At 43.5% G+C, this 144,179-nt stretch overlaps 5 protein-coding genes and 1 pseudogene across 8 annotated transcripts; 1 reads left to right on the top strand and 5 right to left on the bottom strand.

Annotated features, from left to right (window-relative positions):
- Positions 1-1,539: 1,539 nt before the first annotated feature.
- On the bottom strand, positions 1,540-11,589 carry LOC311127710 (glutamine synthetase-like; the record flags this gene model as incomplete). Of its 2 annotated transcripts, none has more annotated exons than XM_084159581.1 (6): positions 1,540-1,945; positions 2,046-2,245; positions 2,349-2,476; positions 2,650-2,796; positions 2,967-3,128; positions 11,409-11,589. In XM_084159581.1, the coding sequence occupies 6 exons, from the start codon at positions 11,575-11,577 to the stop codon at positions 1,636-1,638; spliced, it is 1,116 nt and encodes a 371-aa protein (XP_084015707.1). In that variant the 3' UTR covers positions 1,540-1,635. The 2 variants fall into 2 exon arrangements, with proteins under 2 accessions (XP_084015707.1, XP_084015706.1); XM_084159580.1 differs by having other exon boundaries at positions 2,650-2,838; positions 11,409-11,577.
- A 38,188-nt stretch (positions 11,590-49,777) lies between these two features.
- LOC311127784 (14 kDa phosphohistidine phosphatase-like) lies at positions 49,778-51,186 on the bottom strand. The gene is made up of 3 exons (XM_084159664.1): positions 50,894-51,186; positions 50,418-50,545; positions 49,778-50,199 (listed from the first exon to the last, which is right to left on the bottom strand). Exons 1-3 carry the CDS (start codon positions 51,057-51,059, stop codon positions 50,107-50,109), a joined length of 387 nt encoding a protein of 128 aa, XP_084015790.1. The 5' UTR covers positions 51,060-51,186; the 3' UTR covers positions 49,778-50,106.
- Positions 51,187-51,210: 24 nt separating this feature from the next.
- Positions 51,211-70,890, bottom strand: LOC311128390 (ectonucleoside triphosphate diphosphohydrolase 2-like). The gene is made up of 9 exons (XM_084160509.1): positions 70,531-70,890; positions 57,942-58,059; positions 57,104-57,254; positions 56,620-56,779; positions 54,838-55,065; positions 54,130-54,402; positions 53,250-53,369; positions 52,803-52,937; positions 51,211-52,160 (listed from the first exon to the last, which is right to left on the bottom strand). The coding sequence occupies exons 1-9, from the start codon at positions 70,645-70,647 to the stop codon at positions 51,945-51,947; spliced, it is 1,518 nt and encodes a 505-aa protein (XP_084016635.1). The 5' UTR covers positions 70,648-70,890; the 3' UTR covers positions 51,211-51,944.
- A 778-nt stretch (positions 70,891-71,668) lies between these two features.
- On the top strand, positions 71,669-76,926 carry LOC311127455 (multiple inositol polyphosphate phosphatase 1-like; annotated as a pseudogene). The gene is made up of 2 exons: positions 71,669-71,683; positions 75,584-76,926. The product of its transcript is annotated as a multiple inositol polyphosphate phosphatase 1-like (transcript).
- Positions 76,927-84,993: 8,067 nt separating this feature from the next.
- On the bottom strand, positions 84,994-118,095 carry LOC311127369 (glutamate receptor ionotropic, NMDA 1-like; the record flags this gene model as incomplete). 2 transcript variants are annotated; one of them, XM_084159211.1, is made up of 21 exons in its annotated part: positions 84,994-87,528; positions 90,924-91,037; positions 96,066-96,211; positions 97,123-97,232; positions 97,501-97,662; positions 98,180-98,337; positions 98,874-99,022; positions 99,536-99,648; positions 99,981-100,099; positions 100,242-100,406; positions 101,037-101,164; positions 101,657-101,795; positions 102,097-102,183; positions 102,413-102,557; positions 105,824-105,998; positions 109,023-109,144; positions 109,482-109,579; positions 110,295-110,357; positions 113,854-114,030; positions 114,398-114,532; positions 117,847-118,095. In XM_084159211.1, the coding sequence occupies 21 exons, from the start codon at positions 118,093-118,095 to the stop codon at positions 87,463-87,465; spliced, it is 2,820 nt and encodes a 939-aa protein (XP_084015337.1). In that variant the 3' UTR covers positions 84,994-87,462. The 2 variants fall into 2 exon arrangements, with proteins under 2 accessions (XP_084015337.1, XP_084015338.1); XM_084159212.1 differs by lacking the exon at positions 90,924-91,037 and having other exon boundaries at positions 84,994-87,531.
- A 9,123-nt stretch (positions 118,096-127,218) lies between these two features.
- LOC311127317 (cholesterol 7-desaturase nvd) lies at positions 127,219-142,011 on the bottom strand (the record flags this gene model as incomplete). The annotated part of the gene is made up of 6 exons (XM_084159127.1): positions 127,219-127,512; positions 128,173-128,292; positions 128,436-128,561; positions 128,761-128,939; positions 129,187-129,375; positions 141,582-142,011. The coding sequence occupies 6 exons, from the start codon at positions 142,009-142,011 to the stop codon at positions 127,219-127,221; spliced, it is 1,338 nt and encodes a 445-aa protein (XP_084015253.1).
- Between the last annotated feature and the right edge of the window lie 2,168 nt (positions 142,012-144,179).

The raw sequence follows: 144,179 nt of genomic DNA, 5'->3' as shown, positions 1-144,179 counted from the left end.
AAAGCGCTCCTGCACTTTGTGGTTGTCTCTTTGATGTGAACTTCTTTCAAAGAGACAATCGAGTTGCACTGAACGCTATAGCCATCTTGATAGTAGTACGTGAATTGATTGATGCTGCTACCCGCTCTTTTCTTAGTTACGTTCATGGTTACGTTACGTATGACGAAAGCGCGTAAGTGCAAGCCCTCAGAAACCCATAGAGATTGTATTGAAAGCTCTGAAATTTGAAAAAAATAGATTTTACATGGGAGTCTATGACAGACTTCTGGACGATTTTCAACCTGACTGAAATCGCCCCAAAAGGGGGGGGGAGCCATTTGAAGCACGACTTTAGCCTGATTGGACATTTAGTGGCAGTGTGGCACTGTGGCAGATCAGACGTCTAGATTACAACACTGATAACTACTGTTGCCGTGATATAATTGATTAGAAAAAAATTCCCTTCCTTTTCCCGTTTGGCAGTGCGTCGCCCATATCGCCCTATTGAACAGACCGCCCCTGTGCCTAACTAAAGTAATACCATTCCATTACATGACCATTCATTTTTTTGCCAATGGATGAGATACAGTACGGACTGATGTGTTGTGGTTCTTTTTAACCATAGCTGAATTGTTGGTAATGAAATAGCTAACTTAAATGAATGCATTTACAGTCTTATTTGACTGGTTGTCATGTGTTGTCAATATATTCAAATAATTTACAATCAAAGGTTAGTTCATTGTGATACTCAATTTATTGTCATTCATGTCCAGTTTGAGGGGTGACAATTAAAACTTGCATCATGATTCCACCTAGTAGTGAATTTAAAGAACATACGGCTCGTATTCAATTCAGCATCTCTTTATTCAATCTCAACTTCAAACATAAAACATTAAACAAACTGAATAATATGACAATTGGACCAGCTGCAATCTGAAAGATGGAAAACTATAATTGACCTTCATAAACATTCAACCTACATTCAAGTAATGAATCTTCAAAGTCAGCAAATCAAAAAACATCCAACCAGTAGTCTTTAAAAAAATGTATTATATATATATATATTTTTTTCTTCTGTATTTTACCCTCTTTTTCTCCCCAATTTCGATCTTGTCTCATCACTGCAACTCTCCAATGGGCTCGGGAGGCAAAGATCGAGTCATGCGTCCTCCAAAACATCGTCCTCCGAAACATGACCCGCCAAACAGTGCTTCTTAACACCCGCCCGCTTAACCCGGAAGCCAGCCATACCAATGTGTTCGAGGAAACACCGTTCAACTGACGACAGAGGTCAGCCTGCAGGTGCCCGGCCCTCCACAAGGAGTCGCTATAATGTGATGAGCCAAGTAAAGCCCCCGGCCAACCCCTCCCCTAACCCGGACGACACTGGGCCAATTGTGCGCCGCCCTATGGGACTCCCGATCACGGCTGGTTGTGATACAGCCTGGGATCGAACCCGGGTCTGTAGTGACGCCTCTAGCACTGCAATGCAGTGCCTTAGACCACTGCACTACTCGGGAGGCCCCCAACCAGTCTTAAGTATAGATTTATTTTGCTACAATATAGTTCTATCCCACAATCATGTAAACCCTAAGGGCCAGTTTCCCCCAACCAGCAGCTAAAGTATTATATGTGTCTATGAGGCTGGTCACTCTCTTAAGTACTCTCCTCTTCCTCCTCCACCCCGAGCAGGCAGGTGCTTGCGATGGCACCCGTCACGGCATAAGGGTCACAGTTGGCGGAGGGCCGGCGGTCTTCAAAGTATCCCTTCCCCTCCTCGCCCACCTGCCGTGGGATCCGGATGCTGGCCCCGCGGTTGGCCACCCCGACAAAGAAGTCATGGATGCTGGAGGTTTCATGTAAGCCTGTGAGGCGTCTGATGTTGTCCTGGCCTCCGTGAGGGTCGTACACACGTATGTGCTGGGCATGTCGCTTGCTCAGCTTCTCAATGGCCTGCTCAATATGTCTGATAGAAGAGGGGAAAGGTTAGGTGTTGGACTGAATCTCGTAGTTACACAGCCTTACAGAACCTTACAGTGCAATAATGTTTTTACAGTAATACTCACTGCAGCCCCCCTTCTTCCCTCATCTCCTTGGTGCTAACGTTGGTATGGCAACCCGCCCCGTTCCAGTTCCCCTTCATTGGTTTGGGGTCCAGAGTGGCTACAACTCCAAAGTCCTCACACACACGGTGCAGCAGGAAGCGTGCCATCCACAGGTGGTCTCCCATCTCTATCCCCTCACACGGACCCACCTGGAACTCCCACTGAGAGAGGGAGATAAAAGAATGAGAGTTAGGAAATATTATATAGCCATCTGTAGAACCTTCCTGAAAGACTACAGCATTGTAGCAAAAGGTCAAAGTTTACCTGAGATGGCATGACCTCAGCATTGCTGCCACAGATTTTGACCCCAGAATAGAGACATGCCTTATAGTGACACTCCATAATGTCTCTTCCATAGGTGTTGTCTGCACCAACCCCACAGTAGTATGGACCTGAGAGAGAGAAAGAGAGAGAGTTAGATGGGACCAAAATCAAAGGCCTATTTGATAACATTAGGACTTATATAGACATAGAGATATATTTCATATATGTAGTGCTTTTCCAAGTGCTTAAGACCATTTACATTACTAAAGGACACATGGTAAAATATAGTAGGGTCAGTCACCTTGGGGTCCTGGGAATCCATTTTGGGGCCAGCCATAGGGGCGACCATCCATCCCCTGGAGAGTGTACTCCTGCTCCATTCCAAACCAGAGGATATAGTGCTTCACTTCCTCCATCACCTTCTTACAACCTGATCGCAGGTTACTCTCTGTACAGGAGGGAATAGGTGTATATTGTAGGGTTAGTTTGACTGACGGGAATATGAGACAGTCAAAGCAGTCAATTAGTTAGATGCTGTCTATCATAGACCAAAACCAGTTGGTCTCTGTGTCTGTCAACTGAAGTAGGAAAGGAATCTCTTGCTATGTTTACAATTACCTGCAGGCAAGCGGTTGTACTTGAGGACCTCACACATAACCAGTTTGTTGGATCCCAGTGTGAAAGGGTCCCTAAACATTGCCACTGGGATCAGGTACATGTCACTGTTGGATCCCTCGGCCTGGTAGGTGCTGGAGCCATCAAAGTTCCACTCTGGAATATCTGCCAATAGCAATACCAACATTAACATGATGGAATATAATGCACTGTCCTAGAGATATAATGTTCTGTGAGATGGGCCTAGTGTTTTGGGCTTGACAGTGTTCTGGTCTATTCTATCAACGGGACCTGAAGAACTGTAATATCCTATATTTCTCGAAGTCGTGGCTGAACAAGGACATGGATAATATACATATAGCTGGTTTTTCTATGCATCGTCAAGACCGAACGGCAGCTGCGGGTAAGGTTAAGGGGGAGGTGTGTGTCTCTTTGTTAACAACAGCTAATGCGCAATCTCTAATGTTAAGGAAGTCTTGATGTTTTGCTCGCCTGAGTTAGAATACCTCATGATAAGCTGCAGACCATACTATTTACCAAGGGAGTTTTCCGTAGCTGTCTATTTACCATCAAAAACCAATGCTGGCAGTAAGACTGCACTCAACAAGCTGTATAGGGCCATAAACAAACAAGAAAATGCACATCCAGCGGCAGCACTGCTAGTGGCCGGGGGATTTTAATGCAGGGTAACTGACAACAAAGAACTGTTACTCATTTTAAGCCCAAAAGTACATTCTGTCCTATGGTTAACAACTCCTCGATTAATACCCATTGTAGGTTAGTCGAACAAGAAGCCATATCCGTGTATATGAGAAAAACAAACCATATTCAGAAGAATCTCACCAGGACAGAAGAACAGGCACTCAATGAACTAATGAAAGACTCATCTTTGGTTATCAAACCTGCAGCCAAGGGGGGTGCTGTGGTCGTTTTAGACTATGAAAAATACAAAGAGATTCAGAGATTCAATTCAGTAATTAACGTTTCTATAGAAAACTGAGTGTTGATCCCACACTGGTGTTCCAAAGGGATATTAACTCAAATCTGGAGCAAGCCCCATTAAACAACCTTATCTCAAAACCTGAATATGACTACCTTTTCTGCAAATGTGTCATACATGCCTGTACCTTTTGCCTAAATTACATACATCTAAAAACACAAGGCAATTATCCAAGCAGACCAGTGGTCGCAGGAATAGGCTCAATGCTAGAGCCATTGTCGAACTTTGTAGACTCCTTTATCAAATCTCATGTGCAAACTTTGCCATCATATGTGAAAGACGCTATAGATTTTACAAACAAGATCTCACCAATAACGGGATTAACAGAAGACTGTTTTTTGCTTACATTAGATGTCGAAAGTCTGTACACCAGCATTCCCCACACGGGGGGAAGACCGACACTACCTGAGACCGAAATAGCAACAAATACCCACTAACAAACTTTTTTCTAGAGCTGGCTGAATATGTTCTGACATAACTATTTCAGGTTTGATTATGTATACTGTCTCCAAACGAATGGAACATCGATGGGCTCCACATTCGCTCCAAGCTATGCTAACCTTTATGTGGGTCTATTTGAAGAAAATTTTCAATGAAAATGAAAATCTATTCTTGAATAAAATCCTGAAGTGATATCGATATATTAATTTTTTTTTTGCATATGGGGAGGAACGGGAGAAGAGCTGTCAGACTTTATGACGTTACTCAATGACATTGACCCTAATCTAAAATTCACAATTGAATGTGACACTAAACCTGTTCATTACCTCGATATGTGGATTGAGAAATCAAATGGAACCCTATTTACAACTATGTACAGAAAAGAAAGGGACATAAATTCTCTATTACATAGTCTATTACATAGACTTCCAAGAAGCCCGTTTTTCAGCCTGCGCCATATATGCCACTCCACAGAGGACTATCTAGAAAAAGCAGTGGAAATACGCAATAGGTTTCTAATAAGAGGCTACCCTCCACAATGCGTGGCTGAAGATCTTAATATGGCACCAGGGAAAACACGAGATGAACTTCTACAAAAAATACCCACTAGCGCTAAAGAACACTCATTAATGTTCACCACCACATATACTTTGAGCTCGCGCAAAGTGGGAGATGCTGTCAAGAAATACTGGCATGTTTTATCATCGGACCCAGCTTTGTCAGCGGAATTTAAGAACTCACCACTTATTGTATTGGTCTATACCAGGGTTCTTCAATTCCGGTCCTGGAGGGCCGAAACACCTCTGTTTTTCATTCTCTCCTTCTAATCAGGGGCTAATTCAGACCTGGGACACCAGGTGAGTGCAATTAACTACCAGGTAGAAATAAAAAAACAGAAGTGTTTCGGCCCTCCAGGACCGGAATTGAAGAACCCTGGTCTATACCAACTGCCAGCCACAAAAGAAAAATGAGCCAGGCTCTTTTACGCCCTCTTCTGAATGGTAGCTATAACTGCAGAGGCTGCGCACTGTGCAACAATATGATGAAGTGTCAATTTTTCTGCCACCCACATACAGGAAAACGGTTCCAAATAAATTACATTATTACATGCTCCTCCACTCATGTTATCTACATGATTAAATGTCTATGTGGGTTGTTTTATATAGGAAAAACCTGTCGTTCTCACAAACAGAGAATTAGTGAACATAAAAGTTAAATCAGGAGAAACGACAGGGATTAAATACATTTTAATGACCAAAAACATGACATTTCTACATTTAGATGTTGTGGCATAGAGAAAGTCAAGATATCAGACAGAGGAGGGGATATAAATAATCTTCTGAGCAATACACCCTCCAGACATTATTCCCAAAAGGTCTTAATGATGAAATGTCCATGCATGTTATGTTGTAAATGTGAACATGAACTAATGCCTTGTAGTTAAAACCACTTCAGCCTACTCTGAAGTTTTTATCGTGCACTGTACCCAATGATTTATGAAAACTTACTTGATAGGTCGATGTCCTCATTGTGGTTTTACAGACATGTTTAATACGTTTTATGTACATACTTTATTAGAATATTTCTGAAATGCACGTTGTTATATTTGGTAACACGTTTATTTTTCCTTGACTCCAACCCCATTCGATGCACTGAACACTCACAAAAGCTCTGACGAAGTCATTGAGGCTTATGAGTAAAGATTAATAAAGAACAGTGATACTAGTAAGAGCAGTGCTGGTTTCTTATTTCTCTCATGTTATTCAATTGTTACCATGCACCTGCAACAAAGATAGCTCAGATGTGCAAGTGCCTTTTGAATTTTGAATGCAGGGAAACTAAAATCGGTCTTACCTAATTTTTACCAGCATGTCACATGTGCACAGAAACGCATACAAAGCACTCCCTCGCCCTCCATTTGGCAAATCTGACCATAACTCTATCCTCCTGATTCCTTCTTACAAGCATTGACAACGTCGTCCCCACAGTGACCACATGTACATATCCCAACCAGAAGCCATTGATTACAGGCAACATCAGCACTGAGCTAAAGAGCTGCTGCTTTCAAGGAGGGGGACATTCATCTTCAAGCTTTGAGGCAAGCAACTCTGAACCATGCATGAGAGCACCAGCTGTTCCGGACGACTATGTAATCTCGCTCTCCGTAACTGATGTAATGACCCAATTTACATCGTGACGTATTTCATTACGCCATACGTCATCTTCATGGAGTCTTGTCCCGCTACTGAATGGACAAGTGTAGTGTTTGTAATGCAAGATGGAGAAGAACCTGTCTCTCATCAGAGATCGCATTTATTTTGGGAGATTGCAAAACATGACCTTTTCATTCAAGACAGGATAAATATATTGTTTCAGGTGATAATAAAACATGCTTTGTTTAGTAACTTTTTCCTCAACTTGTTTCTCTAATGTTATAGCATGTCAAGCTAGCTTACACTGCAGAGCAGCTAGCTAGCTAGCTAAAAGCTAGGCTAGGTTGAAGATACCATTGTAGCTAGCAACCTCCACCTAACAATTATCATCAAAAACCAAATGTCATTACCTTCACAATAAACTTAAACGGGAGGCAACATTCATATAATATAATTGGCTTAACAGCCAGGAGGAATGGGTAATTGTTTACAAGTTTCTAGCTATCCCATAAAGCCATCACTGAAAACCAAATATTTTCATCTTCTTCTGTTGTTTGGTAACTTCCTGTTCTTTGACGGACTCTGGCTGAACTGAAGACGACGTAAAGTTAGCAAAATGTCAAAGTATGCAGCCTTCAACCGCAAGGGGGGGCGTTGCGTTTCCACTCTGTTGTGGTCGTCCCCATTGAAATGCATGATATCCGGCACAACATGCTTATTTGTAATGTGAACGAGGTTTGAGACCTTTAAACAGGTTAACATTCATAAGGACGCAGGGCCAGACAGATTATCAGGACGTGTACTCAGAGCATGCGCTGACCAGCTGGCAAGCACCTCTCCCTGACCCAGTCTGTAATACCTACATGTTTCAAGCAGACCACCATAGTCCCTATGCCCAAGAACGATAAGGTAACCTGTCTAAATGACTATTGCCCTGTATCACTCACATCTGTAGCCATGAAATGCTTTGAAAGGCTGGTCATGGCTCACATCAGCAGCATCATCCCAGAAACCCTGGACCCACTCCAATTTGCATACCATCCCAACAGAGCAATGGATTCAGCAATCTCTATTGCACTCCACACTGCCCTCTCCCACCTGGACAAGAGGAACACCTATGTGAGAATTATGTTCATTGACTATAGCTCAGCGTTCAACACCATAGTGCCATCCAAGCTCATCACTAAGCTCAGGACCCTGGGACTGTACACCTCCCTCTGCAACTGGATCTTGGACTTCCTGACGGGCAGCCCCCAAGTGGTGAGGGGCAACAACACATCCGCCACGCTGACACTCAACACGGGGGCCCTTCAGGGGTGTGTGCTTAGTCCCCTCCTGTACTCCGTGTTCACCCACGACTGCCTGGCAGCGCACGACTACAACACCATCATTAAGTTTGCTGTTCACCGACGATGATGAGACAGCCTATAGGGAGGAAGTCAGTGACCTGGCATTGTGGTGCCAGGACAACAACCTCTCCCTTAACGTGATGAAGACAAAGGAGCTGATCGTGGACTACAAGCAAAGAAGGGCCGAGTATGTCCCCATCCACATCGACTGGGCTGTAGTGGAGGGGGTTGAGAGCTTCAAGTACCTCGGTGTCCACATCACTAAGGAACTATGATTGTCCACACACACCAACACAGTTGTGAAGAAGGCACACAAAGCCTCTTCGCCCTCAGGAGGCTGAAAAGATTTGGCATGGGCCCTCAGATCCTCAAAAAGTTATACAGCTGCATCACCGCTTGGTATGGCAACTGCTTGGCATCCGACCGCAAGGTGCTACAGAGGGTAGTGCGTAAGGCCCAATACATCACTGGGGCCGAGCTCCCTGCCATCCAGGACCTATACTATATATACAAAAGTATGTGGACACGCCTTCAAATTAGTGGATTCGGCTATTTCAGCCACACCCTTTGCTGACAGATTTATAAAATCGAGCATACAGCCATGCAATCTACAAAGACAAACATTGGCAGTAGAATGGCCTTACTGAAGAGTTCAGTGACTTTCAATGGTGCACCGTCATAAGATGCCACCTTTCCAACAAGTCAGTTCATCAAATTTCTGCCCTGCTAGAGCTGCCCGAGTCAACTGTAAGGGCTGTTATTGTGAAGTGGAAACGTCTAGGAGCAACAACGGCTCAGCTGTGAAGTGGTAGTTCACACAAGCTCACAGAATGGGACCGCTAAGTGCTGAAGCGCATAACGCGTAAAAATAGTTCTCGGTTGCAACATTCAATACCGAGTTCCAAACTGCCTCTGGAAGCAACGTCAGCACAAGAACTGTTCGTCCGGAGCTTCATAAAATGGGTTTCCATGGCCAAACAGCCGCACACAAGCCTAAGATATCCATGCGCAATGCTAAGTGTCGGCTGGAGTGGTGTAAAGCTCGCCGCCATTGGACTTTGGAGCAGTGGAAACTTGTTCTCTGGAGTGATGAATCCCCCTTCACCATCTGGCAGTCCAACTGACTAATCTGGGTTTGGCAGATGCCAGGAGAACGCTACCTGCCCGAATGCATATTGCCAACTGTAAAGTTTGGTGGATGAGGAATAATGGTCTGGGGCTGTTTTTATGGTTCGGGCTAGTTCCAGTGAAGGGAAATCTTAACGCTAAAGCCTTCCCAGAAGAGTGGAGGCTGTTATAGCAGTAAAGACGGGACCAACTCCATATTAACGCTCATGATTTTAGAATGAGATGTTCGACGAGCAGGTGTCCACATACTTTTTTGTCAGAGGAAGGCCCTAAAAATTGTCAAAGACTCCAGCCACCCAAGTCATAGACTGTTCTCTCTGCTACCACATGGCAAGCGGTACCGATGCACCATCTGGAACCAACAGGACCCTGAACAGCTTCTATCCCCAAACCATAAGACTGCTAAATAGTTAGTTAAATAGCTACCCAGACTATCTGCATTGACGCTTTTTGCACTCTTTTGACTAGTCACATACTGTACGCTGCTGCTACTGTTTATTATCTATCCTGTTGCCTATTCACTTTATCTCTACCTACAGTGAGGGAAAAAAGTATTTGATCCCCTGCTGATTTTGTATGTTTGCCCACTGACAAAGAAATGATCAGTCTATAATTTTAATGGTAGGTTTATTTGAACAGTGAGAGACAGAATAACAACAACAACAAATCCAGAAAAAAACGCATGTCAAAAATGTTATAAATTGATTTGCATTTTAATGAGGGAAATAAGTATTTGACCCCCTCTCAATCAGAAAGATTTCTGGCTCCCAGGTGTATTTTATACAGGTAACGAGCTGAGATTAGGAGCACACTCCAGTGCTCCTAATCTCAGCTTGTTACCTGTATAAAAGACACCTGTCCACAGAAGCAATCAATCAATCAGATTCCAAACTCTCCACCATGGCCAAGACCAAAGAGCTCTCCAAGGATGTCAGGGACAAGATTTTAGACCTACACAACGCTGGAATGGGCTACAAGACCATCGCCAAGCAGCTTGGTGAGAAGGTGACAACAGTTGGTGCGATTATTCGCAAATGGAAGAAACACAAAATAACTGTCAATCTCCCTCGGCCTGGGGCTCCATGCAAGATCTCACCTCGTGGAGTTGCAATGATCATGAGAATGGTGAGGAATCAGCCCAGAACTACACGGGAGGATCTTGTCAATGATCTCAAGGCAGCTGGGACCTTAGTCACCAAGAAAACAATTGGTAACACACTATGCCGTGAAGGACTGAAATCCTGCAGCGCCCGCAAGGTCCCCCTGCTCAAGAAAGCACATATAGAGGCCCGTCTGAAGTTTGCCAATGAACATCTGAATGATTCAGAGGAGAACTGGGTGAAAGTGTTGTGGTCAGATGAGACCAAAATCGAGCTCTTTGGCATCAACTCAACTCGTCGTGTTTGGAGGAGGAGGAATGCTGCCTATGACCCCAAGAACACCATCCCCACCGTCAAATATGGAGGTGGAAACATTATGCTTTGGGGGTGTTTTTCTGCTAAGGGGACAGGACAACTTCACCGCATCAAAGGGACGATGGACGGAGCCATGTACCGTCAAATCTTGGGTGAGAACCTCCTTCCCTCAGCCAGGGCATTGAAAATGGATCGTGGATGGGTATTCCAGCATGACAATGACCCAAAACACACGGCCAAGGCAACAAAGGAGTGGCTCAAGAAGAAGCACATTAAGGTCCTGGATTGGCCTAGCCAGTCTCCAGACCTTAATCCCATAGAAAAGCTGTGGAGGGAGCTGAAGGTCCGAGTTGCCAAACGTCAGGCTCAAAACCTTAATGACTTGGAGAAGATCTGCCAAGAGGAGTGGGACAAAATTCCTCCTGAGATGTGTGCAAACCTGGTGGCCAACTACAAGAAACGTCTGACCTCTGTGATTGCCAACAAGGGTTTTGCCACCAAGTACTAAGTCATGTTTTGCAGAGGGGTCAAATACTTATTTCCCTCATTAAAATGCAAATGAATTTATAACATTTTTGACATGCGTTTTCTGGATTTTTTTGTTGTTATTCTGTCTCTCAATGTTCAAATAAACCTACCATTAAAATTATAGACTGATCATGTCTTTGTCAGTGGGAAAACGTACAAAATCAGCAGGGGATCAAATCCTTTTTTCCCTCACTGTATATGAACATATCTACCTCAATTACCTCGTACCCCTGCACATCGACTCGGTACTTACCCTGTTTATATAGCCAAGTTATCGATACTCTGTGTGTATTTATTCCTCGTATTATTTTTCTAGTATTTCTCTTTTTTTCTCTCTGCATTGTTGGGAAGGACCCGTAAGCATTTCACTGCTAGTCCACACCTGTTGTTTATGAAGCATGTGACAAATAACATTTGATTTAATGTGTTACCTTCTATTCCCTGGGGCTCTCTGTCCAGGGTGCGAGTCTTGTTCCTCAGGGCCTCCCCGGAGCCATCGATCCAGATGTAGGTGACCTGACACAAGTCCCCCTGAGGGAGGGACATGTAGTGCTGATGGATGGCCTTGTTTAGACGAGAGCTGACTGACACAGATGCCATGGCTAAGTGTTGAGTCTGAGGGGGTCAAAGAGACAGAGAAACAGACACTCGAGAACACACGCTGTATAGGGACACATAGTTCAACAGGTAATTCTTCATGGTTGTTTCATCAACCGGTGTCATCAGCAAGTGTTGAACAAGTTCATGTACCATTCCATTCACTTGTCCCCTGTGTAAATTAGAATTGAGCAACACATTCCATATGAACATGAACACATTCCTATTTTACAAAATGTATTTTCATTCCAATCCTTTAATCGGATAAATGCTTTGATCCACCCAAGCCTGGTGGATTTCTGATGCTTTCAACAACATTTCAACCATACAGGGCTGTGTGTTGGTCTGAAACAGCAGTGGCAAAACAACAGTCTCAGTAAGACTATAGGTCACCTTTCCACCTCTACCTTTGTGTAAACAAACCACTAAAGCCAAAGGGGGGGATAATCAGTAGCAAAACCAAACAACAAGGAAAAGCCTAAATGCACAGCCCCTAAAAATGTTAGAATAATCTGAAGTAATCTGAATGCCGTGATGGATATACATACAGTAGAGTACAAAAAGTAAAGGCATAAAAATACAAATGTTTTGTCAATGGGTCTTCATCAAAAATCACTTTAACAAATCATTTGAGAGCACACAACTGTATTTGTAGGTTTATTTTTCTTACATTTAACTATTTGCTCTACCTGACACTTGGTAACTTTCACTGGATGTGCACACATTCAGACCTGGGCAGGAAATAGTTGTATTTTGTAGTTTATTTGAAAATACCAACTTTTCAAATGCTTGAGGTAGTTGAATATAGTTTATATAGAATTACAACTAAAAGGCAACCATTTTATTTGATATTCAAATACAGGTCTCAGATAAACCAATAATATTTTAAAGTATTTTGAATACCTCTCAGAAAACGAAACATTTGAATGTATGTGAATATATGCAAGTTATTTGAAAACAAACAAATATTTATTTGATGGCTGCCAACTATTTGATGAAGAACCAAAAACTACAACAGTTCGTTGAATTAGTCTAAATACACTGCTCAAAAAAATAAAGGGAACACTTAAACAACACAATGTAACTCCAAGTCAATCACACTTCTGTGAAATCAAACTGTCCACTTAGGAAGCAACACTGATTGACAATAAATGTCACATGCTGATGTGCAAATGGAATAGACAAGAGGTGGAAATTATAGGCAATTAGCAAGACACCCCCAATAAAGGACTGGTTTTGGAGGTGGTGACCACAGACCACTTCTCAGTTCCTATGCTTCCTGGCTGATGTTTTGGTCACTTTTGAATGCTGGCGGTGCATTCACTCTAGTGGTAGCATGAGACGGAGTCTACAACCCACACAAGTGGCTCAGGTAGTGCAGCTCATCCAGGATGGCACATCAATGCGAGCTGTGGCAAGAAGGTTTGCTGTGTCTGTCAGCGTAGTGTCCAGAGCATGGAGGCGCTACCAGGAGACAGGCCAGTACATCAGGAGACGTGGAGGAGGCCGTAGGAGGGCAACAACCCAGCAGCAGGACTGCTACCTCCGCCTTTGTGCAAGGAGGAGCAGGAGGAGCACTGCCAGAGCCCTGCAAAATGACCTCCAGCAGGCCACAAATGTGCATGTGTCTGCTCAAACGGTCAGAAACAGACTCCATGAGGGTGGTATGAGGGCCCGATGTCCACAGGTGGGGGTTGTGCTTACAGCCCAACACCGTGCAGGACGTTTGGCATTTGCCAGAGAACACCAAGATTTGCAAATTCGCCACTGGCGCCCTGTGCTCTTCACAGATGAAAGCAGGTTCACACTGAGCACGTGACAGACGTGACAGAGTCTGGAGACGCTGTGGAGAACGTTCTGCTGCCTGCAACATCCTCCAGCATGACCGGTTTGGCGGTGGGTCAGTCATGGTGTGGGGTGGCATTTCTTTGGGGGGCCGCACAGCCCTCCATGTGCTCGCCAGAGGTAGCCTGACTGCCATTAGGTACCGAGATGAGATCCTCAGACCCCTTGTGAGACCATATGCTGGTGCGGTTGGCCCTGGGTTCCTCCTAATGCAAGACAATGCTAGACCTCATGTGGCTGGAGTGTGTCAGCAGTTCCTGCAAGAGGAAGGCATTGATGCTATGGACCGCCCGTTCCCCAGACCTGAATCCAATTGAGCACATCTGGGACATCATGTCTCACTCCATCCACCAACGCCACGTTGCACCACAGACTGTCCAGGAGTTGGCGGATGCTTTAGTCCAGGTCTGGGAGGAGATCCCTCAGGAGACCACCCGCCACCTCATCAGGAGCATGCCCAGGCGTTGTAGGGAGGTCATACAGGCACGTGGAGGCCATACACACTACTGAGCCTCATTTTGACTTGTTTTAAGGACATTACATCAAAGTTGGATCAGCCTGTAGTGTGGTTTTCCACTTTAATTTTGAGGGTGACTCCAAATCCAGACCTCCATGGGTTGATACATTTGATTTCCATTGATAATTTTTTTGTGATTTTGTTGTCAGCACATTCAACTATGTAAAGAAAAAAGTATTTAATAAGATTATTTTATTCATTCAGATCTAGGATGTGTTATTTTAGTGTTCCCTTTATTTTTTTGAGCAGTGTATATGATCAAAAGCACATGGTTTGGAGGGCTCTTAGATATGAATCTTAATATAGCCTATAGCCTAGAATTAAATACATGAGGGACATGGAATCACATCAACAATAGAGTAGACCACTTTTGAAGCTTCAAAATGACTAACAAATATATTTTCATAATGAGTGAGACATAAGGTAATACAGTAACACTTGACATCAAGTTCTTATGTGTAGTAACTTTGTGATTATTACAATAGCAACATTGTTGTTACATTGGACTTTGGAAATTGCTTTATTAATGCATAATAATGGAGTTATTACACAAGTGGAATAAGGAACAGTACCTATTCCTCTTGCTTACAGTAGTTACAAAAACTCTCAGCTCATTCCTATGCAATTACCAAAGTATTATGTAACATGCTATTAAAATGTTGCTCCAAAAGTAATTACCGTTTTATTACACAGGCACAAGAACAGTTTCATGTTAAGTGCTACTGAGAATGCTAACAGTAACAAAATATGGCTATTAAGTGTTGAAAGGAAATTAAATATCCCAAAACTGCCTTCAACTAAAGCCAAGGTAGGTGGAAAATTGTTAGTTTGTATTCTGAGTAAACTATCCCTTTAAAAATGGTATTGTGTTTGAAACAAGAACACTTACCCTCAGATGGACAAAGTTGTTGTTTTTTTCTAAGCATCCATCTTGCTGTTTGCAATGTTTGCAAATGGCTTTGAATTAAGGTGTAGTATTTTCAGGTATCATAAAATGTATCACAGCTTTTGACCTTTTCAGTGGCATGTTGAAAGAGTCATACTGTAGCAGTGGTGTAAAGTACTTACGTAAAAATACTTTAAAGTACAACTTAAGTCATTTTTGGGGGTATCTGTGCTTTACTTTACTATTTCTATTTTTGACTACTTTTACTTCACTACATTCCTAACGAAAATAATGTACATTTTACTTCATACATTTTCCCTGACACCTAAAAGTACTTGTTACATTTTGAATGCTTAGCAGGACAGAACATTTTTCAAATTGACACCCTTATCAAGAATACATCCTTGGTCATCCCTACGGCCTCTGATCTGGCGGTCTCATTAAACACAAATGCTTCATTTGTAAATTATGTCTGAGTGTTGGAGTGTGCCCCTGGCTATCCATAAATTTGAAAAACAAGCAAATGGTGCTGTCTGGTTTGCTTAATATTAGGAATTTCAAATGATTTATACTTTTACTTGTAATACTTAAACATGCACTTTGCATAAATCGCTCCACCATTTCCTGGTTGCTAAAATTCTAATAGTTTGCCTAATTTCAGTTATGTGACAAAACAAGCAGTCATTGTGTAGAGAATCATTGTACCATCTAAACCGCTGTGAAATATATTTTCCATAACCAAAAAGATTGTACATTCAGCTGTTTGAAGCTGGTGTACAAAACCAAAAGTGTACACCAGAAAATATGCATTAAAAAAACTTCAGAACATGGGCATTGTGAAGAGACCTTTGCTGGCATTTCTTGTGGGGTATGCATGGGTGTCCGAGCTATGTGCTAGTAGTTTAAACAGACACCTCGGTGCATTCAGCATGTCTTACAAAAACAAGTAATGATGAAGTAAATCTCTCCTCCACTTTGAGCCATGAGTGCTTCACATGAATATTATTGTTAGCTCTCCGTGTACATTTAAGGGCCAGCCGTGCTGCCCTGTTCTGAGCCAACTGTAATTTTCAGAGGTCTCTCTTTGTGGCACCTGACCACACAACTGAACAGTAGTCCAGGTGCGACAAAACTAGAGCCTGTAGGACCTGCCTTGTTGATAGTGTTGTTAAAAAGGCAGAGCAGCGCTTTATTATGGACAGCCTTCTCCCCATTTTAGCTACTGTTGTATCAACATGTTTTGACCATGACAGTTTACAATCCAGGGTTACTCCAAGCAGTTTAGTCACCTCAATTCGCACATTATTTATTACAAGATTTAGTTGAGGTTTAGGGTTTAGTGAATGATTTGTCCCAAATACAATGCTTTTTATTTTTTTTATATATATTTAGGACTAATTTATTCCTTGCCACCCATTGTGAAACTAACTCCAGCATGTCCTAGGAGTTTCACGTTCTTTGACGTCATCTGTACTTCCAAAGTTGTTATTATAGAGAAACATCTTTACTTACTGTTTTATGGGTGAAGTAAGGAGTTGATTCTCCTGAAGCAGTGCTCTGATCTCTCTTCCTCTTTTCCTCTCAGCCTTAGATCATCCAAGTCGACTGAGACAACTTAACCTGTTTAGGGTTTTTCACAGGTTATGTAAATAGGGGGTTGTGACGTAGTCTCATCACTGACGTCTGACCTATCAATCAACCTGTTTCCCTTCTTTGAAGTTCAGTGTCTTTCATAGAAATAATTATACAACATGTTGTTAAACATGTTTCTAAAAATGTTTCTTTAATATACATCAGGCTTTGACTAGTTTGTAAATAGTGTCTTGTGATGTAAATATACTGTTCAGTGTCACAATATGTGCAAAAAAAGAGCTTGAAATGCATAAGAACTGACCCACTCGAATTCCACAATGTGATCCTATGTGCAAACACCACCATACATTTCTCGAATTCAGTTTAATTTCTTGAGATTATACATTGTTAACCACTAAATTAACATGAAAACCCCTTATAAACATACAAACAGATTTAGACAAACATTGACATTGGACCAGTACGACTGAGGCAGCCAAAAGCTTCCCTCCCACGAGAAATAAACATGAGCACCCACCTGTGCCATCGCAGGCAGGCCATCTGCTGAGAGAGGACTACGGCTGTTTGCTGATCCAGGCCTTGTATGCAGTTCAGCGCACAGAAGCACACAATTACACAACACAGGCCAGTAGGGAGGAGGATGGCTCCTTATTAAATGCACCTACTTTCCACTAGGCTGGCTTTCCTAATAGGGACGCAGTTTTCTAATGACACCGACTACGGTTCTGACATTGGGAGACTGGCCACAGGACAGAAGGGGTGGGTATTTCTGTGTCTGTTTCCATGCTGATGAGGCACAATGCCCAACGCACATGTATGCTGACAGAATCAACGACTACTGAAGGGAGAGATCAGGTCTCTCTTGTGTATAATCAGATAACATTAAAGGCATACTGAGATTGGGAGAGGCAGTATGTAAGCCTACACTGCATGAATCATCTTTTGAAAGGTAAGTATGAAGCCACTGAAATCACACATCCAATTTCATAAGAAAAACATGCCAAAAAAATGCAATGCGTTTCACACAAAGGAATGCTATGTTTTGCAAGCCATTCCACTGATTCTGCTCCAGTCATTACCATGAGCCAGTTCTCCCTAATTAAGGTGCCTCCAACGTCCTGTGGTTCATTGTGGTTCTTTCAATTGTTCATTTCAGAAGTGTTTTCAGTTTTATTTGATTAGAGCCACATCCACAGTAGACACACCTGGTGGTCTCTACTGTACATTAGTGTGAACATGCCCTGACAAACATTTCTTATTTTTCTCGGAGACACAGGAGGTTGGTGGCACCTAATTGGGGAGAACGGGCTCATGGTAATGACTGGAGCGGAATCGGTGGAATGATATCAAATACATCCAACACATGGTTTCCAGGTGTTTGATGCCATTCCATTTGCTCCGTTCCGGCCATTATTATGAGCCGTTCTCCCCTCAACAGCCTCCTGTGATCTGAGCAAAATACTGAAGTGTCTAAACAAAAAGGACACTTAAAATTCCTGGATGCATCTGAAGGACTCTATAGCTTTCTTTTGGAGGTGTGGTCTGAAAAACAGATACTGAAGGGGAAAAACATCTGATTTGGAATACAAACATCACCAAATAACATGATAAAATATGACTAACAAAATCTAGATTAACAAATAAATACACAAACAGTTGAAAATAAAGTAATATTCAGCCTTTCCGCACTTCCACAGAGATTTCCTCATGTTGTACTGTTCTCCCAGCCTGGTCTCATAGACTAGAATCTGACACTAAATTAGTATGACATGTTACGTTTAGTATGGTTACATAAGACAGATGGTAAATTAAGTAGTCGTATATAATGCGAACGACTAGTAACCCAAAGGTTGCGAGTTCGAATCTCATCATCAAATCTCATTTAGCATTTTAGCTAATTATCTACTTTGCAACTACTTACTACTTTTTAGCTACTTTGCATGTTAGCTAACCCTTCCCCTAACCATAACCCTTTAACCTAACTCCTAAACTTAACCCTAACCTTAACCCTTTAACCTAACTCCTAAACTTAACCCTAACCCTAACCTCGCTAACGTTAGCCAGCTAGCTAATGTTAGCCGCTTAGCCACCTAGCTAGAATTCGTAACATATCATACGTCTTGCAAATTCATAACATATTGTAGATTTTGTAAATTCGTAACATATGTTTAGCAAATTGCTAACATATTGTACGTTTAGCAAATTTGTAGCATATAATATGAACTGTAATTCATAACATATAATATGAAATGGGTGATTAACATCCACAAATTAATACATACCATACGAAAAGTAACATATCATGTTAAATGGTGTCTCTCGGATTTAAATACAGAATAATACGAAATGCTCTGAGACCAGGTTGCAGCCAGTCAGCCAGCCCAGCCCAGCCAGTTCTCCAGAGTTTAGACTCCACTGCTGTATTGACAGATCAAATCCCCATGGGCAATGTGCTGCTCAATCACAGCAAAGAGATGCTGCAGCAGATCAAGCTCGTCAAACATGTCAAAGTTCCAAGTTCAAGAAGAGGTCTTTCAGTCCAACAATTCACTTCGGGGTTGGAGAATTGTCTGAAGTTCTGCTCAACATATGCTTTCTCCAGCTCAGGCCCTTCTGTCAATCCGTCCACTCTTCCCATCAGCCCTCCTCCAGTCTCGTCCTCTCTCTGTTCTGAAAGGCTGGCTGCTGACCCGCCAGCTGCTAGGGCAAACTCGGGCACTGAAAGGTAGAGAGGAGGCAGTAACGGCTGAATTAATAATATAATATTTACGCAGTAATTTAATAACTGCATAATAACCTGTAATGTTGAATAGTCGTTTTTCAAATACTAAAAAGGTTAATTATAATAGCCTTAGCCTACCATTGATTAATTTGGCCTAGGATAAAAACACCCACACTTTTGTTATTCATCCGATAATACGCTACAGATAGCCCTTACCTTTTACTCCACATTGCTCATTTGCGGGGCTTGGCGGCTTGCCTCCGGTACTGCATCTAACCCCAACAGTTTATAAACTATCATTATACAGCAGGAAGATGTGTACAGTGGGATCCATCAGAACGAACGGTTACGGGCTGCTGTGCAGTAGTGATGCGCGGGTTGACTAATAACCCGCAGTCCCCGCGGTTATATCCGCTGGGTGGACGGGTTTAGGGTCATTAAATATTGTGTGGCTGAAGGGCGGCGGATGGGTTGAATAAAGATAAACAATTTCTTGTGCAATTTATATAGGATACATTGAGATTTTTCTTTCATTATTTTAGACTATATGGTATTAGTGAATAAATCTAAACTTTAGGGCTTAACTGTACCTGCGCCAAATAATGCTTTGGGAACGGGCAGACAAAGTTAATGTCAATCCACTGAGGAAAAAAGTACATTATCGAAGTTTAATTCAATAAGACAAAAGCTGCTAACAGAGAGTTGAAAATAAAGATTTGGTGAAGTGGTAAAAGAGGATGATTAGCAGTGCCGGATATGTTATGTGTGATGACCGAAGAGAATTCTCTTCAGTTATAGTCACGGCCGTGTATATCCCCCCTCAAGCCGATACCACGACGGCCCTCAAAGAACTTCACTGGACCTTATGCAAACTGGAAACCACATATCCTGAGGCTGCATTTATTGTAGCCGGGAATTTTAACAAAGCAAATTTGAGGACTAGGCTGCCAAAGTTCTATCAACATATCGACTGTTGTACTCTCGCTGCTAAAATCCTCGACCATTGCTATTCAAACTTCCGGGATGGTTATAAGGCCCTCCCCCACCCTCCTTTCGGCAAATCTGACCACGACTCCATTTTGCTTCTCCCTTCCTATAGGCAGAAACTCAAACAGAAGTACCTGTGCTAAGGACTAGTCAACGCTGGTCTGACCAATCGGAATCCACGCTTCAAATTGTTTTGATCACGCGGACTGGGATATGATCCAGGTAGCTTCCGAAAATTATTTTAACATACAGTGGGGGAAAAAAGTATTTAGTCAGCCACCAATTGTGAAAGTTCTCCCACTTAAAAAGATGTGAGAGGCCTGTAATTTTCATCATAGGTACACGTCAACTATGACAGACAAATTGAGAGAAAAAAAATCCAGAAATTCACATTGTAGGATTTTTTATGAATTTATTTGCAAATTATGGTGGAAAATAAGTATTTGGTCAATAACAAAAGTTTCTCAATTCTTTGTTATATACCCTTTGTTGGCAATGACACAGGTCAAACGTTTTCTGTAAGTCTTCACAAGGTTTTCACACACTGTTGCTGGTATTTTGGCCCATTTCTCCATGCAGATCTCCTCTAGAGCAGTGATGTTTTGGGGCTGTCGCTGGGCAACACGGGTTTTCAACTCCCTCCAAAGATTTTCTATGGGGTTGAGATCTGGAGACTGGCTAGGCCACTCCAGGACCTTGAAATGCTTCTTACGAAGCCACTCCTTCGTTGCCCGGGCGGTGTGTTTGGGATCATTGTCATGCTGAAAGACCCAGCCACGTTTCATCTTCAATGCCCTTGCTGATGGAAGGAGGTTTTCACTCAAAATCTCACGATACATGGTCCCATTCATTCTTTCCTTTACACAGATCAGTCGTCCTGGTCCCTTTGCAGAAAAACAGCCCCAAAGCATGATGTTTCCACCCCCATGCTTCACAGTAGGTATGGTGTTCTTTGGATGCAACTCAGCATTCTTTGTCCTCCAAACACGACGAGTTGAGTTTTTACCAAAAAGTTATATTTTGGTTTCATCTGACCATATGACATTCTCCCAATCCTCTTCTGGATCATCCAAATGCACTCTAGCAAACTTCAGACGGGCCTGGACATGTACTGGCTTAAGCAGGGGGACACGTCTGGCACTGCAGGATTTGAGTCCCTGGCGGCGTAGTGTGTTACTGATGGTAGGCTTTGTTACTTTGGTCCCAGCTCTCTGCAGGTCATTCACTAGGTCCCCCCATGTGGTTCTGGGATTTTTGCTCACCGTTTTTGTGATCATTTTGACCCCACGGGGTGAGATCTTGCGTGGAGCCCCAGATCGAGGGAGATTATCAGTGGTCTTGTATGTCTTCCATTTCCTAATAATTGCTCCCACAGTTGATTTCTTCAAACCAAGCTGCTTACCTATTGCAGATTCAGTCTTCCCAGCCTGGTGCAGGTCTACAATTTAGTTTCTGGTGTCCTTTGAGCTCCTGAGTGGCGCAGTGGTCTAAGGCACTGCATCGCAGTGCTAACTGTGCCACTAGAGATCCTGGTTCGAATCCAGGCTCTGTCGCAGCAGGCCGCGACCGGGAGACTCATGGGCGGCGCACAATTGGCCCAGCGTCGTCCAGGGTAGGGGAGGGAATGGCCGGCAGGGTTGTAGCTCAGTTGATAGAGCATGGCGTTTGCAACGCCAGGGTTGTGGGTTCGATTCCCACGGGGGGCCAGTATAAAAATATATGTATTCACTAACTGTAAGTCGCTCTGGATAAGAGCGTCTGCTAAATGACTAAAATGTAAATGTCTTTGACAGCTCTTTGGTCTTGGCCATAGTGGAGTTTGAAGTGTGACTGTTTGAGGTTGTGGACAGGTGTCTTTTATACTGATAACAAGTTCAAACAGGTGCCATTAATACAGGTAACGAGTGGAGGACAGAGGAGCCTCTTAAAGAAGAAGTTACAGGTCTGTGAGAGCCAGAAATCTTGCTTGTTTGTAGGTGACCAAATACTTATTTTCCACCATAATTTGCAAATAAATTCATTAAAAATCCTACAATGTGATTTTCTGGAGAAAAAAAAATCTCAATTTGTCTGTCATAGTTGACGTGTACCTATGATGAAAATTACAGGCCTCTCTAATCTTTTTAAGTGGGAGAAATTGCACAATTGGTGGCTGACTAAATACTTTTTTCCCCCACTGTATACACTGAAACGGTGACGGAATTTATCAGGAAGCGTATAGGTGATGTTGTGCCCACTGTGACTATTAAAACCTACCCTAACCAGACACCATGGATAGACGGCAGTATTCGCGCAAATCTGAAAGTGCGAACCATCGCATTCAACCATGGCAAGGTGACTGGGAATATGGCAGAATACAAACAGGGTAGCTACTCACTCCGCAAGGCAATTAAACTGGCAAAACATCAGTATAGAGACAAAGTGGAGTCGCAATTCAACGGCTCAGACACGAGACGTATGTGGTAGGATCTACAGACAATCACGGATTATAAAAATAAACCAGCCACGTCGCCGACACCGACGTCTCGCTTCCAGACAAGCTAAACACCTTCTTCGCCTGCTTTGAGGATAACACAGTGCCACTGACGAGGCCCACTACCAAGGACTGTGGCCTCTCCTTCTCCATGGCCGACGTGATTAAGACATTTAAGCAAGTTAACCCCCGCAAGGCTGCCGGCCCAGACGGCATCCCTAGCCGCGTCCTCAGAGCATGCGCAGACCAGCTGGCTGGTATGTTCATGGACATATTCAATGTCTCCCTTTCCCAGTCTGCTGTTCCCACATGCTTCAAGACGGCCACCATTGTTCCTGTACCCAAGAAAGCAAAGGTAACTGAACTAAATGACTATCGCCCTGTAGCACTCACCTCTGTCATCATGAAGTGCTTTGAGAGACTAGTCAAGGATCATATCACCTCTACCTTACCTGTCACCCTAGACCCACTTCAATTTGCTTACCGCCCCAATAGATCCACAGATGATGCAATTGCCATCACACTGCACACTGCCCTATCCCATCTGTACAATAAGAATGCTGTTCATTGACTATAGCTCAGCATTCAACACCATAGTACCCTCCAAGCTCATCATTAAGCTCGAGGCCCTGGGTCTGAACCCCGCCCTGTGCAACTGGGTCCTGGACTTCCTGACGGGCCGCCCCCAGGTGGTGAAGGTAGGAAACAACATCTCCACTTCGCTGATCCTCAACACTGGGACCCCACAAGGGTGCGTGCTCAGCCCCCTCCTGTACTCCCTGTTCACCCATGACTGCATGGCCAAGCACGCCTCCAACTCAATCATCAAGTTTGCAGACGACACAACAGTAGTAGGCTTGATTACCAACAATTACGAGACCGCCTTCAGGGAGGAGGTGAGGGTTCTGGGAGTGTGGTGCCAGGAAAATAACCTCTCACTCAACATCAACAAAACAAAGGAGATGATCGTGGACTTCAGGAAACAGCAGAGGGTGCACCCCCCCCCCCCCCCATCCACATCGACGGGACCGCAGTGGAGAAGGTGGAAAGCTTCAAGTACCTTGGCGTACACATCACCGACAAACTGAAATGGTCCACCCACGCAGACAGTGTGGTGAAGAAGGCGCAACAGAGACTCTTCAACCTCAGGAGGCTGAAGAAATGTGGCTTATCACCTAAAACCCTCACAAACTTTTACAGATGCACAATTGAGAGCATCCTGTCGGGCTGTATCACCGCCTGGTACGGCAACTGCACCGCCCACAACCGCAGGGCCCTCCAGAGGGGGGTGCGTTCTGCCGATAGCATTACCGGGGGCAAACTACCCACCCTCCAAGACACATACAGCACCCGATGTCACAGGATGGCCAAAAATATCATCAAGGACATCAACCACCCAAGTCACTGCCTGTTCACCCCGCGATCATCCAGAAGGCAAGGTCAGTACAGGTGCATCAAAGCTGGGACCGAGAGAATGAAAAAAAGCTTCTATCTCAAGGCCATCAGACTGTTAAATAGCCATCACTAGCACATTAGAGGCTGCTGTTGCCTATTGAAATCACTGGCCACTTTAAGAAATGGAACACTAGTCACTTTAATAATGTTTACATATCTTGCACTACTCATCTCATATGTATATACTGCATTCTATTCTATAATATTCTTCTGTATCTTAGTCCATGCCACTCTGTCATTGTGTATATATTCTTAAATCCCATTCCTTACTTTTTTGTGTGTATTGGGTATATGTTGTGTAATTGTTAGATATTACTGCACTGTCAGAGCTAGAAGCACAAACATTTCGCTACACCCGCTATAACATCTGCTAAACACGTGTATGTGACAAATACAATTTTATTTTATTTTGATTTGATTGTGAGATGCTATACAAATTCGACAGTCACAAGACGGGACTTCAAATAGGGCATGTCAAGGGATCTGTAGCCCAGGGACGTCACTAGACATTCAGAACATCCGGGCCTCAGCTCCGGGGAATTTGATCTCTGCGCGACCAAAATGAAGCGCCCGGCACACTTGGCCTCGCACGCTAGCAGTGAACATTTTGCAGAAACATAACGCTATGTTGCATATCTCACTGCTTTCTTCCATGCACTGTGCTCTCCTGACGCCAAATAATTAACACTTCTCAATATTAATTCAATGGATTGTGGTCAGTAATCCCATGGAATATGGTGTTAATATGTATACAATTCTATTAGCAAGTACAAATTACAAGTACAGAACTATATCGTAATTTTCCATGAAGAAAAAAACATGTCCAATATTTGATAGGCAATAAAAAAAAGCATAATGTTGATGTTGGTCACATTACTGCTAAATCATTTGATTTATATTATTAATATATTTAGTCATGCTGTGCGCAATGTGCAGTTCCAAAACAATCCAAATGGTGGCAGCCTAAACCACTAATTAATGTTGTAGTTAAATGCAATATAGCAGGATTGGGATTTTAGGCTGCCATCCTTTGGATTATGTTGGAATTGCGTAAACTCACATTAGCAGCAGACTTTTATTATAACTGCAGATAATATGTACAAACGCAGGCACCAAATGCTTAAAAATCATGATTTTATCATATTTGTGGTAATAAATCACAGATTCCAAGGTCAATTAGCTACAGGACAATATTTCTACCTATTTAATTACACAAAAACACCCCCTCCAAACACTTCACAATTTTACACACCTTTCTCCAACTAAATATTCACCATGTTTGAGAGTTATATTACACAGTACTAGGATGTTAGTCCATCCATAAAGATTAGAAATGAAACTAAATGAAACTGTAGGTGCAAACCTGTCTATGACTTCACTCTTTCCCAAGCGTGTAAGTATGTATATCTTTGTCAATTGTCATGATGCATTCTATCTTGGGTCATTGGGCTCCTAAACCAGGTATGTAGATGTCTTAATGCACTGAAAGATCTCCCACAGCTGCTAACTGGGAAGGTCAACGCAGCCTGTATGATTGCCTTCAGTGGTAGGAACATATCAGGGTCTAACAGTTTATATACACAGGACATGTTAAAAGTGGCATCTTTCTTTTTTTGAGAGGTAATGTTTAGCAAGAACTACTTCCTCTGGCTTGAGAGTAATATGACATGTTTGTCTTGTGTGGGCCTCCCCTCTCTCTATGTTCTCTCTCTGTCCTGTCTGCTCCGCTCTCGCTCCCCTCTCTTCCTTGCTGTCTGCTTTCCTGGATCTCCTATATTATTACAGAGACGGCATTGTATCATGTAGTATCATGTAGTAATGGCGCCGGAGGGGATGGCTGCCGTTTTACAGGCTCCTAACCAACTGTGCTATTTTGTTAATAATATAGAGCTGGCTGGGTTTTCCGTGCATCGGCAGGATAGAACAGCTACGTCTGGTAAGACGAGGGGTGGGGTTGTGTGTCTATTTGTCAATAACAGCTGGTGCGCGATGTCTAATATTAAAGAAGTCTCAAGGTATTGCTCACCTGAGGTAGAGTACCTCATGATAAGCTGTAGACCACACTATCTACCAAGAGAGTTTTCATCTATATTATTCGTAGCCATCTATTTACCACCACAAACCGATGCTGGCACTAAGACCGCACTCAACGAGCTGTATAAGGCCATAAGCAAACAAGAAAATGCTAATTCAGAAGCGGCGCTCCTAGTGGCCGGGGACTTTAATGCAGGCAAATTTAAATCAGTTTTACCTAATTTCTACCAGCATGTCACATGTGCAACCAGAGGAAGAAAAATAAACTCTAGACCACCTTTACTCCACACACAGAGACGCATACAAAGCTCTCCCTCGTCCTCCATTTGGCAAATCTGACCATAATTCTATCCTCCTGATTCCTGCTTACAAGCAAAACCTAAAGCAGGAAGTACCAGTGACTCGCTCAATACGGAAGTGGTCAGGTGATGCGGATGCTACGCTACAGAACTGTTTTGCTAGCACAGACTGGAATATGTTCCGGGATTCATCTAATGGCATTGAGGAGTATACCACCTCAGTCACCAGTTTCGTTAATACGTGCATCGACTACGTCATCCCCACAGTGACCATACGTACATATTCCAACCAGAAGCCATAGATTACAGGCAACAGCCGCATCGAGCTAAAGGCTAGAGCTGCCACTGTCAAGGAGCGGGACACTAATCTGGACACTTATAAGAAATCCCTCTATGCCCTCCGACGAACCATCAAACAGGTAAAGAGTCAATACAGGACTAAGATTGAATCGTACTACACCGGCTCTGACGCTTGTTGGATGTGGCAGGGCTTGAAAACTATTACAGACTACAAAGTGAAGCACAGCCGCGAGCTGCCCATTGACTACAGCTCAGGGTTCAACACCATAGTGCCCACAATGCTCATCACTAAGTTAATGGCCCTGGAACTAAACACCTCCCTCTGGTAAGGGTAGGCAACAACACATCTGCCATGCTGATCCTCAACACTTGGGCCCCTCAGGGGTGCGTGCTTGGTCCCCTCCTGTACTCCCTGTTCACCCACGACTGCATGGCCAAGCACGACTCCAACACCATCATTAAGCTTGCTGACGACACAACAGTGGTAGGCCTGTTCACCGACAACGATGAGACAGCCTATAGGGAGGAGGTCAGAGACCTGGCAGTGTGGTGCCAGGACAACAACATCTCCCTCAATGTGAGCAAGACAAAGGAGCTGATCGTGGACTACAGGAAAAGGAGGGCCGAACAGGCCCCCATTAACATAGACAGGGCTGTAGTGGAGCGGGTCGAGAGTTTCAAGTTCCTTGGTGTCCACATCACCAACAAACTATCCTGGTCCAAACACACTAAGACAGTCGTGAAGAGGGCACGACACACCTTTTCCCCCTCAGGAGACTGAAAAGATTTGGCATGGGTCCCCAGATCCTCAAAAAGTTATACAGCTGCACTATTGAGAGCATCCTGACCGGTTGCATCACCGCCTGGTATGGCAACTGCTTGGCATCCGACCGTAAGGCGTTACAGAGAGTAATGCCTACAGCTCAGTACATCACTGGGGCCAAGCTTCCTGCCATCCAGGACCTACATACTAGGCGGTGTGTCAGAGGAAGGCCCAAAAAATTGTCAAAGACAGTCATCCAAGTCATAGACTGTTCTCTCTGCGCCAAGTCAAGTATCAAAAGGCTCATTAACAGCTTCTACCCCCAAGCCATGAGACTACTGAACAAATTGCCACCCGGACTATTTACACTGACAACCCCAAACACTGCCGCTACTAGCTGTTTATTATCAATGCATCGTCACTGTACAAATTCTCAAATAACCTGTGCCCCCGCACATTGACTCAGTACCGGCACCCCCTGTATATAGCCTCGCTATTGTTATTTTATTGTGTTACTTATTATTTTATTTTTTACTTTATTTTATTTAGTCAATATTTTCTTAACTCTATTTCTTGAACTGCATTGTTGGTCAAGGGCTTGTAAGTAAGCATATCACGGTAAGGTCTACACCTGTTGTATTTGGCGCATGTGACAAATACATTTGATTTGATCAGTGCTGTAGCAATATGGAGTATTCTGAACAGACACACACACACACACACACACAATATTAACAACAGTCAAATAATGTTTACCTGAATTGAGCTAAAGGTAAATTCTGGGATCATTTCTGTTCCTTAATGATATTAGCAGTTCATTTAATCTTAAACCTGATTAACATTCAACTGTCTTACCCTTCACTAACCACAATACCTGTGTTCTCTCTGTCACTTTAGCAACAAAATTGACATGCGTGCAACCATGGGGCAAAACCGATGACTTTGGCTTAGATTGTTGACAATATGTAAGCTATATTTCGACAGTTGATAACCAGCGTGGCAGTGAGGACGAGGATCAAAGGGCTGAAGTCAAGCTGTCGACGCAAAGGAAGAATTGCCTGTGAAACTCTACACCATGGCCAAGGAAACTTTTGGGAAAACAGTCAAGCAACTGAAGCAAGAGCGGACCTTAGCCAAATCTGCTTTCACCAGACAAGCGAACTACCTGAGTAAAGCTGCAGCTGGTATGATTAAGCATGAACTACAAGAGGAGTTCAGCAAGCTCAGTTCCCTGGCTAGAAGTGTCGGTGATTCAAATGATGACTACGCGGCTGGCCTACTGGCTGAAGCGGGAACTAAGGGAGATGAAGAGGTCAAGCTCGACAAGGACCAGCAGGCTGATCTTGAAAGGACGATTGAAGAGTGCGACATGAAATTGGAGGAAATCCGAGAGGCAGTCCAATTCAACCTCTGGCCAAGATACGGTAAAGAGGAGGTAGACTTTGCAATCCAAGAAGCGGAGAAAGCCTGTGACAGAGCCAAAGAAACCCCTGTCACTGCTATTAACAGGGACGGCTATGAACTACAGCTGGAAAGAGCGAGGAAGCTAATCCATGATGCAAGTGAAAGCCTGAAAGACTGGGAAAAATGGGTCCCACACGATGAGACTGCAGATCTGAAAGGCAGAGTAAAAGATCTGAGAATATTCGGCAGTAACCTCGAGGCCAAAAGAACAGAATTCCTCATCGCACAGAGAATTGCAGAAGAGGACAGAAGACCTACAGAGCTTCAACCAATAGCAGTCCCACAACCAGTGGTGAGAATAAAACCAACCAGTCTACCTAAATTCACTGGGCTTAGGAGGAATTTCCACAGATGGAGGAAAGACTGGGAGAGCCTGCAAAAGCAGGGAGAGCCGACTGGTTCAGTGGAGGTGAAGAAGTTTCAACTTCTTGACAGTGTGGACGAGAGAATATGTAGAGACCTGCGCCTGTCATCATATAACAGTGCTGAAGACATGTTTAGAGTACTCCAAAACCTTTATGGAAACAAGCCAACAATTGCTTTGGAGATAATTGAGGACCTGGAGAGGATCCCTCCTTTAAAGTCACACCAACCAAGGAAGGTTATTGACCTGATTCAAGTTGTGGAAAAGGCCCTGAATGACCTCACGGAGCTCGAAAGCAGTGGAGCCATAAAGAATCCCCTTGTCATCAGATCCATAGAGAGCAAGCTGCCGGATAACATGAAGAGGGACTGGCTGACATTCATGGTCAACCCAAGAAATGGAGTCACACCTGACAATCACTTCGACAGCCTTCTAAGATTTTTAAAGACACAAGAGGACATACTGGAGAAACTAGACCAGTTGGGTGTAAGTGAAAAACCTGAAAAGAAAGCTACGTACCCGGAGAAGCGGTATGCTTCCACAAGGTCCACGAGAAAGGGAGGATGCGTTGTGTGTGGAGATGAAAAGCACCGTGAGAAGATTTTCTTTTGTAAGCAGTTCAAAGAACTAAAGCCTAGTGAGTAGCTGAATGCTGTCGAAAGACTGGGAGCATGCAGAAGATGCCTCAGATGTCATGGAGAGGATGAGGAATGTACGGACACTTACCTTTGCAGAAACAGAGACTGCAAAAGAGGAAGCTCCTCGGATCACCATTTCTTTCTCTGCCTTAAAGGAGGGGCTAAGAGGAAAGAATACGTGAAAGTGGAAAACCCAGCACCAGGAGGCAAACATTCACAGAGGAGCAAGAGAGATTAATACGTGAGCTCACCCCGGACATGGCAGAAAAATTCAGGAATGCTTTCACCAACATGGCAAAATCACACTGCACTGGAGGAAGCCTTCCTGGGGTAATGGACTCAAGCACACGTGAATTACCAGTTATTCTTATGCTTCTCGAAGTAACTACTAACGCAGGGCAGAAAATTGGAACTCTCATTGACTTAGCATCAGACACCAACTACATCACTCACACAGCCGCCAGGAGACTGAAGCTTCGAAGTGAAAGGATCACACTAGTCGTCCATGGAGTTGGAGGCATGGCCATGAAGGTGAAGACCAAAAGATACTTACTCAAGGTGAGAGTCAAGACACCAAGAGGCACGGAGAAAGCTCATGAGCTGATTTGTTATGGGTTGGATGAAATTGCAAAAGTTCACAGAGCAATCAAAGCACAACACCTCAAGAAGTTCTTCCCCGATACCAACCTGGAAGACCTTCACAGACCAGAACATGTTGAGCTTCTCATAAGCCACCGGGAAGGAAGACTTGCTCCACAGAGAGTAAAGGTAGTAGGAGATCTTGTCCTGTGGGAGAGCCCTTTAGGAAAGACCGTTGGAGGAGCACATCCAGACCTCTGTGAAGTAGTGGACATGGCCCTGCACAATTCTGAAACTCATTTTGCAAGATCTATGAGAATCACAGCAGTAAAGTATCAAGAAATTGCTGAGATGCAAGAATCTAGAGCTGAAACTAAAACCACTGTTATTGGCAAAGAGTTCTTGGACTGGTGGAAGTGGGACAGCATTGGTGCGGCCTGTGAACCCATGTGTGGAGGATGTCGTTGTGGTAACTGTCAACCAGGAGGTAAAGACATGACTCTTAGTGAAGAAAGAGAGCTTGAGATAATCAGGCAAGGTCTCAGTTACGTGGAGTCAGATGTGCATAGTCAGGAGCCTCACTGGGACACAAAATACCCTTGGATTGAAGATCCAAGTTCCCTGCCCAACAACAGAAGCGCAGTGGAAGCCACGTTTCTGAGGACGGAGAAACAACTCAAGAGAGAACCAGATTGGCGTGCAGCATACACAACTCAAGTTCATGAGATGGTGGAAAGGAAGGCAGCAAAGAAACTCACTAGAAAGACCATTGCCGACTGGAAAGGTCCAGTATGGTACGTCAGTCACTTGATAGCACCAAACCCACACTCTATAACTACACCTGTCCGACTGGTATGGAACAGCAGCCAGAGGTTTAGAGGAAGCAGCATGAATGACCTTCTTCTGAAAGGGCCTGATGTACTTAATCCTATTCGAGCGGTACTGCTAAGGTTCAGGAGAGGAATCCATGCTGCTCTCGGTGACATCAAAAAGATGTACAATTCTGTGTGGCTCGAAGACCTGGAGATGCACCTCCATAGATTCCTCTGGAGAGACGGTGATGATGGGGACATTGAGGAATATGCCATCACCAGGGTCAACATGGGCGATCGACCAGCAGGGTGTATCGCACAACTAGCCATGAGAGAAAGAGCGAAGTTGCCCATGTTCACACATCTGAAAGAGGAACGGAGGGTCCTTGAAGAGGATTCCTACGTAGATGACATCCTGACATCCCATAATGACCTGGAAAAGCTAGACGGAACCACCAAAAAAGTCGAAGAAATCCTAAAGGCAGGTGGATTCTTCCTCAAGCCGTGGGTCCGATCAGGCCAAAGTGGGAGGCAAACATCTACATCAGAACATCCAACATCATCAGATGAAGTCTTCATCCTCCCCAACCAAGTGAGAGAAGGAGACAACAGAGCCCTTGGAGTTGGTTATTTAGTCGAATCAGACAAACTGTACCTCATGACCTCGATAAACTTCTCAAAGAGACAAAAGAAGATGAGGATCAGTCAAGATCTCGTTGGAGAGGAAGTGAGAATGAAAACTCCAAACCCACTGACCAGAAGGCAACTGCTTAGCCAAGTAGCTAGTTTGTATGACCCAATAGGCCTTGCAACACCTGCCAAACAGAAAGGAGCCATTTTAGTCAGAAAAGCATTCCAAGAAACTGGAGGCAAAGCTCTAACAAGAGACACATGGGACACACCTCTGTCTGAGAAACTTAGAGGAGAAGCAATCCACCTGTTTGAGGAATACAGACACCTCAACCAAATTACCTTCCATAGAAGCCTGACTCCAGTCAAAAGGATTGGGGAACCCTGGGGAATAACCTTCTCAGATGGGAGCGACCAGAGTTATGGAGCAGTGGCATACTTCAGGTGGGAGACCGAGCAAGGCATCCTGGTCCGACTTGTTGAGTCCAAAGCCAAGCTTACACCACTTGACCAAAAGGGAGAACCAGTGAAGGCTGAAGTCTGTGGTGCTGTGTTCGCTGCAAGACTCAGGAAATACATTGAAAAGCACAGTCGGATGCAAGTAGGACGTTGGATCCATTTCGATTTGCACAACGCGTCACACCCTGATATGTTTCACCTGTCTTGCGCTTGTCTCCACCCCCCACCAGGTGTCTCGTATTTTTCCCCATTATCCCCTGTGTATTTATACCTGCGTTTTCTGTTTGTCTGTTTCCAGTTTGTCCTGTTTTGTCAGTTCTATATCGTGGAGCTCCGCCCCATAGGGGAGCTCTGCTCCTAGTGGTTTACCCTCTGCCCTAAGGCAGCATCAGCCTGAGACAAAATTATGCACACACCTGCAGCCAATAGGAGTACAGGTGTCCCTATAAGAGGGGATGCCTCCCCTCAATCTGCCTCCCTTTATCTTCAGCGACTGGACTAGACTGAAGAAGCCAAGAAGAGACGAAGAGAAGACTCGGGACGAAGAAAACGCCGTCGATTTTCCAGATCATCGACGTCGTCCTACAATGAGCACACCAAGCTTATCCATAGGGTAAGTATTTAACAAAAGCTCTTTTCAGAGCTCAATGTCGCTGTTCCCCTTGGCGGCTGTCACCCCCCCCGACATATGTTTCGTGGGTCGAGGGACACAGCACGCCAGGGACGGCCTCATTAATCCCCCACTATGCGCCAGCTGCGCCCTCCTTTTTTGAAGGAGTGGAAGCAGCGTTGGGCATTTTTAGGGAGGATATTCCTCTTGAGGATGTGCTATCAGTGTTAGTCTCAGCTTCTGAGGCATCATCTGAAGGCGCTGACTCAGGAGATGACAGGGCTATTGGGGAAGAAATGAATATTCTATTGGAACAATTCATTACACTGATCCAGATGTGTAACACCCCTTTTCCTTCAGGAAATTGTGAGGTCATTACATCCCTGGATGATGACGCCACAGCCTCTCTGTGCTCTGAATTCTCAGGTCTCATTGAGTGGGCTGCTAAACAGCGGGAGATTAACCTGCCCCCCATTCCCTCCAACCCGGAAGTGGATATGAGGAAGGGCGGCCGTTACTCTCGCTACAGCTTGGCGTCAGACGGCGGCCTCCAGCAGCAAGGGAGCGGGCCTCGCCCCCCCCCCCCCCCCCCCCCCCGCAGCGCCAGAGGTGCCGGCGAGAGAGGTCATTAAAGCGTCATCCTGGCATCACCCGAAGGGCGGCCAGAAGAGACGCCGTTTATGACAGGCGAGGGGGAGAGAACGGAAGACGGCGCAGCGCCTGCTGTGACCGAGCCCACTGTCCCCCCCACCCTACCGTTGAGTGTATGGAGGAGAATGTTTTTTGTTGATGTGTGTAATAAAGAGTTGGCTCTACTTGACACTGTTAAAAAAGAGCCCCTTTTCCATAATACATCCGAGAGCGTTCGACCTTCCTCACTCTCGCGCTCTCTCTTACCACTATGAGTGCAGCTCAGCCCACCATGGTGCGTTGCTGAATGCACACATAAGGCAGGTATATAAAATGTATTAAGTGTACCTTATAAAGACCTCACTTTACAGACTCCTAGGAGTGCTGTAGTGAGTGTCTCACATAGCAGGCTGCAGTCTCAGCCAGATAATGGCATGATGACGCGACCGCTATTCGGGACGGCGCTCTGTCTCAGGCTAACGCCTCAGTCAGTGCAGTTCAGACCCGTGCCGCGTTCACGGAGGACCTGATTACTAAGGTTACGGGCGTAACCAACGTATCGGCGCCCCCGTTTCTCTCAGAACGCGCTGATAATAACCACATTGGGGATGGCGCACTATCACAGACTAAGGTCTCTGTTAGTACGACCCAGACCCATGCTGCGTTCAAGAAGGGCCCGATTACCACGGTCACGAAGGTGCCCAGTGTATCGGCGCCCCCACCTTTTTCTGAACGCGCCCAGGCTCACCACACTGAGTGTAGTTCAGCCCACCAGAGGTGCAGAGCTGAACGCACACAGGAGGTGAAAGGAGGAATAATACCTAGACGCCGTCTTGGTTTATCTCAAAGAGACCTCACATTACAGACTCCAAGGAGTACTGTAGTGAGTGCCTCTCATAGCAGGCTGCAGTCTCAGTCAGGAGACATGATGACGCAGCCGCTAGTTGGGGATGGCGCACTATCGCAGACTAAGGTCTCGGTTAGTGCGATTCAGACCCATGCTGCGTTCACGGAGGGCCCGATTACCACGGTCACGAAGGTGCCCAGTGTATCGGCGCCCCCACTTCTTTCTGAACGCGCTAATACTCACCACACTGAGCGTAGTTCAGCCCACCAGAGGTGCAGAGCTGAACGCACACAGGAGGTGAAGGGAGGAAAGATACCAAGACACCGTCTTGGCTTATCTCAAAGAGACCTCACATTACAGAACCCAAGGAGTACTGTAGTGAGTGTCTCTCATAGCAGGCTGCAGTCTCAGTCAGGAGACATGATGACGCAGCCGCTATTTGGGGATGGCGCACTATCGCAGACTAAGGTCTCGGTTAGTGCGATTCAGACCCATGCTGCGTTCACGGAGGGCCCGATTACCACGGTCACGAAGGTGCCCAGTGTATCGGCGCCCCCACTTTCCTTTGAACGCGCTAATATTCACCACACTGAGCGTGACTCAACCCACCAGAGGTGCAGAGTTGAACACACACAGAAGGTGAAGGGTAAGACGGTATCAAGGCGCCGCCTTGTGTTACCTCATAGAGACCTCATATTACAGACTTCGAGGAGTATTGTAGTGAGTGGCTCTAATAACGGTTTGCAGTCACCTACGATGACGCAATCGCTTGCTGGGGATGGTGCCCTGTCACAGGCTATGGCCTCGGTCAGTGCAATTCAGACCCGCGTTGCGTTCACGGAGGACAGGAATACGACGGTTACAGGTTTAACTGACGTTTCTGCCCCCCCTTTTGGTTCAGAACGCACTAATGTTTCCTCTCCCTTTTTTGGGAGGCCCGCCTTGGGCTGTTCCACCACCTCAGTGTTGGAGAACAGCGGCGGCAAGGGCCATAGAGGAATACAGGTCCTTCCTACTGGATGCACCACAGCTTCGTGCTCAGCCGCTTTCTCGGCATTGCTGGCAGTGGCGAAGAAGCTGCACCCTCTCACGCTGGCTAGAACAGAGGTTGCAGAACGGTTATGCTCTCCAATTCCACCGGACCCCACCCCCGTTCAGGGGAGTGGTGGAGACGGTGATGAAAACGCCAGACAAAGTGGCCGCTCTGATGACAGAGATTACGGAACTTTTGGCGAAGGAGGCGGTGACAGTAGTTCCCCGGGAGCAAAGGAACAAAGGGCTATATTCGCCTTATTTCCTAGTGCCCAAAAAGACGGGGGGAGTGAGGCCGATTTTGGACTTACGCATTCTCAACGAGAGCATAACCAAACGGCCCTTCCGAATGCTAACGACAAAACGTCTGCTGGAATGTGTCCAGAGAGGGGACTTTTGTACGAGCATAGACCTAAAGGACGCGTACTTTCATGTGCCGGTTCAGCCGCGTCACAGGAAGTTTCTGCGGTTCGCCTTTCAAGGGGTGGCGTACGAATACACGAGGATGCCATTTGGGTACGCCCTGGCACCTCGCACATTTTCCAAGTGTGTGGAGGCGACATTGGAACCGTTGCGTCGTCAGGGAATACGGCTACTAGCCTACCTGGACGATCTACTGGTTCTCGCCCCGTCAGCAGAGCTGGCGATCACTCACACAACACAGACAGTGATGCATCTCACAAGTCTGGGGTTTGCTGTGAATTGGAAAAAGAGCGCGCCCTGGCCCACTCATCAGATTGTCTACCTGGGTATACAGCTAGACACTGTGAGGATGAGGGCTCGAATTTCGGACCCCCGAAGGGTAGCCTTGTTGCTAGCCCCGAGGAAGTGTCGTCCGAATCACACGGTGACGGCGCTGTCGATCATGTCACTTTTGGGTCTCATGTCGTCAGCCCACTCTGTGGTTCCGCTGGGACTCCTGCATATGCGCAGGATGCAGCGATGGTTCACCCAACCAAGACTAGACCCATTGCGTCAATGTCATCGGTTGGTGGTGGTTCCCCTCTCGCTCAGTGCAGATCTGAACTATTGGAGAAACCCGCGCGTTCTCACGCACGGAGTCCCGATAGGAAAGGTGTCCTCTCACATCCCAGTATTCACGGATGCGTCCCTGACGGGATGGGGAGGGACATGTCAGACCCAAGCGATAGGAGGTGTGTGGCCTCAATCAGGTCGTCATATCAACCTCTTGGAGTTGGAAACGGTTCGACTGGTTCTGACCCACTTCGCGTCTACCCTTCGGGGTCGCGATGTGCTGGTCTGGTCAGACAACCGGACCACAGTAGCTCACATAAATCGGCAGGGAGGAGTCAGGTCTCCTGCTCTCCATCGGGCGGCAGAGGAATTGTGGCTGTGGGCTCACGAGCACCTTCGCTCATTGAGAGCAGCACACATTCCGGGCTACTTGAACGTAGGAGCAGACCTCATGTCAAGAGGGTGTCCTCGAGACGACGAGTGGTGTCTGCATCCGGACATTGTTCTCCAGATTTGGGAACAATTCGGGAGAGCCGAGGTGGACTTATTCGCGTCACGCGGTCAGATGTTGATTGCGCCACCTTGGCCAATTCCACATCGACGGGACGCGTTGTCTCAGGCGGGAGGCACGATAGGGAAATTGCCCATAATCGGCCAACCACTGAAGGCCTGGCTGCTGAGAGGGACAGGCTAGAGCGCCGTGGGTTATCTGATGCAGTGATCAGGACCATACAGGGTTCACGTGCCAGTTCCACTTCTAAGATGTATGCCAGTAGATGGAACGTGTTTTCACAATGGTGTGTCACACAAGGTGTAGACCCCATGAGCTGTCAGGTTGAGAGTATTCTCTCTTTCCTACAGCTTATGTTTGATAAGCAGAAATCGCCCTCCACCATTAGAGTGTTTGCAGCGGCGATTTCAGCTGGTCATGAGGGGTTTGGCGGAACGAATGTGTTCAGCCACCCTCTAGTGAAACGTTTCTTATTGGGAACGCGGTGGCTTAGGCCAATGCCTAGAGCCACGCTGCCCCAGTGGGATTTGGCTTTGGTACTCGAAGCGCTATGTAAGTCGCCGTTCGAGCCATTGAATCAAATACCCCTCAAGATGCTGTCTATCAAGACGGCACTGTTGCTCGCTTTGACTACCGCTAAGCGTGTCAGTGATTTGTGTGCTCTGTCGACGAGACCCGACTGCCTTGCCATTAATGGCGATCTGAGCAGAGCGGTGTTACGTCCTAACCCGGCGTTTGTGCCGAAGGTTATTAGCAGTGCATATAGATCACAGACCGTGGAGTTGTGGGCTTTTTCTCCCCCTCCTCATGGGGAGAGGAGTGAGGAAAAGCTTCATTGTCTGTGCCCAGTGCGCGCTTTGGCGTGTTACGTTGAGCGCACAGTAGCGATTAGGTCATCGCCTCAGTTGTTTGTGTGTCACGATGCGGCTGCATTAGGTAGACCACTTTCAAAACAGCGATTGTCTCATTGGCTTTGTGAAGGCATTGAGACAGCTTACGAGGCAGCGGGGCGACAATTGCCTCAGGGTATCAGAGCTCACTCCACTCGTGGAGTAGCAGCTTCTACTGCCCTTTTCAGAGGAACAGGGGTAGAGGATATTTGTAGAGCAGCGTCATGGTCGACACCGTCTCCATTTATCCGTTTCTATCTCTTAGATATGTCTTCTAACTCTTTGGCTCGATCTGTACTCAGCGTGGCTGAAGTGAGATCTTGAGCAAGAAAGAGAGAAAAGCAGGGCTGTGGACGTAGGTTTCCATCAGGTCCGCTTTGGTTAGGAAGACGTGTTTTTGATAGATATGTTTTCTAACTCTTTGGCTCGGTCTGTACTCAGCAAAGCTGAAAGGAGATTTTGAGCCAGGAAAAGAGAAAAAAGCAGGACTGTGGACACAGGTTTCCATCAGGTCCGCTTTGGTTAGGAAAACATGTTTTTTGATAGATAGGCTTTCTATCTCTTTGGCTCGATTTGTACTCAGCTTAGCTGAAGGGGAATCTTGAGTTAGAAGGAGAGGGAAAAGCAGGACGATGGACACAGGTTTCCATCAGGTCCGCTTTGGATAGGAAAGCATATCTTGTGGCATGACTCCTGACTGACAGGTTCAGTACAGTAGAGGCATGTATTGATTTGACAGAATGTGAGGTCATCTATCTGATTGCTCAGTTTAGTATGACCCATGTTTTGTTCCTGCCCACTAATCTCTGGGATTCCATTGAGTGAGTGAGGCGGTCTACCGTGTACACAATGTAGAGTGACACTTGGTGTCATTCCATTAGTGGTCGGTAGTGTTTTCACAGGATATTGAGGCACATCTATCTGCTAGTACAGATTAGTACGGCTTCTATTCTGGTGATCTGCCCACTAGTCATTGGCATTGCCATTGAACTAGGTGGGGCGGGTCTTTAACCGATGACGCTGTATATTGTGACGCCCGTATGGGTTCTTAGTTGCAGTACTGCGGGAATTGGTTGCAGCCATTGCTAGGCTTGACCTTTTCAATTTTTAATGGGAAGTGTTAGGCTCGGCAGGGAGTACATTTTGGAGCGCTACGCTCCGCCTTAAACCACTAGGAGCAGAGCTCCCCTATGGGGCGGAGCTCCACGATATAGAACGATTAGTTACCGGAGTGTAACTCCAGTTCTATGAGTGGAGCGGAGCCCCATAGGACTTAAGGCCCTGCCGACCCTCTCTAGTCTCGCTGAAGATAAATATCTCGGGAGGCAGATTGAGGAGAGGCATCCCCTCTTATAGGGACACCTGTACTCCTATTGGCTGCAGGTGTGTGCATAATTTTGTCTCAGGCTGATGCTGCCTTAGGGCAGAGGGTAAACCACTAGGAGCAGAGCTCCCCTATGGGGCTCCGCTCCACTCATAGAACTGGAGTTACACTCCGGTAACTAATCGGTCTTACCAGAGTGTTTCCCACGTTCTTGTTTCTAGTCTTCCCGGTTCCGACCTTTCTGCCTGCCGTTCTGTCCCTTTTTGACTCTGCCTTGGATTACAAACCTCTGCCCCTTTGTTATAATAAATATTTTGAGGACCGAACCATCCGCCTCCTGTGTCATATCCTGAGTCATGACACAATGACCACTTATTGTTTCAAATACATTGTTACAGTTGTTGGTTAGCTACCTAACAAATTTATGCCATATTTGTATTGACATGAAATCAGTCAAAACACCTCAAAACAAGACAGTATCAATAACATGATGAAACATGCTGAAATAAGCCACTTACGATTCCCCACATGGTAGTGTCATTCTTGCTAGCAATCTGGCCATCCAGAATCCCAACAGGCTGACTTCTGCCCCATGGAAGCGTGCACATCGTTTTCGTGACGTTGTTAACCAACCCATCTATGTAGCTACTGTAGATGATAAGTAATTGTACTGTAAACACACACATCATCTATTAATGTACTCCTGCAAATACAACAACAATCTCTCGCCCTCTTTCTCAAGAAGACATTCCGTAAATCCTTCTTCTATAAATTGGACAAAAAAAATGTTAACCCAGCTTTGTTTTTTCAACAGATACCTATCGTTAATTGAGCTGACGATGAAAAGTAGCTAAGTAGCATGTTAGCCTTAGTTAGCTAGCTATCTTTATTAGTAATTTTTAGCATATTTGGACAGTACTTGATTAAACAGTAATTGGTTAGTTAGTGATACTTTGTCGGGTGGTGAACTGATCTCCAGCAGTTGGATTCAGTGTCCAGATAGCTAATCAATAACTGTACTGTCAAAACCCTGCTCATAAAATTTGCTAGGTTGCTAATAGCAACACTGCTAGCTAGACTGGGTAGTCCCGAACTTTAGTTAGTTAGCTTAACGTTATCTGTCAGTGCAGTTTTTGAGTCAACATGTTGAAATGCAAGTTACTCGAATATGGCTTACAGTGAGATCAATAACTGAATAACATCATCATGGGCTAAAACATTTTTATATAGTAATAGCAAGCTAACAAAGTTGACCTCCGGTTCTCCTTCTCATGTTTGCGCTCTCTCCCTCAGAGAATAAACAGTCGCACGCGCGCGCCGAAATAAAATGTATTTGGACGAATCAAAAATTACTTTGGAAAACCACTTTCACTCTGCCTCCTAAAGTGCCACTGTATACAGAAATTCTAGTTTTAGGCAGCAGTTAAAATGCAGGGCAGGCCAGGCCTCATGTTTGGAGTATTCATTGCAGTGTGTAATGCAGTGTAGCCTAGTTTGTTTTACACAATCCCAGCAGGGCTAAAAACCGTTCTTGAACCAGGTGAAAACCCCCCAGAAACAACCAAGAAGTAGTGGAACCATAATACTCACTTTGAGGAGTGGGTCATATGTGTCGTTACCTAACCCTCCATGAGCTGAAGGAGCAGTTGATCGATCCACAGCCCCGCCAGTCATTGCCTTTGTTTTGTCCTGTATGTGCAGGTTATCACGACTCAAAGATTATATGGTGGAGAGGGATGAGGCAAAGGGAATGGCAAATAAGTCTGGCTTCACAACCAAATGGTAAAAGTACTGCAAATTGAGAAATCATGTGACTAAACTGAATAAAAAGAAGAAGAAACTCTACTATGAAACAAATATAAATTATATAAAGAATGATAGTAAAAAGCTTTGGAGCACCTTATATGACATTTTGGGCAAAAAGGCAAACTCAGCTCCATCATTCATTGAATCAGATGGCTCATTCATCACAAAACCCACTGATATTGGCAATTACTTTAATGATTTTTTCATTGGCAAGATTAGCAAACGTAGGCATGACATGACAGCAACAAACGCAGACACTACACATCCACATATAACTGATACAATTATGAAAGACAAGCATTGTAATTTTGAATTCCATAAAGTGAGTGTGGAAGAGGTGAAAAAAGTATTGTTGTCTATCAACAATGACAAGCCACCGGGGTCTGACAACTTGGATGTAAAATTACTGAGGATAATAGCGGACGATATTGCCACTCCTATTTGCCATATCATCAATATAAGCCTACTAGAAAGTGTGTGCCCTGAGGCCTGGAGAGAAGCAAAAGTCATTCCGCTACCCAAGAATAGTAAAGCCCCCTTTACTGGCTCAAATAGCCAACCAATCAGCCTGTTACCAAACCGTAGTAAACCTTTGGAAAAAATTGTGTTTAACCAGATACAATGCTATTTTACTGTAAACAAATTGACAACAGACTTTCAGCACACTTTTAGGGAAGGACATTCAACAAGCACGGCACTTACACAAATGACTGATGATTGGCTGGTGTTCTTTAATGGAAGCCCTCTGTAGCTCAATTGGTAGAGCATGGCACCTTTAACGCCAGGGTAGTGGGTTCGATCCCCGGGACCACCCATACAAAAAAATGTATGCACACATGACTATAAGTAGCTTTGGATAAAAGCGTCTGTGAAATGGCATATTATTATTATAATCCAGGTAGAATCAGGGCAGTTGTCTAGGCCCCTTACTTTTTTCAATCTTTACTAATGACATGCCACTGACTTTGAGTAAAGCCAGTGTGTCTATGTATGCGGATGACTCAAAACTATACACGTCAGCTACTACAGTGAGTGAAATCACTGCAACACTTAACAAAGAGCTGCAGTTAGTTTCAGAATGGGTGGCAAGGAATAAGTTAGTCCTATTTCAAAAACTAAAAGCATTGTATTTGGGACAAATTATTAACTAAACTCTCAATCTCAACTAAATCGACTTCATCACTACTTGTTTTTGTAAGAAGTGTTGACATGCTGAATTCATCAAGGTGTCTGTTTAAACTACTAGCACACAGCTCGGACACCCATGTGTACCCCACAAGACATGCCACCAGATGTCTCTTAACAATTCCCAAGTCAAGAACAGACATGAAACTCTTATCCACATCAGGCAACTGATGCAAGCAGTAGAGTCAGATTTTAAAAAACAGATAAAAATACACCTTATGGAACAGCGGGGACTGTGAAGAGATACACATACACACAAGTACAGACACACGCACACGCACACACACGCTAGCACACGCATGTCCTTAGTTACATGACTTCAAGCTAGGAATGATGTGCATTTTAACCGTTGTTCAGATCTGAAACTGGATGGTCTTGAGGTTTCATGGATAGTCATGGATAGAGTTGAAGTCGGAAGTTTACATACAGTGAGGGCAAAAGTATTTGATCCCCTGCTGATTTTGTACGTTTGCCCACTGACAAAGAAATGATCAGTCTATAATTTTAATGGTATGTTTATTTGAACCGTGAGAGACAGAATAACAACAACAAAATCCAGAAAAATGCATGTCAAAAATATTATAAATTGATTAGCATTTTAATGAGGGAAATAAGTATTTGACCCCTCTGCAAAACATGACTTAGTACTTGGTGGCAAAACCCTTGCTGGCAATCACAGAGGTCAGATGTTTCTTGTAGTTGGCCACCAGGTTTGCACACATCTCAGGAGGGATTTTGTCCCACTCCTCTTTGCAGATCTTCTCCAAGTCATTAAGGTTTCGAGGCTGACATTTGGCAACTCGAACCTTCAGCTCCCTCCACAGATTTTCTATGGGATTAAGGTCTGGAGACTGGCTAGGCCACTCCAGGACCTTAATGTGCTTCTTCTTGAGCCACTCCTTTGTTGCCTTGACTGTGTGTTTTGGGTCATTGTCATGCTGGAATACCCATCCACGACCCATTTTCAATGCCCTGGCTGAGGGAAGGAGGTTCTCACCCAAGAATTGACGGTACATGGCCCCGTCCCTATCCCTTTGATGCGATGAAGTTGTCCTGTCCCCTTAGCAGAAAAACACCCCCAAAGCATAATGTTTCCACCTCCATGTTTGACGGTGGGGATGGTGTTCTTGGGGTCATAGGCAGCATTCCTCCTCCTCCAAACATGGCGAGTTGAGTTGATGCCAAAGAGCTCCATTTTGATCTCATCTGACCACAACACTTTCACCCAGTTCTCCTCTGAATCATTCAGATGTTCATTGGCAAACTTCAGACGGCCCTGTATATGTGCTTTCTTGAGCAGGGGGACCTTGCGGGCGCTGCAGGATTTCAGTCCTTCTCGGTGTAGTGTGTTACCAATTGTTTTCTTGGTGACTATGGTCCCAGCTGCCTTGAGATCATTGACAAGATCCTCCCATGTAGTTCTGGGCTGATTCCTCACCGTTCTCATGATCATTACAACTCCACGAGGTGAGATCTTGCATGGAGCCCCAGGCCGAGGGAAATTGACAGTTATTTTGTGTTTCTTCCATTTGCGAATAATCGCACCAACTGTTGTCACCTTCTCACCAAGCTGCTTGCCGATGGTCTTGTAGCCCATTCCAGCCTTGTTTAGGTCTACAATCTTGTCCCTGTCATCCTTGGAGAGCTCTTTGGTCTTGGCCATGGTGGAGAGTTTGGAATCTGACTGATTGATTGCTTCTGTGGACAGGTGTCTTTTATACAGGTAACAAGCTGAGATTAGGAGCACTCCCTTTAAGAGTGTACTCCTAATCTCGTTACCTGTATAAAAGACACCTGGGAGCCAGAAATCTTTCTGATTGAGAGGGGGTCAAATACTTATTTCCCTCATTAAAATGCAAATCAATTTATAACATTTTTGACATGCGTTTTTCTGGATTTATTTGTTGTTATTCTGTCTCTCACTGTTCAAATAAACCTACCATTAAAATTATACACTGATCATTTCTTTGTCAGTGGGCAAACGTACAAAATCAGCAGGGGATCAAATACTTTGTTCCCTCACTGTACCCCTTAGCCAAATAATAATAATATGCCATTTAGCAGACGCTTTTATCCAAAGCGACTTACAGTCATGCGTGCATACATGTTTAGGTATGGGTGGTCCTGGGGATCGAACACACTACCCTGGCGTTACAAGCGCCATGCTCTACCAATTGAGCTACAGAGGATATGGCATATAGAAGCAAACCGGATGGACATCATTAAAATGATCAGAGAGGTTGAGGGTAGAGGAAGTTCAGGAGTAAAAACAAACAAAATTGAATTATTGTAAAATTGACTGTGTCCATAAAATGTATATAGTATGTACAGTTGAAGTCGGAAGTTTACATACACCTTAGCCAAATACATTTAAACTCAGTTTTTCACAATTCCTGACATTTAATCCTAGTAAAAATTCCCTGTCTTAGGTCAATTAGGATCACCACTTTATTTTAAGAATGTGAAATGTCAGAATAATAGTAGAGAGAATGATTTATTTCAGCTTTTATTTCTTTCATCACATTCCCAGTGGGTGAGAAGTTTACATACACTCAATTAGTATTTGGTAACATTGCCTTTAAATTGTTTAACTTGGTTAAATGTTTCGGGTAGCCTTCCACAAGCTTCCCACAATAAGTTGGGTACATTTTGGCCCATTCCTCCTGACAGAGCTGGTGTAACTGAGTCAGGTTTGTAGGCCTCCTTGCTCGCACACGCTTTTTCAGTTCTGCCCACAAATGTTGTGATGGCCACTCCAATACCTTGACTTTGTTGTCCTTAAGACATTTTGCCACAACTTTGGGAGTATGCTTGGGGTCATTGTCCTTTTAGAAGACCCATTTGCGACCAAGCTTTAACTTCCTGACTGATGTCTTGAGATATCTCCACATAATTTTCCTTCCTCATGATGCCATCTATTTTGTGAAGTGCACCAGTCCCTCCTGCAGCAAAGCACCCCCACAGCATGATGCTGCCACCCCCGTGCTTCACGGTTGGGATGGTGTTCTTCGGCTGGTAAGTCCCCCTTTTTCTTCCAAACATAACGATGGTCATTATGGCCAAACAGTTCTATTTTTGTTTTATCGGACCAGAGGACATTTCTCAAAAAATTACGATCATTGTCTCCATGTGCAGTTGCAAACCGTAGTCTGGCTTTTTTTATGGCGGTTTTGGAGCAGTGGCTTCTTCCTTGCTAAGCGGCCTTTCAGGTTATGTCGATATAGGACTCGTTTTACTTTGGATATAGATACTTTTGTACCTGTTTCCTCCAGCATCTTCACAAGGTCCTTTGCTGTTGTTCTGAGATTGATTTGCACTTTTCACACCAAGTACGTTCAACTCTAGGAGACAGAATGCGTCTCCTTCCTGAACAGTATGACGGCTGCGTGGTCCCATGGTGTTTATACTTGCGTACTATTGTTTGTACAGATGAACGTGGTACCTTCATGCATTTTGAAATTGCTCCCAAGGATGAACCATACTTGTGGAGGTCTACAAATTTTTTTTCTGAGGTCTTGGCTGATTTCTTTTGATTTTCCCATGATGTCAAGCAAAGAGGCACTGAGTTTGAAGGTAGGCCTTGAAATACATTCACAGGTACACCTCCAATTGACTCAAATGATGTCAATTAGCCTATCAGAAGCTTCTAAAGCCATGACATCATTTTCTGGAATTTTCCAAGCTGTTTAAAGGCACAGTCAACTTAGTGTATGTAAACTTTTGACCAACTGGAATTGTGATACAGTGAATAAGTGAAATAATCTGTCTGTAAACAATTGTTGGAAAAATGATTTGTGTCACGCACAAAGTAGATGTCCTAACCGACTTGCCAAAACTATAGTTTGTTAACAAGAAATGTGTGGAGTGGTTGAAAAACAAGTTTTAATGACTCCAACCTAAGTGTATGTAAACTTCCGACTTCAACTGTACTTCTTCCTAAATGTCGTCCTATACTTGTTGGTGTGTGTTATCGGCCTCCTAAGCAGAATAATGTCTATGATTTACTTGAATTGAATTGCTGTGATCACATTCTATTTGCTGATAGGGAAAGTATTCTGCTTGGCGATTTTAATACAAATCACCCAAGAAAAGTACACTAGTAAATGCCCTGTATAACTTTAATCAGTTATTTGGATTGTTGAGCCAACCCGGGTGTGTATTGACAGTAAATCAACTTTGGATTTGATTATTGTATCAGACCAAGAGAACTTCTGTCAGTCAGGAGTCTTAAATATTGGTTTTAGTGATCATATGGTAACCTGTAAGGGTTGGTCCCAGGTGCGGTACAGGATAGACAGTAGGCAGAGATGGTGAAACAAGGATCTGGTCCCCAAACCAGGATACAAAATAACGGAGCAAATTGGTCTCCAAAAACAGGCTGACAGCAAACATACAAAATACTAACTATGACTGAAAACAACAATGAAACAGGGAGAACACTTCTCAAGTACCTGAACATCCATCTTGCGACCAGACACTGATTAGTACTGTTTGGCATCGAGAACTAGCAGAGAAAACAGAGCAAGGGAACACAGGGAAGTGAGGGCATAAATACACAGGTGAACAGGTAGTCACAGGTGACACCAATAAGATAATGATTAGTCCAGACTGTGAGTGAGGAGGTGCATAAGGTTGTCGGAGGATGACACCTAGTGGGTCGCTCCAGAACTGCGACCCCCTCCTGTAACAGTAACCTACTGAAACAATACTCAAAGGAACGTTTTGTTGAAGTACTTGGAATTTTGGATTGGTCTCATGTACTAAACTGTGATGATGTTGATCAAGCTTGGTATCTTTTTAAAGATCAGTTTCTGTCTGCACTCGACTCTCAGGCTCCGATGTAAACACATTTTAAAGGACATTGGCTCAAAAACTCCCCATAAGATAAAATCCTGTAGTATTGGCCTGGATATTGATGATGTTTTATGCTATGATCAGGCAAAGGTTCCATTTTTTACCACTATAGCCTCATCTCTGGTTAAGAAATTACCGACCTGCTCTGGACACTATGGCCAGTCTTTCATTACGAACTTTTACCATAGAAAAGGTATCACAAATTATTTATTTGAGCTGTGCATGGTAACAAAGGACAAAGTTTCCAATCTACTATGCTTAATGAGCACAAACAAAGCAACTGGGCTGGATAACCTTCCTGCAAGATTCATTAAGGATAGTGCTTGTGTCACTGCTAAAATGATAATGCATATTGTAAACCTTTCTATTAGTAGTGGTACATTTCCCAATGATCTCAAAACAGCCTGGTTGTTCTCGAACACAAACTTCTTTATGAACTCCAATCTGGCTTTAGAACAGCTCATTGCACTGATACTGCCTTATCCACCTTTTTGACTACATCAAGCAGGAAAGTGAGAAGGGGAACTACAGTGAGGGAAAAAAGTATTTGATCCCCTGCTGATTTTGTATGTTTGCTCACTGACAAAGACATGATCAGTCTATAATTTTAATGGTAGGTTTATTTGAACAGTGAGAGACAGAATAACAACAACAAAATCCAGAAAAATGCATGTCAATGAGGGAAAAAAGTATTTGACCCCTCTGCAAAACATGACTTAGTACTTGGTGGCAAAACCCTTGTTGGAAATCACAGAGGTCAGACGTTTCTTGTAGTTGGCCACCAGGATTGCACACATCTCAGGAGGGATTTTGTCCCACTCCTCTTTGCAGATCTTCTCCAAGTCATTAAGGTTTCGAGGCTGACGTTTGGCAACTCGAACCTTCAGCTCCCTCCACAGCTTTTCTATGGGATTAAGGTCTGGAGACTGGAAGAGCTCGATTTTGGTCTCATCTGACCACAACACTTTCACCCAGTTCTCCTCTGAATCATTCAGATGTTCATTGGCAAACTTCAGACGGGCCTGTATATGTGCTTTCTTGAGCAGGGGGACTTTGCAGGCGCTGCAGGATTTCAGTCCTTCACGTCGTAGTGTGTTACCAATTGTTTTCTTGGTGACTATGGTCCCAGCTGCCTTGAGATCATTGACAAGATCCTCCCGTGTAGTTCTGGGCTGATTCCTCACCGTTCTCATGATCATTGCAACTCCACGAGGTGAGATCTTGCATGGTGGATTAGGTTTTATCTGACCAACAGAACACAAGTATGTAATGTTGGTGATGTTCTGTCAGAGGCAAAATAAATATCCTGTGGAGTACAGCAGGGCCTCTCTTATTTATTATATATGTTTATGATATGCCAGATACAGTAAAGTGTAAACTCCTGCTTTATGCTGATGACTCAGCCATACTGGTATCAGGGAAGGATACAGTTTACATAGAGACACTGAGTAAGGAATTGCATTTTGTTAGAGATTGGTTGACTGACAAAAAATTGTCGCTACATTTGGGAAAAACTTAATTGATTTTGTTTGGAACAAAACGTAGATTGCTTAGGGCTGACAAGATAAAGGTCAACTGTGCAGGCAAAGAGATTTAATCTAAAACAAGTGTAACTTATTTTGGTGTGTCCCTAGATCAATCCCTTACTGGAGACCTGATTGCTGCTAAAATTACTTATAAAATGGCAAACAAATTGAAATTGTTATATAGTAACACTAGATATTTTAACAAAGTTAAGAAACTGCTTGTCTCAACCTTGATTCAGTGTCATTTTGATTATGCCTGCTCTGCTAGTGGGCTATCACAAAAAAATTGAAAAATAGTTAATGTTATCAGGTATATGCTGAATGTCCCCCCCTAGGACCCACATAGGGGTACAGGAGTTCTGGGAGGTGGGCTTGTTGCCTTTGGAGTCCAGAGTGGACCAACTTAAGCTTAATCATATGTTTGACATCTTAAATGATCGTGCCCCAGGTTATATGAAAAGCCACATTGATATGGTCCCGTATAGCTCAGTTGGTAGAGCATGACGCTTGCAACGCCAGGGTTGTGGGTTCGATTCCAACAGGGGGCCAGTATGAAAAAAAAATTATGCACTCACTAACTGTATGTCGCTCTGGATAAGAGCGTCTGCTAAATGACTAAAATGTAAATGTAAAATATAGTCTATAACTAACAGTTACAATACCAGAGCAGGTGTTATGTCTTGTAAAATCCCAAGAGTAAACAGTATTGCGAGGAGCACATTTTTCTATACAGGCATTTGTCTATGGAATAGCCTCCCCTTGGAGATCAAGCAAAGAAAAAGTAGAAATAGCTTTAAAAAGCAGGCAAAGGTTTTCATTTGGACAAGGTTGTCTGAGTAAGAGAAACCACTCCACTGCCCTTTGTGCCCCCTACTGCCAGTCAGGTGTATTTATTTGAATGATAGGTATGATGTGCAATGAACTGTTTTAATGTGAAATTAATATGGTTGATTTTTAAGGTTATGGAAAAGTGCAGTGAATAGTGCCACTTTCTAGGATGTCAATATAAATTAATGTACTTATGGTTGTTTGTAATTTTGTCTTGTCTTTTAAATATTATATGTTTTATTGTTTTTACCATCGAGGACCACTTTGAAACAAGCGTTTTAATTATTACTTTCAAGTGATATCCTCTGGGTTCACATTGTACATTTTGTTGAAGATGTCTGTTGCCCAAAATAAATTCAATAAGGCATATATGACCATTTATTAAATCAATGCAAACATTTATTCATTTTATGTTTAAACAAAAATATTTATGTTAAATAATATGTTTTCCATCTATTGTTTCACTGAAACAAAATAGAAAAGCAAGCACTGTTGTTCTGGCTATATTAGTCAGCAACTAGGTACTGTGTCAGTCTTAGTCCCAGTTTCAGCTTTGTACTGACAGGTTTGTCTTCAGATCTCACATAATGTGATGCCACTGAGGTTTTGCTGTGTTCTGTTGGCCCACACTTATTGACACAGGAAGGAGTTAGGCCTGAACCAAGACCAAGCACAGAGTTGGGTCCAGTGTAAGTCAGTATCCCTCATCAGCCCAGGTGATCTCGTATTTAGGGTAGCGCACCTTCAGTTTCTCTGTGGAAACAGCGTGATTTGCTTTACCAAAGCCCTGCAAAGAACAAGAAGGCATTGAGAGGGTAACTTGGCTGCTAGGAAATAACAAAACTTAAGAGATGCAATACCAGTCATACAATATTAGAAAAAGTATCAAAATGTTGGTATGTAATATGTGGATGAATTGTTATAGTCACAAATGTACTTGAAGACCCAATCAAAAGGCGTACATGAGTTCCACTGAAATAACAACACTATTCTGCATTCTCTTACCATGGAGTAGCCATAGATGTGGATCTTCTTTGACTGGCAGTCATGTTTAATCCTTCCTCCTCCAATACATTCACATTCCAGGTGCCCTCCTTTCTCAAGCTCCTCTGCTACCTTGTCATAGATATCCGCTGCAGTGACAAAAAAACAAAATCAGTACTGTATTCAAAGTTTCACAAGAAGTCTCTTGAAAATACTCTCAAAATACAACATATTTCAAAAGCACTGTGATGTGCAAAATAAACTAGTCAAATGGTTTAACTTTTTTGCTGTAGAGTGTGGGCAAACCAATACGGGCTGACTGACTTCTCTCGGGCATTTTTCAGTGACAACGGCCCCACCTACTGGTTCGTAAGCATCAGTACAGTATGAGTAGCTAGTAGGCTAAATAGAATTGGACAGTAACAACATGGACTTTAATCATACATCAGCTAGCCAACACTGAAAGACAAAAGCATGATCAATATTGGTCCTCTTACCATGATATTCGGCCCAGGCATATCCACGTACAATATCTACGCTCGAGTCGTCGCCATCTTCTTTAGTGTGTACTCGAATGAGAACGTATTTGAACACACCAGTCGGGTCAATTTCTGCCTCTGGAATGTTCGCTATGAGAGCAGCAGCCTTCGTTTGAGTACACATTTTTTCACGAAATGCAACGTAGTTAGCTATCTCGCACAGCTGATAATTCTTCAATTTGAAATAGTAGACAATTATTTATGTGATGATCAATGTGGACAGTTACGGTAAATGGTCCGTAGCAAACTTCCGGAAATAAAAAGGGGGATGGTATGATGGTACTTGTAGTTTTAGTGAGTTGTAGTCAATATGACGTATGGAAATCATGAATACAAACATACCTTCTGCAAAGACCACACGTACAAAACATAGTTTATTTTTTTTGTTATCAGAATACAAAATACAAAATTACATTTACGTCATTTAGCAGACGCTCTTATCCAGAGCGACTTACAGTTAGTGCATACATTATTTAATTTTTTCATACTGGCCCCCCTGTGGGAATCGAACCCACAACCCTGGCGTTGCAAACACCATGCTCTACCAACTGAGCTACCTCCCTGCCGGCCATTCCCTCCCCTACCCTGGACGACGCTGGGCCAATTGTGCGCCGCCCCATTGGTCTCCCGGTTGCGGCCGGCTACGACAGAGCCTGGATAAAATGAATATAAAGCACAAACAAATTAGACTTAAATGTTGGGTAACATGTTGTGAGAGGGATGTTGAACATTAATTATAGCCTACAATGCATACTTATACAAAAAAAACCTGTTTGTTAAAGAATAAATAAAAAAAGGATATAAAATGTGTTGACAGCTGGAGAAAACTCAATTGTTATATCTCAGTGTAAAGATGATCAACACTTTATACAACATTCTATCTTCTTCATGATACAGTTATCTACGCACTCTTGGGTCCAGGATTGCACCACCAGCACCCTTACAAAGAGTTTACCGTCTTTCCTCCAAAAAAGTGAAAGCAGGTCTCAATGGAAGTCCCTTATGATGATTAGCTGGCAGTGTCACTGCTTCCTTTCTTCTTCCCGCAGCAGGCTTGGAGGGAAACATACATCAGGGCGGTGGCGGGGAGGAGTACGAAGAGGAAGAGCAGAGCAGCCCAGGCTCCAGGTTTTAGGCCCTTCCTCAGGCCCACACTCTCCCCCGGCAGCAGACTGCTCTGACTGAGCATGTAGCCCAGGGCCCAGCCCACAGATGCATCCCCTGCCTGGTGACACCACAAACACACACCTCAGTCAGCCTGGGTACACTCAGAGCATTCTCTAGTTAAGGACATTCAGAGGTTAATGTTTCAATGGAGAGGCTGCAGTCTCAAAAATGGTGCTTGACAAACACTGATATCATAGAGTTTCTAAACCCAGAGACACAACATCGTGAGACATCCGGGGACTCTTGCAAAACAGACCAAGCAGACCAGGCTGGGGTCTGGGGGGTCTGGGGTTTGAGAACTTCTTCCTGAAGTTGTTAATCTAGGCACTACCGAGATTCGAGCCAATGTCTTAAGGAGTTGAATATTTTATTACTCCAACCTTGTGAAAGTGACAAACTGACACGTTTTCATGTTTGTCAAAAATAACTTTATATCGAAGGAGTGCCTTTGATTTGACGGCCTGCACATGCGCAGTTCGGCGGGAGACGACCGTTAGACCTGTTCCTACGCATTAGCTTAGCTAGCCAACATCGCCTACAAGTGTGATCAGGGATTTCTATTGTAGAAGCAGTTTCTGCCTATCTTCATACGTTAATGTCTTTGCTGATATGACTTTGTGTAATGTCAAGGATTATGCTGGTATCTGGAGCAAAAGAAGGAGATAGAGAAAAAAAACATATTCCCATCAAGCAAGCTCACCTTTTTCTGGAAGGAAATGTGGGGAAATGAGATCTCATCAAAGCCATAGCCTCTTGTGAAGAGCACTTTGGTGAACACAGAGGCAGCACAGAAGTCCTGCAGACGAGGCTCCTGATCTGGGGCCAGCACCAACAGCTGAAACAGGATATAAAAATGGGGATGACGTAGCCTTGAAATACATGAAACACATACAAAACCATCATCCATTGAGACACACATGCAAACAGAGACAGTTTCTCTCACATGCATGGATGCTCTCTTCCCTTCACACACAAATGTTCTCGCGCTCTCTCTCTCTCTCTCTCTCTCACACACACACACACACACACACACACACACACACACACACACACACACACACACACACACACACACACACACACACACACACACACACACACACACACACACACACACACACACACACACACACAAACGGCTACTGACCTCATTGATGCTCATGTTACAGACAGAATGGGCTGCCTCTTCCAGTTGGGCAGGGGTGGTGACAGGAATTCCTGTAGTAGTCTGTAGGAACTGGTGAATGTAGAAGAAGGCAGAGAACGCCTGATGGACAAATGGACAGAGAGAGAGAAAAAAAGATGAGATATGATTAGGGTCGGAGCTGGAGTTAGGGTTAGGGCTGGAGCTAGGGTTAAGGTTGGTGCTGGAGCTGGAGCTAGGGTTGGGTTTAAGGTTGGTGCTGGAGCTAGGTTTAAGGTTGGTGCTGGAGCTGGAGCTGGAGCTAGGGTTGGGGTTAAGGTTGATGCTGGAGCTAGGGTTAAGGTTAAGGTTGGTGCTGGAGCTGGAGCTGGAGCTAGGGTTGTGGTTAAGGTTGATGCTGGAGCTAGGGTTGGGGTCACAGGAGGTTGGTGTCACCTTAATTGGGGAGGACAGGCTCTTGGTAATGGCTGGAGTGGAATTGGTGGAATGGTTTCAAATACATCAAACACATGGTTTCCATTTGTTTGATGCCATTCCATTTACTCCGTTCCAGCTATTATTATGAGCTGTCTTCCCCTCAGCAGCCTCCACTGGTTGGGGTTAGGGTTGCTGCTGGAGCTGGAGCTGGAGCTAGGGTTGGGGCTGGAGCTAGGATTAGAGCTAGGGTTAGGTTTGTGGTTGATGCTAATATTAGGTTTATACCGGGATGTGGGCATGAAGCTAGGGTTGGGGTAAAGGTTAAGTTTGTGGTTGTGGTTGAGGCTAGGATAAGGGTTGAACCCAGATGTGGACATGAAGCTAGGGTTAGAGTTGTGGTTAGGGTTGTGATTGAGGCTAGTGTTAGGGTTGATTTAACCACTGTAAACTGTAAACTGTCTCTCACCATGAAGCTGCCGCTGACATTGGGCTGGAACACCTTGTCAAAGGAGCACTGGGAGAAGGGGCAGCTCTGGAAGGAGAAGATCTCAGTCATGTTGCCCAGGCAGTGATCATAGTCGCCAGTGCCCTTCACAGACAGGGTTGCCTGGGGATTGTAGCCATAGCTGGGTGTCTGGGCCACCGTGCAGGGAGAGTCAAACAATGTCCCCACCTTCATGGTGACGCTGTAGCCTGCAGGGAAGCACGGGTGGGCCACTGTCCCTGTGTAACCCTGAGCCTGAGAGAAAGAGAGAGAGAGGGTGAGGGAGAGGGATTGAGTGAGCGTGAGATACATTATTACAGTAACTTGACACATTCCTATAACAAGTAGAGAGCAAGCTACAGGCATGTAGTACTATGGTACTGAGTGCCAAGATCTATTGTTGGAATTAACGCCTGGGATGACTTTCAAATACATATGGTGAACTAAATCTGTGATAGAAAACAATGATATAAAAACAATCAGTGGGTGATATGTTAGTGAGTGGGTTTCCAATGATTAATAACAAAGTTTCTTTATTTCAATGGTCCTGATATACACTATGATATTATCTTGTAACAGGCACCAAGAGGTTTTCCTGAAAATGTGACATGACTGGGAAAGACTTCGGGCCCTTGCTGTACTGTATAAGGTTGTTCTTATGTTGTTGTGGCCAAATATAATGTTTCCTACCTTCACCAGGTGAGCCAGTAGGCGTTTGAGGACCTGGTCTCGTCCATAGCACAGGAAGCTGTGTGTGTACAAGGAGTAGTCATGGCCATACAGACGTAGCTTCATCCTGTCCCTCTCGTCCTCCACCTCAGCCTTGGTCACAAAGGTGATCTGGGTGGACGCCCCGCCAAAGTCCAGCGCCCCCACTGTCTGTCTGCCCGAGCTCAGCCAACGGCCCACAAAGCCATACTACAGTGGGCACACAGGGACAAACAAAGTAACAGGAGAGGTATGTGGGTAGTTTGTCTCCACAGCAGATGCAGTCCTCTATGTATGTTCTCTGTGTTGTAATAGCCACTAGAGGTCCTCAGGTAGCCATCTAGTCAGGCAGCCTTAGTGGAAATCTGTCATAATGGTAGCCATAATCTCTTGTTTTTCAATCTTCATATACATTTCCAAAGAATGCCTACAAAAGCTTGGAATCAAACTAACACAGGATACTTATGTTTTTAAGTGCTTATGGTTGCGTGCAAAGAAAATAATAAGCAGGGATCGATTACAACCACCATAGATAGCAATGTTAATGCAGAATCTGTATTTACAAACAACTGTTCACACTAGTTTGTTCCAAAACTTTTTTGCCCCGCAACCTCATTTTGATATAAAAATATGTGTGACCCCACCATGTAAAAAGAGTGATGTAATCAACGGCCAATGTTTCCTTATTTAATTGGGGCTATGACAGTCTATTACAAATTAGTCTGACAGTACTTCAATCTAAAGGAAGTATGGTTAGAAGTGACTGAAATGCATCAGAAAGGTATTTGGAAGTTCAGAAGATCATCAGTCAATAATTTTGTTGATCTTCTGTGTATAAAAGAACATCATTACTAACCAGGTTTCCATTCAACCTTTTTATGCCAGTAAAGTACATGTTGGATAAAAAATGTAATGACAGGCTTGATGGAAACAGAACATTCGTCGGTAAACTTTATATATGTGGACAAAACAAAAGGTGGGATCTTTTTGTGTCTGTAAAATGAATCATGCAAGAAATGTCGGTGGAAACTATTTTATGCGCAAATATTGATTTAATAACCATCATATCGAAGTAAATTTGGAGTCACACGATGACATGTGTGGTCCTCCCACTACGACTCGTCGGAAAAGCATGCAGTTTACTAGGCTACAGATTAAATAAGTTATGATGAACTTCACAGGGTGGTGAAAGTGCAAGGTGATGAGCTTGATGTTCCTTTCCAATAAATATAGAGGGTCTAATTCTGGTGACATGCTCATCAATGCTTGGCTGCAGTGATCACTACGTCATCACCCACAGCCTTTTATCCGCAACAAGTCAATTTGATGGAAACACATCTTTGGTGGGAAAATGCACATATTATTTACATGCAGATTTTTGAATATTCGCATGAAAATCTGTCGCCAATTGGATGGAAACCTAGCTAATGATTACGTTATTTTCCCCCCAATCTGATTTAGTGCCTGGTCTTGTCCACTCCGTTCTAAAGAGTCCTGCGTGGCTTGTGAGCATTCCTGAGTTTTATCTTTCAGTGATGGGGTACTAATAATGTTTTTGCTTAAACCATTCAAAAGATAGAGACACATTTATAGGAAGAAAACAGAAACCACTCAGTTTATGACAACTGCATCTAACGGCTATCAGAGGTTACTGACGTAACCCCGGTTCTATGAACCGAGAGCAATGTTTTTATTTTTATTTTAGTGTTTCTCTTGTGACCCCATTTTAAAATCAGGTGAAAGGTGAAAGTTGGGCCATAGTACCTTGATGAAGTTCTCCAAGAGATAGTTGACAGTGACCCAGCCATACGCTCCCTCGTCCTGGCCTCTTAAGATGGCTGCCCCCTGGTAGTTAAATGGATAGGACTGGATTTTATGACCCACTTCCTGTAAAACCTGGGCTGACTGGACAGGGCTGGAGATACTGTTGACAAAGGGAAATGTACTACTTCAGATATTGTAGATTCAGGATCAACATGGGGTATGAAATTAAAAACATTACTCAGCAAGACAATAATACCCTATCTACCAGAAAGATGCACATCTCTCAATCTTGTTGTTGACTCATTTCTTATTAGATATATCAGAACCACAACATGACTCACATTTTACCCTGCTATAACACAAATAGAAGGAGAAATGTCCATATTTGCATGGGTTAGAAACTCTTATTGTGCACAAGCCACATGCTTGTGCACTCACACTCGTTAACACACACACACATATACATAAACACACTATAACTCACTTGAGGAGCCTCATGCCGGCGGTGGCTCCAAGGTAGACAGGTGTGAGGTGGTGCCTGGCTCTGGGGATGTCCTGCATGGCCTGGTCCAGACAAGCCTGAAGGCTTCTCCCTGCCGCTCCTTGCTGTCCCACGTAGCTAGAGATTCCTCCACCTGCATGGCGGGAACATGATACATTACTGTATGTAATATGTAATACAGTCAGACCACACACTATCACAATTTTAATCATTACATCCACTTATTTGGTGGTCTAGTCATTGGAGCTTATGGGGCCTGGAGTCAGAAATAACTCCTGGTGTATTTGCAAATACTTCACATTAATGAAAGCAGCCAACAACTGTGATCTATACGAACACGCAAGTCATGTAGGCAGGACAGGACTGGAAAACCACACAGCACACTGAGTCACTGCAGAACTACTGACAGATCCACCGTTGCTAGGCATTCATGTTTTTCTGCTTCTTTATGTCTAGCCTTGTGTGACGAGTTACCAGAAAGGCGCGCACACAGCACACAATGGGAACAACTCTTTGCCAACTGGAGTGCCAAAAAAGTTCCACACCATAAAAAAAAAACCCAACAAAAGTATAATTGAGATTTTAAGGGTTAAGGCTTTGGGTAACACACTATTTTACAATCATTTTCGATATTGTATCTGCCTGCTATTTACAAAAACAATTGATGTAAATCTGTACTTTCTGGTGCTTACTTCAAATAATTGGTTACTAACAAACGGTAATAGTGCTTGTTTTAATAAGTCTCAAGTAATTTATATGTAAACACTAGGTAAATAGCAGACACACACCTGGAAGAATCCTTCCATTGGGACACTCTTACCCTTGGGATGGCATTCACTGTGCTGAGTGACCACACCCGTGCCATTCTGCTTGTCTGCCGGCCACTTGTAGATGTACATGGCTGTGTGGGAGGAGCCTGCGTCCAGGACTATCCCATACTTTAAACAGAGGGTTGGAGAGAACAGAGGAGAGGGAGGTTCAAGACAGAGGAACAAATATTGAGAAAAATTGCTGATTCAGAATAACGTCCAAGGAAAGACAACCTAATTGGGTCTACTCTACTCCAAACCATAAAAGGCTACAAATGATCAGGTGTTTGAAACCCATATATGCCAAGACATTTAATAGGGATAGAGGCATCTGGAAGACATTTAACTAGATTGACTATAAACGTCTTCTTTCAAATGGCGGCCTCTGGCTTTTATGACGTGTATACAGTGCCTTCGGAAAGTATTCAGACCCCTTGACTTTTTCCACATTATGTTACATTACAGCCTTATTATAAAATTGATTAAATAAATAAAAATCATCAATCTACACACAATACCCCACAATGACAAAGCGAAAACAGGTTTTTTAAAATCTTTGCACAAATAAAAAACAGAAATACCTTATTTACATAAGTATTCAGACCCTTTGTTATGAGACTCGAAATTGAGTTCAGGTGCATCCTGTTTCCATTGATCATCCATGAGATGTTTCTACAACTTGATTGGAGTCCACCTGTGGTAAATTCAATTGATTGGACATGATTTGGAAAGGCACACACCTGTCTATATAAGGTCCAACAGTTGACAGTGCAGGTCAGAGCACAGATCTGGGGAAGGGTGGTCCTCTGTAGCTCAGCTGGTAGAGCACGGCGCTTGTAACGCCAAGGTAGTGGGTTCGATCCCCGGGACCACCCATACAAAAAAAAATTATGCACGCATGACTGTAAGTCGCTTTGGATAAAAGCGTCTGCTAAATGGCATATTATTATTATTATTACCAAACATTTCTGCAGCATTGAAGGTCCCCAAGAACACAGTGGCCTCCATCATTCTTAAATGGAAGAAGTTTGGAACCCCCAAGACTCTTCCTAGAGCTGGCCACTGTGTTCCTGGGGACCAGACTGAGAAATCGGGGGAGAAGGGCCTTGGTCAGGGAGGTGACCAAGAACCCAATGGTCACTCTGACAGAGCTCTAGTGTTCCTCTGTGGAGATGGGATAATCTTTCAGAAGGACAACCATCTCTGCAGCACTCCACCAATCAGGCCTTTATGGTAGAGTGGCCAGACGGAAGCCACTCCTCAGTAAAAGGCACATGACAGCCCGCTTGGAGTTTGCCAAAAGGCACCTTAAGACTCTCAGACAATGAGAAACAAGATTCTCTGGTCTGATGAAACCAAGATTGAACTCTTTGACCTGAATGCCAAGCATCACGTCTGGAGGAAACCTGGCACCATCCCTAGGGTGAAGCATGGTGGTGGCAGCATCATGCTGTGGGGATGTTTTTCAGTGGCAGGGACTGGGAGACTAGTCAGGATTGAGGGAAAGATGAACGGAGCAAAGTACAGAGAGATCCTTGATGAAAACCTGCTCCAGAGTGCTCAGGACCTCAGACTGGGGCGAAGGTTCACCTTCCAACAGGACAACGACCCTAAGCACACAGCCAAGACAACGCAGGAGTGGCTTCAGGACAAGTCTCTGAATGTCCTTGAGTGGCCCAGCCAGCGCCCGGACTTGAACCCGATCAAACATCTCTGGAGAGACCTGAAAATAGCTGTGCAGCGACGCTCACCATCCAACCTGATAGAGCTTGAGAGGATCTGCAGAGAAGAATGGGAGAAACTCCCCAAATACAGGTGTGCCAAGCTTGTAGTGTCATACCCAAGAAGACGAGGCTGTAATCGCTGCCAAAGATGCTTCAACAATGTACTGAGTAAAGGGTCTGAATAGATATGTAAATGTATATTTCAGTTTTTTATTTTGAATAAATATGCAAACATTTCTAAAAACCTGTTTTTGCTTTGTCATTATGGGGTATTGTGTGTAGATTGATGAGGGGGAAAAACAATTTAATGGATTTTAGAAAAAGGCTGTAACGTAACAAAATGTGGAAAAAGTCAAGGGGTCTGAATAGTTTCCGAATGCACTGTATATTTTGGCAGCAAGAATGTTGCTTACATGTTTACTTCAAGGTAAGATAGATGGAATGTTGTGGAGGAAGTGAGAGAGGATTAGGGAATTAATCAGGAGAAGCAAGAGGCCGGGTCTGAGAACAACCCATGTTTGCAGATCATGAAGGAACTGTTTGGAGTGTGTAAACTCCAATCCTGATTGCGCTATGAATCATCAACTCTAAACATCCTCTTTTGGACAACATAGTTCAATTTTAATTGCTCTCTTTTTCTGACAAGGCTGTTGAAACTTGTTTATTTCGCTGACTGTGTTTGGCGTCTGACTGGTTTATGATATGTGTTTAATGCTGCATGACTATTTTGGCCGTAATATAAAGTGGCCTCATGCAGGATGTTGGCTCAAGGTTAATAACAGAAGATAACATCTTAGCAAGTTATTGTTGCCTTTCTCATTTGAACATTTACACACAATCCATCATGTTTAGAGTTGATGATTCATAGCACAATTAAGATTGGAGCTTACACACTCCAAACAGTTCCTTCATGATCTGCAAACATGGGTTGTTCTCAGACCAGACAAACATGGATTGTTCTCAGACCAGACAAACATGGGTTGTTCTCAGACCAGACAAACATGGGTGGTTTTCAGACCAGAAGCCTCCTGTTTTTGTGACAGCGTGCACACACACACACACACAATGCCTACCCATATGGCTAGAATCATTTAACTTAATCTACATTCTTTCGACTTCAATCCCCCCTTCAATCAATCTTTCCCTTCTGCTGTCTTTGTATGCTTTGCCTCATGCTAAATGTGTATGTGTGTTTACATGGTAATATACAGTCATTTCCATAATTATTGGCACCCTTGACAAAGCCGAACAAAAAATACTGTATAAAATAAGAAATACAAATACTGAGCTACAGTGAGGTCCAAAGGTAGTAACAGATTATTATTTTTTGGCTCTGTACTCCGGCACGTTGAGGACGAGGTTCAAGTGCAGACTGACAGCTTTAATTTGAGGGTATTTTCGTCAATATCGGGTGAACTGTTTAGAAATCACAGCACTTTTTGTACATAGTAGGGAACCAAAAGTATTTGGACACATTCACTTATATGTGTATTAAAGTAGTCAAAAGTTTAGTATTTGGTCCCATATTCCTAGCACCCAATGACTACATCAAGCTTGTGACTCTACAAACTTGTTGAAAGCATTTGCAGTTTATTTTGGTTGTGTATCAGATTATTTTGTGCCCAATAGAAATGAATGGAAAATAATGTATTGCGTAATTTTGGAGTCACTTTTATTGTAAATAAGAATATAATATTTCTAAACACTATTTCTATGTCATCCAACAATAATAAACGCCTGGAGTTTGCTAAACATCATTGGCACTTGGATTGGAACTGTTGCTATGGTCAGATTACATGAAAATAGAGCTCTTTGGCCACACACACCAGCGGTAGGTTTTGCGTCGAAAGAAAGAATGATATGCAGAAAAGAAACCCATACCTACTGTAAAATATGGTGGTGGATCTTTGATGTTATAGACGGGTTAGCTGACAAATGGTTCAGCTAGTTTTATCTTGTTCTTGATACCATGTTTTGTTTTGAGGTGTTTTGACTAATGTCATGTTAATGCTAATATGGATAAAATTCACTAGCTAGCTAACCAACAACTGTAACTATGTATTTGAGAGACAACGAGTGCTCATTGTGCAAATGTACAGTTGAAGTCGGAAGTTTACATACACACCTTAGCCAAATACATTTAAACTCAGTTTTTCACAATTCCTGACATTTAATCCTAGTAAAAATTCCCTCTTTTAGGTCAGTTAGGATCACCACTTTATTTTAAGAATGTGAAATGTCAGAATAATAGTAAAGATAATGATTTATTTCATCACATTCCCAGTGGGTCAGAAGTTTACATACACTCAATTAGTATTTGGTAGCATTGCCTTTAAATTGTTTAACTTGGGTCAAACCTTTCGGGTAGCCTTCCACAAGCTTCCCACAATAAGTTGGGTGAATTTTGGCCCATTCCTCCTGACAGAGCTGGTGTAACTGAGTCAGGTTTGTAGGCCTCCTTGCTCGCACACGCTTTTTTAGTTCTGCCCACACATTTTCTATAGGATTGAGGTCAGGGCTTTGTGATGGCCACTCCAATACCTTGACTTTTTTGTCCTTAAGCCATTTTGCCGCAACTTTGGAAATATGCTTGGGGTCATTGTCCATTTGGAAGATCCATTTGCGACCAAGCTTTAACTTCCTGACTGATGTCTTGAGATGTTGCTTCAATATATCCACATAATTTTCCTTCCTCATGATGCCATCTATTTTGCACCAGTCCCTCCTGCAGCAAAGCACCCCCACAGCATGATGCTGCCACCCCCATGCTTCACGGTTGGGATGGTGTTCTTCGGCTTGCAAGCAACCCCCTTTTTCCTCCAAACATAACAATGGTCATTATGGCCAAACAGTTCTATTTTTGTTTTATCAGACCAGAGGACATTTCTCCAAAAAGTACGATCTTTATCCCCATGTGCAGTTGCAAACTGTAGTCTAGCTTTTTTATACCGGTTTTGGAGCAGTGGCTTCTTCCTTTCTGAGCGGCCTTTCAGGTTATGTCGATATAGGACTTGTTTTACTGTGGATATAGATACTTGTTTCCTCCAAGCATCTTCACAAGGTCCTTTGCTGTTGTTCTGGGATTGATTTGCACTTTTCGCACCAAAGTACGTTAATGTCTAGGAGACAGAACGCGTCTCCTTCCTGAGCGCTATGATGGCTGCGCTGTCCCATTGTGTTTATACTAGCGTACTATTGTTTGTACAGATGAACGTGGTTCCTTCAGGCATTTGGAAATAGCTCCCAAGGATGAACCAGACTTGTGGAGGTCTACAATTGTTTTTCTGAGGTCTTGGCTGATTTCTTTTGATTTTCCCATGATGTCAAGCAAAGAGGCACTGAGGTCGAAGGTAGTCCTTGAAATACATCCACAGGTACACCTCCAATTGACTCAAATGATGTCAATTAGCCTATCAGAAGCTTCTAAAGCCATGACATCATTTTCTGGAATTTTCCAAGCTGTTTAAAGGCAGTCAACTTAGTGTATGTAAACTTCTGACCCACTGGAATTGTGATACAGTGAATTATACAGTGGGGGAAAAAAGTATTTAGTCAGCCACCAATTGTGCAAGTTCTCCCACTTAAAAAGATGAGAGAGGCCTGTAATTTTCATCATACAGTGGGGGAAAAAAGTATTTAGTCAGCCACCAATTGTGCAAGTTCTCCCACTTAAAAAGATGAGAGAGGCCTGTAATTTTCATCATAGGTACACGTCAACTATGACAGACAAAATGAGAAGAAAAAAATCCAGAAAACCACATTGTAGGATAGTACAATTACACACAATGTATTTGCAGCCACGCACGGCTGTCTTGCCGCAAGAATACAGGCTACTGCACCGCTTTACAAACATGGACAATTCATAACCGGCTCGAGAAATTGCAAGTTATTACAACGCTACACAGCTACATGCACAATACCCATCAATCCAATGCAAAACAGTTGCTAATTACCGTAATAACACTTCTTCATGCCAATACAAAGCAAACAATAATGTACAATGCACTACCATGACTTATCGGTAAAATGCAGCTTGGACGCAGCTACCAAACTGTCTTCCCACAAGAGTGCCATACTACGCTGCGTATGATAACAGATAAATTAGTATAAAATAGCAACGAGTTGTTTATGGCAACACTATAGCTACATCGTTACTCAACCATTGGTCAAGGTCTGCCCACCCTCATCAATGTAATGCAAAGCACCTCTTCTACATTATAAAACAACATTAAAAACAATCAGATTATATTATAAACCAATCACGTCTACGCCTATTTCTGACGTTTGCCACGCATTTCCAAAAGCTACCAAATAACAAAATAATACAAGCCCAGCCAGGATGCCTGTTCTTACCCAGATTCAAAAGAGTTGCAGCCGCCTTGATGCTGTGTTGAACCTCCTCAGCAGTCTCTCGTTCCACTCAAATGCCAGTTGAATCAGCTGCGCTTTCCTCCTGTGCAACCTGCTCCATCTGTGCTCACTGAATACATTTTTCAATGTTGAAAAAGAGTTCTCGCAAATTGCAGTGGATGCTACAAATGCTAATCCCAGCTTCAATGCCATCATCACAGTAGACATTGCTGTTAGAGGCCCAGAGTATCTATTCAAAATGCTCTGCGTTGCCCATTTTTCTCCTCCAGATCGGGCGATTTCAGTCTGTAGAAACTGGCATGCGACAGTAAACTCAGTTTCCACAAAATCTCCTGAGATTAAGTCCAGCAGTGGTTTCACTTTTTCCACATCCATAAAGGTTTCATTCTCTGGATGCAAGGCACACAGGGCCTCATCAAGTTGGCTGTTTCGTTCATTAAATCTTTCTGACATTTCTCCCAGTACAGCATCCAGAGTGCTGAAAAACAGTATTTTGCACTCCCTCTCATTATCCTCTTCTTGCTGGCTCATTGTTGTTTCGACCACATATTCTTTCAGATTGCAACTCACTACTCTGCGTTTTCTTGGAGCGGGGGTGTCCATGCGCTTGTATTTCACCCATAACTCATCAAACTGCATCTGCCTTGCAGGAATATTCCAGTCACTCTCTGCTTTTGAACCACACGCTACAAAATGGGTGTTTTATACCCTCATACTATCAGCTACCTACCTAACTGTTAACATTAGCTACATTTTCTCGTAGTACTTAACTTTGAAAGTAAACCTAAACGGTCAAATTGACCCGCCCTTCTACTGTGAAGTTTTTTTTCAACCGGTAAAATGTGTATGACGTTTGTATGATGCGTGCAAGGGAGTTGCATGAATGAAGCATACACAACAAATAGGTTGGGCATGACGGAGGGGGCAGATTGTGGAACAGAATAGGGATACAAAACTGAGGGGGCACAATATTCCAACTAAGGGGGCATTGCCCCCTTTTGCACCCTCGTGGCGCCAGGCCTGCCTCCCACTACGACTCGGGAAACCATGCAGTTTATTAGGCTACAGATGAAATAAATGATGAACTTCACAGGGTGGTGAAAGTGCATGGTGATGAGCTTGATGCTGCTTTCCAATAAATATCGAGGGTCATATTCAGGTGACGATCCATGCTTGACTGCCATTTGACAAGTAAAAATATTCTCGCTCTTATCCATAATAATCTCATCATGTTGTCTAGCCTACCTGCACAGTTTATCTGCGAACTGTTTGGCTAGAGTGCACGTGCCAAGACCAGAGCAGGCACATTTGCTATTTAAAATGCGATGGAAGCACATTGAACTTTAGATGTTTTATTCGGTAATGTCATCACGCACTGATTTTTATCTGCAACAAGTCCGTTTGGTGGAAACCCACCACTGGTGGGAATATGTGCATATTTTCTAATATTCTCATGAAAATCTGTCGCCAATTGGATGGAAACCTAGCTAATGAGAGGTAAGAGGGAGAAAAGGAAGAAAAGTCCTCCAAAAACAGAACAAAATGGATATGCACCAAAAAGAAACATAATGGATATGCACCACTGACAAAATATGCAGTAGTAGTCATTCCCAGGGTTCTAGGGTGTGATCAGACAGAACATCTGCAGGCCAGTCCTCCACAAAGAGCTGCTTTCCACTTTTTTTGTTTTGTTATTGTTGAAACACAATGTATGGTATTCATACAACTTGAAGGGTATTCATAAGATTTATATGAGGATCAGTAGATGTTTGATTCATATGCTTTACATAAACAGACTGTCAATAACACATGTAAGAAGTAGTAGTTATCATATTTTATGGTTCAAGCTACATTCAACTACTCTTCTCTTTGAGGTTTTTGAATTCACCCAAACATACAGGGGGTTTAGCCATTGACAATGTCTATTCAAGCGAGCGGATGAGCCTTTCTACATAGCACAAAGACCCAGGCATGCATGAGGGTATGGGACTGTTGGACCTGGACTACAAACACCACACCAGACCACACACAGGTGTAGATGAGCTTTAATATTGCAGATAGATTGTAACTTCCATCAATGAAATTGTCTGCATCACCTCCAATCCCCAATATGTTTTTTTTTTTCTCTCGCAAATATATATATATATATACACACATACATATATACATACATACATATATACAGTGGGGAGAACAAGTATTTGATACACTGCCGATTTTGCAGGTTTTCCTACTTACAAAGCATGTAGAGGTCTGTCATTTTTATCATAGGTACACTTCAACTGTGAGAGACGGAATCTAAAACAAAAATCCAGAAAATCACATTGTATGATTTTTAAGTAATTCATTTGCATTTTATTGCATGACATAAGTATTTGATCACCTACCAACCAGTACAAATTCCGGCTCTCACAGACCTGTTAGTTTTTCTTTAAGAAGCCCTCCTGTTCTCCACTCATTACCTGTATTAACTGCACCTGTTTGAACTCGTTACCTGTATAAAAGACACCTGTCCACACACTCAATCAAACAGACTCCAACCTCTCCACAATGGCCAAGACCAGAGAGCTGTGTAAGGACATCAGGGATAAACTTGTAGACCTGCACAAGGCTGGGATGGGCTACATGACAATAGGCAAGCAGCTTGGTGAGAAGGCAACAACTGTTGGCACAATTATTAGAAAATGGAAGAAGTTCAAGATGACGGTCAATCACCCTCGGTCTGGGGCTCCATGCAAGATCTCACCTCGTGGGGCATCAATGATCATGAGGAAGGTGAGGGATCAGCCCAGAACTACACGGCAGGACCTGGTCCATGACCTGAAGAGAGCTGGGACCACAGTCTCAAAGAAAACCATTAGTAACACACTACGCCGTCATGGATTAAAATCCTGCAGCGCACGCAAGGTCCCCCTGCTCAAGCCAGCGCATGTCCAGGCCCGTCTGAAGTTTGCCAATGACCACCTGGATGATCCAGAGGAGGAATGGGAGAAGGTCATGTGGTCTGATGAGACAAAAATAGAGCTTTTTGGTCTAAACCACTCGCCGTGTTTGGAGGAAGAAGAAGGATGAGTACAACCCCAAGAACACCATCCCAACCGTGAAGCATGGAGGTGGAAACATCATTCTTTGGGGATGCTTTTCTGCAAAGGGGACAGGACGACTGCACCGTATTGAGGGGAGGATGGATGGGGCCATGTATCGCGAGATCTTGGGCAACAACCTCCTTCCCTCAGTAAGAGCATTGAAGATGGGTCGTGGCTGGGTCTTCCAGCATGACAACGACCCGAAACACACAGCCAGGGCAACTAAGGAGTGGCTCCGTAAGAAGCATCTCAAGGTCCTGGAGTGGCCTAGCCAGTCTCCAGACCTGAACCCAATAGAACATCTTTGGAGGGAGCTGAAATTCCGTATTGCCCAGCGACAGCCCCGAAACCTGAAGGATCTGGAGAAGGTCTGTATGGAGGAGTGGGCCAAAATCCCTGCTGCAGTGTGTGCAAACCTGGTCAAGACCTACAGGAAACGTATGATCTCTGTAATTGCAAACAAAGGTTTCTGTACGAAATATTAAGTTCTGCTTTTCTGATGTATCAAATACTTATGTTATGCAATAAAATGCAAATGATTTACTTAAAAATCATACAATGTGATTTTCTGGATTTTTGTTTTAGATTCCGTCTCTCACAGTTGAAGTGTACCTATGATAAAAATGACAGACCTCTACATGCTTTGTAAGTAGGAAAACCTGCAAAATCGGCAGTGTATCAAATACTTGTTCTCCCCACTGTATATAGCTATTTAAAAATATATATCTATTCAAATATCTTGCATATCTTAATTTCCATCATTATCAATTAATATGCGTAATAATGTTGGCAGTTCATGCGTAGGATTTTAACCTATAACCCGGATTGCCATTGTATTACATTGCATTTTTGACAAGCAATTATTATTTTAGCGAACAATTATTGTGGTTCATTCTATATTCTCCCTAACATCCTTACCCCCTTGCAACAGATGTGGGATAAACACACACATACTCTACACACTCAACCCCTTTCCTCCACAATCAACAATAAGATCAGATGCTCAACGGTTGTTACATCCCAGAGCCCAACTCAAGAAAGGACCTGATTTATGAATGCATATACAGTTACAGCTGTTTGAGAAAGCATGCAAGATTGAGCAAAAATTTACAACAATGTGAGATTTGATTAATCTATTTAATCTATGTCAAGTCCTAGGTGATGGAGATCAGATCCACCCTCTTCACCTGAGACACAAACACTCTGGTCCCCCGTTGTAACCATTTTCCACAAGCATCTCTGTGCAGTCAGACCTTTGATTATTTTGTGCCACCTGGGCCACAATAATAAGACCCCTCTCTGATTGTCCGAGTGTGACCCCCTCCCCATGGGTTACTGCAGCCAGTGTTGCCAGCACTGCCACTACCTGGGTGGGGGTACCCCACCGGAATCCCCACCAGCTTGGTACAAGGTCGTCAAGGTTGTCATTAGCAGCTTTGAGAATTTCCTTGTATATTATGCTCTCCCATCAGGGGGCTCTGGCTTTGTAGGACCAACCCTGCCAGGCAGAATCAGAAACTTGAGGGGGCGGTGCTGCTCAAGTAGGTCTCTGACCACATTTATTGACTACAATTGTGTTGTTAGTTTACATGCCATCAATGTGAAAAGCATTTAGAAGAAGTCCAGGCGACTGCTCCATGAGCAGTGAAGAGAGCACACACACAGACACACACACAGACACACGCATTTAGAAGAAGTCCAGGCGACTGCTCCATGAGCAGTGAAGAGAGCACACACACAGACACACACACAGACACACGCATTTAGAAGAAGTCCAGGCGACTGCTCCATGAGCAGTGAAGAGAGCACACACACAGACACACACACAGACAGACACACACACACTATTCTTTTGGAACTTTTGTGAGAGTAATGTTTACTGTTAATTTTGTATTGTTTATTTCACTTTTGTATATTATCTATTTCACTTTCTTTGGTAATGTAAACATATGTTTCCCATGCCAATAAAGCCCCTTGAATTGAGACAGAGAGGTGGGGGAGGGGGGAGTTCCAAGGACCCTGTCTGCAATGCAATGCAGGCGTCAAGAGAAGCCCCTCGCCAACAATGCCTCATGGATTTGATGCTCTCGAACACGGTCATTGTCAGCAGGTTGCATTGGACACCACAAAGTAGTATCACAGATAAAACAATGAGGCAGATATTTACAGGATGTATAAATGTGAAGCATACGGTTGGCGTTTCCACTCACTACCAAATATGGTGATGAGAGGATGCCGCGTGACCAGCAGTGGGAGAAGATGGATTTTGGCCGACATTCTGCTAATTTTCTAATCGATGAAACATTTCATCTCCGTACAGTTTTCTGTTTCCAAAACTAGAATATGTAACAAACAGAGTGGACTACGTTTTGTAGACTTTACCCGTTGCTAAAGTTTCTAAATATTGCGTTGTTTAGAAGGAGTGCAGGGCAAATTGAGTTATAATTTAGCACAAGCACACTTCACAGAGTAGGCATTCCCTAACGGAAATCTGCAAATAAATGCTAGATCGCGCAAATAGGATCTCACTAGCTCGTTCTTGGCACTGCCCAAATCCTTGCTTGTTCTGCCCACTATGATTCAATTGCTCCCATTGGAAACGACACGCTCTGGTCTATCTTGGATTAGTTATAAAAAATCTTTGGTAGTGTCACTAGGTTGTCAGCAACTCACACCCATGTTGGAACAGTTCTCAAGGTGAATGGTGCTTTCATGACAGCTGGGAACTCGGAAGAAACGAGATCAAATCACAACGTCAGTGATCTTCAGGTCGGAAAGTTAGAGCTCTATAAAGATGCCCGAGTTTCCAACTTAGTATTCCGAGTTAGATGACCGTTCAAAAAAAAAAATCCCAGTCAGATCTCGTTTTTTTGTTCCGAGTTCCCAGTTGTCCTGAATACACTGAAGTCACCAGTCGGAGATTTCCGAGTTCCCAGTTGTTTTGAACGCGGCAGAAGATAAGGCTATAATGACAATGTAACACAGACACACTAATGGCCAAATAGGTTTTAGTACTTTTCAGTGACTGTCCTCTCACAACTGGTGTATCTATTGGTTAGCAGCTAAGAAAGGTTGGCCATCAACCTTATTCAAGTGTTCTGAAGGAGCATTTTAAGCCTAAAATGGTAGGCTAACTGAATTGCTACACGTTTCTTGTATTATTTTACGTATCAGGTGGATAGACTTACTCAATTGTTGAATGCTTGTCGACATAATTGTCTTATCTTCAGTGTTGTAGTAGACGTATAAATTACCCTGTTCCATAAACTATGCAATTTATATTATGTATGCGTAGCAGTGGCGCGCGCGGACAGGACACCTCAGTCCACTCTTCCTTGCACTGTTGGCAATGTGTTAGTCTTACATTTCACGACCCCGCATAAAAGCTGCGAACACAGAAATAGCCCATAGAATCTTACCATAAATTCCGGAGGTTCGGTCAAGTCCTTGGTGGGAATAGTTAGAAGGAAAATGCCTACTATTCCAAACAGTAATAGCGCAACCGGGGTGTAAATATAACAGCGTCGATTGGCCATGTGCTGAAAATTGAGTTATTCTTCTTGCATATGAAATCCACAGTGCGCTGCCTGGCTTGGAAGTGAAGGCAAAAGAGAAGCGATAACAGCTTGAGTGAGGTAACTTCACAATGGGTTTGGCTTCATACAACTCACATAATTTGTCAGTCACTTCGGAATGACGCAATGACTTATTTCGTTCTCATCACAAAACCCCACAGATAGAACGTTTGTGGTCTCGTTTGCATTTGAATTTCGACCCTCACTTAGGACTAAACATCATCGTCTCAAGTGCTCCGTTCAAAGGGGCAATCAGGAGTTGCTACATCAATACATGAATTATATGTAGCCATTGATTCTTGAAGAATATAATTTATAAATGCCTCATGAGCTTAGTTCAACTGTCGTACTCCATTAGAACCCACAATATAAGCTTGTTTTACTCCAATGTTTGTAAACAAAGTAAATAACTTAACTTAATATTAAAGGCCGCATTTTATCATCAATGTTTTTTTTTTTTTTAAAGATCTAACAGAAGTATTTTGTTGAGGGAGCACACTAACTGGACCAGGTAAAGAGTAGCCGACCTATGCCTGACTGGACCAGGCAAAGGTTCCTTCCATGGTGCATGGAGCAAAGAGATGCCTAGGCAGGTTGCTAGATACTCTAGTGTGTGCATTATCATCAGTGGAGGAGGAGAGAGTGTAGACAAACACAGCGTTTGATTTGATTTTAGCTGCTGGTGATGGGCAGGAGGTATGTTTATAAATTAATTTGATCAAGCTAATACTAGCCACCTACCAATTTTATGAAGTTGTCAATTCATAAAATAGTACATTCAAATTCACTGTCTATGAATTCATAGACATTTTCCACTGTGAAATTCATAGACAGAGAAAGATACACAATTGACTAAGTAGATACGTAATTGACTAAGATTGCTTTAATTCTTGGGTTATGATACTATATACAAGTGTGGCAGTTGTACTAAACTCCTAAAGCATAAAGGTTATTGAAGAATCAATGTGCCTCATTAATTAAAATGACAATTGAACAGGTAAAGAGGTAAACTTCGATTAGCTATGCAGAATTATGCATAATGATTATGGCTCTAGATTGCCAGAAAAATAATAATATCATCACGTAGGCTAGCCTACCAGCACTTTATCTGCAAGCTGTTGGCTAGAGTGCACCTGCTAATATCAGATTTTTTAAACATTTCTGACAAAACTATCAATAGAGTTGAAAATGCGATGGAAACTCATTTAACTTGTATTTTTTATTCGGTACATGGGAATTTAACCACTAAAGTTATTTTTGGTGGTATACAGTGGCTTCGGAAAGTATTCAGACCCGTTGACTTTTTTCACATTTTGCTACGTTACAGCTTTATTCTAAAATGTATTAAATTGTTTTTTCCCCCTCATCAATCTACACACAATAGCCCATAATGACAAAGCAAAAACAGTTTTTTTGATTTTTTTCTAATTTATATATAAAAAAATATAAAAAAAACGGAAATATCAGATTTACATAAGTATTCAGACCCTTTACTCAGTACTTTGTTGAAGCACCTTTGGCAGCGATTACAGCCTCGAGTCTTCTTGGGTATGACGCTACAAGCTTGGCACACCTGTATTTGGGGAGTTTCTCCCATTCTTCTCTGCAGATCCTCTCAAGCTCTGTCAGGTTGGATGGGGAGCGTTGCTGCACAGCTATTTTCAGGTCACGAAGCCACTCCTGCATTGTCTTGGCTGTGTGCTTAGGGTCATTGTCCTGTTGGAAGGTGAACCTTCGCCCCAGTCTGACGTCCTGAGCATTCTGGAGCAGGTTTTCATCAAGAATCTTTCCCTCAATCCTGACTAGTCTCCCAGTCCCTGCCGCTGAAAAATATCCCCACAGCATGATGCTGCCACCACCATGCTTCACCGTAGGGATGGTGCCAGGTTTCCTCCAGACGTGACGCTTGGCATTCAGGCCAAAGAGTTCAACCTTGGTTTCATCAGACCAGAGAATCGTGTTTCTCATGGTCTGAGAGTCTTTAGGTGCCTTTTGGCACACTCCAAGCGGGCTGTCATGTGCCTTTTACTGAGGAGTGGCTTCCTTCTGGCCACTCTACCATAAAGGCCTGATTGGTGGAGTGCTGCAGAGTTGGTTGTCCTTCTGGAAGATTCTTCCATCTCCACAGAGGAACTCTAGAGCTCTGTCAGAGTGACCATCGGGTTCTTGGTCACCTTCCTGACCAAGGCCCGTCTACCCCGATTGCTCAGTTTGGCCGGGTGGCCAGCTCTAGGAAGAGTCTTGGTGGTTCCAAACTTCTTCTATTTAAGAATGATGGAGGCCACTGTGTTCTTGGGTACCTTCAATGCTGCAGACATTTTTTGGTACCCTTCCCCAGATCTGTGCTTCGACACAATCCTGTCTCGGAGCTCTACGGACAATACCTGGCTTGGTTTTTGCTCTGACATGCACTGTCAACTGTGGGACCTTATATAGACAGGTGTGTGCTTTTACAAATCATGCAAATCAATTGAATTTACCACAGGTGGACTCCAATCAAGTTGTAGAAACATCTCAAGAATGATCAATGGAAACTGGATGCACCTGAGCTTAATTTCGAGTCTCATAGCGAAGGGTCTGAATACTTATGTAAATAAGGTATTTCTTATTATTAATTTTATTTTTTTGCAAACATTTCTAAAAACCTGTTTTCGCTTTGTCATTATTGGGTATTGTGTGTAGATTGCTGATGATAGTTAAAACAAAAATCCATGTTAGAATAAGGCTGTAATGTAACAAAATGTGGAAAAAGTCAAAGGGTCTGAATACTTTGGTATTGGTCTTTTATTAGGATCCCCATTAGCTGTTGCAAAAGCAGAAGCTACTCTTCCTGGGGTCCACACAAAACATGAAACATTACATAATACAGAACATTAATAGACAAGAACAGCTCAAGGACAGAACTACATAAAACATTTTTAAAGGCACATGTAGCCTACATATCAATACATACACACAAACTATCTAGGTCAAATAGGGGAGAGGGGTTGTGCCGTGAGGTGTTGCTTTATCTGTTTTTTGAAACCAGGTTTGCTGTTTATTTGAGCAATATGAGATGTAACGGAGTTCCATGCAATTATGCTCCCTCTAATTCTCTCTCTCTCCCTCTTTCCCTCCCCTCCCGGAGGACCTGAGCCCTAGGACCATGCCTCAGGACTACCTGGCCTGATGACTCCTTGCTGTCCCCAGTCCACCTGGTCGTGCTGCTGCTTCAGTTTCAACTCTTCTGCCTGCGGCTATGGAAACCTGACCTGTTCACGACCTTGTCCCAGACCTGCTGTTTTCAACTCTCTCTACCGCACCTGCTATTTCAACCACAAAATGCCCGGCTATGAAAAGCCAAGTGACATTTACTCCTGATGTACTGACCTGTTGCAACCTCTACAATCACTGTGATTATTATTTGACTCTGCTGGTCATCTATGAATGTTTGAACATTCATAGATGTTCACCCGGCACAGCCAGAAGGCGACTGGCCACCCCTCAGAGCCTGGTTCCTCTCTAGGTTTCTTCCTAGGTTTCTGCCTTTCTAGGGAGTTTTTCCTAGCCACAGTGCTTCTACATCTGCATTGCTTGCTGTTTGGGGTTTTAGGCTGGGTTTCTGTATAGCACTTTGTGACATCTGCTGATGTAAAAAGGGCTTTATAAATACATTTGATTTTATTTGATATGATATAATACTGTATGCTTTCTTGAATTTGTTCTGGATTTGGGGACTTTGAAAAGACCCCTGGTGGCATGTCTGGTGGGGTAAGTGAAGAAGTGATGCAGTCAGTCTCTCCTCAACTCTTAGCCAATAGAGACTGGCATGCATAGTATTTATATCAGCCCTCTGATTACAATGAAGAGCAAGACGTGCCGCTCTGTTTTGGGCCAGCTGCAGCTTAACTAGGTATTTCCTTGCAGCACTGGACCACACGACTGGACAATAATCAAGATTAGACAAAACTAGAGCCTGCAGAACTTGCTTTTTGGAGTGTGGTGTCAAAAAAGCAGAGTATCTCTTTATTAAAGACAGACCTCTCCCGATCTTTACAACCATTGAATCTATATGTTTTGACCATGATAGCTTACTATCTAAGGTAACGCCAAGTAATTTAGTCTCCTCAACTTGTTCAACAGCCACACCATTCATTACCAGATTCAGCTGAGGTCTAGAACTTAGGGAATGATTTTTACCAAATACAATGCTCTTAGTTTTAGAGATGTTCAGGACCAGTTTATTTGTGGCCTCCCATTCCAAAACAGACTGCAACTCTTTGTTAAGGGTTTCAGTGACTTCATTAGCTGTGTTTGCTGATGCGTATATGGTTGAATCATCAGCATACATGGACACACATTCTTTGTTTAATGCCAGTGGCAGGTCATTGGTAAAAATAGAAAAGAGTAGAGGGCCTAGAGAGCTGCCCTGTGGTACACCACACTTTACATGTTTGACATCAGAGAAGATTCCGTTAAAGAAAATCCTTTGAGTTCTATTAGATAGATAGCTCTGAATCCACAATATGGCAGAGGTTGAAAAGCCATAACACATACGTTTTTTCAACAACAGGTTATGGTCAATAATATCAAAGGCTGCACTGAAATCTAACAGTACAGCTCCCACAATCTTCTTATTATCAATTTCTTTCAACCAATCATCAGTCATTTGTGTCAGTGCAGTACATGTTGAGTGCCCTTCCCTATAAGCATGCTGAAAGTCTGTTGTTAATTTGTTTACAGAGAAATAGCATTGTATTTGGTCAAACACAATTTTTTCCAACAGTTTGCTAAGAGACAATGCGATAGCTTAGCTAACTTAGTTTAGTAGTTAAATAATCAATTGTTCCTACCTTAACTAATTTGACGAAATTACATCTGCGTTATCTAAACAAAGTTTGTTGTTCACGAAATGTAGTCTTGCTTTGACCCGGTTTCATACTGCTCTGTTGCAAATGCTAACGTTAATTCAAACATACCTGCAATTGCTAATTATTTTGGAACGAAAGACAATATGAGGTGATTAACCACTATCTCATTAATGACATCCTCTCGGTAAACAAATCCTTTTTAAAACCGGGATGTACGGATTGCACGGCTCTGATGTGACCGCCATTATTCGGCATGGTGCACGATATCCAACGACCAAAAATATAAAAAGGATGCAACGGCTTTACGACCTTGTTCGAAACGAGGCAATGAACACTGATAAATGGCTGAATGACATCAAAACCAAGTGGGAAATGTGGTACACTGACGACATGGATGGCAAGCTTGTGGAGAAGGGGCTAGATGACCATAGGCATCTGGCTGTCAGGTTGGCAACATTGTTTCTGTCTCTGATATCCGAGTAAAACCTCTGAGCCCACCGTATCCGTTTCATCACTAGCTCTAAACACAGATGCGTGGACAGCATTGTAGCATTCCAAGAGGGCCTGCTCAACCTTTGGAAAGTGACCGAAGTTGGACCCAGCCACAAAATCAACGATGAGTTGATGAGATTCTTTGACCATTGCCAGAAATTTGATGAGGATGTAGAGAACAACCAAACTGCCCTGGAAGAGGTCCACCTCTTCAAGGCCTCAGCAGAGATGAAAAGAGTGCAGATGAAGATGGCTGACAAGCTGCAAGTTCCATACAATCGGATCACACCAGATATGGTGGAGGCTACATTCTTCTTGTGCTCATATGAGTTTGCCATTACATCTTTCAACTCCCCCTGGTGCAACCTGTTTGATGAGACTGATGCCCAAGTACTGGAGTACAAGAATGACCTGAAACAGTACTGGAAGAGGGGCTATGGTCATGACATCAACCGCAAGTCCAATTGCACTCTCTTTCATGACCTGTTCAATCGTCTTGATCAGGCTGCTCATGAGATCAGGTTTGGGCATGTATCTGAGGCCGTGACCATCCAGGTGGGCCATGCCGAGACCCTCCTGCCCCTGTTGGCCCTCATGGGCTTCTTCAGAGACGAGACGGCCCTGACTGCTGACAACTTTGACGTGCAACATGGCCGCACCTTCCGTACCAGCCGCATCGTGCCTTACGCAGCCAACCTGCTCTTTGTGCTGTTCCTCCTCAACGAGACACCTCAGAACTTCCCCGATATAAAGCACCAGGCTCCACTCTACGATACGGTCAGAGAGACCTACAGAGAGCTGCTGCACGGCTGCAATTTTGAGAAAGAGTGTGAGCTGCCCAGACCCAACCACAACTCTGATCTGTGAACTTGGGGCATGTGAATGTAAAGAGCTCTCTACAGGGGTTGGAGGATTCAAACATCTATGTATCATGCAAGAGAGGGGTTTTAACGGTTTTGGCCAAAGCAGTTACACTTTGTTAATGGTCTAGCTTTTTTGAAGTAATTCAAGTCAGTGGTTTTACAGATATACAGGTTTCACAGATAGCTTTTACAGGTACATCATTTTTTTATGTGTCACTTTAGCATATGAGTTATGATGATGGCTTTCTTTTCTAGGGTCAGAAACCAGGGTCTTTATTGAACACTCTTTTTAGAGGAGGGAGAAATGTATATTTATGTCATTTCACGGTTTTGTATTGATCATTTATAGTAAAGCATATTTTTCAGGTGCCTTTTTGTGTTTGCATACAGAATGCATTTTCCAAAAGCAGAAAGAACCACCTACAGTGAGGGAAAGGGGTATTTGGTCCCCTGCTAATTTTGTGCATTTGCCCACTGACAAAGACGTGATCGGTCTGTAGTTTTGATGGTGGGTTTGTTTGAACGGTGAGAGACAGAATGGCAGCAAGGGGAGTCCAGAGAAACGCATGTCAAGAATGTTGTAAGTTGATTTGCATTTTAATGAGGGAAATAAGTATTTGACCCCCTCTCAATCAGAAAGATTTCTGGCTCCCATGTGTCTTTTATACAGGTAACGAGCTGAGATTAGAGCACACTCTTAAAGGGAGTGGGGCCCCGTGTAGCTCAGTTGGTAGAGCATGGCGCTTGCAATGCCAGGGTTGTGGGTTCATTTCCCACGGGGGGCCAGAATGAAAATGTATGCACTCACTAACTGTAAGTCGCTCTGGATAAGAGCGTCTGCTAAATGACTAAAATGTAAATGTAATGTAAATGTAAGAGCTGGCAGCAAGCTTATAGGTCTGCTGTTAGAACCAGTAAAGGCCGCTTTACCATTCTTGGGTAGCGGAATTACTTTGGCTTCCCTCCAGGCCTGAGGACAAAGACTTTCCTCTAGGCTCAGATTAAAGATATGACAGATAGGAGTGGCTATAGAGTCAGCTACCATCCTCAGTAGCTTTCCAACTAAGTTGTCAATGCCAGGAGGTTTGTCATTATTGATCGATAACAATAATTTTTCCACCTCTCCCACATTAACTTTACAAAATTCTAACTTGCAATGCTTTTCTTTTATTATTTGTTTTCTTATGCATGAATACGATGGCGCACTGTTCATTGTTGGCATTTCCTGCCTAAGTTTGCCCACTTTGCCAATGAAGTAATCATTAAAATAATTGGTAACATGGTTTTGTGATGAATAAGCCATCTGATTCGATGATTTGAATTTGTCTTTCTGCCCATAATTTCATTTAAAGTACTCCAAAGTTTTTATATCATTGATCTTGGCTTCATAATACAGTTTATTCTTCTTTTTGTTGAGTATAGTCACATCATTTGCAGTAAGTCAGCCAGTCAGATGTGCAGCCAGACTTATTAGCCACTCCTTTTGCCCCATCTCTTTCAACCATACAGTTTTTCAATTCCTCATCAATCCATGGAGCCTTAACAGTTCTAACAGTCCGTTTCCTAACAGGTGCATGTTTATCAATAATTGGAAGAAGCAATTTCATAAATTCATCAAGTGCAGCGTCTGGATGCTCCTTATTAATCACATCAGACCAACAAATATTTTTTACATCATCCACATATGAGTCACAGCAAAATCTCTTATACACTATTTTAGGCCCAGCTGTTGGAACTTTGGCTTTCCTGGATATAGCCACTATATTGTGATCACTGCATCCAATGGGTACGGATACAGCTTTAGAACAAAGTTCTACATATTAGTAAAAATGTGATCGATACATGTGGATGATCTTGTTCCTGTAGTGTTTGTAAACACCCTGGTAGGTTGATTAATAACCTGAACCAGATTACAGGCACTGGTTACAGTAAGAAGCTTCCTCTTGAGCGGACAGCTTGATGAAAACCAGTCAATATTCAGGTCCCCAAGAAGTAGACCTCTCTGTTTACATCACATACACTACCAATCATTTCACACATATTATTTAGATACTGACTGTTCGCACTTGGTGGCCTATAGCAACACCCCAAAAGAAAAGGCTTTAGATGTGGCAAGTGAACCTGCAACCACAACACTTCAATAACACTTGACATAAGATCTTCTCTAAGCATTACAGGGATATGGTCTCCCGAGTGGCACAGTGGTCTAAGGCACTGCATCGCAGTGCTAGCTGTGCCACTAGAGATCCTGGTTCGAATCCAAGCTCTGTCATAGCCGGCCGCGACCGGGAGACCCATGGGGCGGTGCACAATTGGCCCAGGGTAGGGGAGGGAATGGCCGGCAGGGATGTAGCTCAGTTGGTAGAGCATGGCATTTGCAACGCCAGGATTGTGGGTTCGATTCCCGCGGGGGGCCAGTATGAAAAATAAAAAATAATGTATGCACTCACTAACTGTAAGTCGCTCTGGATAAGAGCGTCTGCTAAAATGACTAAAATGTAAAAAAATATGGCTCTGAATATATACAGCAACACCTCGCCCATAAGCATTTCTGTCTCTTCTATAGATGTTATATTCTTGTATTGCTACTGCTGTATCATCAAATGAATTATCTAAGTGAGTCTCAGAAATGGCTAATATATGAATGTTATCTGACGTTAGCAAGTTATTGATTTCTTTAACCTTATTTCTAAGGCTACATATATTAATATGGGCTATTTTCAGCCCTTTCCTGGGTAGCTTATCAGAGATAGACATAATACTGAAAAGAGCAAACAAAGCAAGAGAAAAAAATATACATTCAGCAGTCCATTAATCAATTGGTGTGTGTATGTGTGTGCTGCGGGGTTGAAGCTACGAACCCATAGGCTTGGCTCTCTCATCCCTTCCAGGCTTCTGGGAGGGAGGGTGGACAATGAGCCTGTCATAGCAGATGTAAGCAATGTCCCCATGCGCTCTGGCAGCTTTCATGGCTGGGATAAGTTCTTTCCTGTTCTGGCGCACAGCTTCTGGCATATATCTTCCTCGTTGAGAAAGATATACGTTCCTCTCAAGTTCTTGGCTCTTTCCAGAACAGCTACCTTGTCCTTGAACCTCAGGAACTTGACCACTATCGGGCCTGTTACCTGGGCCGGTGGTGGGTTTTCCAGTCCTGTGGGCACGCTCCACCTCAATCTTCCTGTGGTCCATCTTCAATTTCTCAGAGATCATTTCCCTCACTTTGTCCTCAGACTCCATCCAGGTCTCATGTGGAGATTCTGCAATTCCGACCACAACCATGTTGTTACGCTTTGATTGTCCCTCGAGATAGTCTGATTTATTACATTTACATTACATTTACGTCATTTAGCAGACGCTCTTATCCAGAGCGACTTACAAATTTATCCGTCATTGTTATCATGGATTCACACACAGAACTGATGTCCTCTCTCAATGACTTACAGATTGCTGTAATCTTGCCATTCTCCTGTTTAAACTCATCGAGCTGACCCTGGGAGAACTTCAAACTGTTCTTTAGGTCCTGGACCACTCTGGTCAGGTCGTCCATTCTTTTATAAGTCGAATCCACCAGTATTTGGACAAAGCACTTGAAGCTATTTTCTTGTTGTTGTAACAACTGCTTGTAGAACTATTTATGTTCGTTTAAAAGATCCTTCACATGTGATAGAGAGACATCACTGTCCTCGACAACGGTACTCCCGCCGGCTTTGGTCTTTGTCATGGTAGCTAGCAACGTAGGTTACGCTGTTACTCCTCGCAGTTCCAGACATGGCAGGTCAAATGGAAGATTGAAAACAACAAACAGCAGGGATCTAGACAGCCACAAACCCGGGACAATCTGCGGTCCCAGCCACCCTTAACCTGGACCAGCTGGTGGATATGTCGATAAGGCTGGATAACCTGTTGGCGAGCCGCGGACGTCCGGATCAGGGTCCGTCCATTCCATCCCCCAGCACCTCCGACCCTACACCGATGGAGCTCGGAGGTGCTGCTCTCAGGGAGACTGGAAGGGGGGCCATCTCCTGCACCAACTGTGGCCGCAGAGGACACACTGCTGGTCGGTGCTGGGGAGGGTCCTCAGGGAGTCGAGGCAGCAGGCAGAGCACTGGTGGACCGTCCCAGGTGAGTAGGCACCCGACTCACCCAGAGCTCCCTGTTGCGCACGTGTATTGACATCGAATTTCCTGAGTTTTCCCCGCATTCCCAGCATAAGGCGCTCGTAGATTCAGGCGCAGCTGGGAACTTTATTGATCGTAAGTTTTCCCGTAGTTTAGGGATTCCTATTGTTCCTGTTAATGTGCCCTTCCCTGTACATGCCTTAGATAGTCGCCCTTTAGTATCAGGCCTGATTAGGGAGGTCACAGCTCCACTCTGGATGAAAACACAGGAGGGTCATGAGGAGAGAATTAGTCTCTTTCTGATTGATTCTCCTGGTTAACCTCTCATGACCCGACGATTTCATAGCAACAGAGGGCTCTCAAGGGATGGTCACGTCAGTGCTCGGGGAGGTGTGTAGGTGTTTCCATAGGTGCAACTACGGTGGAAAGTCCAAACCAGGTCTCCACTATGCACATTCCCCCCGAATATGCCGATTTGGCTCTCGCCTTCTGTAAAAAGAAGGCGACTCAATTACCACCCCATCGACAGGGGGATTGTGCGAAAAATCTCCAGGTAGGCGCTCCACTTCCCCGGAGTCACGTGTATCCTCTGTCACAGGAAGAGACAGCTTCTATGGAAACATATGTCTCCGAATCTCTGGGACAGGCATACATTCGGCCTTCCACTTCACCTGTCTCCTCAAGTTTCTTTTTTGTGAAGAAGAAGGATGGAGGTTTATGCCTCTGCGTTGCCAGGATCAGAGTAGTACAGAAGTTGTCATATGCTGAGGCAGTGAAGAGAGTAGTTGGAGAAGATGGGTCCAGGGCGAGGGATCCTAAGAGGCTTTCTGTGAGTAGGCCGAGGCCAACAGAGAGTGATATAAATAACATTCTTCAGTAAGGTTGGTTTCTTAGCGTTCATAGCCATGGTTATCAACTGTACCGCAGAAATGGAATGTAAATCACAGAAAATAGATGTGGTGGTGGCAGCTGCAGAGAAGTACTTGGGTGTATGAAAGTAAAGTAAAACTTAACTTAGTGCCAAATTCGTCAAGCTTCTTACCTTACAAACTCCAGAACTCAGGTGATGAGGTTCATCTGCAAACAGGTGTCGACGGTGGAATCTGGTGGCATCACATGTATAGGCCTATTTTCGCTCTAAAATCGTGCCATATGCCTAACTAGAAACACGATTCATGACCCGTCTCTTCTGAAAAAACAACAATAGGCATAAAACTTAAGCCACACCCACTTGGAAATCTTCTTCCTGAGCAGGCACGACAGCATCCTACGGTCCTAGCCCCCACCTGCGGCCACTGAAAAAGAGTGCGCTTGATTTAACACGCCCGCTCGCCGTCTGGATTGGGTTCACACTAAATTAACAGACCATAACATACCATATCATGTCTACGCTCATCCGACGTGCCAAGCAAACTAACCCAAACGCACCCTCTGAGTGTCAGCAGAAAATATAGATTGCAATGTGTGTAGTAGGCTAAGCTGCATAAACAAAAGCATCTCTGATTGCATTTGGCAATAGGTTCATTTTATTTACAAGTGCATCTATACAAACAAGATAATTTCATTGAAAATCTTTTTTAGATCATCTTCGTAATTGAGGAGGTAAAACTTCAAAATGTGTAAAGTGTGTGAGTGTGTGTTTGTGTGTGTGTGTCTCTCTATGTGTGTGTGTGTGTGTGTGTGTGTGTGTGTGTGTATGTGTGACATTGTATTGCACTTGTGGTACTAGAATGTCAGTCTCCTCATCCTCATCAATAACAAACCAGATTCTATTTACATTGCACTTAAAGTATGCATTTCAGAAAACTAAACAAAATCTGCATGGTCAATATCAATAAGCATTGAAGAACCAAAAAACAATACTGATAAACACACATAAGCATGCATAGGCCAGAATTAGAACATGACCAGAAGCAACTTTTTAAATGATCAAATTTCATAAACTAAATGCTGTTTTAGTGCTACAATCTATATGTTTCATCAAAAACTTTGTAACCAAACAAATTCATACAATTATTAATTACTTTTTTTCTGTTTGTATGAGACACCCCCCACTGGGCACACCACGTCATTTCAAAGTGAACATTTGGGTAATATTTGGTTGAGAGCCACTCAAAAAGACAGCCAGAAATGTGGTGAATTCCCAATGTGTTATCACTATGCTTTCAACCATCTAAAAGCCCAACCAAATTCTAATGGAAAAACAATGTCAGATTTTTGGTTTACTTGTCATCTAAATGTGTTATCACTGCGCTTTCAACCATTTAAAAGCACAACAAAGTTCAAATGGGAATACAATGTCAGATATTCTGTATTTATACAACAACATAATGTAATAGCACAAACAAATGACCTGGATTGGAGTTGAGATTACATAAAAACATGGTGCAAGTGATCAATGCTGTTTGAGATTCTGCACATGTTATTATAGCAATTGTGAAGATCTCCACAGACCTGCAACCTTTGCATGCTATCTTGAACATGCAAGCTTTCTATGATTACATAAGAACTCCTGAGTGGCGCAGTGGTCTAAGGCACTGCATCGCAGTACTAACTGTGCCACTAGATCCTGGTTCGTATCCAGGCTCTGTCGCAGCCGGCCGCGACCGGGAGACTCAAGGGCGGCGCACAATTGGCCCAGCGTCGTCCAGGGTAGGGGAGGGAATGGCCGGCAGGGATGTAGCTCAGTTGATAGAGCATGGCGTTTGCAACGCCAGGGTTGTGGGTTCGATTCCCACAGGGGGCCAGTATAAAAAAATATGTATTCACTAACTGTAAGTCGCTCTGGATAAGAGCGTCTGCTAAATGACGTAAATGTAAATGTAAATGTAAGACATTTATAGTTACAGTAACCTCAATGTGGCCATGGATGTGTTACTCATTTTAAGGTTTAATAAATACTGTTACATTTGTTTGTAAGATAGCCTTAACTTTAGGCTATTTACTGTTTTGGTTCAGAAGGGCACATGAATCCAACAATGTATTTATTTATTTGTAGGCAAACTGGAATTCAAGCCAGACTAAGTCAGTGGCACAGACGGAAATACCAAAGCAGAAGATACATATCCTTCAAATGTTGATATTTGGTTGCGTTGACAACCAAACACAATTTAATATCCAGTTTGTCTAGAGTTTTCCCTGTTAGTTAACACTATCAACGTTTCCCTTTACTGTGGCAATTGTGGTCGAATCAACGCAATATTAGCCACTTTCAATGCAACATACTGAAACAAAATGAACTATGCAAGATATTTTGTTGTAGGCAGACCACATCGGAGTAGGATTCTATTGGGCACGACTCAGCCCGTACCCAAGCGGCATAACCAATCAGAGCTGCAGTAGGACTATATGTAAATAGACCATTGCCATATATGGATCTGTGCTGTTTACTTTGAACTGGACTGTGTTTACAGCTGTGGTCCTAAGTAGATGTGCTTGTTTTGAGATCAAAGCAAGAGCTGCATGTAGCCACTTGTGCACATTTTGTTCATATCCTTTGCCAAGGGGCAGTTTTAAGTTTTGAGACAGGTTTGAATAAACTAAGTAGCCAATAGGCAGAGAGTAGCATCATTTGTCTGATTCTCTGTAATAATGGTATGGGAATAATAATTTATTTTGTAAAGTGGTTTCTTGCATCAAACAACACAAAAACATTTTCAGTCACCTCCTTTTCTGAAGGACAAGTGGATAAACAGGTTAATGTCAAGCCCTGCATGTGGAATGTAGGCCTACATTGAACACCACACATTGGCTGCTACTGTAGGCTGAATGATAGAACAGCTATTTCCATGTTAAAATGTTATGGGATGCATTTTCTCCATTGTTTTTGATGGTAGGCAACTCTGGTAGGCCTACATTATGATCAAATAGCCACAGTAGCCTACTTGGCCAGTGTTAAAACTGTAACTTAAAGCGGGTACAGCCTTAGTCTTCACAGTAAACGCGTGCTAGAAGTTGCACAGAATTTTCACAATGTTCACATTGCTTATATGACCTTTGGAATTAATTTGATAGCAACAGTGAATCTATTTAGCTATTAAGAGATCTCTCAATAATCATTCTCACGATAGCACATTGGTAATAGTCAGTGGACAATATCAAAGCTAAGCAGGGCTAGGCTTGGTTAAAACCCTGGACCAACGGGTAGCTGTAGATAGATCAACTCTCCAGTATGAGGTACAGCCCAGCCTGTTGTTTTTTTCTGATAGTGGATATAACATTGAAGATCTGACGTTGTTTCAAAGGTACAAATTCAACATATTTTATACAAGGTTTGACTATAATGAAAATTGGTTACAATGATGACATAATTCTGTGGTTGAAATGTTACCCTCAAAACAACAGTTGATTACTTTTTCAAATCCAGTGTATTTTCCACATAGATTCCACGTCACAATACGTTGACAAATTCCGTTGAAACAATGTTGATTTAACCATTTCGTGCCCAGTGGGTCATACTATAACAATTAGACCATGATCTCGCTTGTGAGCTGTTTTCTACTCTTATTCATATACATTTTTATGTACTTGCATACTGAATGTATAATCATATTTCAGTCAGCCTTGTTGATGGGGACAGTATAGGGAAGCACTCAGGTTAAAGTGCATTGCCATGCCAGAACGGTCCCATAGTCTTAGTTTCAACATGCCACGCTTGTTTCTCAACTTCAGAGCCTGGGAAACGGGCCGTTTCTTTCATCTAACCAATATATTTGTACCTAACCTCACAGCACCAACACTGCAAGTTAAGCAGAGTTATCAATTCACATGGTTTCCTTTCATGTAAAATATCTCAAAGTGCAAATTGAAGATAGACTGTCGTGCACATGGAGGAGGTTTTCCATGAAAGATCAAGTGCTGGTTGGGTGAAAAACCTGGCCCTTTGATGCAACCCCTTGACACTGGCGATGAGAAAGACTGAGGAAAGCGAGAGGGCGAGAGAGGGGTGTTCCGAAACATATGCCTGATAACAATGACTTAGAGCAGTGTTTCTCTTAATCCAGGTCCTTGGGACCCAAAAGGATGCACATTTTTGTTTTTGCCCTAGGACTACACACCTGATTCCACCAATCAAAGGCTTATGATGAGTTGGTTATTTGAATCAGGTGTGTAGCGCTAGGACAAAAGTAAAAATGTGCACCCTTTTTTAGAGTATTTCCTGTAGTTTCGACTAGATTAGTGACTGAAAATCCCTAGTGACTGAAAATCCACTTCAAATAAGAATATAGCTTTGCCACTTTCCCAAAGGTGTGAGGACCTCATTGGACCAAATACAGGTAAATGTGAACATTACGTTACAAGCAGAACGTTTTCAAGGGGCACCAAAGGATAATACTGGCTGGATAAAATATATACAAGCATGCATTTGGCAGACAGTTATAAAATGATTAAGGGGCAAAGAATACAATGTAAACAAAGATCCCAATTTTTGTATCTCAGAAAACTGTGAGTGATTAGAAAACAGGGGTTTAAGTGTGTTGTAAAGTGCCACGGAGTATTCCAACAAACAGCAGTAGCCGTATTAACACCATGGCCAAATAATTAGTTACAGAAATATTCAGTTGCATCTATGCATTTACAATACATGCATTCTTCCATCTTTAGTATTGCTGCTTTAAAGGATTACATTGTCACAAATGCTCTCACTATTAAAACGTGTCCAATTTAACAAAGACATATCTAAAATGTTTAAACATGGAGTTCAAATAAGTATTTCTTAATACAATGCTGTAGTTGTTATCCAGCAAAGTGTACCTATTATAGTGTTCACATTTTAGTCATTTAGTATCCAGAGCAACTTACAGGAGCAATTAGGGTTAAGTGCCTTGCTCAAGGACCATCAACAGATTTTTCACCTAGTCGGTTCGAAGATTCAAACCAGCGACCTTTCGGTTACTGGCCTAACTAACGCTTAACCGCTAGGCTACCTGCCACCCCTGCTGCTAAATACTGTGAAATAATATGTGTTATAGTCCCTCCTTGTAAGTTAAATGATATGTACAGAACTTCACTTGTTTGTATACTTAAGTCATCTAACTAAACATGATTTTTAAAACAGTAAAATATATCATGTAGATATTTTAAATAGTAGTAGTATCCAACATCACTATGTCTGCAGTAAGTAAATTAGACAAAGATAGGACTGTTTTAAGCATAGATTGAGCATGACTAGAGAAAATAGAGAAAAACACAGTATGTGTCAGTAAGCTCAGAACCCTAGAGCTAACTAATGCCAGACAGCTGTAACAGGTGCCATGATCAGAGAATATGATCAGGGGAGTCCTTTCTCAGACGTAGGTGTAACTCCATTGCTCTACTGTAAAGCCAATGGGACAAAAAGCTTCAGCAGTGATGGATCCAACAATGCAGCGATCTGGGGGATGGCTCTCTCCGTCCACCCACCCTCTCTCTCTCTCTCTCCGAGTAGAGAATCTCTCTCTCCTTCTGTCCCTCTCACACCACCGTGCTGACAGATGGGTCGGACAAGTTGAGCTGGCCCGTGATGTCGGTGGGTGGGTACTGCTGCAGAGATGGAGAGAACATGAGAAAAACAGAGCCACAGTCAGTCCCCTACAAAATCCCTAAACAGAACTGCTATAGATAATAACACCTCTGCTCCATTTCAGTCAAAATCTTCAAAGCAGAGGTGTTTTATAACCCCCCAAAGGCAGTGTGGTTAGGAAAGATGGAAACATTTTGGTTCCATTGTCGGGTCCACAGATTAGTACAGTACAGCCATGAAAATACATGTGTTAGTTGCTTGCTCTGCCTGAGGAGGGTTATCATATGACTACAGTGGAGTGGAGGTAAGGCCCAGAGGGTAGAGCACATTTGAATCAGCCAAAGGTAATCTCAACCCTACATGACTGACTTGGCAATCATTTACCCCCTTGGATAAAATAAGACAGCTTGTTTTACCCACAGTCATTTGAATGCAGACCGGGTTTTATTTTTAGCAGCTAAGCTGAGAGATAAATATGAATTATGATTAAGCCCCAGTGCAATCTGGGCTGGTTCACATCGCTGTACAGTTGGACTCTTACTTCCAGGCCATATTTCACTGTACTCCTTCTGAGGAGCAGAGTGGTTGGTTTTAATGGGCATCTACAGTGCTGGGTAGTAACATACCCAGATCCATGCAGGTGCTCAGTTACTATGGCAACTGTGACTTTGAGATTGTGTAACCTAATGTCATTGATTGTGTAATTTGCCATGGGCTTGATGGCAGGTAACATACTTGAAAATGGTAAGGATGGTTCCTTTAGCAATTGACAAAGAGGCAGCATCACTAACCACTGCAATTGCTGTGGATTGTTCCTTATCCATTGCAAATATGGCCATGAACTGATCTTGCAAAATATAGGGATTGTTTTTTGTGAAGTTTGTTGCCTTCCTATAATTCCACACCATACCACTGTGCTGAATCATGCTCTCTACGAGACATACTGTTTTCATCAGCGTTGTTTCCAGCATGTCAAATCAAAATCCAACTTACTTTGCCATGGATTCTGATTTATAGTATAAAAGTTGGAGAAACCTGATTCACAACACTTCTTCAAACTGTGATAAGACAAATGGCTTAAACATGTTTTTCTACTATAAGAGGTCTTCCTTTTCAGAACAGGAACATTTCAGTACAAGCCAATCATAATCCACCATGTACCACCATCCATCTTCACAAAAATCAAAAATGTAGTTTCTGATGAAATAATTTTCCCTGTCAATTTCGCAAATCAGCTAATTCAAACGATTATTTTAGGTGTTGATGATTGTGTCTCTCATTTTAAGCTGTGTTGATGCTTTTCTTCAAGCATTCAAGCATATTGTTATGATGCAACTACCACGCTAAGTCAAGGGTCAACATCATCATAGGGTAATACAGATAAAAAACACTGATGATTTTTTACTAATAGTTACAAGGGACTTATCACTTAGATCTAAGAGTTGCATCCTCACAAGGCTTACAACCCCTGTTTAGATGTCCACATGTGGGCCTACTTCGGGGCCTGCTGTTAGTGGGATCATTTAGAGCACCCCTTACTGGCCGAAGGTGGACCAGCAAAAGAGAGAGACTTCTATACATCACTACTAATGGCCACTACCACAATGACTTCTGAACTACTACGACTACTACTACTACTACTACTACTACTACTACTACTGACAACAATAACATTAATTCACATGCTTGTAGAGGGAGAGAGGAGCAGTGTGGCATGTGGGTGAGGGACACTGACACTCAAAAGTCCATTGATAACCATTAATATAAAAGAAGAACACTTATATAAAATCAAAATAATAGTCAAAGACTGAGGATGGTACATCTTTGGTTATAATCTTGTTATAACCTATGTGGTCTCTCTTTTTCACCATGGATGTGTGTAAGAGCATGGTAACTCCAAAACCACCATCCCAACCCTCACACAAACAGCAACAATGGTCATTCCGTCTTCTCCATTCCAATAGTTGAGACCAAAAACTCCAGGAGAGAGTAAGTATTGATATGGATCAAAGAAGTGACATTAATATAAATGTCAGAGACACTATATATAAGACAGAGGGAAAGAAATAGAGAAATCAAACAGAAACACAGACCAAGAGAGCCCTTTTTGACAGGTTTGATTGGGCCAGTAAGTAAAGGGAAAACAAAAGGCTTTGATATCTACTGTGAAACTCTAAGCTAAATCCGGATTGAGCATAGCTGGTAACTCAGATTTGGACATCAGCCTGCTCTGTCTGGGTGAACAGCAGGACAGAGAACGTTGCAGGTCACTCGATTGTCAGGCCACTGTGGAGGAGCATCCCCACCAGCAATGAGCAGGCCCTTCCAAATGGACTGTGGAGGAAATGAGAGAGCATCACTTTCTTATTGTGCTGCAGCAAGGCCCCCATAGAAAGAGAGGTAGATAAGGCCTGAGTTCTTTTTACAGTGGGTCTAAGCTGCTGACACAATAAAAGCGTGATGTTTCAAAGAATCTCAAGCCGAGAAAGGCGGCAAAGAGAGGAAGACACAAAAGAATCACCTGCATTCACCACCTAGAAATAGACCCTAAAAGGCATGCAAAATGGACACTACAAGGACATTGAAATAAAGCCTTTCGTCAGACAATATGGTTACAAACATGACAAAGTAAACATGACAAATCAAAAGTAGACAGACTAGATCTAATAACACGACTCCATGAGGAAAACCCTGAAATAGATGGTCTGTTGGTAAAAATAGACATGTTAGTTTGTTTCCAGAACGGTTGACTGACTTTGGCAAATGGCAGGACGTTGGCGCATGCTTTGAAATCAAAACCAACAACAACTGAAACAAAACGAGAAGAGGTGCGGGATTTAAGTGTATAAAAGATGGATTGAACAGGATCAGGCAATCAAAGGAACAAGAGATAAACACAATTACACACACATACACACACTACAAAATCACCAAGAGACAATTTGGTCAAAACCACGTCCATATCATTGGCAGGAAGGAAGAGCAGCCCAAACAAGCAAGACAGACTGCTGCGTTGCCCCCTCCTCCAAAACTACACCCACTAATCCCATGAAGCCAGCCCAGCCTGGCCCTGCATTGGCTCTCCCCACAGCCAGCACACCAGCTCCAACCCCTGACCTGCTCTTCATCCTGCACTGCTGCCTAGCATCCTGCATCCTGTCTGCCTACAGATGGCGTCTGGTTGGATGGCTGATCGATGGCAGACTGACAGACATGTGGCCATGGCTGCTGCTGAGCCATGTAAGATGGGTGAGAGGAATGGGGCTCTCTGGCAATTAAGAGATGGGAATGGCGGTAGAAAAGACAGGAAAAAGAGGGAGAGATTGAGAGAGAAGAGGAGACAGAGGTAGAGAAAAAGAGAGAAGAGAGGGAAGAGTAAGGGAAGATGATGTTCCCTTCTTCATCTCCTTACCGTGTCTTTGGAGGACCTACGTCTCTTGATGCTGGAGGCCAGGGAGGTACTGATGGACCTAAAAGAGGCTTTCTTTTTGGGGTCGGGGGGCTCTGCTCTACCACTTTTCCTATCCTAAAATAAATATATGTAGAACAGTTATTCATATTCTTGGGGTGGAGTGATACCTTGGTCTCAGTCTCACCCATCCACCCACTCTCCCACTCTCCCTCTCTCCACACCATCCCTCCCCCTTCCCTTTCACTGTCTGAAGCGATATGAGGGTGAATGTCCTGGCCCAAAGTAGTCTCTATTGGACATGGGAGGCAACAGGAGATTTGCTCCGCTTTCAAGGGTGGGACTGGGACTGTAGTCTGTCCAATCATGTAAGAATGCCTCTACACTGTCGGCTAGGCCATTTCACCATAGTGGGACTGGACATGATGGAAAATCCTTAGCCAAGCACTGACACATCCAAACACCCCCATGTCTCTAGAAATGCATTGGAATGGTTTGAGGAGCATGTGTTGACGATACCTGTGCTATGCTGCTTTGACCATCCACTACATCCTACTCACATACTCACTCCAACCCGCACACACCCATACATCAAATAGTCACCTCCACCCCCTTCACCCAAGACACACACCCTTTCAAAGAGAAGATAAACATTAGCCAGGTCTGAGGAACAACAAAATAGCCGGTATACCATGTCTATGATATGTCACAGTCAACAGAATCAACTGTATTCATTGGAGGTTCAAACCCCTGTCCAAGGTCTAGAAAAGCTTGTTAGTCCCTCCCATTTATTCCCAAACCCATTTTAACCATATCCTTACATGATATTCACACATCAGTTGAATTTCTTCCCTCCCTCATCCCATCAAAATGCCCCACAGCTACTCTCAGTCCTCTATAGGTACATGGCAGAGAGAGTGTTTGTGTGCAAAAGCTCATATTAAGGTATTCTTACATCCTGAGTCTCTAGAGAGGAAGAGGGCTGCGTAGGGGGGAGAAAAGAAAAAATAAATAAACATCCGTCGTCTTGCTATTAGATCGTTATTACTTTAAGATCCAGAAGCAAAGCCAAGGGAACCAAACGAGCGAGTAGAAAAGCTAGCAAAGGAAACAACCACATTGAAAGCCATGCAGTCATAAAGAAAGGTGCTCTTCAAGGCAGGTGAGCCACTAAAATGCATTCCAACATAAGATAAACAACAACAGATAGGTAGTATATCATTTAATCCCCTAGAGTCATTATACCTGTGGTCGGGTATAATGGAAATTCCCCCCACACCCTAGGGAGTGAAATAGATGGTTTAAAGAGTGGGGTGGTGGTATATGGAATAGTATATGTACTATCTACAGTACACTAGTAAATGGAGTTAGAGCAGGGATTGGGGCTGGAATGGAGAAGTACGAGAGATTTTGGTGAGGTAGGTAGGTAGTATGAGAGGTTTTGGCCATGTTGTTGTAAGGTCTGGGTGTGGATGGTTAGCTAGATGGATAGGTAAGAGATGTAGAAAGTAGGATGTGTTAGTCGTAGGGGTTAGGGAGGCCCTAGGCCTAGATGGATGGGTAAGAGATGTAGAGTAAGGTGAATTAGTCGTAGGGTATGGGGAGGCCCTCAAGAAAGGGCGGGGCAGTGTGAATATCAGCTGAGAGCATGCAGAAAGGGGCATGGGAGGATGGGAAGAGCTTGGCAGGTTCAGTAAGGGAAGGGGATAGAGGAGGAGACAAATAACATAAAGCATGACAGTCAACCCAGGCCAGCACTGGACCTGCAGAACATCCCCTGTAATCAGGTTACATGACTGGGTCTCTGTTTGAGCCACCCATCACCACCCAAACCATCCCCAGTCTCTTAATGCCACAGCATTAAGAGATTATGTTCTATTGGGTGGTGTGGAAGATTGGTGGAGCTGATTGGCTGAGGAGTGATGGACAGGTCACCACTCCGTTCTGAGTGAGAAAAAAGTCAAATAAAATGGATTTCCTGTTGGAAGATGACATCTAGACGTTAGTCAATGGTCAAAGTCACCTCATGTTAAAACTCCATCAATGAGGTAAAAATAAGGCATAGAGACATTTAGATAGAAACAAGACAATGCTCATTGCCCAAGCAAGTCAAAGCATTGTTTTTTTCTATTCTGTAGTATTTTTCATTTTTTTGTCAAATGTTTCTTCTTCTTGTACTTTTCAGCGTAGACTATCCAGGTCTCACATGACATCAAGCGACACTGACCGCTGGTAAAGTGCTGCGTTTGCACAGTCCCGGTCATGCAAAGCATGCTGGTCCAACGGAGAAAGCGTCCCACTGGACACATGTGCAACGGCTGCCTGTCTCCAATAGGAAACAACAGCCACTGGAGTGCATTAGTTCTTGTTGACATTTCGTTGATCTCAATCCTAATATCTCCTCCACTTTTAGGTAGTGCACTTCTGAATAAGACTTGCTACAACAGAGAAAGCTAACGGCTAGATACTGTAGCTGCCCTTAAACTAGGGATGAGGACAGATTCAGTTCAGGGTGCTTTTTCAGTAGATACAAGCAAACAAAGGTGGTGAGGGTTGGGGTAAATTCCAATTCAATGCAATCAATTCAGGAAGTGACTTGAAATTCCAAATGGAATTTAGCCCAACCCTGGCATGGTTGGTTTGTTGTTGGAGATGAGACTAAGGCATAATCAATTCAGAGCAGCAACAGTGTGAAGGATATGACGGACTCAAACAGGTTATTCAGAAGTGCACATACTCTGGAGGTACCTGTGTTGGAAAGCGTGCATGTACAAATACTTTGCATTTGCACAGAAGTATAAAAACACACACAAATATAAACATACAAACACACAAACCAACAAACACACAAGCAGTCAAAATGATGCTGACATCTGGACACCTAGTTGGAGATACCCACAGAGAAAGGAGAAGTTCACATAAACTGTCACCCAACCCTGTTATCACCCAACCCTGTGCACTGAATAGTGTGAAATATGTATTATACTGTACTTCCTCTGTTGAAGCTCAGTAAGTCATCACATTGATGACCTCGAGAGACATGAGGACAATATGAATAATGTTCATAACATACTGTATTAGCTTCAATGATTTGTTTGCTTCTACTACTCCAAGCATGATCTCACCGCCACTACTTGAAGCATGATCTCACCTCTACTACTCCAAGCATGATCACACTTCTACTACTCCAAGCATGACCTCACTTCGACTACTCCAAGCATGACCTCGCCTCTACTACTCCAAGCATGACCTCACTTCTACTACTCCAAGCATGATCTCACTTCTACTACTCTAAACATGACCTCACTTCTACTACTCCAAGCATGATCTCACTTCTACTACTCTAAACATGACCTCACTTCTGCTACTCCAATCATGATCTCATTCATATTACTCCAAGCATGATGCCCCATTTAAGGAATAAGAGCAGAAAACGGTCATTTGTGAACCCCATATTAGCTCCAGTCCCTATTGAGAATCATGCTGTGTACGATTTACATGGTTGGAGCCATCTTTGTTCACTAGTGCATAAATTATTCATAAACTGTATCAATAAAACCTTGTCTAAAACACAGATGTTACATAGACCAACAGTTTGTGTGTTCTTTTCCTTTCTCAGCGGGCGCCTGCATGCATTTGTCTGCTGTATGTGCCTATACATGTTCACACACATGAAGACATGGACAACAGTTACATCCAGTAGTAAGGTAGATGACAGACAGTCTCGGAAGGACATTGATTTGCTGACACACACTGGAGACTGTGATCTTACCGTACCTTCCTCCAGCCCTGCTGTCAATACAACAGGTGTACCACTGACCTTTTGTGAGCGCTTAACAAAGAGCCAGCATGGGGAGGCAGGCTGCCAGAGCCACATCACAGGCTCACAGTGTCCACTGCCGCCTCGTCTGCCCCCGTCAACCCCCTCCCTCATACCCCCACGCCGCGCTCCTCCTGCTGCTGGAAAGCCAGCGCAGTGGGGGCGGGGGGGCAGGATGATGTGAAGTAAGGGTGAAAGAGGGAGTTGGAAGGCCACCAACGCTTCACAGCAGAAGATATTGGAGTTAATGAAGTCATGTTCTTCAGCGACTAGACGGACTGAGGAGCGAGCGCAAAACTCAACTGTAGCTGGAATGGTTTTTGCCTGATTAGCTTTAGACGGCCACAGTTATGAAATGAGTTACTGACCCGCAGGCTTTTCCTGAGAGTACTCTCATGTTCAGTGTTCATAAACACTGTAGGGGGTGGGGATACTGAGGGATGAAGTGATGTAAATACTGGAGAAGTATAAACATCAAGCGTAGGAGAGTCAGGGTCAGAAATGACAGATTTATCTGAGAATCTCATAGTTAAATTACTTTCATCGATTATCTTATTCCCTTGCATGTCCTCATCATCTGACCTTACAAAAGCCTAAAAGTGTTATAGCAGCAGTATATAAAGCCTAATTTATACCCTACACAGGTACGCAATGCAACAATGCAATTAGCTACGCAAAATGGCCGTTCTGCGTAGTTGCGTTGCATTATACATTTTGGGCTGCACACTTTTGCATATTTTTGCAACGCAAGTACGCAGAAGGGCCATTTTGCGTAGCTAATTGCGTTCTTGCGTTGCATACGTGCTAAGGTAAGCGTAAGGCTTAACTGGCTCATGCCATGAACGTGGAATGCATATTTTTGTTTCACATTTTCTCATGTTAGAGCTACTTTTTATTTTAGCTTAACTTTTATTCTAAAAGCGAAGGGTGACGTGGGGTGGAGATGGCTCTTGTCTATGTTACGTACTAACGATGGAGTCATCGATGCGCCCACAGCTTGTCTCCCAGAGGCCTCCTTACTGTCCTGCAGCATAGAGAGGAGACATGGGGGCCGTTGGTCTAAGGGACTGGAGGACAGACCCACGGTGGGCCATAGTAATGCCTTGGGAACAGCTTCATCACTGAATGTGACACAGCAATCCGTGAGTGACCATCACCAGTAGGCAACATGGTCAGACAGGATGCTAATAGTGACGGAAAAAAATGATTGGTCGTACACCTGTATTGGAGGAACCTGCAGGAAGGGCTATGCTGGGCGTGTCTCAGCCCATCTCTGCCCTTCCCCCCTGGGTGCCAGTGCTTACGGGGGGAAAGAGATGCCATACCTGCAGGTTCTTCCTCCAGACGTTGACGGCCGCAAAGGCCAGCTGCATCTGCTTCCTGCGGGCGTCTTTGTGCCGCTTGTAGGCGATCTCAATAAAGATGAGGAAGATCCCTGCTGCTATGCCTCCAGCCACCAGCATGAACACTCCTGTCAGACAGAGACAGACAGACACAGGGATGGGTGGTGAGTCGCCACTCTGACACTCAGCCGCAACCCACTGACCATGACTGTGTCTGTGTGAATCTAGTCTATACGTCAACGGTTGCCGTCCTTTCTTCAACCTGCTTCCACTTTACGCCGTCCGCTGCAAACCTTGCAAGTTTATATTAGGATCACAGCTATAACAACGAAACTGAGTGTACAAAACATTAGGAATACCTTCCTAATATTGAGTTGCACCCCCCCCCCCTCCTTTGCCCTCAGAACAGCCTCAATTCGTCAGGGAATGGACTCTACAAGGTGTCAAAGTGTTCCACAGTGATACTGGCCCATGTTGATTCCAATGCTTCCCACAGCTGTGTCAAGTTGGCTGGATATCCTTTGGGTGGTGGACCATTCTTGATACACATGGGAAACTGTTGAGCGTAAAAAACACAGCAGCGTTGCAGTTCTTGACACAAACGCCTGGCACCTACTACCATACCCCGTTCAAAGACACTTAAATATTTTGTCTTGCCCATTCACCCTCTGAATGGCACACATACACAATCCATGTCTCAATTGTCTCAAGGCTTAGAAATCCGTCTTTAACCTGTCTCCTCCCCTACATCTACACTGATTGAAGTGTTTTTAACAGGTGACATCAAAAAGGGATCATAGCTTTCAGCTAGATTCCCCTGGTCAGTCTATGTCATGGAAAGAGCAGGTGTCCTTAATGTTTTGTACACTCAGTGTATAACTACAGTAACCCACAACAAACAACTTTAACAGTACACACTTTGCATAAAAAAATAAAATTAAAATAAAGGTATTGGACAAAAAAAGGCTACAGTACCTTACCACTGCATTTTTTGTCCAATCACTTCTAGGTTTCTCAAAACCCAAAAGGGAAACCCTACCTGCCATGTTCTCAAAGGTGAGTGTGGCTGGGGCATTGCTCCGTGAGTCACACTCCTGGTATCTCACCCAGGTTTTATCTAGATCTTCCATGAAGCCATTCTCATGGGAACTGCAGGGGATGGGGGGAGTGGGCAAAGAGGTAAGACAGTTAACAAAAGACCAAACCATACACTCCAGAAGAGAAATCCCAGAATGCTAGAAACACAGACGACAAAAATACAGACTGACAGTCTAACAGACAGACAAAGGGCAGGAATGGGGAGATACAGAGAGAGAAGAGAGCTGACACAGCGGTGTGTCGGATGGTCAAAAAAGGAAAATAAAAAGAGAGAAAAAAAGAACAACATAAAAACAATGCTGCTTGTGCTGGGACAGACCTGAGAATGGCCAGGGACACATTCTGTTTCCAGGGGCTGTCCTTGCGCATGCCTATGCCAAAGCCCGAACGGAAAAACAGCTCTCCCGTGGTCACCAGGTCGCACTTCTGCGAGGCTTCAAACTCCAGCACCGCAGAGTCCCAGATGAAAGCATGCAGCTTGCTGTTGGGGGGAGGGAGGCAGGGGGGAGGAGGGGAAGGAGGGGGTTACGGTGCAACAGTACAGTGATTGTCACAACACACATTTACGGCTCCCCTTTGGCCACACAAAGTGTGTGAGTCAGCATTACCAGCCATGTCTACCGCCGCTTGAAAAATGAAATCCAATGCCGGACGGACGACGGCGCGTCCCCCATTGGATTCCCCACCTCAAAGACGCTCGTCTTGGATAAAACCTGAAAAAGGGTGCTCCTCAGCTCAACATTAGCTCAACTTTAGAACGCTATTAACACAGTGCATGCAGCCCTGCTCTGAGTCTGAGCCTGGTTCTGTCTTGGCTGGATGATGGGCCTGGACCAGAGGGAACGCTGCAGTAAGACCCTCTGTGTCTCACTGATCCAGAGGTCCAGAACCCCCAGGTCTGACTGACTGGCCCTCTCTCTCTCTCTGACCTGACTAACAGACTATCTGACCAGTTCCGGCCGACACGCCCAGGCCAGGCCGGCCCGGCCGGGACTCACTTGTCGCGCACGGCCTGGATAGCCTCAGCAGCACTCTCGTAGTTGTGCTTCTCCATGTGGCGGTACATGGTGCTAAGCTCCACCTGCCGCCGGAAATAGATGTCCACAGAGCTCTGCTTCACTGTGGCGTAGATGAACTTGTCTGATGGGTTCCTCAGCTGTTGAAGGATAGGGAGGGTTGGAGGGAACATTACATTCAGCACTCATATACACTTGACCAATTCTGTAAGTCTGAAAAAATGAAAACATTTGACACTCCTGAGATGTGTGCAAACCTGGTGGCCAACTACAAGAAACGTCTGACCTCTGTGATTGCCAACAAGGGTTTTGCCACCAAGTACTAAGTCATGTTTTGCAGAGGGGTCAAATACTACCCTCATTAAAATGCAAATCAATTTATAACATTTTTGACATGCGTTTTTCTGGATTTTTTTGTTGTTATTCTGTCTCTCACTGTTCAAATAAACCTACCATTAAAATTATAGACTGATCATGTCTTTGTCAGTGGGCAAACGTACAAAATCAGCAGGGGATCAAATACTTTTTTCCCTCACTGTACTTTACAGTATTTTCACCCCTCGCTAAACTTGCACGTTTTATAGTATGCTACCTAATATCCACAGGTTATGGAGGTGGAGGTGTACTGAAAGATTCTCTATATGTATTTAAAGCAGGACTACTTCTTGATGCCCACCCTCGGGTCGTTGATGCCGGTGATGCGCTCCTCAGGCCGGTCCAGCACCAGGAAGGCAGCCAGGTTGGCAGTATACGATGCCACTATGATCATGGCAAAGCCGGCCCACACCATGCCCAAGATTCTCGCTGAGAAGCTGCGCGGCGCGCCTGGATAAGCAAAGCCCATAAAACGTTATAACATGTTCACTCTATGGGACATCAAATGTGGTTCAATATATTGAATGTGTGTGTAGCATCTCTCAAATATGACATTATTTATCGACATGCAACACTAATATTTATACTGTTAATACCCACTGGGCACAGACGTCAGTTCAACGTCTAGTTTTGATGTACATTTGGTTGAGTTGTCAACTAACGTGAATTCAACTTGAAATCAACAAAACATTTCACCATGTCATTGGATTTAGGTTAAAAGTTGGGTTAAAAAAAGAGGAAATGTCCTTACGTTGATGACTTTTTGGAAATCCAATTCGTTTTCCACGTCATTGCATACATTTTTGGGGTTGAAATGTCGTGGGAACAACATTGACTCAACCAGTTTTGCCCAGTGAGTATCAGTATCACAAACTGATCTGTATAGCATTTGCAGAAATAGTACACTAACTAGCTAGTATACTAACTACTGTATTAGTAAATTTAGTGATAGTATTCTCCTACCTTCCCCAATACCGGAGTTAAGCAAAACTCCCCAGGAGAACCACATGGCCGACGACAAGGTGAGGGCATCTTCTTCTTCTTCTTCACTGTTTACTTTAAACCTCCCAAATGGGCTAGAGAGAGAGCAGGATATGAAGTGAGACTTACATAAGAGGACAGAGGCGAAAACCCTGGCAACCCCAGACAGGGAGGGAGTCTGTGAGTGGCAAAGCAAGAGCGAGATAGAGCACAGAAAGAAAACAGAAAGAGAAGGCCAGATGAACAGAGCAGTGGAATGACTGGAGCCAGTTTTCACCTATGTCCCCTCGTCCACAGTGAGAGAAGATCTGGAGAGGTCTGGAGCATAAGCAGAGGTAGAGTATGTCTCACACACACACGCACATATACACACACACACGTACACACACACAGATAGACAGATGGACACACATGGATCCCCTTGTACCTGAACCGGTCTAGTAGGTAAAGCATCACCGCCACCACATGCACCGAAAGACCCACCAACAGCCACAGTGTGCTCTGAAACGGTTGCATGAACGAGTCCAGTGTACTGCGAGGGATTTCCTGTAACACACAGCACAGACAGTCATTCACAAACCACATGCAGTCTACTACCACCCCATCTGCAATGAGGACTAAATCAGGTATAGTCTGTGTGAACTTTCAATTAGTTTTCATACATTTTGGGGGGAACTCGGGGACATACCTTTTTAACAAGGATGGTTAGGCCTTGGTACTTAAAAGGTTTGGAGAATTCGATGTACTGAGCTCGTTCATTGTTTATAGTCAGCGGGGCAACGATCATATCTGCCAGACCCCCCAGGAGTTCTCCCATCATGCCATTCCACTCTTTCTTGTTGCTGTTGTTCACCTGTGGTAAGTGGACGTAAAGGGTTAATAACCAACTCAACATGACAATGAATTTCAGAATGAAGTGTCCTTTATCAGAAACAGAAACAACAAGTGAGCCCTCTCTTAACCCTTTGTGCCTTTAACCCAAATTAATATTAGCAGAAATGGTCTGAATGGTCTTTTCTGGCTCAGAGATGTGGTAACTGAGCAAGGCTCTCCAGAGAATCTCCATTCAGCCCATCTTGCTTGTTCAGTAGATCCTGACAGGTCAGCTCTCACCACCACCTTGCCCCTCCAACACGGAGCTAATGTCCCCAATGTAGTGGGACCCTAGGTTTCCATGGCTCTCTCGGCTAAAGGTCTGCTTTTAGTTAGTGATTTAGTTCGTGATAGTTAGTGATTATGTCAAACAAAACAGTTTTTGTGAGTGCAGTAACATAAGTTAATTCTGTGTAATTTTCTAAATGTTACAAGCACATAAACTTAGTTCAAAAAGCACATCTCTGAGATATGAGATATGATTTGCTTCATAACTTAACATAATAAAATCTAATATAAATGTATGTAAATAGACAATTGTTGGTCAATACATTTTTGGCCAGTGAGGTTTTCTATCTAGAGTGAACTCTGAGTTTCTATAGGAACTGACCCGCTCCTGTGTTCCAAATTTCCCATCAGCCACCAGGTGCACCTCATAGGTAAAGTTCATGGTTCCGGCCAACTTGATAAGTAGATCGATACAGAATCCATAACAACATTGAGGTACAATTGGACGTCCTGTAACCAACCAGCAGAGGGTTGCAAGTTACAATCAATCTGGAAGAAATCCCTCTCTTTCTTTTTAAATATTTTAAAATAACACCAGACATGCCCAAACACACATACAGTACACATACACACTGTTCAACCAAAATCACACATACGATAATATAGCTACACACACGTTCACTGCAACCAGACTTCACACACTAAAAACAGGTTGGCACATGCCCACACTGTTTGCAAACATTAAAGCAAACACTCAAGCATATTCACGGTACATACTCTCTCTCACACACACACACACACACACACACACACACACACACACACACACACACACACACACACACACACACACCAATATGCCAACAATCACACAAAGGCACACTCAGCTACATGCATACATATATAGATACCTACTGTATATATATATGTATGCATCTCCAGTTGGTACTTAGCGGGCATGGTAAAAGCACAGTGATATCATAAACGTCCCTGTTGTGTTACCTGGGATGGTCTCATTTGGTCCTGTGCAGATCACCTTTTTAATATCTGCCACTCCATTTAATGTTTTTTCCTCCTTGCAGGTTCCATCCTGCTCAGTGGGCTTCACATACACAAAGGGCTCCTGGTGTATAGTCACTATCTATAACAGACGGGAGAGAACGCTGTTTATCACACAGTGGGCATTTAGCACACACTGACCCTGAGGGACCTTTAAATCACCAGTCCTCCGGACAACAACCCCTCCTCAAGGAACACATAAAACACACACACACCCATGGTAGAAATGATGGAGCGAGAGAGAACGAGAGAGAAGGATAGAGAAAGAATAGTAGAATCCGGCGCAGACCCATTCCATTGAAGATTCTGTAAGATATAAAGCGTTGCTTTACTTTATATATATATTGGGAACATCATTGTTTGTGGAGGGTGAAATGCGGTACCTTTAGTCTTGTGGACATCTGAAAGCCCCGCGGTTTCTCTGTCTCTCCTCCCGGCCAGATGATCTTCCTCTGATTATTCATCACCACCTATAGGGTCATAACACCACCATTAGAGGAGTGCTGACATAATGTGTGGAGCTGATGAGGGCCAAACACAGGGGAGTCCAATACTAAAGAGTCATCTGCTTTAGCTACAGCTCAGCATCTAGCTAATAACACCACTGCTTTCTAATTACCATGCATACTGCTTAATAGAGAGCTGTAATAGCAATAGATAGCAAGATCACAGTGAGAATGACTTTTTCCATAAAGTTACCTGTGTTCCATTATAAATCCCAACTTGAATGAGTCGACTCTTCTGGTAGTTGAGAATGCTGTAGTGAGCGTACTTCCTGTCGCCATCGTCATTGAACTCCACACGTCCAGTGAGGCCCTCTGGGTACTTTGATGACATCAGAACCCTGAGACAGAGAAATTAAAGTAGATGTGAGTGTGAGAGTGTAGGGAAATAGAGTGAGAAAGTGTGTGTGTGTGTGTGTGTGTGTGTGTGTGTGTGTGTGTTTGTGTGTGTCATCCTGAATTACAGTATATAATGAATTTATATACTCAAACTGTCAAAACTAACCCAAAACTTTACACAACGTTAGACACGGACACGAATGATCTGCTTGGCGTGTTAACACACTGGTGGTTTGTTGTAACCGAGTATTGGTGCTAAACCGTGTTATTGGAGGCTGGCATGAAGGTTGGCTATGGCGTCATAGGATTCGGTGCCCTGGACGGTTTTCACGGAAGAATACTGTACCAAGTTAGCTAGCTGAATAAACTAAGTTAGTCTATTCCTAGAAAACATTGAACCGCTGTAGTTTAACAAGGCAGAGTTCATCTCAGCCTATGCTACCCTCCAGTCCCTCGACTTCTTGGCGCTGACGGAAACATGGATTACCACAGAAAACACTGCTACTCCTACTGCTCTCTCCTCGTCTGACCATGTGTTCTCGCATACCCCGAGATCATCTGGTCAGCGGGGGGTGGCACAGGAATCCTCATCTCTCCCAAGTGGACATTCTCTCTTTCTCCCCTGACCCATCTGTCTATCTCCTCATTTGAATTCCATGCTGTCACAGTCACTAGTCCATTCAAGCTTAACATCCTTATCATTTATCGCCCTCCAGGTTCCCTTGGAGAGTTCATCAATGAACTTAACGCCTTGATAAGTTCCTTTCCTGAGGATGGCTCACCCCTCACAGTTCTGGGTGACTTTAACCTCCCTACATCTACCTTTGACTCATTTCTCTCTGCCTCCTTCTTTCCAATCCTCTCCTCTTTTGACCTCACCCTCTCACCGTTCCCCCCCTACTCACAAGGCAGGCAATACGCTTGACCTCATCTTTACTAGATGCTGTTCTTCTACTAATCTCACTGCAACTCCCCTCCAAGTCTCCGACCACTACTTTGTATCCTTTTCTCTCTCACTCTCCTCCAACACTACTCACTCTGCCCCTACTCAGATGGTAATGCGCCGTCGCAACCTTCACTCTCTCTCTCCCGCTATTCTCTCCTCTTCCACCCTATCATCTCTTCCCTCTGCTCAATCCTTCTCCCTCCAATCTCCTGATTCTGCCTCCTCAACCCTCCTCTCCTCCCTTTCTGCATCCTTTGACTCTCTATGTCCCCTATCCTCCCGGCCGGCTCGGTCTTCCCCTCCTGCTCTGTGGCTTGACGACTCATTGTGAGCTCACAGAACAGGGTTCCGGGCAGCCGAGCGGAAATGGAGGAAAACTAGACTCCCTGCGGACCTGGCATCTTTTCACTCCCTCCTCTCTACATTTTCTTCCTCTGTTTCTGCTGCTAAAGCCACTTTCTACCACTCTAAATTCCAAGCATCTGCCTCTAACCCTAGGAAGCTCTTTGCCATCTTCTCCTCCCTGCTGAATCCTCCTCCCCTCCCCCCCCTCCTCCCTCTCTGTGGATGACTTCGTCAACCATTTTGAAAAGAAGGTTGACGACATCCGATCCTCGTTTGTTAAGTCAAATGACACTGCTGGTCCTGCTCACACTGCCCTACCCTATGCTTTGACTTCTTTCTCCCCTCTCTCTCCAGATGAAATCTTGCGACTTGTGACGGCCGGCCGCCCAACAACCTGCCCGCTTGACCCTATCCCCTCCTCTCTTCTCCAGACCATTTCTGGTGACCTTCTCCCTTACCTCACCTCGCTCATCAACTCATCCTTGACTGCTGGCTATGTCCCTTCCGTCTTCAAAAGAGCGAGAGTTGCACCCCTTCTCAAAAAAACCTACACTCGATCCCTCCGATGTCATCAACTACAGACCAGTATCCCTTCTTTCTTTTCTCTCCAAAACTATTGAGCGTGCCGTCTTTAGCCAACTCTCTTGCTATCTCTCTCAGAATGACCTTCTTGATCCAAACCAGTCAGGTTTCAAGACTGGTCATTCAACTGAGACTGCTCTTCTCTGTGTCACGGAGGCTCTCCGCACTGCTAAAGCTAACTCTCTCTCCTCTGCTCTCGTCCTTCTAGACCTATCTGCTGCCTTTGATACTGTGAACCATCAGATCCTCCTCTCCACCCGCTCCGAGTTGGGCATCTCCGGCGCGGCTCATTCTTGGATTGCGTCCTACCTGACAGGTCGCTCCTACCAGGTGGAGTGGCGAGAATCTGTCTCCACACCACGTGCTCTCACCACTGGTGTCCCCCAGGGCTCAGTTGTAGGCCCTCTCCTATTCTCGCTATACACCAAGACACTTGGCTCTGTCATATCCTCACATGGCCTCTCCTATCATTGCTACGCAGACGACACACAATTAATCTTCTCCTTTCCCCCTTCTGATAACCAGGTGGCGAATTGCATCTCTAAATGTCTGGCAGACATATCAATGTGGATGACGGATCACCACCTCAAGCTGAACCTCGGCAAGACGGAGCTGCTCTTCCTCCCGGGGAAGGACTGCCCGTTCCATGATCTCGCCATCACGGTTGACAACTCCGTTGTGTCCTCCTCCCAGAGTGCAAAGAGCCTTGGCGTGACCCTGGACAACACCCTGTCGTTCTCCGCTAACATCAAGGCGGTGACCCGATCCTGTAGGTTCATGCTCTACAACATTCGCAGAGTACGACCCTGCCTTACACAGGAAGCGGCACAGGTCCTAATCCAGGCACTTGTCATCTCCCGTCTGGATTACTGCAACTCGCTGTTGGCTGGGCTCCCTGCCTGTGCCATTAAACCCCTACAACTCATCCAGAACGCCGCAGCCCGTCTGGTGTTCAACCTTCCCAAGTTCTCTCACATCACCCCGCTCCTCCGCACACTCCACTGACTTCCAGTTGAAGCTTGCATCTGCTACAAGACCATGGTGCTTGCCTACGGAGCTGTGAGGGGAACGGCACCTCCGTACCTTCAGGCTCTGATCAGTCCCTACACCCAAACGAGGGCATTGCGTTCATCCACCTCTGGCCTGCTGGCCCCCCTACCTCTACAGAAGCACAGTTCCCGCTCAGCCCAGTCAAAACTGTTCGCTGCTCTTGCACGCCAATGGTGGAACAAGCTCCCTCACGACGCCAGGACAGCGGAGTCACTCACCACCTTCGGGAGACACTTGAAACCCCACCTCTTTAAGGAATACCTGGGATAGGATAAAGTAATCCTTCTACCCCCCCCCCCCCCCCCTTATCCCACGCCACATTTATTTTTATTTTTATAAATGTACCTTTTGAAGAGGGGCCCGGTCTTCCAGATGTTGGTGTTTCCCACACAGCCTCTGGGCGGCTCTGTGATGTTCTCCTTTTCAAAGAGTTCCTGGATGGACTGGGCCACCACGGCCACTGCGTCGTTGATGTGGGCCGACTCGTTCTTGCCGTTGATGAGCTGGAGGCCGATGAGACCTGCTCACATCACACCGACAGCAGAACAAAGCCAATCAGTGACCTGCTAGACTACCAACCATCAGGATCATTTTGCAATACACACAATAAAAACTTATAGGAGCCTCTTGTTCAGCCATCCTGAGGAAAGGTCCAACCGCAAGTTTTTGATCCAGCACCATGCTCTCTGTTGCTCTATTTGTGAAAGCAATTTTAATCATCCAGTACTGGAACCAACAAGCACAGGAAGTCTTTGAAGAATGAACTTCATCTTGATCAAAATTGATTTGAGCTGATTTTCTTTTTATTCCTTTCTGAGAAAAGGCAACATCATCAGAGAGGAATGGATTCATATTTTGAGGTTGTTAGTGAACTTTGCCCAGCATGAAAAAAAGTCCCTTGAAGTTGGATCGATTCATTTATATCACCCATTTTATAGGGGTTAGGTTGGAAAATACCAGAAGCAGAAAGCTATAGTGTATGTGTGGGACCAAACAAACTTACATCAACTGTATTAGAGAATTGATATACAAATCACATTAACAATCCAACTTCAGCTAAGTTTTCTCATTGCAATTGGTCCGGTAGTCTTGCAGACTCTTGAAAGAAGGCACAGAGGTGAGTTTAAGACAGCAACAGGTGCTGAGACATGGACATGACTTGGGTTGCAAAGGGGGGGGGGGGGGTATATTACTGGTATACTACTAGTTCACCAGTAAACTACCAGAATTGCAATATCTTTCAAGGATTTTATGTAATCTATCAGAAGACATCTAGTGGCCCTTTTGGGTACTTCAGATTATCACAAGCATTTGTAATTATCTCTGGCTCTCTCTCTCTGGCCTTATCACATGTAAAATATACTACATGAACAAAAGTATGTGGGTACCTGAACATCTCATTCCAAAATAATGGACATTAATATGGAGTTGGCTCCCCCCTTTGCTGCTATAACAGCCTCCACTCTTCTGGGGAGGCTTTCCACTAGATGTTGTAACATTACTGCGGGGATTGCTTCCATTCAGCCACAAGAGCATCAGTGAGGTCGGGCACTGATGTTGGGGGATTAGGCCTGGCTCGCAGTCGGTGTTCCAATTCATCCCAAAGGTGTTCGATAGGGTTGAGGTCAGGGCTCTGTGCAGGCCAGTCAAGTTCTTCCACACCGATCTCAACAAACCATTTCTATATGGACCTCGCTTTGTGCACGGGGACACTGTCATGCTGAAACAGGAAAGGGCCTTCCCCAAACTGTTGCCCCAGAACATTATTCCTCCTCCACTAAACTTTACAGTTGGCACTATGCATTGGAGCATGTAGCGTTCTCCTGGCATCTGCCAAACACAGATTTGTCCAGAGTCCAATGGCGGCGAGCTTTACACCACTCCAGCCGACGCTTGGCATTGCGCATGGTGATCTTAGGCTTGTGTGCGGCTGCTCAGCCATGGAAACTAATTAAATGAAGCTCCCTCCCGATGAACAGTTATTGTGCTGACGTTGCTTTCAGAGGCAGTTTGGAACTCGGTAGTGAGTGTTGCAACCGAGGACAGACAATTTTTATGCGCTATGTGCTTCAGCACTCGGTGGTTCGGTTCTGTGAGCTTGTGTAGCCTACCACTTCGCGGTTGAGCCATTGTTGCTCCTAGACATTTCCACTTCACAATAACAGCGCTTACAGTTGACCGGGGCAGCTCTATCAGGGCAGAAATTTGACGAACTGACTTGTTGGAAAGGTGGCATTCTATGACGGTGCAACGTTGAAAGTCACTGAGCTCTTCAGTAAGGCCATTCTAACGCCAATACTTGTCTATGGAGATTGCATGACTGTGTGCTCGATTTAATACACCTGTCAGCAATGGGTGTGGCTGAAATAACCAAATCCACTAATTAGAAGGGGTGTCAACATACTTTTGTATAAATAGTGTATATGAAATAATTAAATAATTTGATTTTAAAATCAAAATAGAATGACAAAGCTGTAAAGCATCTTAAATATAAACCATCAACTTAGTGAATACCATTGGGTGTTTAATATTAAGGTTTCAGCATGAATTTTTTACACACTTTGATTTATTTTACTATGTCAATATTTATTTGTTGTCAATGTTTTGGCATCAAACTGGTGGCAGTCAATAGTTGGATGAGTTGCACAGGTAATTGAAAATAATGGCATTGTTGATTAGATGCTTTTTTAATTATTTAGGCTATTTTCTCTTTAACCATATGGTCTATCTACTGGAAAGTCATGGATAAATTACCAAAATTACGATAGATTGCCATAGATTTTCTGTTAATTACAAAACTTACTGAAGATACAGTACCTGTAACTTTTGTAAATTACTGGTAGCTTTGCAACCCTAGACATGACTGACAAATAATTTTCTGCAAGGGTCGGGTCATTGTCTTACGTCAGATAGCGCTACTAACCGTCTGCACTGCGTGATGAATGTTACGTAGGAGTGACACCACCTAACGTAGGACAATGGGGGTAGGGGGTGTTGGAGTGCCTGGGGTTGACGCTTACGTTTGTGACCACAAAGTGACATATTACGTGAGACTTGTGCAGACTCCAGGACATAAGCAAGACCATTGTAGCTTACCATTCTATTTCAGTTACACTTCAATGTGGGGAATGCAAAACACCCTTTATAAACTCATGAGAACCAAGCTATTAATATATCAGGATAGTACAATAAAGCCTGCGCGCAAAGCTTTGGATGTATGGGTTAACCTATCAATAGTTATGACTATAGATAAATAAATAGGTTCGGAGACACAGGACCTAACACTATATTAACATTTTGTTTAAGAGCTTATAGTGTAAACTACTGTGACTCATTTAAAACCTTTAAACATATCAAATGCTTAAACGTTTAAATGCTTAACACTCAACAATTGATCACACATGATACATTGTTAACAACGAAGCATTAATCTATATGTTTATCTCCCTAATCATAGAGGTTAAATGAAAGGTGACTCCAGAAAAAGGCTAGCGTTATGAAGTGTTTTCCGAGTGGCTGTTGGGTAGCGGCGTATGGTACGTACCGTCTGGCGCCTCGCTCAGGGCTTTACCCGACATCTCCCGCTCTCCCACCAGCCACACGTAACCCGAGCCCGTCATGTTGAGGAAACGGGCAGCCTTGTAAACTGCAGCAGCGTCCTCTTCACTGAAAACAGAGATGTTAAGTGGCACAGGCATGGTTACTTATCTTTAATCTAAATGCAAATCATTGCAGTGAATCACTACTGTTTGATATCATGCCAGCATTTAGCAGTAAAAGTATGTAAAAAGTGTCAAATATAAGTCATAGTAAATCCAGTTGTGGTCTAATTAGGAGTTGGGAAAATTACTTTTTGGGTTAAGGATTGTGATCAGAATGGACTAGATTCAATAGTAGAGGCAGGTCAGCTATGATGGGAGGGGACTGATGGGACAAGTGGGAGGGGCTGTTTGATGGGAAGGGCCTGATGGGACAAGTGGGAGGTACTGTAGGAAGGTCTCACCTGGCGGAGAGGATGATGACGCGAGCCTCCAGCTCTTTGGCCTCCAGAAGCAGAGCAGTTAAGTTAGTCTCCTGGCTGAACTGGAGGACTTTCTCTGCCTGTGATCGGGGCACAAAATAAGTCAAGCCAGCTACTTACCCCCACCTCAGAAACCATGCTGTCGCTTTACCTGTTTTGCTCGGTTTTGTTGATTTTTGTTGAAAAAGGGAGAGAAGAAAAAAAGGAAAGCGATCCAGGGAAGTCGGCTCAACTAAAAAAAAAGCTTGGAGGGGAAAAAAAGTTTGCATTTTTCGCATGCAAACTGAGGGTTATCAAGGCTCCAAAGAAAGACGTGCATGTTAGGTAGGGGGGAGAAGAAGGTCAATGCAACCAGTAACTAAAAACAGGTGAAGGGGAGTGAGGGGGAACCTTCCCCCCAACAAAAAACTGTTGGAAACTAGAGGTGCTACAAAACAGGAGGGAGTAGTAATCTGGGAAAGTGTTTTGTCCCACACTACCGGATCTCCACAAAGGAATAAACTTGCAATCTTTTTTTTTTTTTTGAGAACATGCATTCCTTTAGTTGAAAGAAAAAAATTAATATGATTGAAGCGGAGCGCTGTTCATTTGTTTATTTTTTTTACGGAAAATTATAGTCTTTCCATAACAAAACCATTCTTCGGTGAAATCATAGGAATAATGTCTCAAAGTAAAAAGAAACACGTGCTACCAAGATAGGGGCATTTCTGGGTCGGCTGGTGACTGGTTGGGCTGGTTTCTAGTTGCTACGTTTGGAAAGTTGGTGGGCGGCGTGCATTGACCATGCAAATATACCTTAGGTCCTCGCTTGTTGTCATAGGACAGTTGGTCGAGGTTTTCATAGTTCCTTTTTTTATTCTGATGAGTAATGTGCACAGAGAAAATATGCAGACACAGAAGAATATTATAAACAGTTGAAAATGGATCGCAGTAAAGCATTCCAACAAATCTCCAACTTTTCTGCTTCAAATTGGGATCCCTAACACTGGGGCTTGCAAAGAACATCAAAGACAGCCACTGACCACTAGCAATCCTATTTACGGCTATGTCATATGCCCTTATTCACCACCTTTCAAATACAACTCAAGACCCTCAAACCATCATCCAGCATTGGTCCAGAAACAGTCATACAACAATTAGATTGAGAGGGCTATGTTCCAGTGCAAAGCAATCCCAACACGTAAAAAGTCTGATTCTGCAAACTAATGCTCCTCAGGTTCTCTCCATTTTGAATTCCACTCTGCTCCTGTATATTGTGAAAGGAGCCGCAAGGCAGTCTCTTTGCCTTAGTCAGGGAGCCATTTCGCAGTGAAACACAGCATCTTCTGCTTGACAGACCTGCCTCCCCTGATGCCTGACCTCTCAGCTCAGACCATTGGGAGGCAGATCGCTCGGGATCTGCGTCCTCCGCTACCCAAATGCTACAGTGACTCACCGCATTGGTTCATTATACTGCCTGACAAGCAAATCTGAAGTAAATCCCATTCTCCTCCATTGTTTTCACGCTCCATTGAAAGGGTTAAATATCCGTTCTGCCTCAAATGTAATCTGACGTAGTTGTGGTCAGCGCTGCTCTGTAAAACACTGCTCCCCTTTCCAAACATTGCATGCTAATGTGTTGTAGTGTGTCAAGGTCAGTGCACACTCATGAATCATGACATTGCAAAACAAGCATTAATCAAACTGGGACTACGGTCCTTATTTAGAATATAAATCAACTAATCATGTAGGTAGCCTAGCGGTCAAGAGCATTGGGCCAGTAAACCAAAGGTTGCTGGTTTGAATCCCTGAGCCGACTAGGTGAAAAATCTGTATGTGCCCTTGAGCAAGGCACTTAAGCCTAACTGATCCTGTAAATCGCTCTGGATTAACGTGTCTGCTAAATGACTTAAATGTAAAAACCAAAATGGATTTTTATCTAGCCCTCCACCATCTTGCAGCTATCTCTGTGTGGCACAATGATGGCTTTTTTTTTTTTTTTTACTGTCTAGATGACTGGCTTTGTTTTCCCCAAGGAGTTCCTCTCTGACTGCCCTATTTTTGCTACTTTATTCAAGCATGAATATTGTATGTTGTGTCACTAATGTTAGTATTCTGACTGAATCCATTACAGCTAGAAGAGTCTCTCTACCGGCTGTGCTACAGAACCCCATCAAATAGTCCCTGTGGCTTGTCACAGCAGCACAGCATATAAACCTGCAATTACAGTGTGAATAATCTGCACGATACAGAATATGAAATGTGAATAACTAGAATATTTCTCATTAAGGAGGAAATGACACAAACTCCCCAAATGTTACAAACATTCTACAGCTGCACCATCGAGAGCATCCTGACTGCTTGCATCACTGCCTGGTATGGCAACTGCTCGGCCTCCGACCGCAAGGCACTACAGAGGGTAGTGCGTACAGCCCAGTACATCACTGGGGCCAAGCTTCCTGCCATCCAGGACCTCTATACCAGGCGGTGTCAGAGGAAGGCCCTAAAAATTATCCAGACTCCAGCCACCCTAGTCATAGACTGTTCTCTCTGCTACCTGCATGGCAAGCGGTACCGGAGCGCCAAGTCTAGGTCCAAAAGGCTTCTTAACAGCTTCTATCCCCAAGTCATAAGACTCCTGAACAGCTAATCATGGCTACCCAGATTATTTGCATTGCATTTTATTTTATTGCTGCTCTTTAGTTATTTTTATTTTTTATTTTTTACTTATCCATTTTTTACTCAACACTTATTTTTCTTAAAACTGCATTGTTGGTTAAGGGCTTGTAAGTAAGCATTTCACTGTAAGGTCTACACCTGTTGTATTCGGCGCATGTGGCAAATACAATTTGATTTGATTTGATTCTGCCAACCTGGCTGGCTGAGTCATTTCTTACAACCACTGATAAAATCACAGTCCAAGCTTTTAACTGTGAGAACATAGATACTTCCTTACAGCATCATATCATAGTGTCTACCATATCAAGGTTTCTGTGACATTGATAGATTCTTTCAATCTGGTAACTATAAATGTATCCAATCTCTGCTTATGGCAGTATAAGAGAGAGAGAGAGAGAGAGTGAGAGAGAGAGAGAGAGAGAGAGAGAGAGAGAGAGAGAGAGAGAGAGAGAGAGAGAGAGAGAGAGAGAGAGAGAGAGAGAGAGAGAGAGAGAGAGTGAGCAGACAAGATGGATTCCAGGAAGGAAGAAACAAGTAGCTATCAGTTAACCAACTTTTCTTTAATCTAATGTAGGTCTTTACCATAGACAATACCACTCCACAGGTAAAGTCAATTAAGTCACAATCCTTAATAACAAGATGATTTATCGACATAAATTATACTTAGTAACTCCTAATCAATCTTGATCATGTGTGAGTGTAACTGATTAACCACAACGTGTTTAAAATGTCCCCTCTCCCTTCGGTGTGAATTATTGTGAGCTTGTGTCAAATGAGCCATTTCACCAGCCTCTGATTAAATTACTCTTCAAATCAGGACTCCTTTCACTCCGTCACACAATTACAGGAAGGACTCCCTGAAGGGAACAAGCATTGCAAAAAGCCTTAACCACATCCTGAGGTGAACTATACTAAACGTATGTTCAAAGATGAGTTAATTGTTCCTTCGCTTTTCCTTTAGGGAACATGATCCTTTAGAGGACATCATCACTGGTCTGTTTTAGGCTTTAGGTGGATCAGCACATTTATTAATGAGCTACATTCCAAGCAACACAGCCTCAGAGCCAGAGGTGACGCTGCGCCAAAAGTATGCTCATGGTTACATCACATATATGGGTCATTTCACTTGCATGGTCTCACAGTCCTTTATCTGACAACGACAAGGATCTGGGCGGCAGGTAGCCTAGCAATTAAGAGCGTTGGGCCGGTAAACGAATAGTTGCTGGTTTAATATACTGATATGTCAACCATCCATCCCTTTACAAGACTCCAAGTGAGCATAACACTGGATAGCTCATCTCCATTCCATCCAAACGTAATATTGCAACACAAACATATATGAAGGATCTGTGAACCATCATTATGTTTGGGAGTAATTGATGTTTTGCAAAGCCCCAGGTTAAAGTGCGCTATTTGGCTCCTGTTGTGGATTGACACAGGAGAATTTGACTATGGTGAAAAGCAACATGAGATGAGTAAAAGATGTACTCAGATTAGACCACATTAGACGCTGTAGATGTCTCTAGCATATTGATGTTAGCCAATGTTTACACAATGGTCAGTGAGAGATGTGTTCACACAAAAGAAAGGAAAACAGTTACATACAGTACATAGAAGACCTTTGAGAGTTAAACAGAGATTACACACATACACACGGTCACACACACTAGGGGTCCTGCGAGCCCGAGCATCTCACCTTTGTTTCCCTCTCCTCCAGTAGGGTCTCCAGTCTCTTCTGCGCGGCCCGCCCCTCGTGATCATCGCTGACAATCAGAATAATGTGATTCCATCGAAACTCTCGCATCATGTCGAACCACACGTGAGCTTGGTGGGAGTACGGGGGGACAGTCCGCAGAAAGGACAAGTGGATACTCTGAGGAGAAAGAAAATTAAGAAGAATGAGTGAGAGGAAGTTACTTGCTAGTCATACACGGTTTTGGTGACATTTCTAACATATTCATGAGGCCTTACATTAGCTATTTTGGTAGCTAGCCAAGTAGTGGAGTAGAATTCGTCTCTCTTGTCTGTTTCCATTCCCAGGGACCTCTCCACCACTCACCCTACCCCTTCTCTCTCGCATTCTCACTCTTTCTCTCTCTCTTCTCCCTCTCTCTCTTCTCCTCCCTCTCTCTCTTTCTCTTCTCCCTCCCTCCCTACCTCCCTCCCTCCCTCCCCCTCTCTCTTCTCTCTCTTTCTCTCTCACACTCTCTCTCTCCCTCTCTCTCTCTTTAATTTCTCACCTTGTCGGAGTAGATGGACATGCGTGTGGTGAGGCCCACCACAGGGATGCGGTAGAAGCCTGCGGTGTAGGACACAGGCGTGGGGGTGAGGTGGTCATTGGACTGGGGAGGATGACTCACCAGGATGGCATACACCTGCAGACAGGAGTACGGGAATGAAAGATAACCACACTTCCTGTACAGAGAAGTGAAAGGATAAAAAAGTGTTTGGACTATTGATTCATCACTGCGACATGGAAATGTCATATCAGCTTTTTCCTCTTAAACAATCCTCATTTAGCAATATGGCTGCTTGGTAGATAGATGTTCATTTGTCTCAAAGCTGAATGACACTTGAAGGAGACAGATGCTCCTCACTGCAGCTCTACTAACAGCTTTTTACAGCGCAACTGTATATCAATTTTTAGATAAAAAGGATTCTTGAGAAATGGGACACTGATCCAACTGAGGCGGAAGAAAAAACATGCAGGCATGATGGTTTAGTGCGTGCAGCCCATATGGTTGGGCCTCAAATGAGGTCTTCCATCCAAAGAGCGCTTCCAGGCATCTACCATCCCATCTGTCATGGACCCTCTCATTGAGTCTCTCAAATGGTTAGATCTCCATCTATGCAGTTAGCAGACAGTGTTAACTGCATTTGACATGTAGAACATTGGCACCTTTCTCATCCCTGCAGCCCTCTGTGATGATGGATGGAACTCAGATATCGTGGAACGAAGGGAGATATGTTTGTAACGTAACCATTTCTATCAATTACAATCATTACAATGAAGAGGACCAGGGACATTGTCTGTGTCTGTGTCTATGTGTGTCTGTGTGTGTGCGTGTGCGTGTGCGTGTGTGTGTATGAAAGAGAGGGTGAGAATTTGAAAGAGGGATGGGGAAGGGTTCACACCTCAGCTCTCTTCACTACATGATATTGCTGCTTTCAAAAGCAACGTAATGCTTAATGTGAATGGGATGGACCAGGCTTTTAGTAATGTGTTTCATTTTTGGAACAACTCTCAAAGGGATAACATCGCAATACATAACTTATGAACGTTGTTTTCATTGTTAGGTTTAAATTGTATTCACATGTCCTGAGCAAATGCTTTTATGACCTAAAGAAAAATCGCATTTCAAGTGAAAAAGCCAGTTATTTTTTCCAGTCTAGAGGCAAAAACAATTGCATACCATACACTCGTGTCAAAAAACAACAACATCAGTCTGCATAAGTTATTGATCTAGCAATAACATGAACCAAACAGTTATAACTACCAATTTCTAATGATCAAATCATAATTTTCCATAATACAAACTAAACGCCCTTCTCCCCTAATAAGGCCGGTGACATAACGTCAGACGAGCAAGGCATGCACCCCAACTACTACCCCCAAGATGCTTTGATGCAGTGGCCCGTTGCGCACGCGGCAATGTTGGCCTTCTTTTAGGCAACATTTACTCACATGGCACCAATGATTCATTGTTAAAGGGATTCTGGCATTTAATCCCTTGTTCTACTTACCCAGAGTCAGATGAACTCGTGGATACCATAATTTTTTTAAATATATAATTAGCTGTAGTTTAACGAGCCAATATTAACGCATTGCGCTAACGCTAGTTAGCATTGGCTCGTGAAAGTACCGCTACTTTCCTTCATACTGTACACAGAGACATAAAAATGGTATCCACGAGTCCATCTGACTCTGGATATCCCTTTAAGGATGAGTCACTGATTTAATTATTAGTTAGTTAGTTAATTTCAGTGGATTTGCAGCTGTGTACACTGAAGTGCCTCCTGAGTGGCGCAGTGGTCTAAGGCACTGCATCGCTGTGCCACTAGAGATCCTGGTGACCGGGAGACCCATGGGGCGGCGCACAATTCGTCCAGGGTAGGGGAGGGAATGGCCGGCAGGGATGTAACTCAGTTGGTAGAGCATGGCGTTTGTAACGCCAGGGTTGTGGGTTCGATTCCCATGGGGGGCCAGTATGAAAAATTAAAAAAGAATGTATGCACTCACTCACTAACTGAAGTCGCTCTGGATAAGAGCGTCTGCTAAATGACAAAAATGTAAGTGCAGTTGGCCTCTCATCCCCCACAAATCTGTGTTTTTGGCCCTTAAAAATTATCAGTCAACGGCTTTTAAAGGCTAAACAGATTTTCCATTTCTAACTGATAATATAAAATAATAACTTTTGAATGAGATTTAGACCTAGATTCAATCAGATCAAGCGTTATTAACCATCGGTGAGCAGCTGCTCTTGCAATCATTGTCACGAAGCCACACCCACCCCACTTGTGTTAGAAGTTCAGAATGAGAAAGTGTAGGCTATATAGAAATAATTACAGTCAAATTTTAATCATTCAACAAAATTATGAGAATTTCTATGATCCTAATCAGTGTTCGAACTTGTAAACAAGACTGCATGGTATTTCTGTTAATGCGACTCTGTGCAGCCAATGGCAATGTCTGCTTTAAGTATAATGCCAGGAGCTGCTTGTGGATTTGACAATGCAGTTCCACCTCTTAACACCGCCAAAACAACTGCCATACTGATGTCGGTTAAAGCAGATCTGATTGAATAGAGCCCTTAGGCTATGTTAACCCTTGAATACATAGCTTTGTCTGACTAATAAGCTACAGATATGGGGATAGAGATTTGGCCACGGGCTAACAGCCTATTTTCAGCCCATTTACTTTTCATGTTTGGCCACAAGTTCAGGTTTGGTAGTTACTCATTATATTGTCATTATATACGTCATATGCATATCTGACTCATAATTTCATTTCAGCTTCCATTTTCTTTCAGAAGCTCGATCGTATTACCAGAGGTGATGGATCACTGAAAAGGCCGCAGTTTCATAGTATTTTTATCATAGCCTATAGGGCTAGGCTCTAAGAGATATTGACTGTGAGAATAATGACATTTCTGTATTGATTATGTGCAACAAATAAACCGTTTTTTTGTGCAAAGAAACAGTTCCGTTTTAGGAAAATATATAAAATGCAGTCAGCTCAATCTGCTTGAAATATGCAATAGAAGCAGGTGGCACTGGCACAGTGTTTCACAGGCAGGCACTGAGGTTATAGTCTAGACTGAGATGGTATTGTCTGTTATTGCAAATGAAGTGGTGGTCACTGATCACAATGTATCGACCTCATCTGCCCTTTTACTCACGTCAACCAGCTCCCTTGAAACAGACACGGGATGATGCTGCATCACACTAAATAGGTCGATTAATTTCCCTCCCAATAGTGGCCATAGGCCTAATACTAATTTAGACAACTTAAATATGGTAGGCTTCACAATCATTTTAGCCTTCTAGATGGTTCTGATTGATATGATGGACATTTTGCACCAATGAATAGATGCCTAAATGTTCTGGCTAAATGACTAATCTAATTAGGCTATTATTATTTAACACCCATGCCGGGACATGCAGGGACACCGGATCCCTCCCGAGATACCTGGTTAGAGATGAGGTCCTCGCAGACGGAGAGAGCCATCTGGATAGCGTTGGGTTTGTGCGTTACAGAGATGGCGGTCAACTTGAATTTATCTCTCCCGTAGATCTGATTCGCCTGGGTCACGGCATCCTTAAACACTTGCTCGTACCTCTTCTGGCTCAGGACCGCTCCAATGTTCACTATCTTCGGCTCGCAGCCGCCCCGCGCACAGGAGCACGAGAGGAACACCGCCAGCAGAAACAGACGCATCGTGTGAACGACCAAACCGCACAGAGGACCCCGGTTGCGTCTCTCCCTCGTGTTGGCGGCTCGGCTTGCCCGGCTTCTGGACTGCACGGTTCACCTGGTTAAAAAGACTGGAACCACCGGACAGTGTGGAAAATCTGGACAGCTGATTTATGTGAAATGTGGAGGAATGTGCATGGTCAGGACCTCAACCGCTGTTGGATTATCTCCGCAGTTGTCAGCAGCCTTTCTTCAAACATTTTGATCTTTCTTTGTCTATTTCCCCCATTTTCTTTTAGAAACGAATCAGAGCATATTTTGCTGTGTATGCGGGTTCCTTTATGCTCTGTGAATCGCTCTCTCGGTCCTCCGTGGGCTCCGTGCGGGGCTTTACTGTGAAGTGATTATTACACTGACGCACGCTTGGGGCTGCGGCTGTCCTTGGTGCTGACAGCTGTGCCCGCGCAGTGATGCGCGCCTCCGCCGTCTACCTTTTGATTTTGCTTCGACCTTATGCTGCTTGAATGAAAAGTAAATAAAATAAATGAAGCTAATCATAGAACAGAAATGTCTTGTTTTCAACATCTCATCAACGATGTGATTCATTATAGGACACGAATGGTAGTAGGCAGCTTAGATTATGAAAAATAACTAATCTTGTCAAAAAATGAAATATGTGATGAAAAACTAATTATTGAGTGTGAATTTTGTAGGCTTATTTAGGGAAAGAAATGCTTCACTTGGCTTGTGCCATTGCAATGAAAATTGACACCTCAAAAATCCAGTGACCCAGATGATTCCAATGTGTGAAATATTTTCTCCAACAACATTGTTACAGCGCACCGAGCAGATGGACCCGAGCCTGCACGCTCATTCCGCTGGAATGGGTTGAACTGGCTCGCACTATAAATCAGCAGAATTCCACATACCCAGGTGGACCAAGACCACCAATTGTAGGCTACACCCCCCCCCCCCCCCCCCCACCACCTTTACATCCAAACATCCAATCAATTATGTAACCATGTTATCCATATTTCAACCTCTTCAATCATGCAAAACCTCCAACGCTCCAACAAAACCACAGTACTGTTATGACGCTTGTCTACTGACATGGGGATATATACACAACCAGTCAAAAGTTTGGACACACCTACTCATTCAAGGGTTGTTCTTTATTTTTACTATTTTCTACATTGTAGAATAATAGTGAAGACATTAAAACTATGAAATAACACATATGGAATCATGTAGTGACCAAAAAAGTGTTCAACAAATCAAAATATATGTTATATTTGAGATTCTTCAAATAGCCACCCTTTGCCTTGATGACAGCTTTGCACACTCTTGATATTCTCTCAACCAGCTTCATGAGATGGTGTACATGTGTACAGAAGATACCCCTATTTGGTAAAAGACCAAGTCCATATTATGGCAAGAACAGCTCAAATAAGCAAAGAGAAACAACAGTCCATCATTACTTTATGACATGAAGGTCAGTCAATACGGAAGATTTCAAGAACTTTGAAAGTTTCTTCAAGTGCAGTCATTAAAACCATCAAGCGCTATAATGAAACTGGCTCTCATGACGACCGCCACAGGACTGGAAGACCCAGAGTTACCTCTGTTGCAGAGGATACGTTCATTACAGTTACCAGCCTCAGAGATTGCAGCCAAAACAAATGCTTCACAGGGTTCAAGTAACAGACACATCAACATCAACTGTTCAGAGGAGACTGTGTGAATCAGGCATTCATGGTCGAATTGCTGCAAAGAAACCACTACTAAAGGACACCAATAATAAGAAGAGACTTGCTTGGGCCAAGAAACACGAGCAATGGACATTAGACCAGTGGAAATGTGTCCTTTGATCTGGAGTCCAAATTTGAGATTTTTGGTTCCAACCGCCGTGGCTTTGTGAGACACGGTGTGGGTGAACGGATGATCTCCGCATGTGTATTTCCCACCGTAAAGCATGGAGGAGGAGGCATTATGGTGTGGGGGTGCTTTACTAGGACACTGTGATTTATTTAGAATTCAAGGCACACTTAACCAGCATGGCTACCAGAGCATTCTGCAGTGATACGCCATCCAATCTGGTTTGGGCTTAGTGGGACTATCATTTGTTTTTCAATAGGACAATGACCCAACACACCTCCAGGCTGTGTAAGGGCTATTTTACCAAGAAGGAGAGTGATGGAGTGCTGCATCAGATGACCTGGCCTCCGCATTCCCTTGACCCCAAACCAATTGAGAAGGTTTGGGATGAGTCGGACCACAGAGTGAAGGAAAAGCAGCCAACAAGTGCTCAGTATATGTGGGAACTCCTTCAAGACTGTTGGAAAAGCATTCCAGGTGAAGCTAGTTGAGAGAATGCCAAGAGTGTGCAAAGCTGTCATCAAGGCAAAGGGTGGTTATTTGAAGAATCTAAGATATAAAATATATTTTGATTTGTTTAACACTTGTATGGTTACTACATGATTCCATATGTGTTATTTCATAGTTGTGATGTCTTCACTATTATTCTAAAATGTAAAAAATTGTTTAAAAAATAAGAAAAACCCTGGAATTAGTAGGTGTATCCAAACCTGTGACTAGTACTGTATATATAAAAAAAGCCTGAATTATTTATTGAGTTGCATCTAAAAATATTGTATCTTGACTAATTCCAAAAGTGTGACATGAATGTGTCGTTTTAACTAATTTGTAGTGACAGATGTGTATACTTGTTAGATGTTTTGTCCGATTGTGGGGTCGGGTAATGTCATTTGAAATGTCTCTGAATGGAGAGAGGGAACCAAGTGTCCAAGTAACCACGGGAGGCACAAGAGCATCAGTCTTGCTAAGCAAATTTTCAACCATCCTGGTAACCTAGGAAACAAGCCTCTCTCTCCACAGTGTTACATTTCGGAAAATGCATATTACCTAACACATTTATTGAACATCAAAGACATAATGGCACAGCTATTACTTTGATGCACATCACACTGGATAACTGATAAAGCATAGTAGCCTAGCCTAGGTTAATTTAGACAAAATGCCATTGCAATTGGAACGTAGGCCTGCCAATAGGCTATCCTAGCTTTGCCCACATTAAGCCCCACACGTTTCCCAGTAAAATGTGGTGTTTCTGGGGTAACTAGCCAATAAGGTCAACCAGGGCTGTAAAAGGGATGGGCTGTTTATAAACCAGATGATTAGTGGTTAAATCTCATCTGTTTAGTCTCCGATAATCAATAGTCAATTCATTTTTCATTTAGCAGGAAATAATCTGTGAGCCCTGTTGTGTATTACCCAGTGTAAAAGTCATGTGTACATAGATTTTCAAATGAAAGAGACATTTTGGAAATGAGGTCACAATTGATCTGTCTACTGAATTATAAATGAGGAACGCAGAGATGGCCCTCTATGAGAGGCACACAAATAGGCTAGAGATTATATATTTTCAGTTAGCACATAGGATATATATAGCTCTCACTCTCTACGGCACACAAACAGGCTAGAGACGATATATCATCAGTAGGCATAGGAAACATATAGCCCTCTTATGAAGTGTGTGGTTTCCGCAGGAATGAAAACAAAACTATTATTATAGATTTATTCAATAGATTTATTAAGTATGAAATTGTATTTAGATCAATGCCAACATCGTAAAGGGGGCGGGACATTACCCCTGCCTCAGGCTTCTCCATTGGTTTAAATAACTACATCACTGCATACGTCATATAAAGTAACCTTTCATAACACGGGTGTCAAGAATAGAACAATTGAAAAGCATGACTGGTTTTCAGATAGCTCAGAGCCATATAGATGTACGGTATGACTATACATGGCTGTGGCTCTGGGATAGCTGTTAGACTGTGGCACTGTGGGTGTGTTAAACATAATGAGAGCCACTCAGAGGGAAGGCCAACAGCAACAAGGACTCTTGTTTGCTGGATTCCTGTAGTAGCCCTTAGTGTCCCTCCTCCCTCCCTCCCTCCACCACCCACCACTCATACATCAATACAGCAGGGCCAGTCTGCAATGCAGCCGTTATATAACGATGTGCGCTGGCAGAGAACAGACGTATACAAGCAAACAGACTCAAGAGTCTCATTCCATACCAATGAGACACACACACATGCTCTAGAGTTCACACATGCACACACACAATCATCCACCCACACAGAGACAAGGACATACATACACATACCACCTACACAGTGGAAGCTCTCTCTCTCTCACTCTCACTCTCACTCACTCACTCACTCACTCACTCACTCACTCACTCACTCACTCACTCACTCACTTCCTACACACAGCCTGGCAGCAATCTATTTGTATGCCAGCCATAACCTTTAGTTACATGTTGCAATGTGAATCAATAGTAGCAGAACACAGGTACTCCTTTCAGGAGGGGAACCAATAATACACAGTATACCTTTAAAATAACATTCTGAAAAGTATTGCACCAGCTCACTTTGAATTGCCAAGTTCATCTACATGAGTGTGTGTTCATCAAGTCCTGTGACTGTTTGGCCACATCAGTTGATTGAGAGGTGGGAGTAAAGCATTCTTCTGCTGTCAACATGTTAGCATAAATAGAGTACTGTAATTCATAGAGGCAGGTTGCCTAAGCGTGACTTCTGAAGATGCATGTCTGATGTGTTTCCTGCATAAATTACTTATGAGCAGCTCTCCCTTGTTTTCTTTGGCCCTGTCCCAATGGCCAGCGGAATTATTCCTGTTCTGTTCTGTTTGTCAGAAAACATTCATTTAGTAGATGGAAACTTATCTGGAAAAGAGGTGGCTTACTTACTGATTGTTTGGTGCGGGGCTGAACAAAAAAAATCTATAATTCAAAGGTGACATGTTGAGTAATTGACGCAATTTAAATGTCAGAACAATCAAGCATCTAAAACCAGTCAGACTCAAAGTCTTATTGAAAACTTCCAAGTACATATCATGGAAATACAACAAGCTGGACTCTAGTAGCTAGGAATAAACAGGAGGCCCAGACACTGCAAGAGATGCACTGAAACATTTGAGGCTATTTTTAAGCCACTCTAATCTTGGTCATCCTTAGACGGAGGCAGTGTCGCCATGTTTCCAAGAAGTGTGCTGTGTACCATTGTTCATTTGTATCCTTTGTGTAAAATATGGGTGGCATTTTATAATCACTCAATCCCAGTCTAATATTAAGCCAAGGTCCATGGAGGATTCCACCTTTATTTAGCAATTTGAGAGAAACACATGGTTCATTGATGATTGTAAAACTAAAGGCCCATTGGTAAGACAGACAACACCGTTATTAATAATGAAATACAATGGATGTTAGAAGAGACTAATAGGCATAGATTAACCAACCATCTACTTCACTAGAGTGAATAACAACACTAGCACGATAACAGGAAGGAAGACAACCAGCAGACAGCTCATTTCTATCAGGAAGAGAAGCACCAGGAATGTCAGGTAGCAGCATCGACAGTGGCGTTGCATCCGCCTCATCATCTGCATCAGACGAGGAGGGTACAGGCAGCATCCACACAGCAATATTGACTCCATGCGAGTCTGCAGCCTCTGTTCCATGTGGAAGCAGAGTCGTGGGGCTGTCATGGTCTCAGGCAGAGTGTCTGTGATGAGGAGTCCAGGATCAGAGCTACTGACCTGGTGGCACATCATATCCTCCTGCATCCTCTGGATCTCCCAGTGAAGGAGAGGAGTTTTCTGTCGACATAAGGGGCACTGCACCCGGCTAGGATCTGCTGCACGCTTAAGGATGGTGGCCAGACAGCAATGGCACAACGTGTGGTCACAGTTCAACAATGCCATCCGATTGTCTCCCTGAGAGTCGTACAGTTCACTGCAGATGGGGCACTCATTGTCCCCTATGTTGTCACTATTGCTTTGACTCCCGACACTTGTCCCTTTGCTTTGAGGCTGCTCTGTGTTGTCAAAATGGAGCTCTTGTTGAACAGATGTCTTTTGGTCAGCTCCATCTGCTGGCCCTGTTCGGGTGACTGGTGTGTGAATTTGCTTGACCTCTCCCAGGACATGCTGTTGTAGAAGCAGGGGCTTTCTCACTGAGCCATCCTCTCCCTGGACCCTCTCCTCCTCTACCTCCTTGGTTTCCTCAACCGTACTTAACACTGCAGGACACATTGCTCCAACCACAGAAAAACTAATTTCCTCGAGTGTCACGTCGTTCCCTGCTTGCCCCGTTTCAAGGTCACCCGCCATTCCATCCATATTTTGTTAGATAAAATTAGACAGTATCCTGTGTCAAGTTTCAGATTAGGCTGAGCAGAATTCCAGTGGCATCTACAACACAGATCTCTTAGCTAAGAAAGTTCAGTCACAACACTCTACCTGGACAAAGCTCGACTAAATGTGAAAGTAGGCAGTAGTGTTGACTTAATGCTTTTTATTGCAGAGGAGGAAGGCCTAGCCTCCCCCTCAGTGAAACCAACCTCGATAAGCACTTACACAGATAAGGCATGATAAGCCCAAGTGTCCAGAAGTGCCGGTGGCCAAGCAGTACACTGAGCATTCCACTCAGTTTAACACAATAAAGCATGCGTTGGAAGAGTTTGCCTACAACGGCAATAATGCAAGAGCAAACACAATATATTTGAGTATGTTTATTCTGCTGATTTAAATAAATGCTGCATTTCTAGACAATGCAATTACAAAAATAATCTTTCCAATCTCCTATGTCATATGGAGAAAGCTGGGATATACATGTATTATTGTGCTATTCTAACACAATACATTTGGTACAACCTAATTGTACAACCTAACGGCATCATTGTTGTCACAGAGTGCAGACAGAATCTGGCTCTTTTGAGCAATCTCAGAGTACAGCCAGTAACACGGCATCATATAATGGAAGTACATACCAATGGCCTGTGTAAACCTGCACAGTCTCAAAGCACTAACACAGTAATAATGTACTGTATCATCAGCACAGTAAAACCATGTTAGCACTCACAGCTTTTCTCATTAGGGAGCATGTTTTAATTTCTAAGTCTGTCGCAAAGCAACTCAATCAAACAATTTTGTCACATGAACTTTGCTACATTTGAGTGCATATATAGTGCACAACTGCGGTATGAAGCCATGAAACTCCTTGGATAACCCCACCTTTTCTCATCACAAACTGGACTCACAGTTATGTAATAGAGAAAGAACAAGCTAGAAACACTGAGTTCCTTATAGGACATCTCTTCTAAATGCTTTGTCAAAATGGCTTCGTCAATAAGCGATCCACATGTAAATATATTCTACATACTGTAATGACCTTGGACTATAATTGTTATCCTCATGTCTATACAGTATGCGGTAGTACTTCATTTTACTGTTACCACCTGGTTTTGATACTTTCTAATACTTATTTCAAAGGATTCAAATTCAACATATTGGTAACTAACTGGTACCAACATTCTAATACTGTCATCATATACTGCACTGGTGCATAGTACAAAGGAACTGCATAATCTATTCAAGGGTAATGTGAGGGAACCACTATAAGTTGGCAGGGTCAATCAGCAACTGAGCTTTAGGATATTCTCCAGGGGACACAAACACTCCTGAAAGGGCCTGAAGCTGGGGCTGGGGCTGGGTGCCAGCTTTCATTAAACATTAATGCTTTAAGCACTCCTTTTGGAACACAGTGCTGTCCTCACAAGTCACGTCTGCCCGATTTGGAGTTTCCTTGAGAGTTTAGGCTGAAAATAAATGACATGTTTTAAGTTATAGCGAGTTCTGCTTTTTACACTGCCCTATTTTGTATGGTACAGTGGCTTGCAAAGGTATTCACCCCCCTTTGCATTTTTCCTATTTTGTTGCCTTACAACCTGGAATTAAAATGGATTTTTGGGGGGTTTGTATCATTTGATTTACACAATAACACTTTGAAGATGCAAAATATTCATTCACATAGTATAGACTCTTACTATCAGCTACAATAAAGGCTAGGCAATTCTGGCATATCTATTCATATTGGTTGGTTCTGGTGGGTCTTCACCATAATATGGGCTGAATCCTGTATGATTGAGATGTGGATAAACTGTTTTGAAGACGGCAGGAGCAATCAGAAGAAATCTGAAGAAAGATGAGTGAAAAGGGAGCAGTCTTCAGGTCCCATCAACCCTACAGGATCACATAGTAGCTATAGCTAGGCACTTAAACGAGGCCAGAGCGAATCTCACCAAGTTCCCACAGGAGAGTGTTCATTTCGTACACTGAACTGGCCAAAGATAGTCTGGTCTCTTTTTACACCTGTACAACTCTGATGGGAGATGTGAGGGCATTCAGTTGCTTTGTTTGAAATATAACAAGAAGGGGAGAAGATGAATCCTCCCACCAGCATTTTTGTCTTGCTACGGAAGTCCAATTAAGTGAAAATGTGGAGCACTTTTTCAGGGCTTTGGAAGAATAAGAGTCCCTTTGGGTACTTGGTTGCAGATCAGTTATCAAAACAATAACAAATGCTGCTTTTACTACAGCTGATTTGCATTACAAGACCCCACAATGAATTAACCATGAAAGAGCTGACTGCATTGACGTTATGGCTGCTACAAAAGGCTAACCATTTTCTGGTGTTACATTTCTCCCCATTCAGAGTCCAAGGGTGTCTTCTTCTCTTTTATATTTGAATACCTTTTGGACATTTAATGTCTTTTTGGACCAGTATACCTCCTTTGGCTTTCCTGTGCTTCCTCCAGTGTGTGAGATCAGAGGTTAGAAGTCCATCGTGTTGTGCTGGTAGCGCAGGCGAGGGCTGTTGTCACTGTAAAACTGGCTGAACCAGCGCCTGTGTTTCTGGATGGCAGAATCCTCCTTCACCAGCAGGGGCTTAGAGATGTACTTCTTATTGTTCCAGATCATCACGTCCCGCTCAAACTGGGACACAAACCAGTCAGAACAACAAGGGGTTAGTTACATCAAAACCTGAAATAAGTAGTGATCAATCTGACAAGAATGTTCACATAAAAAGCAAAAAAAAAGGCAAATTAGTGACTTTTTAAAAGTCACATTTCAAAGTCTACCATATATTCTACCATCCTGTATATTCACCAGATTATGATAAATTGAATATTATTAAGGATACTAATAATGTGTATGAATTGACATGCATGATATTCGTGGTGTTTGTAATATGATGTATCACAGTGAGAACAGTTTGATCGTTGGCTGTACAGTACAATTCCTGTGCGTTATAACGTGTGTACGAGAGTCTGAGGGCAGGAGTAAGCTGGGCAACATGGCGGGGATACATGGTACCTGGATGCACTCTGCCCTCAGGATGAACTTGGGCACCAGTGGCGGGATGTTGCTCTGGTAGAAGATGGTGTGGGACACACACTGCAGTAGAGGCTCCACAGGCGTCACACAGTGCATGATCACACCCTGGCCCAGGAAACTGTGGTCGAACAGCAGGAACACCACCCCTGGACCAACCTGGAACACACAGACATATATTATTGACATGTACACATCATGCGCATGTACTAAATATAGTGTATACAAAATCCTGGGCAGAACTAAATGGACCATCCATAAAAAAATTTGTTGGCTTATAGTGCTGGACACATCAGACTGAAACACTGTTATTGATACTAAGGTGAATGTTAATTGCCTTCTATGATGAGAGTTTGGATACTATTCTATGTTCTGTCTCTACAGCAGCCAGGCACCACTCTGTCCAACCCCAGTTGACCTAAGACAGAGTTATAGGTCGTCTCCACACTGCCAAAGGGCCTGTTCAACATCACCATAGTGACTGAGGCAGCTCGTTTGGAAGCAGCCATGTACACAAATCCAAAGCAGTGAAGCGAAAACAAGAGGTGACAAAGCTGTCTGAATGGTCAGTTTGTTCCTTTGAGACGGTGATATATATCTTAGCTGACGGAGAGGCTAAAACCAAGAGCAGTCTTGGCACTGGGTGGCCTTGGCTGACACACTTGTTGACAATGATGACTTCAGCTGTGTTTTATGACTGAATTCAGTAACTCAGGGTCACCATTTTCTGAACACTATCTAGTCTGTCTGTTTGTCTGCCTGCCTCTCTGTCTGTCTGTCTGTCTGTCTGTCTGTCTGTCTGTCTGCGATCATCTGTACCTGTCGAGCCACTACATCCATGTCCATCAGAGGCCAGTGGCGACCAAACACCGTCAGGGCATGTTTCACCAGCATCTGGGAGCAGTGCTTAGTGGGCTCAGACTCAGGTTCCCATTGCACCTGGAACACACACACAGACACACACACACACACACCATCAAGTATTTGTAAGGACACACCATTGAGGCACCATTTAAAGAAGTTCTAAACGTATATATAAGTAGGCCTAGAGTGGTAAGGTCACATGGTCAGGAAGCCCTTACCTTCCAGTCGTGCCTCACAAACTCCCAGGTCTTGCTGTTGGTGTAGCGCAGGTCAACCCCACTCACAATGCCTGGTGTGTGCAAGTGGGCCAGGTGGGCAATATCTGCTGCATTCTCAGGGATCTCCTACAAGGGGCAGTCACAGAGAGGAAAATGCACAGTTGGCTTTCACTTTATAAGGCAAAGTCTTAAGGATTTACAAAAGAACACATACCTAAAGTAATCATATGGTAAAACAAAAAAATATATACAAAACAAGTGTCACATTAAGACTATTACTTTATCACACACACACCCAAGCACACATCTACAAAAGACAACAAACCTCTATGTGTGCGTTGATGAAGTGCTCAGTGCGTCCCCGATAGACCCATTCCCCTCGTGTGATCTCCCCCTGCTCTGGTACTGTCCAGCCAGGTTCCTCTCCGTCACAGTGGAACCACACCAGAACCTGACCATTGGTCTCCATACTGCGCCAGCAGCGCACCTTAGCAAACTCTGGCACTAAGGATCCACAGAGGGAAAATACACAAAATCATTATATTGCTCTAAATTACAAATCAATCTGTTTTTCAAATGTAAGACATTACACTGTTTACAATCTCGGCGCCCAGAACCAAATCAGCTACTAATGTTAAGGCTGTCACGAAAGATTGCATAGTTGACAGAAGTAGAATCCCACATTATTTTAGCTGGATACATTATAAACATGATTAAATTACATTACATTGAGTTGGTCGTGGCTTCTCACCTTTCTCTGCATAGGGGATCCTCACACACTTCCCATCTTCCCCCCGAAACTGCCAGCCGTGGAACGGGCATTCTATGCTCTGCCCCACCACACGCCCCCCCACTGCCAGGTTGGCTCCCAAGTGGGGGCAGTAGGCATCCACCACGTAGGCTTTGCCCTCTGTGCCCCGGAACACTGCCACCTGCTCACCTGGAAGGAAAACAGATTTGGGAAAGGAAGTCAAAAGTAAGCTGTGAGGAGCTGGGTCTTAAAATGAAATGACTACTAAAATAAAATACTTGAAATATACTTGTGAAGTCAGTTAAGACACACAAATGTGAAGACACCTAATTTATTGAATCAGCATATTACTCTTTGAAGGACATCTAAAAGAAATCTCTGTAAAAGCTGCATTTCTCTTTAAATCCACAGGGTGTCCCCAGTAAACAATGTATTCAGGGCAACAACAACTGTAGCCATAGGGTTGCCAACCCACCTGGCTTGGCCTGAACTATTCTGTAATCAACCTGTACCTCCTGGCAAGCTCTGAAGCTATTCTGGGAGATTAAATAAATAGGTACCTAAACAATTGTAAACAATTGCGTTTGGGTACACTTTCTTTCAATTGTAAACAATGTTGAAAGCCCTATTTAATTTCCTGGAATGAGCTCGGTCTGAGTTGGCAACCTTAACAGTACAGTAGTTGAAAAGAATGGACTGGGAATGAGTCAATGCTATTTCTGTCATATTCTCATCTTCATATTCTCAACAAAGTCCGTGTTAAATGCACATCTGAGGTCTGACCCCTGTCTCCTGAACTATGTCACTGCATCATAGAAGGGCGGATGTGTTGTATGTGCGGCCTACAGTATATATAGTTAAGTTGGAGAGGACAGATCAGGAAGCTACAGGCACGTATACCACACTAAGCCACGGCCCCCTGCGTAGTGAGCCATCAGATTGAGACTGTGACCCCACAGAGCTAAGATTACCTTCAGATTAAAGCCTCCCAACTGTCACTAAGGATAAGATTCAGCGGCCCTGGCAACGCAAGGCAATGAGTAGGCCCTCCCGGTTAAACCCTCAGAACCTGGGATAACGCCCAGCCGCCTAAATGACAGCAGATAGGTAGAGCAGGCCATGACTGTAACCACACTTGCTGCAGGCCGGGACATAATTAGAAAGCGTGCAAAATGTGACTGAGATAGATTGAGAAGAGTGTCCTAGACTGACTGTGTACTGCATAAAATGGTGAAACTGACTGGACTGACACATGTCCGGAACAGGTGTGGCTATTTACAAAAAAAACTAAATGAACAGACCGGAACATGTCAAACGTTGATTTGGGTCAGCAGAATCTGGGACAGGCTCTTACTGGTGGCTGGAAAACTGGCACAAAGAAAGGAGAGAGAGAGAGAGAGCGATCTCAGTAAATCCATGTGGGGAAGTAGAGAAGCTAGAGAGCCTCCAGAAGATAGCATCAATCCAATAGACCTTATTTGTTTGACTAATGATATGCTTACTGAGTCTATTAAAGGCCATGTTTCACTTTTAAAAAAACAATAATGAGTAGTGTATGAATCTGATATGTCACTTTTTTTTATTGTCACAGAGTTTATTTGATGTCTTTTTGAACCTAGTAGAAGACCTATAGACGGGAGTAGGCAAGAAGGAGTAAGCCGAGATTGGCTAAAGTAATGTCTAGTTGGTCAGAAAAGTATGGTAAGTTACCGACTGAGTGCCTTTGATAACTGCCTAGTTGGTTAGCTAGCTAGCATACTACACTGAACAAAAATATAAACGCAACATGTAAAGTGTTTGTCCCATGTTTCATGAGCTAAAATAAAAGATCTCAGAAATGTTCCATACGCACAAAAATATTATTTCTCTCAACTTTTGTGCACAAATTTGTTTACAACCCTGTTAGTGTGCATTTCTCCTTTGCCAAGATAATCCATCCACCTGACAGGTGTGGCATATCAAGAAGCTGATTAAACAGCATGATCATTACACAGGTGCCCCTTGTGCTGGGGTCAATAAAAGGCCACTCTAAAATGTGCAGTTTTGTCACACAACACAATGCCATAGATGTCTCAAGTTTTTAGGGAGCTTGCAATTGGCATGCTGACTGCAGCAATGTCCACCAAAGCTGTTGCCAGCATAGTTTTGGAGAATTTGGCAGTATGTCCAACCGGCCTTACAACCGCAGACCACGTGAATGGCGTTGTGTGGGCGAGCGGTTTTCTGATGACAACTTTGTGAAAAGCATGCCCCATGGTGGCGGTGGGGTTATGGTATACGCAGGCATAAGCTATGGAAAACAAACAAAATTGCATTTTACCAATGGCAATTTGAATGCACAGAAATACTGTGACGAGATCATGAGGCCCATTTGTTTTTTAAGGTATGTGTCCAACAGATGCATATCTGTATTCCCAGTCATGTGAAATCCATAGATTAGGACCTAATGAATTTATTTAAATTGACTGCAACTCAGTAAAATCGTAGACATTGTTGCGTTTATATTTTTGTTCAGTATACACAGGGTCAATTCCAATACCACATTCACAATGTGCAAGTCTATTTTGGTGGATATTCCTGCAGTCAGCAACAGGATATAAGATAAACAGAGTAGCAGCAGCATGTATGTGAGTGGGTGTGCGTGTGTGTAGAGTCAGTATAAACCATCATTATCTAGCTACAGTAGCTAAATATCTGTCAGATGTAAAGTAAGCAGAATCGTGGCATGTCAGAAACAATGCATGTTGGCTAGCTAGCTCATGTTAGCTAGCTCATGCTAGCGAGCTAATGCCTACAGATGTAACTCGTAGGTAAAGTCTACTTTCTGAATTAAGCCATAGAGTCGATACTTCTAGAATTAATAGGGTTGTCATTTAGCTAACTAGCCACCTAGGCTAATCACCCAATTTGAAGCAGTTTGACTGCAAAATTTGACTACAGTCAAATAAGGAGCTGTAAGGGTTGGTGTGAGGTGTGACCCAGGTGCGGTGCAGGATAGACAGTAGGCAAGGATGGTGAAACAAGGATCTTTACTGATGGTCCAAAAGCCAGGATACAAAACAGACTATACACAAAAACAAATGAGGAGCACATGGGTCTCCAAAAAACAGGCTGACAACAAACAATACGAAATACTAACTCTGACTGGAAAAACACAATGACACAGGGAGAACACTTCTCCAGTACCTGTAACTCCGACACTGATACGTACTGCTTGACATCATGGAACTAGCAGAGAAAACTGAGCAAGGTAACACAGGGAAGTGAGGGCATAAATACACAGGTGAATCAGATAGCCACAGGTGACACCAATAGGCAGATAATTAGTCCCGACTGTGAGTGAGGAGGTGCCTACGGTTGTCGGAGGATGACACCTAGTGGGTTGCTCCGGAACTGCGACCCACTCCTGTAACAGTGGGGAGCTTGGAGATAGGCAGGGGTCGGAGTAGTCCTGCCGCGGACTGACGTGAGCTCTTTGTGTGTGCGCACACCAGGAAAGCAGCCACGAAGGCGTGCGTATCCCCCTCAGCAGATGGCCACCAGAACCTCCTACGCAGGAACTCCAAAGTCCTGGCGCCCCCCGGATGGCTGGTGAGGTCAGACGCGTGCGCCCACTGAAGCAGTCGCGAGCGCGCAGCCTTGGGTACGTATATCCTCCCCGATGGACCTCCGCCCGGGTCGGACTCCCACCGTAGCGCTGCTCTGACCAGCCTATCAATTCCCCACGAAACTGGGGCAGCCATCAGGGTGTTGGGGACAATGGAGTCGTCCCTCATGGCCAGCGTCTCCGGCCGGGACAAGGAAATCCATCGCCCTCATCTGGGCATGGCGCCCGGCAGGAGATCGATAGCGCAGTCATAAGGCCTGTGAGGAGGTAGGCCCTTGGCATGCCTCTTACTAAACCACTCCCCCAGATCCCAATACTCCTGGGGAAGAGGTGATGCTGATAGGTGTTCTGAGACGGTGGACTCGGAGAGGGAGAGTTACCGAACACTCCACCCTAGTGGGTTGCTCTGGAACCTCGACCCACTCCTGTAAGAGGAGCATGTTGTCATTGATGTCATGATGGAATAAGTCGAGGAAGCGTGAAATGACACGTGGTGCCATAATATAAATAATAGCTATAACTTCACATGGATGCCATGTAATTTGTCGTAACCATTATCACAAAATGGCGTGCATATGTTTTTATCAGCACTGTTAGGTTTCCACTAGTTACCACAGCCACAAATTGTAAAAATTCATGAAATCAAACGTTTGGCTTTTGGTCTTCATTTAAGGTTAGGTATAAGGTTATCAGTGTGGTTAGGTTAGGTTAGGTTAGGTTTAAAATCAGATTTTAAGAAGAGAAATTGTAGAAATAGGCGGGATGTGTGGCTGTGGTAACTAGTGACGACCATTCTGTTGTCATTTACAGACATGATAATAATAATAAATAATATGCCACTTAGCAGACGCTTTTATCCAAAGCGACTTACAGTCATGCGTGCATACATTTTTTATCATGAAGTAGGCAAACTGATACATGAATCCAAACTACAGGTACCAATTTAGTTTGTTAATCTCTGCAGGTTTGTAATCTGATTTATAGGAGCCTGGCGGAGATAGATCCAACCCTATTTTAAGGCAGGATTTCCCAAACTTGGTCCTGGGGACCCCCTTGGGTGTACGTTTTGGTTTTTACCCTAACACTACACAGCTGATTCAAATACCCAACTCATCATCAAGCTTTGTTTATTTTAATCAGCTGTATAGTGCTAGCGGAAAAAAACAAAGCGTGCACCTAGGGAGGGCCCCAGGACAGAGTTTGGGAAACCCTGCTCTAAGGCAGGACATTTCTTTGCATCTAGGTTGAGGCTTGCTATCAGCAGGAACATGGAGCACTCCATGTCAGTAAGTCATGATATAATTTTTTCCTTATCATTGCATTATACCATTTCAAGAGCTAATACTAGTCATATAAGAAGTGGAGAAGCCCTATGCACCATACAACGGTCTACTCCTGGAGCAACTCCCTGTCAGAAAGACTGTGACTAGAGGGTTAGGCAGGAGGCCCTGGGCCAGTGGTAGGTCAGGGTTCAGGGCTCTCTCTTTCAAGCACACTCACTACATCTATCCGTCTCTCTCCAGGTGCTACAGAGACAGACTGGTCCAAGGACCTCCAGAGCCTTCTGACCAAAGACCTGCGATCTCTCCAGAGCACAGAGAAGTAAGCTCCCCTCATAATAGTATACTTGATGCACTATGGCAGTCTGCTTGTGTGATGCTAGCATATTATCCAGGGCCAATGGTTAGATTGGATTTACTGTACTCATGCAAACTCATGCTCTCTCCTCCCTGTAAAAGTCTCCCAGACTTTTATCAAATCTATCATGTGTCCATCCCACTGTCCTCTAGGTGAGTCTGCTGGGCTATGTAACTGATATAGAAATTAAATATATACATGTTAAAAGTAATGACTAAATGTTCCACCCTTAAATAGAATTGTGAAATGTTCTTATTTTAATTATGATGTACTAATTAACCAATATTGCATAATGTGATAAAGCAAATTGTTCTTCATTATAGGCTTAGACTGTTGTCTCCAGATAGTGGGTAAACAGGTTAGGTACCATTGCTAAAGAGTAACGGTTGCAGGTTTCAATTATGGGGTTAGAACATAACTGTTGTGGGGAATGAGGAAGTCTAGTCTGAGAAATCATAATAGCTAATGAAAGAGGATGAAGAGCGAAATTGTTGTTGTTATGTTGTAATATTGTGAAACCAAGTCAGGGAGTGTCTCTCGGGACAAAGAATGTGTGTGTGTATATAATGGTGTTCCTCATTGTGAGGAACAGAATTCTCAATTAATAAATCTCTGACTATGCAGACTGGGACTGTCCGTTTCTTAAATCCAAAAGACTTACAACCTTTTGGGAGACGCACAGAGACACTGAAATTGTTTGTTAAAAAATTCTCATAACAGTAACTCTAGAGCAGCACATCAAAAAACCTTCCACCCTGTTGTCAGCTATCCGCAGACTTTCAATGGCCACACTTTGGGGATGACAACTAATTTAAAAATGTGTATTGTAAGATCAAAAAACAATAACCTTTTCATATCATGTTTGTCACGTTGGTCTTCCAATTTTTACTAACTTCTGTGTTAACTTAAACATCAAGACAAATACACTTAGAGCTTATGATTTAAAAGGTCTAAAATAAATAAAGGTCTCATGTCCAGAGTGAATACATTTGTATTAATGTATATCATACAGGTGTCTCAACTAAAATATATATCCCAGACAAGATTAAAGAATGGGACAAAGTGAATATAAGTCGGTGCTTGCATCCGTAGCAGTTTGTATGAATTTGAGTGGTTAAATACAATACATGTTGACAGAATGGCTGTGAGACAGAGACTGTTCCTGTACTCCCAGGTAATGCCCTTGCTTCCGGATCCACTGAAGACAATAGACAACCAAGAAAGTTCCATTGAATCACAATAAGCTGCCAGTTGAGTGCTGGAACTGAGTCAAAAATGTGGCTGGTAGAAAGGTAATATATTGTAGTGTGAGACAATTTAATTACAGCAAGGTTAATTCAGGTTGTTGTAAAGCTCAGACAGATGATGTAGGAGAAATCAAGGTGTTACAGTGCGTGCCGTCAGTTATACAGCATATATCAATGACTGGAAGCCTGAGGCTGTGATTGTAACTGAGCATAAATCATTTTAGGCAAGGATATTTTGAAATATAAATGCAGTAAGCAAGGGCAAACCATCATAAAGGTGATGTGTTAGCATAAATGTAATACATTCACAGTTCTGTGGTTTCAAGAACTTTTGGGGAAAAGCATGCAATAGCTAATTTAAAGGGTGGCTGAACTTCCTGATTTGGCCTCGTTTTAGATTTGGTTCATTAAGAAATGCTAGCGGCCATGACTGAATTCAAACGTGAGTTGGTTTCAGGTTGTGGTTTGATGTGGGTGTCTCGTGTGTGTGTTCCCAGGTGGGAAAAGTTAGCCAAATTAATTCGCCAATTAGCTTTAGCCGGCTGGTGTGCGACAGTGGCAAATTTGGTTTGACTTTCGATAGCCTAACTCCGGGGCTAGTAAGGGACCGTCAATAAATTACACAATATAAACCAGACAATGTTGCACACCTTTTAGTTTTTTCAGGAAATGCTTTAAATATTTGTATATGAATTTCTACAATATATAATTGGTTTGAAGTATTTAAGTCATTGACATTTTGAGCTATTTGAATTTTAACATATTGTCCCATGTGCATTATGTAATTTATCGATGGTCCCTAACTAGCCCGATAGGGATATCCAAATCAACCCAAATTTACCACAGCCATTACGATCGGGTCACGAGCAGCTGCACTCCGAATTGATGATTACTTGTGTGCTGCCAGCTGTGGGTATGTGGGCAGGATTGAAACAAACCCAACCTTAATTTACGTTGTGATGCAGTCATGACCACAAGTCTCACAAAATCAAGTTTTGGACGAGACTGACTTTATTACCAACATTATCCTATATTTACACTTTATAGTCAAATTTGACAGTAGAATAAACGTTTCTGACTCGTATCAATGCCACATAGGCTGTTTTCTAAATGAGAAGTTGGTTTTCAGGGAAAGTTGCTCTTTACATATCCTGTAAACTGTAGCAGAATAGTTATGATGGTCAAACCTATTTGTACAATATAGAAACATACAGGACAGGAGAAAACAGAAGTTCAGATTGGTTCAGAAATAAATATGATACAGACATGGCAGCACTGTAACGTTACTCTGAATCACCAGGTTTCACCTAGTCATCAGCAGTTGTAAAGTTTCTCATTTAGTTTCCTCCATCAGTCTAATATCCCTTTTACCTAACATTTCCATGTGATGCTTTTAGGGATTGATTCCGATTTAGGTATTTACACCTTTCATTCGCACTTGTCAGTATCTGGTATTCAGACGTACCTTATTCAGTTGTGTAATGCGCTCTGCAGGTGTGGCTACCTTGCATGCTCTGAATAAACTTCATTCAACCTCTGAAATCCCTTCCACTTGCTGGCTAAAATATTTTATCGTGGAGTTTTCTTTCAATAAGGTTTTCAGTACATTTATCTTAAGCCCTCCCTTTAAATACCGTGTAACTTTTAGTTCTAATTTTATCAACAGACTTGAGAGAACATATATGCATATTCGTCTCCGTTTCAACACCAATTGGTAGATTTAAAAATACTCTGATCTTGTAGATTATTTAGGTTTAGGAAAGTATTTACAGTATAAATCATTTTAAAAAACTGGTTTGGAGAGCCTTTACGCACGAAAGAAAGAAAATGGTGGATTGATTCATTCTGAAAATTGCCACATTCAGTTCTTCAACCCATTTTAATGTTGGAAGATAAGTGTACATATAATTATAATAGGGAGAATAGTGTACAATAGTAGGCTATACCCTCGTCTATTGCCTGCACTAACCATGGAACTGTGTGATGACACGGCCAAGTATTGCACCATGCGTCGGGTTCAAACTGTTACGGCTTGGTCTGCGCTCCGCTCCATAATGATTTAATTAGCTGTCTTTTTTAAATATTTTAAACTGTTACTAATGATCCTCAGCAACAACCATACGGCCGTGACTGCGTATACCGAGGAAGCAAATGAAGGTAAACAAAACAATGTAATTAAATGGAATGATAATGTAGGCTATCCCAACTGAAGCGAACTAACAGTAAATTGGCAGTTGAATATGTGTGGTTATTAAGCCAACTAACAGTCAATACTGATAGTGGCTAATATCTAACATGATAGAAATAGGAGACAGAGAAAGTCCTGGTAGCCTATAATTAAGACATTAGAGTGCCCATCCCTGCAAGTTAAAAGGCCGTACGATTTAAATTCTGCATAATGGCACAGCAATTCATAAACTCTATTGTGGGAAAGTTATGTTGATATGCTTCAGTTTGGTGCCATATGACTGGTTTCACATTTGTCTCCAGCAATTATAAGGTCAAATAGATCTAAAACAAGTGTCATATAAAATGTACAATTCTCTTATCCAAACAGATTACTCATTTACCTAGCTCTTATCAATAGCTCTTATCAATTTGTAAATTACAGTGCTTTGAGAATGGTGTTATTTGTATCGGATGCTTTTTACACTTGGAACCGGTAGGTTTGCTAGACCTTACCATGGTTTCCTTGCGCGTAAAAGTGGTGAAATTATTAGGGAATTACGTCGAGGTCAGAATACCGCGTATCTGTAGACACACCCCCGCCACACCTTAATTTATTCAATCTCCACCCCAAACAAATGGCAGGTGAATAGCATGCTATTCTCATGCTTATGTTCAAGGTCAGAATACGCATAGAGAGAAGAGTGCATAAAAAGGGAATTGCATCCCATTTACGCGCGCTTAACTCGGGTCGGAATAAGGCCCGTAAAGCATATTCCTCCAGTTACTCCTATGAGAGTGTGTTTGGGGGGGATTGGAGAATAATGTGCCTGGGGAGAATTGGAGAATAATTAATCTCAAAACAGGGGGAGATTGATCAACTCTCGCTGACAGATTATTCAAGAGAACTAATTCCTAAATCACCACTTTTTCCCAGTATGGCAGGATACACTGTCAAATGGGAATGTGGATAGATGGAAGACTATCCAATGTAAAAAAATATATATGTGTGGTCAAAACTTCAACAGTACTGGTCTCCCATTAATCTTCATTTATAGTCAGTACTGTACATGTGAATGAAATACAAATAGCACTGAAGTGGAGGGCCAAGAGTTTCATTTGAGGTTTGACAGACAACACAACAAGACTTTGCCAACTCCTGTGTCTGCAGAAAGAAAACTTTTCAGGATAACTAAAACAGTTGATTTAGGGAATCAGTGGGTCTCACCAAATAACTTGTTTTTATTTGACAGGTTGTGTGACTTTAATTAATGTCACCCACTCACCTTATTTGGACAAGCATTCTTAAATAGCCTAATCTCGGGCCTTGAATAGAAGTAGTCAGCCTCACAATACATTGGTGTGTGAAGAGCATTAGTTTTGGAGGTTGGGGCAGCTAAGGTGTGTTGACAGGCCTGACACACAGCAGAGGCCTGTGCAACAAAACCAACAGTTGGGCCTTCTGCTTTATTAATTGAAAATGGTTGCATCACCCAGAAGTAAGCATTTATTGATTTACTGACTGAGTCACTGCCTGTCACAGGTCAGCACAGACCACAGAGACACACAGCAGAGTTTCAGGTGAAATAATTGAGTAACTAAAATAAACATTAGTGGCCATGGCATCCAACTCCAGGATGCTGAAGTGAACACACGTTGATCAGGACCCAGTGAACAATAAGGAGGTTGGCTTTTCAGATGAAATGTTTCCTAGCAGCCAAGACATCAGCTGTTCAATGGCCCTTGGTTAACAAAGGCAGGCAGGCAGGCAGGCAGATTATTTGACATTTTCAACACAAAACCAAATGGGTCTTGCAACATTATAGGGTCTCTCCTGGCAAATTGGCTTGGCTACATCTGACTGCACAAGTAGAACAATGAACAGGTGAGCCGTTGCATTGACAAGGCAAAGGCAACGACCATTGCAATGTCAACAGTGAGTGCATATCATACAATCTTCAATAAATGTGTTCGAGGATCTGTATCTTTGTTGGATTGTTGAGACCGGCCTTGGCAAGTTCTAAAGATATCACATATTCAAAGTTGAAACCAACTCAAGATGATGGCAGAGAACTGTGCAGAAGAGTGCAGTCAGCTAAAAGAGGTTATGTAATTATTTGAATCATTATTCAGTAGAACCTAATTCCTGAGTAATCATTAGAAATCCAATCATAATAAGCTACTCTGTGTTGAACCCTGTTTGTCCAAATATGTCCAAATAGTTCTGCATTAATGTACCTACTTCTGTGACTAATTAGAGAGTATAATCTATTATATAACTGTCTGGAGACACAATCATTTATCTCATGTCAAACAGGGTTACAAATATGCTGAGTGGATCATGCAATACAGATGTCACCGGAGTCAGAATAATATATGGCATTCCTTTCAGATGTTACTTTAGTCCTTCGGGCCTAGATATTATTTGCCTAAGAGACAGTTTTTTACAGCTTTTGCTGTGCAAATAACAGTGAAACTCAACGCATAACTTGTTTTGGTCAAACAGGCATCTAATTACTGTTACAGTGCTATTCATTATATTTTATTGGACTAAGGTAGGCTACTGATTAGATCCCATGATAGAAATATGAGTAGCAGGCAGCCAGAGAAAGAGGGCATCCCAATGAAAAAAAAAACAACGTGAGGAAGAGAATGTAAATGGCTTATCATGATAGTGTCATCATAGTGTTATCTACATGGTAACAGATTATCAGTATAATGACTTCCTCATGACTTTTTGGTGTCAGGAACTCAGCATGAGGCAACAAACTATGCATACTTGAGTGTACTAAAAGTCCATAGTTTGTGTGGATCTTGGAACCCCAGGTTGCAAGTGAAACTGTCCATGCAAAAGAGGGCGCTTCTATCATTTCTCTATCCCAACCACCACTCAGCAAGCGGATAAAGAGCTGAGACAAGGAAGTGGACTGTAATACAGAATCAGGTGTTCAGTCAATAGAATTAAACTGCATGTGTTATTACACCTAAGGAAATGAGCTAAAGCTGAACTTTAGAGAATAAGACCAAATGTAGTCCCTTTCTTTTACACAGTAGAGTTTACCTCATTTCAAATAGGCCTAATGGACATATTTGAATTTAAAGAAGACTTTTAAACACCTTCATCTGACTTACCTGATCATAACCACACTAGGCTACTATAAGCACCTACAATGTTTATGTTGTCATTTGAGACTTAGTATACAAATGGTGTAGGCCTAAATCTTGTTTAAAAGGTAGCCTAATCATGTTGGTGGAACACTCTTTGGTAGGCTTATGCACATCTTAGTGTGGCTTTATGGTGTGACAATGTTCACACAGGAAATGTGAGTCAGATGACTCTTGGACTGTTAAAAGCAGGTAGGCTACATCAACTGGATATAATGTTTTTTACGCATGGGTGGATATAAATTACGCAGCAGGAGAAAGTGAGTGAGGAGAAGGGAGACCTAACAAGGCCAGCTGCATTGTCAGCATCTCCACCTGGGTTCGTTATTGGACTGTCCTGCATGACGTGACAACCACATGTATAAAACAGTCTGGAGTGAGACAGCTATTTTTTATACTATGATGCGCAGCCTTTAATTCAACTGTGAGGCGCACCACTGAGACAACTGTGTGTGTTGCAAAAAAAAGTAGATATGCAAAAAATATTTGCCGACCTCAGAGACTGACATATCATCGTTTACTCGAATGTGTTGTTGGTTTGTCTGTATTGTAGTGGGTGGCGCAGTGCCTACCTAAAACAGTTACGTTCTTGACATCACCTCGCTCCAGCATGTGAGAATCCAATACTCGATACCAGCCGTTGGGATAAACGGGTGGCAGTTCGCCAGTTTTCCGTCTCCGACGCACTTCGTTTGCCGCTTGGGCGCGGGAGCGACCGTCTTCCGCAATGTATCCAACCTCGTCGGGAGTTCTGAGCAGTTCCAGGGGGGCGAACAGTAGTCTATATAGCCAGCCCATTGCAAGAAGAGAAACCCCGGCGAAGATGCACGCCACGGCCCGGGCTGGGGCACCTGCCAGTCCCGCTTTCCTCCACAGCTCCGGGTATCCACCTCCTAAAATTGAGTCCAACGGGTCTCGCACTTGCACGATGAGACCTGCTACCACACTTATCCCTATAACTGCCATTATCTTGCCGAGTAGAGACATGCTTTGACCCTCCATCCTCTCGTGTTATTTAACCTATAAGGAGATCTTCAGACAGCGTGTATGGGTGTTTGTCCCTGGCTGCCACCCTCTAGCGGCCTGTCACAGCCGCGACACCATGAAAACCTCTCCTCCGGTTCGGGCCACTGCAGCGCTATTGTCGCACTGGTTCCTTTGCAAGATCGGCAGTGTGGCTTCGCAAAAAGACTGATTTAGTAGTGTGTCATACTGTAGGCTTGTCCTCAAGTGTGGCAAAAATGTTCTATAGGTTATTGTCGTGAGGCAGAGCGCCTTGGAAAAGAGATGCGACACTTGGGTGATAGGCCACGCCTCCGATAGATGAGAAGTCAAGTTCGGGATGAGTGTTACACAATAGTCTTTATACCCAGGGCCGGCGCCAGGCATAAACCAATGGAAACATTTGTAGAATTGCAGAAAACTTGCTTTAAACCTGCAACACTTTCTCTAAGCCCCATGGCAAAATGTGTAAAATTGCATGAAATGTAACCTTAAAGCTGCAATATGTAACTTTTTGGGCAACCAACCAAATTCACATTGAAATGTGAGTTATAGATCTGTGATTGTAATTGAAAGCAAGTCTAAGACGCAGTAGATCTGGTTTATGTGCACTATTTCTATGCTCCCCATTCTTAAGTTTAATTTTTGCATCTTTTACTTTTGGTTTTGTACACAAGCTTAAAACAGCTGAAAATACAATATTTTGGATTATTGAAAATATATTTCATGGTACAAGGATTCTCTATACTATGTTTGCTTAATTTGTCACAAACAAAAAATAGGCAAACTATTAGAATTTTAGCATCTAGGAAATGGAGCAATTTCTGCATAGTGCACCTTTAAAACTCTCTGCTGTCATAAGGAGGCCACTAAAATGTTTTGCAGCAAGGTGGTGGGGCCCCCAACCAAATCTTGCTTAGGGCCCCCAAAAGGCTAGAGCCAGCCCTGGGTGGTTGTTTGATTTGATTTTGCGGATTTTATATGGCGGTTGGCAACCAACTTTAAGGTGCATTACCTCCACCAACTGGAATGGAGTGTGGACCTCGTTCATCTTTCAATCACCCATGTGGGTATATGCTCCTAAAAACCAATGAGTAGATGGGTGAGGCGGGACATGCAACACTCCCAAGTGTCTAAAATAGAACCAATTCTATTTTAGCACCTGGGAAGAAGACGAGGGAAAAAAGGAGGGGGAGACGTAGAAGGAAAATGGCATCCCTTGAGAGGGCAAGAACAAGATGTCAGGAAAACTGCAGTATTATCATGAAGAGATGTATACTTGGAATACGGAGGAGGAATGGAGGGAAAGAGAGGCAGAGGACATCAAAGAGAGAGAGAGGTAGGAAGAAGGTGAGCTTGAATAGGCTGAAAATGGCAGAAAAAAGGGAGATAGTTTGTTAAAGAAAAATGGTAGAAAGTGTAAGCAGAGTGAGCTGTAAGCCGGATCGAAGACGGGAGGAGAAATGGAAGCGAGTGAGGGCGAAGTATTGGAGGTGGTAGATGTGGTGAAGTTTTCGGACCCCGAGGCTTGCACCGAGGGTCAGGATAAAGATGAGTCTGTGATGGTAGGAGTGACATTTTCTGCTGGTCAGAGGGAGCAGGCGCTCCGTGTTAAACGAAATGGGGACAAGAGATGTAAATTGTTTTGCTCTCAAGAAAAGGGCGCCATTGAAAGGAGTGATTACTGGGGTAGCGGTAAATGTGAAAGCTGACCAACTGAAGGGGAAGATTCCTGGTGTTTGTGATGCTCGTTGTTTGGTGCGACGCAGACAGGGTGGTATGAGTGGTGACACAGAATAGTCGTTGTCTGTTCTTTTGAGTTTTGATGTTGAGTCTTTGCCCAACAAAGTGATGTTAGGATATACAAGTTATCCTGTACAAGCTTTTGTGCGGAATACATTATGTTGTTACAGGTGTCAAGCTTATGGGCATGTGGCAGCAGTGTGTAGGAGGGAGGTTCCTAGGTGTGAGAAGTGTGCATAAGGGCATGAGACAAAGGAATGTGTAGCATTGGGGAAAGTAGTGGTATGTGTTCATTGTAGGGGTGCCCATGGGGCTGGGGATCAGAAATGTCCCGTGCAAGCGAGGCAGGTTTAGGTTTCCAGGGTTAGAGTAGTGTAAAAGTAGTCGTACGCTGAGGCAGTGAAGAAAGAGGAAGATGGTTCAAG

The sequence above is a fragment of the Coregonus lavaretus genome, assembly GCF_964263955.1.
Source record: "Coregonus lavaretus genome assembly, chromosome: 4".
In the NCBI taxonomy this organism is placed as follows: Eukaryota; Metazoa; Chordata; class Actinopteri; order Salmoniformes; family Salmonidae; genus Coregonus; species Coregonus lavaretus.
The sequence above is the reverse complement of the archived record's forward strand: the minus strand, read 5'-3'. Positions and strand labels throughout refer to the sequence as shown.

Excerpts from the sequence above, each read along its gene's own strand:
- LOC311128390 (XM_084160509.1), bottom strand. The coding sequence starts at position 70,647 with ATGGCCAATCGACGCTGTTATATTTACACCCCGGTTGCGCTATTACTG. Across the intron at positions 54,403-54,837 it reads TACTGGCTCACCTGGTGAAG|GCTCAGGGTTACACAGGGAC; the intron begins GTAGGAAACATT and ends TCTTTCTCTCAG. Across the intron at positions 53,370-54,129 it reads ATGTCAGCGGCAGCTTCATG|GCGTTCTCTGCCTTCTTCTA; the intron begins GTGAGAGACAGT and ends TTTGTCCATCAG.
- LOC311127784 (XM_084159664.1), bottom strand. The coding sequence starts at position 51,059 with ATGTGTACTCAAACGAAGGCTGCTGCTCTCATAGCGAACATTCCAGAG. Across the intron at positions 50,546-50,893 it reads TGCCTGGGCCGAATATCATG|CGGATATCTATGACAAGGTA; the intron begins GTAAGAGGACCA and ends TTGTCACTGCAG. Across the intron at positions 50,200-50,417 it reads ACATCTATGGCTACTCCATG|GGCTTTGGTAAAGCAAATCA; the intron begins GTAAGAGAATGC and ends TGTTCTTTGCAG.